Below are 121,896 nucleotides of genomic sequence, written 5' to 3'. Positions count from 1 at the left end.
GTTTAATGGATTAAGGGTAAAATAATTATTTAAATAATAAAAAATAATAAAAAAATAATTGTCTCTAAAATTAAGATGGTTTTATCTTTAAAAATGTTTCACTATGTAGCGTCATTTAATTTGGAAAAAGAGAAACTGGATGAGTGGCTTCACTGTGTCACTTTGCTTGAAGTTGCCCTGGAGCAGGCTAGCTGTGGAGCATAAGTTACTATAGCAATGAACACTGCTAAAAGCCAAACCACTTTCATAGTACCTAAAACCCAGAGTTGGCACAAACTAAACTTAAACTTACCTGGCTAGCCAGCTAAACCGGCTTCATGGTACAGGCCCCGGGAGGCGCAGCTGTTAAGAAGTCATTTCCAGTTAATGATGTCACAGACTTTACCGGTACCAGTAAAAAAATGCTGTTGCCTGTGTGAACAGCACATTTATGTATTTACCAGTAAAGTCGTTCTGGTAATTTTATGGCAATTTACTGGTATTACCGTGTGAAAGGGGCTATTGTTTTGCATAAAGTAATGCCAAAACAATATACATATACAAACAAAACAAATAGTGACATATAAATAGTAAAATAAATGAATAAAAATAGTTTCTTTCTTTAGTTAGTAGTTATTATATAATTAATCGGAGCACACTTTGATAAAAAGAACATTTTATAGACTGCTATTACATTTCTCTCATATATTTTTCTGAAACCCACAGATAACAGGGACATGAAATCAGATTAGAAGTATATGAATATGTGATTTAAAATAGTAATTATGTTGTAAACTGATATTTACACTGGTGTGACAGATATTACACAGCGCGCGCGCCCGATTGGTACGTGCGCGCTCCCGTCCTCCGTCATTCATTTAACCCGGACGTGAAGCCGCTCCATATGAAAATATCAGTTACGGTGAAACAGCTTACCTTCAGAAAAGGTAAGTGTATAAACGCAAACACACCGTAACACTCCAGAAGAACTCATATATATCGGTTTTAGCTCTCAATTAGCTTCGTAAGAGTGAAAACAGCGCGTTTAGAGGATCCGTGTGGGATATATTTGAGCTTGTTTCAGCCTGCTGTTGTGGTGCTAACTAGCTTAGCCTCTTGTTGCGCTTGCTAGCCTTTTTACTTTATGACTCTTATATAAGAGCTATGTAACGTGATTTTAGCAACGCATTTCTGTGTCTTGGTAGTGGAACATTTTAACCTACGAATGACTGAGGGTTTGTGTTCAAATTAGTGATCTTTATGACAACTGTCATGTTATAAATGAGCAGACATGCTCTTCCACCTGCTTCAGTGTGTTGTTTACTTTCTTTTTTGCACTAAATGTGTTTTGTACGGACATATGTGATGTTAAACGCCCGATATGCGTTTGAAAGGATCTGTTTTTAGGTTAAGGTGCCCTATCACGTTCACTGCAGTACTCGAGTATTGTTGTAAATGCTTGCAAGTTGTTTTTGGGCAGAGGCCTGGGTATCAGTGACACAGGACTTGCGAAATGCTGATCCCGCATTGACTGTGAATGGAAGGATCCTACTGCGCATGCGCCGTCTACACCTCTAGCATCCTGCCAGATAGTGGGCCGTCGTTGTGCGCATGCGCAGTGCGGCGCTGCAGGGGCGCTCTTTGCCAGAAAGTGAGCTGCGTTCATGATCGCGTTCACGCAGACGTGTTGAATGGGCTGCTGCATTGCATCGCAGGTACAGCTGACAAGTTGGGCTGCCTGGGGCGCTCGTGAAGCGGAACTGTGGCTGTGCCACTCATGGATTGTTTGTGGGGGTGGCTTCAGATCAGCTCTGGGTCCCCAGCTGGAAATTTATTTGGGGAAAATGTGATGTTATGTTGAGTTTGTAGGAACACACTTCACTTTAACACATCAGAGCTGGAAAAACCCCTAGTGTTTTACACACACTAATATGACTAACCCCAGTGTGCTCGAAAGCGGGGAAGAAATCTGCTTGGTACCACCAAAAACACCTGCTCTGCCACTTTGGAAGTGTAAATGTCCAGCACAGGTGGTGGCTGTCATTTTTGGAGTTTGATCGCTTTTAGTGCATGGCCATGTATGTTCACACTAAATATAAATATTGTTAAAAAGACATACTTATGTTAAAAAGTTTAGGGTCAAGAAATTCAAACTTTTTTTTCCGGGTGTGTGTTCACGGTGTGTGTGTGTTCACTGCTGTGTGTGTGCACGTTGGATGGGTTAAATGCAGAGCACAAATTCCGAGTATGGGTCACCATACTTGGCAGTATGTCACTTCACTTCACTTCACTTAAAGTGGACATTTAAATATCTTCTAGACCCCAAACTTATGAATGTTAGTGTACATTAATTTATGTATTGTAATATGTAACAGTGCGATTTAGGCATTAAATCCTCTGGAAATATAGGCAAAAATGGCATTTTCTGTTCACTTGCATGAAGCTGAGCATTCTTTTTCATTCTTGCTCTTTTGTCAATCCCACAATCCCTAGTGCAATTCTGCCATGTAACTCCCATAGAGAATGAATTGAAAATGCCCACTCACTTTTTGCTAGTGGCCTCATACAGTTACAGAGAGCAATTCTCTGAGTGTGTTGGAGAGAGATGGAGACACATTGTGTGAAAATGCTCAGCTAATGCAGTTCTGGAGATGCGTGTTTTTCTGATGCCCAGTTCTTAACCCCAGCTATGAAATAATAATGAAACTGAAATAGTGAAACTCCTCTGAGTATGCTGCTCTTTTTAAATACGTCAAACTTCTGCCATCTGTTGTTGCACTCACGTTCTTTATTTCCATATTTATTCTGGCATTTTAGCATACGTCCTGAAATCAGTCTGACCCACTTCCTACTGTTTTGAGAATTTTAAAGAGCTGTAGTCAGTCTCTCCTTGCCTATGATATTCATGCGAGTTCTGCATTGTCTGTCTTCTATAAAATAGCACAGTGAAACTTGTATTTGCATTTTTAAATCTTTTTTTTTTTGACTAATTCTGCAGATTTTTGTCACATTAGGATTAATTTTAGCATCCAAGCTCCTGGCATTTAATTCTAGCATTTAATACAATTTATGATTGTTAGATTTATTTTTGAACAGCCTCTCAAATCTCTCTGAATAGTTACATGTAAATTTTGTTTACACTAACACTCTTAAATCTGTGGCTGTTATGAGGAATCTGGGGTGTCTCAGCAGGTGTGTCAGAAATGACGAATTCTTTCATGTAACTATCAGCTGTGTAAAATGGGGCTGATGGAGCGTCTCTGAATAAACTCTTGCATTAGGCGCTGATTAAAGTTCAGCGTAAATGTGATGGTTTTTCATTTCGGAGAGATTTACTACCGCAACTCTGGCTTGGCAGTTTCCGCTATTCGAAAATAAAGTAATCCATCAATTAGTCAGCAGCTCCATCAAAGCCAAGATATTATGCACCAAATTGCCTCGAATGATGAACAGTTGTAATTTATGAACAAACCCGAGACCAGGCAGCAGACTGAGAAAGAGAGGGATTGCTGTGCTGAAATATTCAGATTGTTATTATAATTTTTTAAAGCTGTTGTTTTTAAATAATCAGTAATGTTAACAGTAGTAAATGGCTTGCTTGGGTGTAATAAACATGGATCGTTATTTGTTTAATAAATCCCTGATAAAGTGTGTGCTCAATTTACCCAATCACATATTCACAATGTCTGAATCATATGCTAAAAGACAGCTGGTGGTTTTGAAATAAACTGATGATGTTAAAGGAATAGTTCACCCAAAACTGAAAATTTGCTGATATTTTACTCACCCTCAGACCATCCAATATGTGGATGAATTTGTTTCTTCATCAGGACAGATTTGGAGAAATTTAGCATAACATCACACGCTCACCAATGGATCTTCTGCAGTGAATGGGTGCCGTCAGAACGAGAGTCCAAACAGGTTCTGCTTTCTCCAGTTAAAAAGTCATCTGGTCTGAATCAGTTGAGAAATATGCACAGATCAAGCACAGTTTGCAAGTGAAACAGTTATTAAAAAATATCTTTGTTGGATTTTGATGTGTGAGAGGACAACTGGAGATGGAGTTTTTTCACTGGAGGAAAACCTATGGATTATTTTTGGCCAGAAATGATGGTTTGTTTGTTTATTACCAACACTTTATTTATGGAATGAAGTCACATCTGTTTACTTGTGGATTATTTTTATTTTTTTATCAGCTGATTGGGCTCTGATTCAGATGGCACCCATTCACTGCAGAGGATCCTTTGAGCAATAATTTTGTTCTAATGATCTCTGAAACAAACTCATCTACATATTGGATGGCATGAGAGTCAGTACTTTTTCAGCCAATTTTCAGTTTATGGGAGAACTTTGTTTAACACGGCTGACCAGTTCATTAGCAGATGGAGCTGCATTAATGGCAAGGCATTGAGGTTTGACTTGTTACTGTATTTCTTGATAAATTGTGGATATTTATATTGTAGTAGCTGTTTGAATGTGAATATTAATGAGTAGTTTTCTTCAGGTATTGTAGACCTCATTACATTGTACAGCAACATTGTGATAATTGAGAATGACAGAGGGTTATGGGTAACAGAACAAATGCCCTGCACCTGTTACTGTAGCAGTTTACTAATCACGGTCAAAGAACTTGTAAGTCGATCTGAAGTTAAATTAAGCTCAGTTTTATTCTGTGTGTGTGTGTTATTTTCGAGGTTGACTCCTGTAAGACGCGTGAGATTCGACAATGAATGGTTTATAAAGAGAGGGGCCAGTTCAAGAGTGTGTATGCATGTTAAAGATATGGGAGCGAAGGCGTCAGGATGTGTGGGTGAGAATAGTCTAATTTTTCACACAGACAGTTGCACTGAGGACACGTAGTGGCGATTGAATTCGTTTACATGAGAGGATGGAAATTGAAATATGGATTGGGGTCGCAAATGCCTGTGTGAGCTTCCATATAAGGGCTAAAATATTTTCCTGCTCCTCGTCTGAGCGTGCGAGCGCCTGTGCACACATCAGATTGTACTGTGTGCGATTTATATTTAGATGTAAGGAGCCACAGAAAGGTATGAACTGGATCCGTACGTGTCTGTCTGGGTGGACTTATTGTGCTCAAATTGTAACCTCAGTAATGAATATTTCCCTCGTTCTTATCATGGAGACTAATATACAGTTTCTCCCCCTCTCTCCCACGCTCTCCTTGTTTTCTGAAATCTTGTTGCCCTCGTTAGTGATCATGTAGACATAAACACAAACAGATTGGACTGTAGTTTACCATCTTTTATAGCATTTTTTTTCCTGAAGTTCACTCATAACCTCAAGTATACTTGCATGGAAAGTGTGATGTATTTTTAGCTGTTTTTGTCGGGGACCCTTAAAATTAAAATTGCTGCTATATCTTTAGGTCATTTATATTTAAATCCCCTCTGTTATGATTGTTCAGGACAGGGCAGGTTGCGCAATACTGAATGGACTAGGAATCAGCCAATAAAAAAAATAATTAATAAAACAGACATTGTCACATTGTTATATTTAAGATTAATATTTTGTTCCATTTACCTTTCAAATATAAAAAAAGTTAAAAGATCCCTAATAAAACTCACCTGTCTTTAATTTCCAAGCAGTATGAAGACTAATGTGTTTTGATTTGTAAAATTCTGTAGGATAGTATAGCCCTCCAGGATCGAAGCGGCCCATGCCTGATGTATGGTGGATGTTAAGATGACTTTCTGTTTTCTGTGTTTGTGTGAATGATGAGGATTGCATCCTTTTTTTCAGCTCTAGTAGTGATCATATTAAGATAGTACGGCATGAATCGTTTAGTCCAGTATCACATTACATTTAACCTTTTATTTTTGGCAGAACATTTGTGATGGACAGAAAAGGAGGGTGCCGGAGGGGAAGCAGGTGGGAGTGTGACTTGGCCTTTGGACTTTGATAGACCATTAGTGGCTGTTAGAATCTCAATAAATAGATGCCTGACTAACACGTGCACACACACATGCTCACTTATCAGAGAGTTTAGGCAAAAAGGCAGTTGCCTTCCTGTCCAGATAGCCATTGACTTGCCTGGCAGCATTTTTTGAATGAAGGCACCAGACTGCTTTCCAATCGTCACGTGTAATGATCTAAAACACACTGAAGTGAGCTTTAGAAATAGCCAAGGGAGTATGTAATGCCTCCAGTGCTTATTTGTCGGTAGAAATTGAATCACATGTTGAAAACAAAAAAAGAAAATTGATGTATATAAATTAATTTCCTTCTTTTAACTGCTCCATCAGACGCCATTTTTAGTAACCAACCACCGACCCATACACATGATTGCGGGACATCATAGGCTACATGGAATATATCTATGCTAAAAATGGGTATCTGGATGGATTCAGACATGCCTTGTCATGCCATTTTACCTCAGTTTATTGTTCAAGTTTCAAACGGACTTAAAACAGAGGTAAATTTCAGTCTGCAGTGAAAATAGAGGTATGAAAAGCAGGAACGCATGTAAGTTTGCTTTAGTAGAAGGCTGTGCTGTATATCGGTCTCTCTTTCTACAATCTGGTGTGTTTCCTCACTTGCGTGGTAATGAGCTTGATGAATATTCATGAGGCAGGATTGTCAGCAGCATGTAGATCAGGATTCATGTGAAACTGATGTGCTGGAGTACGAAGGTGCAGAATAAATCCATCAGTGACCTGCTTGGTCTCAAAAATGGTTCAGCGTTTGCTTTTGAGCCTATATATAATATTGTCTTAATTTAATATAAACTAATATAGTATATATAAATTAATGGTTATGCTGTTTTAGCATAATGCTCATGTAGTTATTGCGTCAAAAGGCAAAAAATGAATCTAAAAAATTAGTTCTGAATATTAGTTATCGGACAAAACCTAAAGCCTGTATTGTTCATAAAAAGGGAATATTGGTTTATTGGTTTCTAGTCCTTCTGTTTTTTTTCCTCCTTCACTATTTTCTGTTGTTGTTGTGTTGTTTATCTGTCGTTTGGTTGGCATTATATGAAATTAAACTTCTGTTAGGTTGAGGCTTTTTTTACACTGAAAGCTGTTCAGTAGAGAGCAAGATTGTGTTATTGTGCAAGTTGATAACGCTCATTTTCTACATTTTTCGTTTCGTCTGCTTTGTTCTGCTCCACCTGTCTCCTTTGGTCTATCTCTTTCTCCTTTCTCTCCCTCTTTGGATGTCAACTTCTCTCACTCTTTCTCTCTGTGACTTTACTTGTCTAAATACCCGTCTCTCCTCCTCACTTTTTTTTCCTCTCTCTCTCGCTCTGTCTCCCGCTGTTATGTGTCTAACTGCTCGTTAAGCCATCTGTAAAATCTTTGATCTCAAAGCTTTGCCACTCAGCAGCCAAACAGAAGAGTGTGTGTGTGTGTCTCTGACTTGGGTTTGTTTCACGTTTGTGAGAGATGAACAAACTCCAAGAGTGTATGTATTTAGCGCAGCATCTCTCTTAGAGTTTTGGAAAGAAAGTGCAGGAGCCATATATTTGAAACACTTAGTTTGTTTGAGCTTCATTATCATAATTTGTGGACCTTGCAGTCTAAACCATTTGAATTGAAGTAAAGCCAGGCTCATAAAAAGTATTCTCTTCAAGAATGAGAGAGTTTATGAAGCTGATGCAAATGTTTTAGGAGTCATGAAAGTGTCATTTTAAAGAGCTCGTCAGCATCACTTCTGACTGAATCAAAGCATGATTTAGGATCTTTTATTGCAGCCAAAGTAAAGTGGAAAATTACCAGTGGAAATGCACCACTTGCTTCAAATTCCTGGTGGGTTTTATTCTGCTATGGCTGTCTGGCCTCGTGTAGACAGACCTTTGGATGTTGGCATAAATTTTAGTCTAATGTTTGGGTTTTTAGGGCCCGCTATGATATGTAAAGAGCAATGTGGTCAGTTGATATAATGCTGATATATATCATAATATAACTGAACTTAAGCCAGCAATGGTCTTATGGCGAGTTAACAGCCTCTGAGACTCTACCTTTAGAGAAAGCATAATTGTCAATTTAGATCACGTGTGCCTTGATAACCAATCAAATTGTAGCCATGAGTGGTATGATAGTCACAGTTTCCCGAAACCATAGAAATGAATAAGGCTGTAAACTGAATCCATCCTGTCTCTGACTTCTCTTATAAAACAAGATTTTTGCTAATCTTGGAGGATTGCCATAAAGCAGCTCTGGTTAAGCCATATTTTTGTGAGCTAAATGCACCAGATGGGTCTCGAAGGGTTTGTGGGCATGTCCTCTGAGGCTAAGACGCACCTTTTATCTGCATATCACAGACTTGGCCACTAAAACAGCAAAAGAGGCCTAACCATCTGTAACTAAAGGAACAGACCTAGCTTGGGCTTTCTTACTGTTACTGTACTGGGCCCTGTGAAAATTAACATTGGATATTTGAGGATCTTAGTTTATTTTAGTCCCCAACATCCTGTTTTAAAAGGAAATATATCAACAGGAATGAAAACTGCCCCCAAGAAGTCATTTCGTGGGGTCTTTAAACATTAGTGGAGATGAATATCATACCCTACTGGAGATGAGTGTATGTTTGTGTGTGAGTGTTTGAAAGGACGTCCTTTCAGTCTCATCTGTTCATCAATGAGAGGGACCACTCAGAGCAGACATGTTTGTTCTCCTTCATCTCACACTGTCTCTGTGCTGTCCATCCAAATGGGTGGCCTGGGGTCTCGTCTCATCAACACGTCTGTTAGTTTAGAGAGCTGTGCTTCTGATCAAAGCTTGTGTTGTGTGTCTCTGAGGGCTCTGATGTCATTCTCATCAGGTATGATATCTGGATGCTTTAAATACCTGCTCAGAATACCTCCTGACAGCCATGCACACATACACACTCTGATGCCTTTTATAGTGCTTGCTTTGTGTCACCTTCTTCTTAGGAGCAGAATCAATTATCAGTAATTAAGTTAGTGTCAAAGTCTTTATCACTCATTCAACCTGGCTGTTTTTTCTTCATCTCTCTTCTTTTACTCGGATGTCCAATAAAGGCCTCTCTTGTTCTTTTGGTGACATCTTGGTCCTTTCTTTCATTTCCGTGCCTCTATCTTTTTCCATCACTCTTGTCATCTGCAGAAAGTGCATTCTTTTAATTAGTCTCGGTCTTCTGAGAAAGCATTGGCAATTTTATTGTTGTTTGAGCATGCTAATGAAACAAATCATATTAAGTTATTTTTTTAAATTGCTGTGGGTAAAATGGTGTAATTTTGACTAATATCTTATACCGAGTCTAGTCTTCTCGCAGTGCACAATAATCAACCATTAAGCATATGATTCATTGCATAAAAGTATATTTATGGTGCTTCATGCATTAATATGTCTGTGTAAACAAACCTTCTGGTATATAAATAAATTTTCTTCTTAATTTGGTGTATTAATATTTTGTTTATTTTCTTCCTGTCCTTAACATCAACCTGCCAAAAGGGACTACGGATGAAAATTAGCCAGTGTTGGCTAAATCTGGTGAATTTTACATATTGTATGTTATTAATGTGCATTGTCCCTGATTAAATAAATGAAAAATGATTTTTTTTTCAAAAATGTTAAAATGCATTTAATATTTGAATACACCTATATGATGAACATGTTTTTATTTTCTGAAATGGATAGTTTTTTTTTTTCTGAAATTATATTATTTATTATTATTTAAAAGAAACCCTAATTCAGTAGTTATTCATCCTTTTTTTTTTGTTTTGTTTTTTTAAACCACCTCATTGCTTATTACTTCTCTATTATTTGACTGTTATTATATATTTAGTAAATAAAAATGGATTTACTGGATGATAAATTTGAGGAAACTGTCTCACCCTCAGTCCTTTTTTTTTTTTTTATTTATTTATTTTTTTTTTTTGGAGGTATGTGACGTGGCTTAGTGAAATCAGACATACTTGAGCTCTACCGAAAGTGTTTGTTTACACAGTTGTTTTATTCTGATTTTATTTTATTTATTTTTTTGGATGAAGTTCTGTATGCTTGTAAAGAGCCTGTTAAGTGACTATGATAAAAAGACCCAAATGTAAATGCCCTTCAAAACTGTGTTACAAAGAACATTTGGCTGCCCAGCATTAGGATCATCACATAAATAAACTGTTATATTTGCATATAGCGTGGGAGCTGTATCACATTCATTTCTGTTTTGCAGAGACACTTTTATGTTACCAGGTGGAAATTAATTGGACATACCCAATTGGAAAACAGTCCAATTGCTCAATACGCATGAAGTGTAAATACCCCCCATAATGCCTCATAGAAGTTTTTCATCTGTAAACCTCCATGTGGAGACACATATGTGATCTATTACTCTCATTAAGCCACCAAAACAAGTGTATGAATGTTTTTATGAGAGGTAGCACTGCACATAGAGCGAGGGTCTTCAGCAGGGGGTCTGCCAATTATTTTATTCTCAATCATTAGCGAGAATTTAAAATGTGTTAAAAATACAATATTAAGTTAACTGCAGTCCAAGCAAAAGCTAAGAAGCTAAAGTTCAGCTGAATGATTCATAGTTCCTCCCACATTAAAATGCATTAAGTGAAATTTAAATATCACCATTGTTAGAAGTAAATGTGCATGTGACTGTATTCCTTCACACCAGTCCACATAGATAGGATAGAGTTATGAAAGGCAAATCAAGGTTGCAGATAAAAGCATTAGAAAGGAAGAATGTGGTGGGCTAGTGAGAGGACTGGTAGAAACAAAGAAAAGTGAAGCACTCCTGGCAGAGAGCGTCTGATCGTGACTTGTTGCCCTTGAATGTCTTCTGTTAAATGTGTGAAGGGGAAGCATTTATCTTCTGTATACCTGTGAGTGCGTCTATCTGTCCTCCAGCTGACAGCAGCGCTCTTCGTGTTGACACTTATTCTCTCTTATCTGTTTTTACACACTACAGCTTCACTCTGAAGAACACACCTGTACCTTTCGCTGCCTTTCAAGTCCTTCTGGGAAGCCATTTAGATGTTCCCAAGTTGTAATTATGAAGTGATGTACGTACAAGTAATTAGAGGAAAAATGGACCCATTTAGTGTTTATTTGTCCTTATTTTTAGTTGCTGACACAGGAGCCTTTTAAGGATTAGCTCACTTCCAGAATAAAAAAAACAAAAGTTTTTGTGGAAAACATTCCAGGATTTGTCTCCATATAGTTATTCTGGAAATGAACTAATCCTTTAAAAGGAAAGTGATAGATTATGGCACAGATCTGAGGAGTGCTTTCCCTTTAAGAGCACCACATGTCCGAGTGGTGTGCATTCGCGCATAAAATGTGCCGTAAGCACTTTCAGACCGTGTACTCTCTCTTATATGAACCAAACTAATCGTTCAGATCCATTTGTTATAACTCTCTGAGCTCTATTCACTAACAAGAGTTTTTCAACAATCTAATCATTATCCCAGAGGTCCCTCCTCTATTATTATAATTACTTTTTTTCCCCCCTCATGCAAACAGTGTACACATTGCAATTCAAAAGTTTTGGATTAGTTTAATGGTAATTTTTTTGAGAAGTATCTAATGCTCAACAAGGCTACATTTTTGATTGAAATACAGTAAGAAAAAGTGAGCTTGTGAAATATAAATTTTTATTAACGTTCTATTTTAATATAATTTAAAATGTAATTAATTCCTGTGATGAGGCAGAGTTTTCAGTAGCCATTACTCCAGCCTTCAGTGTCGCATGATCCTTCAGAAGTCATTCTAAAATGCTCATTTACTACTGTGCAGCTAAATGTTTTATTTTTTTGTGGGAACTGTGATACTTTTTTCGGGATTCTTTGAATAGACATTTCAAAAGAACCGCGTTTGTTTGAAATTTAAACCTGTTGTTACATTATAACTGTCTTTAACTTTTGATCAATTTAATTCATCTTCATTGAATAAAAATATTAACTACTTTTTAGGAAAACGATAAAAAAAAATTACCGCACAAACTTTTGAAAGGTGTAATAGTTGCACAGATTTATAATATCACATTTTAGATATCGGCCAGAAGTTGAACATAATTATGTCAGACCGAATCCAAATGAGTACTTTGGGGTTTGTAGTTAATTTAAATTAGCATTTGAATGAGGTCACCTTTCTTATATAAATTTGATTTCTTGTAACAGTTCTTTAAGGAATAGTTCACCCCAAAATTGTGAACTCGGCCTGTTCCTTTAATAACCCACTCCTGATAACCCCTTCGTAATTTATGGCCGTTATCAAAGACAAAGGATGTATAAAAGTCTTTCTTTCTCTTCATTGCAATTTTTCTGTCTTTCCATCTCTGCCAATAGTAGATTGCTGTCCAGTGCTGAGTTGATCATCTATCTCTATCTGTCTCTTCCACTCTCTCCCTTCATCTCTCTCACTCTCATCTCTCCTGCTCGCATTCATTCTTTGTGTACTTGAGCACCTTTTCGAAAGTTATTTAATTGTTGAACCTAATATTGATTGAGCTGCATGTGATGTGTAAACCTGAATTGGCTTTAGTATTGATCTACTTTCTGTTTTTATTGAACTTATAGGCCTCTATGTTGGGAATATTTTCGCCGCCTTGACTAGGAAAATATGTGCTTGCACTTTCACCTTTGAGATCTGTTTATGTGCTGTTTGTTTGTGAGAAGTACATCAGGGAACTATTCTTTGTCTCTGATTTGTGTTTATCACTGTCTTTCAAAACATACTGAGCTGCATACCGTGGAATAGACGTCATAGATGTGTCTGTGACACCCTGAAATGCTGATAGGCATGTTGGCAGCTCACTATATTTTGAGACATAGCCCTGCGTAACCTCCATCTATCCTTTGTCAGATGAAGGGACTTATTTCTGTTTGCGGTAAAGGTGTGAAAATCAATACTATTGTGATTCTTTTGTGTCGAATAGATGTGCTCAGGCTATGTATCAATTTTAATTATTATTGTGCATGTCAAGGAATTGGCTTTCTAAAGTTCATTATATGGCATAACTTTCTTCTTCAATCAGAGAGCAGAGGTGAGAATTCTGTGACGCGTAGCACAGCTGCACAGGTTAGAAATGTCTTCTCTGCTTCCCATTGAATGTGTTCGCTTTGTGTCCAAGGCAATTGATGTATGCTGTTTTTAGGTGACCATATTTGATATTTATACACAGCTGGGATGGTTCATACAAAAACAATTCCACAATTTCTGGTTACTATTTACTCGCCTTCATCTCATTTCGTTCACAAAGCATAAAATGAGACCAGTCTTGAAGACTTGAAATATGGAACACAAGTAATGATTGTGTGGGTTAAAAAAAAATATATATATATATATATATGCATGCACGCACACATATGCGTGTGTGTATATGTATGTTACTGTGAAATATAATTATTCATATAAAGATAAAAGATTTTGGTCATATCACCCATGCCTAGTGGTTAATTGATTTGATATCAATGCTCAGTTTATTTTAATTCATTTTAATGAAAAAAGAGAAAAGAAGCTTTGGCATAATTGCATCAGAAATAACAAAAGTAGCAGAGCCTGTAATTATACATAATTTAGGTTCGATATTTCAAATATTGTGATCATTGAGTGAACACCCTTGAGTTCCACACTTATTTTGTAGGTTTAAAGCCTATTTCACATGACTCGCATCAGGGTGGCATGCACTGCATTGACCTCCACATGTGAAGCTTTGCAGACAGAGTCATGGAAGACTTTATAAGGTTGCTAGGTAGCAGGAAAGTGGGGGAAAAAAGGTAAAATCTGTTTGAGCTAGGAAAAGAAAGTCTAGTGATTTGATTACTTTGATATAATTTGATAATTCCTCATATGCAAACATACCTGGCAATAAAGCTAATTCTGATTCTGATAAATTATAGAATGGAAAATAACGAATAAATTGGTACACACACACACACAGGAACTATATACATCTTGTGAAGTCACAGATAATCATTGGTTGTGCTTTGAAATATCAGCGGCAAGTAAGTTTGTTGAAATTGTTTGAAAACGCACTAAAATGCTTGACCGGAAGTGCTGTAGCTGATGCTTCGCTCAAAGGCCCCAGAGTTCAGTGACAGAAGTCCTCTAAAATGGGGTATATTTCAGTCATCAGTGAGTGTATCATGTGACCCAGATATCTCTTAATTTACACCTACCTTCTAGTATCTTCTGTACATAGACTGGACACACACACAAACACAACACTTTTGTTTTTGCCCCCATTTTTCATGAGCTGAACTCAAAGATCTAAGACTTTTTCTATGTACACAAAAGGCCTATTTCTCTCAAATATTGTTCACAAATCTGTCTAAATCTGTGTTAGTGAGCACTTTTCCTTTGCCGAGATAATCCATCCACCTCACAGGTGTGGCATATCAAGATGCTGATTAGACAGCATGATTATTGCACAGGTGTGCCTTAGGCTGGCCACAATAAAAGGCCACTCTAAAATGTGCAGTTTTACCGTCTGATTTGTTCAAACGTTTCAATTTACACATGGCCACAAAGTTGCAAAACGGATATAAATCCGATCTTCAATTCCTGCCTTATATTTAAATGTAACGAAGTTCACGTCAACGAAATCAAAAGATAAGCACAGCATTTTATTAATTATCAGCTCATTTCAAGATCAAAGACCGCAATAGGAGAGTGCGTGGCATCAGCACTGAAAAGATAAGTTTGTCTTACTCTTTTAATGAAGAGTATTGTGTTGATCGTCTGCGTCTTTCAGTTTCATTCGCGGCAGTTTGCATGTCTGCTTGCTGAAGAGATACTCAGCTACTCGTCCGCGGCGATGCGTGTTGCATTAGCGCAGTCATATCTGACTATAATGTCATATAGCCTATAACACGGTCTCAAGCGTTTATTATTATTTTTTACATTTTGGGACAAGTAAAATTTACATATGTGGTTTCAACAACCAGATGCGTTTACACATGTCTAGTTTCGTTTGGAATGCGGCCCAGACCACCTCCTGAAGTGGTTTGAGCGATTGGATTTATATTACAAAACGCATGAAGTGACCAGGTGTAAACAGCCTCTATATATTTTTTCCATGTTATTTTTCATTAAAATGAAGTTGTCTAATAGATTGTGTTTAACACACAAAAGAGTGACACAAAAGTATAGAAATTCTACATTGATTTAAAAAAAAAAAGAAGAAACTGCGCTGGGATCGGATGGGAATTGGCCAATACTTCAAATTTTCTGAATCGGATCGGATCTGAAAAAAAGGTATCGTTGCATCCCTAGTTACGACGACGAACTGCAGTCAGGTCGAGACCCCGATGAGGACGACGAGCATGCAGATGAGCTTCCCTGGGACGGATTCTGACAGTTTGTGCAGAAGTTCTTTGGTTATGCAAACTGATTGTTGCAGCAGCTGTCCGGGTGGCTGGTCTCGGATGATCTTGGAGGTGAAGATGCTGGATGTGGAGGTCCTGGGCTGGTGTGGTTACATGTGGTCTGCGGTTGTGAGGCCGGTTGGATGTACTGCCAAATTCTCTGAAACGCCTTTTGGAGACGGCTTATGGTAGAGAAATGTACATTCAATTCATGGGCAGCAGCTCTGGTGGACATTCCTGCAGTCAGCATGCCAATTGCACGCTCCCTCAAAACTTGCGACATCTGTAGCATTGTGCTGTGTGATAAAACTGCACATTTTAGAGTGGCCTTTTATTGTGGCACACCTGTGTAATAATCATGCTGTCTAATCAGCATCTTGATATGCCACACCTGTGAGGTGGATGGATTATCTCGGCAAAGGAGAAGTACTCACTAACACAGATTTAGACATATTTGTGAACAATATTTGAGAGAAACTGGCCTTTTGTGTACATGGAAAAAGTCTTGGATCTTTGAGTTCAGCTCATGAAAAATGGGGGCAAAAACAAGTGTTGCGTTTTATAATTTGTGTGTGTGTGGTGTGCGGTGTGTCCGTCCGAAAACCTGCTCACGGCGATACTGGGTGGTGGATTCTACATTCCTTCAGCTTGTGTGGGTATGTATGTGTGTTGAAGGAATGGAGAATCCACCACTCAGTATCGTCGTGAGCAGGTTTTCGGATGATAATGGTGTTAAGCTGTGGAGGTATGGGCTTCCCTGGGAGTGTACAGCAGTTGGAGGCCAGCTTGTGTTTGATGTCATGTCTAGGGCATGATGGGATGGATTTCTGAACTGGTCTGAGTCAGGGCTTCAGAACGATCATCTCTCCTTGAGCTGTTCTTGCGCTTTAAATACCTGAACGTCCAGCGCTTTGGCAAGACATTTTAGGATTGCTGTGACCTGATTTCATGATGGGGAAAAAACAAGAATGTTATTATGATGAATTCTGTTTATTAACATTGCTTTTACAGTTTTTGTTACTCAAGTGTTGCATAGTTGCATTTTTTTTCAGACCTATTCATTTGTGTTGAATAACCATGTGTTTTATTATGTGGCCAAGTTTAAGATAAAAGGTAAAATTAAAATGCAGTCGGTTCAGTGTGATGTGCTATGAAATTTATATATTTTTTTTTTTTTTTTTTATGTTTGCTCTAAGAAATGTTAAAAATGGATGGTTTCAGTTCTATAGTTCTCTTTATCTGTACTCTCATTTTGTGGCATGTCTCGACCTCACTGCATTTTCATGATTCTCTTTTCTTCTGCTTCTTTTCTCAGATCTCTTTCTGGATCATTGAAAATCAAAACTAAGCACACTACAGAATCTGTGAAGCTGAGAACTTCATCAGAGGGAAGGAAACAGCTGCCACGTGATGCCACATCTCTACCTCATCAACAATAGGTAAAAATCCATTTGGGTGGTGTGTAAAAGACATGTTAGACCTATTGAATTTGAATTAAAAAAACAAGAGGACAAAACTTTTACATGGCTGTTTACATGGCTGTACTTTGTGCTTGTTGTAAAGCTTACATTAGGCTCAGAGACACTTAAGCTATACGGCACATGAATGAACTGAATTAAATGGGGAAATGGTGAGATTTAGGGAAGAACAAGAAGAGAGAAATAAAAAGGGCCTCTTTAATGGGCAGAGAAGGACACTGGGAGATTTTGCGGAGATGTGAAGTGGAGGACGAAAAGAAAAGGAGACTAGCAGAAATGAAAAGGTGAAGGTTTGGTGCTGAAGGATGCAGATTTGAGCATCTCAATGACAACGGGGTAATGAAAGTGGTATTTTTACAGCTAATAATGGATCGCTGGGTGCTGAAAGGCTGCTGTGTGGAAGTAGCGGAGGGAAAATTCTTAAATGTTAAGACTGAAAGGAATAGCACTTGAGAACTTCTGTTCAGGAAATTTTGTGTTTTAAATGGGTTTTCTGTGTCAGACCACGTACCCGCATCCAAGAGGTGAAGGACTCACACCGAGCGCACAAACAGACTCGTTCGCTAAGTTAAAACGCACCGCCACACACCTCTCTCTCAGGTGTGTGTGGTACAGATGACCCTGTGGTGATCACAGGCTTGAGTGCATTACTACTGACAGGATAATTAGCCGCTCATGACCTAGTGTCTGTTTTTATCCCCGTCTCTGTTCTCTACATCTTTTTCAGCATTAGCCTATGGCTCTTTTATCTCTTAAGAGCGGCACACTGTCTCTATCTTTGTCTCCCTCACTGTAATTGATGAACGTGAATTGCTCGTATAAAGATAATCCATGTTAGAAGAAACTTTTTTGCTATTCTGTGTTTTAGAAAATGCACAAACATGTAGGAATGTTAGTCTGATCCATGGAAGGGGCATGAATGAATTATTTGTCCATATTTGGTGTTTTCAGATTCAAACATAATTATTATGGTTTGTTTAGATTAATTATTTTTCTGGTTATATGATATTATGTTTCTATACTGCGTTTTATCATTCGTGTCAACTTCCTCAAATTCTTTGAGCAATTCTTCTCTGAATCTGTGATGTAAGGAAACTGTAGTGAAAGCATGTTGATTATTGGCATTGAGGTCAATCCATGTAGATAGTGGAAGTAGATGTTAGAGGGGTTTTATTTTGCATTCTGGGTGTGTTTGCACCAGAGTGGTCGTATTTTAGTTTGACATTTTCCACCCTCTCTCAGTAATTTTAGTGTTAAAATTTTTGCTATTGCACTGTTTGAAAACTTCAGTATGTACATTACCATCAGAATTTCAGGGTCTGTAAGGGCACCTATTATGCAAAATTCACCTCTACATGTTGTTTGAACAAATATGCGTGTAAACAAACCACCCTATAATGAAAAAATCCACTGGCTCCTTTAATGCCCATAAATCATAAGCAGTGTCTCAGAACAAGCTGTTAGCAGTAAAGTTTGCTGATTCATGTTTTTGACATGTAGTCTCTGTGTGCGCATGGTGAAATAAGTAAGGAATAGGAGAAAAGCACCGAAATGGAAGATTTGGTCACAAAAAGAAACACATTGTTAGTTATATGGAAATTCTTTGGCTACAGAATGGATGATGTTGGAGTTTTCCCTCTTTTCCTTACTTTCCTTCACTTTTAAATAGCTTGTAAATGGCCATGCACATTTTACTTGCATTTCAATTGCTTGAATGAACAATAACAAAACAGTTCAACGACAAGTTTTAGTATCTGTTCTCTAACTTGACTACATTTTTATTAGTATAAAAAAAATCAGAACGACAGTGGGCTCTGGTGCCATGGTGGGCAAGTGACAAAACTGGTGTTGCTGCTTAACACAGTCAACACAGACTATTGCAGCAAGCCTACTGCACTTATTTATTCACAAATGAGCTTCCTTTAACCTTTTGCTTAGCTGGATCAGGTGTGTTTAATTAGGGTTGGAGCTAAACTGTGCAGGGCTCCGGCCCTCCAGGAATTGAGTTTGACACCCCTGCTTTAGGGTAAGAAGCAACATTCCTTATTAATTTATTATTAATTAAATAATAAATACATTATTAAACATATTAGATCCTTGATTTGCCTGAATTGATAATGAATAAGATGAGTCAAATAGTGTAATAAACGACCCCAAATAAGGCAAAAAGTTATTTTCAGGGTTTTATTAGTATAAGTTTTTTATTATATATATTTTTTATAAAGATGCCTACGAAATCACCCCAATTATTCTAGATGTATTTAATTTGTGCAATTCAAGACATCTGATGAACTTTCCTGTATTTCTACACGCATATCGCAGAAAAGTTTTTTCCAATACTGTGCAGTCCTAATACACAGACGTTGGCGACTGTTTTTGTAACTTGTATTTTTAAATAAACTTGTGTGTATTTGACAGTGTAAGCGCAATAAGACGTGAGAGTACTCGCGTGCCGTGTGACAGACACTTTCTGTGCACGTGCTTCTGATGTGTGTGCTCATTAGTTTAAACTGATATGGCTGTAAAACACATGATTTCAGCACGATCAACATGGTGGTCAAAACCAAATGTTTTTTAGCAGAGTATCTGAGATACAAGCTGTAAAGGCAGCCCTATTCTGGAAAAGGGGGCGGGGAGCAGCAACTTATTTGCATTTAAAGAAACATGCAAGAAAACAGTACGTTTTTGCTTTCACTCAAAATAAGCATTTTCATTTTTGGGGTACTTTGAATTGAAACGTCACAGACTCTGGGGACATCTGAGATGTATATTACAGCTTGTAAAAAGGGGCATAATAGGTGCCCTATAATGTTTTTGAAAGTCTCTTATGCTCACCAAGGCTGCATGTATTTGATCAAAAATACCATAAACAATTTACAATTTCCTGTCGTTTTGTCATATCTGCTTAGGACACGGTGTTTAATGGGATTCATGTTTCAGTGATTACATCATATAAATGCGTTCATGCAGTGTGACCGTGCTTTACAGACGTCGCTCCAGACGTGCAGTGTGAAAAGTCGGTTTGTTTGCAGTGACAGAAAGCCTCTGTTGAGGATCCGCTTGCACGTTACAGCACTCAGCCGAATTTAAACAGTGACTTCCTCCCTATTATTCAAGAGGTGTAAACGCATGCAGTGTAAAATCCTTCCTGTTTCAGATGTTGCCTGAAACAAAGGCTGCGTTGAAGTCTCACGCTTCGTCTCTTACAGTGCCTCACATCCTGCTTTAAAAAAATAAATAAAAAAAATTACCATTCGCAGCTTATTTAATTATTTGAGTTTTATTCTGTTTCACGTTCTGGTGTGTGTACATGGACGCTGGATGTAGAATATTCAGTGGCGTGTGTGTCTGCATCAGGTAATTGGGTGGCGGAGTGTCACTGGGGCTCAGTTTAAAGCCGCATGCAGATTCTACAATCCTACACATGCTGTCACACAAACTCATACATTGACCCAGTAGGGGTGAAACTGTTCCCATACAAAAAAATAAAAACCACATGGTTAGCCACCCCGAGTTCTGCACGCGTGTTTGAACCATGCTTCGTCCCGTGTTTAATGATGCTTCTGAAAATATAAATACATTTGTATGAATTTTTTAAAGGCAATTGCAATCACCATGTACTTACTGAGAGAAAGAAACTGCAAACCTGTGTAAAACTAACTTAAAACACAGACATGTGAATACAAATGACTACACTTTGTAACATGTCTGTGCATACATCAGTCAGAGCCACACCATAGCACTAGTATGTGACACACCTGTTTGAAGAGCTCAACAAAAATGTGTTCAGAGTAACAATTAGTTAACCAATTACAGCTTTGAGACATCTTCCAAATTAGTTTTTGCTAGATTATTGATTTGCATTACTTAACCTGAACAAAACCTTTAAGATGGTAAACAAATTTGATGCTAATGATTTTCCAGCAGAATAGTTTTTGAGCTTGTATTGCATATCTCTCTGGTGTGTGATGAAGTTAAAATTCTATGAAAATCTGTTTCTGTGAAATCTATTGTTCTATGAAAAATGATCATTTATGAAAAGGAATCTTGTTATAAATGACTCATGGTCTGCATGTTCCTTTTTTTATTTTTAAACATTTGACCTTGATTTTTAAAATATCCTAACCCTATCAGATCTATCCATCAGGTAAAGGCCTCTGCACACTGAGTCCGAAATTTTCATATGCGTTTTTTTTGTATTCGTTATCCTAAAAATTCGTCACGCACCGAAACCTTGCACACAGAGTCCGATGCGTATTAATTAATCCGTTGCGACAGTGCTAAATAGTCTTCAAGCATTGAGGATTTTGTTGTCATCTCGTTTCTTAAAAAAAGAAAGGGAAATAGTGGCACAGTTGGATGCTTTGCTAGCGATACTAGAGCCACATTAAAAAGAAGACCACCAATTTCTGTGAACTCGGTGTGCAAGGATCTATAGCTTTGCAGTGCTTTGTGCTGCGAGACGAAGTGGATGAACTTGACAATTGCCATTCTGGATTCTGGTGTTCGCTTATACGGTGGCTCTGAACTGTCAAAACTCCTCTCAAAATGCTTGTCACGGATGTGAAAAATGCAAAAAGTGTAACCCGATCCAAATTTTTTTTTATGACGGACGAAAATTTCGGAGGCAGCGTGTAAACGTGGTTGACATAACGTGAGGTCGTATTTATTATTTAGCGTGCAAAAATTTCAGATGGAGTTTTCAGACTCTGTGTGCAATGACCTTAATCAATACCCAATGGATAGATCCAAATTTCCACTGTTATTTCCCCCCTTTTCTTCGGTTTAAAAAAACTGTTCAAAAGATTCATTTGTTCAGGAAATCTGATCGCAATAGTCATTCTATAGTTCCATTTTCTACATTCCTAATCCTTCCCAGTACCTTAACTTTACCTTACTATTAATAAGTAGCAAATTATGAGTTTGAGGCAAAAGTCACAGTTAATGGTGAGAACTGGACCTTAAAATAAACTGATTAAAAAAAAAATCTTCCCAGGTTGCCATTAAACTATCTAGTCTGGATCCTGGAAACTGAGGCAGAAGAGAGCAGTTAACCCTCTCATATCACCATCGAACCTCATCGGCCTTAATGGCTGCATTTCTACTATTGCTTAGACAGCACGACAAGTTAGCAGAAGACTTGATCTTAATTGGCTCTGCGGAAGGCACTTTTGTGTGTGTGTGTGTGTGTGTGTGTGAGCGTGCACACACCCGTTTAGGCGCCAGTTCATTGATGTTAACTTTTAAAGGGTGGATGTGATGTGTAACTGGGTATTTTTTATTGGCTTAGTTATGATGGATGCTAGACTTTTTGGGATTAGTTTATTTCTGTGACTTTGAACTCTGCTGGACTACAGCAAGGATGCTGTTGCCCAATCTGTTTTGTTAACTTTGTGATGAGGTCACAGGGGAGAGGGATGCTGGGAGATTCAGCACGGCAGGTCTTAAACTTAGTCTTTGTCTGTGTCTGGTCATATTAATCAGACATCTCTTTGTGCTTTGCAGTCTCTTGTTTAGCCGTCGTCACGATTAGTTGTCTGTACAGTTAAAGCTTTGTTTAAATGCACTCACTGCTTTTTGAAGTGAAATGATTCTAGTTATTGCTGGCTATTAATTCTTACAAATAATATAAATTGTTGGCTTGATTGTTCATGTCTCATTTATTCATAATCAACTTGGAAACAGCTTATAAATTAAATGTATATTTTTCTTTATGGTTTTGTAATTACACCGAGTTGAATTACATGAAGAATATTCAAAATATAAAATACTACTTGCTTTCATTGTGGCTTTTTTGTGACACATTTGGTTTCTTTTTTATTGGCTTATTTGGAGTATAAATGAATCTCTCACACAAATGCGCATACATATCTTTTTGTTTTTCTCAAATGAGGGGGTTAGCTGGTGTAAATATCCAATTAAACATACAAATTTAACCTTTAATGTGAAACTTAGTGCTTAGTCTTAGTGCTGCAGAAATAATTTAAATTTGCACCTTCGTGCAGGTTCAAGGATATTCAGGGATCCCTGCCAGGTTTGTTTGGCTTTTCATCATGTGTGGAAATGTGTCCACTTCTCGCTTCAAGTTTTTCGCCAACTACTACTTATGTTTCAGAGTACGCTTGTGGGGAGAAAAAAAGTTATTTTGCCTTTCAACTCTTGAGCCTCACCAGAAGAAGCGTAAGACAGAGACACGAAGGGCTTTCACACATGGCTCAAGCTCGGCTGGTGAGGAGTGTTAGGATGTGTGAGTGTGTCTCTTCTTTTCTGTATGTGTGTGTGTGTGTGTGTGTGGAAGGAAGGAAAGAAGGATCAACTGAGATGAGACACAGCTGTAAGGAAAGCCAAAGAAATTAGCAGCTACTGAGCTACTTTGTGTTTGGCACATTACGTGAGCGAGGGCACACGCTAATTATAATGCTTTTATGCTTCTAAAGAACACCTTTGAAATCTATTGAAGGGGGATAATTGAGCCTGGAAATGTTACCTGGCAAAGTCAATTTGAAGGTCATTACTGAAAATATAAAAGGACCTGATGATCCATTTTAGAGCAAATCCTTTGTTCCTAATGTAAAGATGTTGTTTTAACTCTGCTGATGTGCTTCAAACACCAAATTCAGCATGAACAACAAATTAAAAAAGGACCTGAGGGTGAGCTTTGGGGAACTTCTGACAATTTGAAGGGATTTTAGTGGGCACTGCTTCTGCAAAGCTGATTGGAAAATCCATATTTATTTCCTTTTTCTGAATTGCATTTAAAACTAATCTATTGTATCTTGTTTCTTGATGTTGTTTTTCTTGTGCTTTCAGGTGGTAGTCTTCAGTATTTTATTCCAAGATAGAATATTTTGTAGGCTTGTTTTGGATGTACAGTGCAGAAGAATAAAAGGCACCTCTGTCCTGCCATTGTTTTCAATCATGGGTAGAAGTGGATTTGGGGCATATGAAAGATTATATTATCAACACTCTTATGCCTGGAACACACCAAGCTGACGGTTGGCCGTCAGGCAGTTTTTGTTCGTTGGCCGACTACGTTTTCTCAGTATGTTCTGCACCGTCCGTTGGCTGAAGTTGGTCCTTGTCGGCTTTTTTTTGGCGGATTCGACATGTTGAATCTGCGTCTAAGCTCGTCTGTCAGTCGGGCCATCTGATCATTCTGATTGGCTGTTCAGCTGGTGAACCAGTGCACGCGAAAGGCGCAGAATGGATGTGCTACTTGGCCGTCGAGCGTTGGCTTGGTGTGTCAGGGCAACTTTGGACCTAGACGCTGCCGACGTGAGCCGACCCCGCAGTCTGCTTTCGTTGCCACTAGTTCGATGGCGTTGGCTTGGTGTTCCGGTCTTTAAATTGTTTTGTTGGCCTTAAAAACCGTACAGAATAAAAAATTAGAACAGCGCGAGACATACTGAAGAGGGCGATATTAGAACAAGAACCATTTTAAATATACCATGTTGACAAGCAGCGAGTTAACGGTTCTTACCCACACAGCTCTACACCTCTCTAGCTTTAGAGGTTGGAGATGTACTGATTATGACTGGGTTTTGGCAGGTTGTGGCCGAGTGTTTTTGCTAACTGTGTTGTTCTGATGGATGGCAGGCGGCGGGTCCCAGTCAGGGGGCACCCCTGTGGGGCCAGTGCCCTTTCAAAAGTGACACACGCATACACGCACGCATGCATATTGCTGCAGTGGAGGAGAACAAGAGTATAACTATACTGCACAAGGATTGAAAACCGTGTGATAATGTGCCTTACACTTTTATTTGTAAATACAATATTACTATAATGCAATTTTTTACATTATTAAGGTTGGTTTTTAATTTGTATGCGTTTGAAAGTCTCACAAAGATTTGTGATCAGAAAACTCTCTTCTATTTTCATATACCGTATTGACCCGAATATAAGACGACCCTGATTATAAGACAACCCCCCTTTTTCCAGATGTACCTTTTGGAAAAAGGCTTTTTGAAAATAAATTTTTTTTTTTTTTTTTTTTTTTTAATTTTCATATTGCATATTTTTCCTATTTTAATTTCTGTTTTGAAAGTATGGTAAATACTGGTAAAATGTACCAATGACATTAAAAAATATACACTTTTTGATTATACACTTTCTGAATTATATAACATTTAGGCTGTCCATCTCATAGTAGCCTACCAAAATTGTATTAACCGTAGTAGTGAAATCTTATTGTAGTCTTCAAATCTGGGTACTGTCTTATGTTTTAAAATCACTTTTTAATTTGACGGGAATTTTGCTCCCGTCAGGTTAACATGACAGGCTAACATGTAATCTTTTTTCTTTTGTTTTCACTCGCGATTATATTACATTACTTATTTCATAGTCTCAGCCTCAGACGTCTGATGCATATGGCACACTTTTCTGGAAACACTTCAGGAATGTCGAAGTCGTAATCTGACTGGTTGAATTAAACCGGATTTCCGGGAGACGCGAGTGTCGCGTTTATTTTCGGTCCGCCGGGAAACAAAGATGCACAGTGTTTACAACTGTGATGACGAACGCTTATCAGGTTCAACTAAATGCTGGATTTTCAAAAGTATGTGAAATATTTAAAGTTTGCGGCATAGAATCTTTAAAATACATCCGAGAGTTTCACACACCGGTTTGTTATTGTGGCGACATTTCCACGCCCTGAAATGTGACGCTAAACGAAACAAACTATGATTGGTTGTTTGACATGTCGGTCAAACGGCCTCATGGGTGGGCCTTGGCCAATGAAAGCGGACATATATTCCAGACCTTCTGCCGTCAGTCTGAAGGTCTGGCTACGCGAGACTACTTATTTCATGGCACACTCATTTTATGTGTTTTTGGCGCCACCTATTGTTGTGGGTTTATTACTGATATGTCAAAGTCTAGACACTGAATGTAAGACGACCGTGTTTTTTCAGATGCATTTCCAAGAAAAAACATGGTCTTATATTTGGGTCAATACGGTATTTTAAATGGAAAGTTCACATTCATGTGTGATAGGTTTTTGTAACAATTTTTACTACTGGTAATTGGTCACCTTCTATTGGTGGCTTGTTAAAACCATAATATCCTAATGGAATATGTCCCAAAATGCACTACAGGAAACCATTTTTTAAAGGGTTAAAAGTTGATGGTTTGTAATGGTATTTGGTTTCTATAGTTTTTTTGTCAGCAGGGTAATTTCTACACTTGAAAAATAAATTTTGAATTTGGACTGCAGTAACATTACCCATTTAAACTGCCTAGCTGTCAACAATTCATACTGTACTTTCAAGTTTTTATTTTGACGTAAACCGCAGTAGAGCTTTTATTTTGACTGAAAACTCCAGCTTCAGTGAAAACAGGCTTATTTTGCCATCGCGATACCCCGAAATTGATTATACCGTTGCATTAACCACATATCATGAATCGAGATCATTGCATCTAATGATGATATATTTTACAAGCACATTGAGCAGTAAAGCAGCCTAATTTGTGACAGACAGATACAGGATTCACTATAGTTTATTTCATGTTTTGTATAATTAGGTAACCACGTTGTGTGTGTGTTCGTTTAAAGCCTAGATGTTTTTTACTGTGGTGTAAACTTGAGAGAGTCAGCTGTCTAATTGATCACACTGCAGCAGTGTGCAATGGCAAACTGTTAGCACACACACCACGGCTCCCTAGCTGTGTCTTAACGAGAGAGATGCTGCCACCCTCTCTCTTTCAGTAGGGGGAAAATAGAGAAGGGAAATTCAAGAGATTTTCTTCCACTGGAGCCATTTTTCTGGACTTTGACTTATCTGAAAGATTAAGCTGCATCTATTTTTAGATGAACTTGGTAATGATTAGATGTGCATCAAATTTGGACATTTCTAGTTCCACAGATGTTAATATGAAGACCCCCAGTGTCTAGCTGTTTGACAACGGTTACTTTAGAGGTCTAAAATCTCAGCCTCAAAGTTTTCTACTTCAGTGTCTCTTTTCTGGCATCAACTCATCCATTTTAATCAAGCTGATAATTAACCAACTTCATTTATCCTGAGAAGATAGAAGATAGGAGAAAATGAATGTTTGGATGCATGAAATGATGTCATGCTATAAAATTTTCACTGTGTCTCCTCAAGGTCATGGCATCAAGTTATATACTGCAATCTTACTGACCTGGTCAGATGCTTGTGTTTTTACCATCAAGGCTGAAGCACAGTTTGTTCAGTATGTTGTAGTCTTAAAGGGTTAATTGGCCCAAAAATGAAAATTGTCATTTACTCATCCTCACATCGTTCCATCGTTTTAAGACTTTTGTTAAACCTCAAAACACAATTATTATTTTTTTTGTTGTTCAATATTAAGTTGAGATGTTTTGTCAGCCAAAATTTGAATTGGCAGGTTGTTTTCATGGAATAGTCCATTGATGTATCTTAAAGTATGTATGAAATCTGAATCGACCTCATTTATTTTCCTGATACATATTCCTGTAAATTTTTATTTATACACCTTATATTTCAAAGGAGAAAACAAAATATATTTTTATTACTTCAAAATGAGTTTCTCTGTACGTAAAATTGTTTTGAATGTCCTCGTTGAATGTCCTGTTTGATTCCGAAATGTCATGTGGAAGTAAAGTGGGTTGCAATCAACATTTCATGTTGATTTTAAATGTTTTAGATGTCAACCTAACATTGACCCTGAATGTATTTTAGCATTGCATGGGGGTTTGAATAAGGTCAAATAAGAAAAAAAAATCTGTTACTCTCTTCCAACATATCCCTTTCATTCTGTGTCTGTGGAGAGAGAAAAAAGAGACTGGATAAAATTAAACCAGAAAGAAAAAAGTCTTTGAGAAATTTGACCCATCTTCCCGAAGTTATATCCTCCCTGTAGACCCTTCCCCAAACCCATGCTAAACCCTTCCCCTCTCTATATTAAGCCACTCCCCTTCTGATAGTGTGTAGTTGACACCTTCTCTGTGGGAGGAGCTTAAACGAGTGAAAGGTCATGTGATTGTTCTCATTTCCTCACAAGAAGCTCAATCCAGTAGGGAGAGTCTGCTGGGTGGGGCTGTACTACATGTTTCTCTTTCAAGTCGCAACTAAAAGAGAATTTCAGCGCAGAAACGCTGTGTGTTTTTTCTCGCTCTCCCCTCCCCTCATTAATTCATTAAATATTTTGGCTGGGTAACGCTTGCAGTAATGAATTCCTCGAGGGCTGAATCTCCTTGCCTGGCACCCGTCTCGTCCCACCTGCCTCGTTTGTGCCAGCTGATCTGATCTCAGATGCTGTCTGACACGGCTTTAAACTAATCGGGATTTAACCAAGTCACTTGTATCTAAGGCTGTTAATAATAATAATAATAATAATAATAATTCGTTACATTTATATAGCGCTTTTCTAGGCACTCAAAGCGCTTTACATAGTAAGGGGGGTATCTCCTCGTCCACCACCAGTGTGCAGCACCCACCTGGATGATGCGACGGCAGCCATATTGCGCCAGAACGCCCACCACACACCAGCTTACTGGTGGAGAGGAGACAGAATGATGAAGCCAATCAGTGTATGGGGATGGTTAGGAGGCCATGATGGTCAGAGGCCAATGGGCAAGTTTGGCCAGGATACCGGGGTTACACCCCTACTCTTTTTCGAAGGACATCCTGGGATTTTTTATGACCACAGAGAGTCAGGACCTCGGTTTAACGTCTCATCCGAAGGACGGTGCTTTTTTACAGTATAGTGTCCCCGTCACTATACTGGGGCGCTAGGACCCACCCAGACCGCAGGGTGAGCACCCCCTGCTGGCCTCACTAACACCTCTTCCAGCAGCAACCTAGTTTTCACCGGAGGTCTCCCATCCAGGTACTGACCAGGCTCAACCCTGCTTAGCTTCAGTAGGCAACCAGTCTTGGGCTACAGGGTGATATGGCTGTTGTAACACTTGTTTCTATTGCTTGGTCAGACTCGAGTTTGATCAGATATCGAACCCCACATTCACTGTGTTACTGAATCACTGTGTCCCTTTAGATTTAGCACCGAAGTTGTGCGCGCACGGAATGTTCTGCTGAATCTTGACTGCTACGAATATACCACAAGATGCAAAGCATGTAAGCTGCAACCCCGAAGGCTGTTTATTCAGAGAAAGCAGCAATGAAAAATGCATTATTTTGTAATTTGTGGGTCTGGGAGCATGCAAAGATGCAAATTATATGTTGTCGATAGGGGATGCAATCTTTTTATGCACTCGGTGTGAATTCCATTGGAAAAAATGCACTCGCACCAACCAAACAAACCTTTATCTCACTTCAAATTTATTTTGATTATCATAGTTATGTTTGTGAATTGTGTGCTACACATCATTGGGGGCTTGACTAAAAATAAATGTGTAAAATGCAGTTAGGAGTATGTGTGTGAGAAAATGTAGGTCCCTGCGGGTACTTAAAGCCTTACATTCAGTGTTTTTCAAATATAAGGTTATAAAAAGTTTAAACATCTTAAATTGGTGTAACAAATTATAATTATCTGAAGAGGTCTGGTCTTTGTCTAGAAAACAGGACTCAAATCTTAATTATTAAACTTCACATGGCTATAATTTAATGAAAAAAAAAACCAAAACCTGCTGTATATTTCACAGGATAGAATGTGACACTGTTGCATGTTCTATGTGCTTGTGGTTTTAGAGCAGTTTGCAATTAGTGTATTTATGCCCGGTGATTGCTTATTGATATACTCTTGAGGAATTATGACAATGTTTTGTAGCATGTTCTAGATGGTTGTAAGAGTGCATATCTTGTATCGCTGATCTGATAGGAAGTAGAAGTAAACACATTTTGAAATAAGAGTATATCAGGCTTGTTTACAATTAAAAGTCGTACATTATAAATATAAATAAATCCATAATTGTTGAATGCATATAGTTTGAAGCAGAAAACCTAGTGTAATTTATGTATTCAAATAAATCATTTTGCTTGTAAATATTGCTTCATGTACCTTTTTATTAAGGAAAAACAAATAATCAGATCAATTTTCATTGTACCCAAGTTTTTTATTATTAAATTAAATTCAATCTTTAAGTAGGAGCACTAGTGCCTCTTGAGGAAAAAAAGCAAGCATCAAACCCTGTTAGTGTATTGACCAAATATGGATTCATTGCTGTGAAATTAATGTTTAAACGAGCAGTCTCTTAAATCTCTAGAAGATGTGTGTGTGTGGTTCCAGTTATGAAGTCATATTGAGTAGTTTGCAAACTAATGAACAGGATCACATGTGAAACATGCTGTTTCTTTGATCTGGTGTGTGCCTGCAAGCTCAGATACCGCCTCTCATACCTCTCTGACAGTTGAAGTGTGTGTGCATTCTGTTTGTGTCCTGTGGATTATCGTCTGTCATTAGGCCCAGACAGATGGAATCACAGGATTTTCTGCACTGATTTAGGGGTAAATTGTGGAATGCATTTAAATGTCTTAAATACCCTGAAAGTGCTGCACTTTTTATTGGTACCTGGAAAGAAATGACCAAAATGTATTAAAACAAACTAGAGCTTTGCAAATGATTATATTTTTCTGGAAATACGTGAGCTTTCCTGTAGAGTTTCTGTGAGGGCCTGCCTGTTAAACTTGTGGCTGGCACAGTGTGTAACCTGTTGTGCGTGTGTGTGTGTTTTCAGTGCTGAAAGGTTGTTAGCGAGTTCGTGAGTGATGTTATGTTGCCATAAGGTGAGTTTGTGTTGACAGTGCCGATAGATGAGGATACAAAGACCACTGGAAATGAAGTTCAGAAAACAGATAACTCGAGACACGCGCGTGGAAATTAATTGCCAGGAAGTCGGTGGTAATTTGAATTGCAAATGGACACCAACTTGTTCTCCGACTTGAATGATTAATATTTTATTGTTTTACTGAGTGAAAATGCCACAAGTGTTTTTCATCAGAAACAAATAGCACAAAGGAAGGAGGGAGAAAAAAACTGATAATGAGTTGCAAGGTAATGAATATCATCTCTGAGCTTTAATTTCGGTGTGTGTAGTAGGACTGGGCAATATATCAAATATTCTGTTTTTATGGTAATTTTTCTATATAAAATTAAGCAAGTTTGAAAATCACAATTATTTTTAAAGGTCTTTTTAAGTTTCCTAAAGGATACACAACTTAACAAAATACAAATTTCATATATATTCCTTTCATATTGTCTGTTTTAAGTGGAATAGAAAATGTGGTGAATTGATAATTTTAAGTTCTGTAAATTAAAATTAATTTTGTGCACGCTGTGGATAAGTTATAACAGGTCAGTCATCAGTATAGTTGTAGCAAGATGTACAATTTGATTGGCTGACCTATCAAGAGACGGCCTGCTGTCAACAAACTTTACATACATTCAGTCCTTAGACACAGTGGACTGCATAACACTTCACTTACCCAATTACTCAAATTTAATTAATAAAAAAATATTTTTGGCTAAATATAACTTTAAAAAAATATATATTTTGGTTAAAAACACATGGGAAAAAATAGTTACTAATTGATTTAAAACATTTGTCGCACCCAAAAATACTAATTTGTAATTTTTAATGATATTAAATCATGTATTGTTATTTTGCTGCATAACATTTTTAAAAAATCCTTTCTTTTGTTCAAGATTTGTATATTTTTAAATGCATTTTACTTAAACGTCTTTTCACATCTACTTGGCTGAAATGACTATTCAGTCAAAAAGACTCCTAAATCATTCTTTTAAGCAAATATATCAATATCGAGATCTATTTTCTGTTTTGTTAAATAGCTGAAAAATATTGGGTTATATTTTAACTATCACCCAGCTTTAGTGTGTAGGTGGGAAATGGATGTTGGAGTTGCTCTGTACTTCTGAAAAGTTTTGAATTGACCTTTTCATTCTCCTAATGTTTTCTTTTCTTCTCTCCTCCCCACAATACAGTTTGTTTTGCACTTTGTTCATTTTTTTTCTTCACCATGTACTCTTCCTCTCATTCTCTGTTTCAAATCGTCGCACAATTTACAGAAAGTTCCGCCGGGCCGTGGTCTATCCTTTCAATCAGATGCTAATTAAGGGAAAGGAACGTCTCCGTCTCTCTCGCTCGCAGACGAAGGGATGTGCAGGTTGAGTGAGAAAGGGGAGAGAGGAGCAGAAGACGGTAAAAAATGGAGAGAGGAATGGGAGATGAAAGGGTGATGAGGTCGCTTCAGATTGAGAAAAGAGAGGATAATACTTTTTTTTCTTTCTTTAAAGTTTAGCTAAAATCAAAGGTCCCCCAGTCAGCGTGTCTGGGAAATGCTCAACTCTTTATAACTTTGTGATCTGACCACAGAAAATCTTGCTGTTCTGTGAAGTAAATTAAAAAGTTACCTATAAGTGACGTATTTTAATAAAGACATTTCTACCCAGCTCATGCCCGGGAGGGCCTTTGACCATGTGTTCTTTAAACATTCATAAATGTCATTCATGGAGCGAGAAATGGGCTTTTCTGCTTTAATTGGTTATCAGTCACGAGCTTCCCTTGGCCTGTTTTTACATCCATTAATTAGCCCTATTAATGACTTACTGTACTGTTAGATAAGTGGCTAGTTTGGTGTTTCTGGTCAGTTCATTAATTGCTAGGGTGTATCCAGCTAACGATTAAAGTGCCTTAATTAGCAGCGGCGAGAGGAAAAATAAGGATTAGTCCTGAGGTTCTGTTTTATTTATTTATTTTTGGTCTGATGAAAAAAGATTGAAAAGGTTTAAGGTTCATAGGTTTGAGGGGAAATGAACAAGAGAGCCAATAGAATGATGAATGTGCCTTTCTCCTGGAAAAGAGAGGGAGGGCCGTTACACACAAGGGGAAAAGAAGAAATAGTTTTTTCCTCCAACATTATAAACATGTAGCTTTGACTGGTTTAAACTCGCTGTAGTTGCTGATGGTGCTTCTGAGTCTTCAGAGGTCTGGCTTTTACTCTGACACCAGTGGCAAATGTAGACGTGCTGAACTAGATATACAAAAACAGAGATCAAGCAGTACACAAGATGTGGTGGTTTTGTTTGATTCTGCATATATTTGTGGTTCGTACATATGTACAAGAAAAACGGTAAACCTTTTTTACCGTTGTACAAAATCATCTCAGGCTTTTTTTTTGGTTTGTATGTAGAACAGAATGGAATTGTTTGCAATTACTGAAGGTGGATGTTAATGGGGAATCAGCTATATCTGATCTCTTCACTCAGTATGACTTTAAAACACTATTTATTCCTTTTTTTATAATAATGTAAATATCCTTTTTATTAAGAAACTTTTTTTTTAAGTTGTTATACATTGAATTCATTTATATCCATGAACTACTACAGACAATGTAATGCTACTACTGCATTTAACATGCAGTGTTGTATTGATTTTATTTAAATTGTTTATATATCAATTTGTTAAGTGAATGTTTTTTGTTTTTTTAAATGTAGAAATTAGCGGTCGTCTGATGTATCGGTTTTGCCAATTAATCGGCACCGATAGTTGATTGGTGAAACTCAATTGGTGAACCAGCTTGTTAGGAGAGAGCAACGTGCATGAACTATGTTCCAATTGATATGATCCCTACACAGTGTTCATTGCTTCCTACTCCCTGAGCAGGAGAAATGCGCTGAAGCGAGGACTGGGATTGGGAAACGCTTCTGTAGTGCATGTTTCATATCATTACTAAGTGATAAATTTGTTGACTAGATTTTATTTTCCGTTCGGTATCCATTTGAAAAACTATCGGTATCGGCCAGTGTGGTCCAACCTAACTATCGGTATTGGTAAAATCCAATATTGGTTGACTTCTAGCAGAAATGCACTGTTTTATTAATAAAATAATGACTTTATATATTGAACTATTAATTGTTGTACATGAACTACTAAAGACTATTTAATACTGCTACTAATTAGGGCTTGGACGATAAAGCGACGCAGAAGTGATTCATGGATAGATTCTGAGATTTTCCGAATGCATCTCGATTCCTCTGGAATCGATTAATAGATTTTAACAGTAGATGGCCCTGCATGCTTTAGAAACAAGTGTACACTCTCGATGAATCGCGACGCAGTTGGAAAATCTCAGAATCGATCCATGAATCACTTCTGCATCGCTTTATCGTCCCAGCCCTACTACTAATCATATTTTATTTTAAATAATTTTATATAAATAATTTTCGAAGATTGAAGATTGATAAATTCTCAATCTGTTTTTGCTGTCTGTTTTCTCTGCTACAGGTTGTAAAGCTAATGAACTGGACGGCTCACTGAAAAACACCACAAGGTTCAGCCTGCATTCGCTCTGTGTTCTCTGGGTTACGCTGAACACGAGTGTGTGCCCGGATCCTGGCGGCGGCTGTGAAATACACATGTGTGCGTGTGCATTATTTGCCTTTGAGTGAGTAATCACGTGTGTGAGCTTTGTCGGGGACGTCCTGCGGTGGCTGGCGTAGTGACCCTCCCCCTACCCCACCCTCAACGTTCAAAACTGGCGATGTCCAGGGTACCGAGTCCGCCCCCTCCTGCAGAAATGACCAGCGGCCCTGTGGCCGAAAGCTGGTGTTACACACAGGTGAGTGTGTGTGTGTGTGTGTGTGGCTCTGGGTCTGAATCTGTATACTCTGTGACAGGGGTGCTCAATTCTGGTGGTCTACCTTCAGAGTTAGTTCCATGTCTAATCAAACACACCTGAACCAGCCAATCAAACTTCATGGGTTTACTTGAAAATTACTGGCAGGTGTGTTAGAGCAAGACTGGAACTAAATTGTGCGAGAAACTAGATATTCCAGGTGCAGATCTGATCTCCACTGGTGTCCCAGGCACATATTAAGTCTCGTCTGATGCTAAAAATGGCCAATCAACAGGACCATGTGGGATCGGCATGTTTTTTTTTAATCTGCTGAGTTGAATTATAAGAAGTTTTGAAATAACATTTTAAAGGTAAAAATTGCATTGTGGTAAACAACCCATGTGTTGTTTAAAATCCCCATGACTTAATTTTGTGGAACACAAAAGGAGTAGTTCTTAAGAATATTAATATTGCTCTTTTTCATTCTTAAAAAATAAATAAATAAAATAATAATAAAAATACAGTTACCGGGGCAGTGAAGCTTCATAAAGGACTAAAAAACACCCTTAAAAGTCGCTTAAGTTTTCTAAAAAATGTTTTTAAGCTCACCAAGGCTGCATTTATTTAATAAAAATACAGTAAAAACAGAATAACTGTGTTCTGTTTTAATTACTGTATTCTATTTAAATATATTTTAAAATGAAAAGTAATTTATTCTTGCGATCCTTCTGAAATATACTGATTTGGTGCTAAAAAAAACTTTTATGTTGAAAACACTGCTGCTTAATATTGTAGAAACCATGATTAATTTTTTGTTTTAATATTTTTTTTAAAAGAAAGTAAATTCAAAAGAGAAACAAGTCTTACAGGCATTATATATAAATATAATATAAGCATTATACAACTTTATATTTGTTTGAGAAAGCATCTCTGTATGCACCTGAATGATCTGTGTATGTGTCTGTGTGTCTACAAATATGTAATGGCCATTATCCTCTGTGTTTTGAGTGTGTGTGACTTCACAGGACCCTCCAGCGTGTTCAGAATCCCCACGACTAGTGAAACATGTTCCATTAATGCTTTCATTTATCTTGCCATCATTCTCTCCCAGTGTTTTTGTTTGAGGTCTTTTTATTCCTTGTTCTCCCCATCCTGTTTGTTGTCAGAGCGCATTAAGATAAAAGGCGGTTTTGATGTGTCGCTTTTTGATGTCTTGGCCAACACTTGCGGATCTAATGTAGAAAAGGGAAAAAAAAGTAGATGGATAAATGGAAGAATGAAGTGTCTTGTCTGTTATCTTCTTGTGTGTTTGTATAGATCAAAGTGGTTAAGTTCTCCTATATGTGGACCATCAACAACTTCAGCTTCTGCCGGGAGGAGATGGGCGAGGTCATAAAAAGCTCCACCTTCTCCTCGGGAGCCAATGACAAGCTTAAATGGTAAGATTGGGAGATGCACACACAGATTTGCATATTTAAATTTTTTTATTTTTTATTTTAATTTTTTTCAGATAAACTTTGATTAGAATAGAACAAAGTCTAACTGCTGATGTTTTGAGCAGGTGTTTGCGAGTGAATCCAAAAGGTCTGGATGAAGAGAGTAAAGATTATCTGTCGCTCTATCTGCTCCTGGTCAGCTGTCCTAAGAGTGAGGTTCGGGCGAAGTTCAAGTTTTCCATCCTTAACGCCAAGGGCGAGGAAACCAAAGCTATGGGTGAGATGTTGATCAAACTCTTAAGAATTAATTTTTTTAATCTTTGAAGGAAGCAATACGATAGTTTATTATACCATGGTATTAGCTTTTGTCTTGTCCATCCAGTTTCAAATAAAAAGAATTAGCTAATTTAATTTCAGCTATTTTATTATTTCTTATATATAAACCATTTAAATTGGTTTTCAGCCAAAATAATTATATCATTTCAGTTATATACAATTGCTCATACAGTGATTTTTGTCCACCTAATCTAGTATATAATTTGATCTCCATTAAAAAAAAAAAAGTGCATAAGCAGAAGCAAATTTCGTTCCTGCATACTCATCACAATCAGTGTTTTATGAAACATTTATTTAATCAGAGAGTGTTTTTGCAGACTAGCTCAGTATCGCTTGATTCCTTTAGGGACCTGTAGATCCTACAGACACGGATACCTGTGAAATGAAGTTAATCACAGACTGGCATGCCTCTGAAAGTGTGAATGGTGCGGTATTTTCTGTGAAAGTAATAACATTCAACGTGAACTTTTCCCCTTGTAATATTAAATTTGAGGCAGGCGGCAGTGTTTTAATTGAGATTTGTTTGGGGGTGATGGCCTCCAGGCTGTCCTGTTTGATGGGTGTAAGTGGGTTTCAGGGGGTTTGGTCTTCAGTGGAACAACTTTATGCCTGACTTTGCTTTTCTGTTTTTTTTTTTAAACCAAGTATTATTCATAGCTGGGGGTGTGTGTTTCTGTAAGGTGCTTTTGTTGTTCTCATAGGAAAAAGTTTTCTGACATCCTGGCATGGATGTTAAAACCTGGCGAATGTGCATTTATAAATGTAAAAATAACACATTGAAAAAATCAATATGCATATGATATGAGTGTGGGTATGTGTGTGTTAGGTCAGTGAACTTTGTAGCTTGCAAGGTTATGGAGTTTATTGGTATATAGAGAATAAATGTTGAAAACGAAATGTGTGTTTTTGGTTAGGAGCTTTAGTCTTCAACGAAACATTCTACTTTACCCAGTTTTGCTCTGTCCAAAAGTTCATTAGTTCACTCAAAACTGAAAATCTGCCATTGTTTACTCACCCTCATATCAAAGAGTTTTTTTTTTTTCTTCTTCTATGGAACATATATTGTTCAGATTGCTGTTTTTGATGCATCTACAATGAATGAGCACTGTAGTTTTCAAACTTCAAAAAGGATGCAAAGGCAACAAAAGTGTATGATAAAGTGACTCCATATGACGTGCACTATATTGAAGGTGTTTTGAAGTCATATGATAGATTTGTGTGACGAGCAGACTGAAATTTAGGCAGTTCACCCATAATCTTCCCCTCCATGTATCTATTAAATGCTGCGAGTTAAACTGGTGAACTGAATCGGTCTGATTCACGAACAAATCTTTTTTTGTGAAGTGAATCAATTGCAAAGGACAGCTGGGGCAAATGTCAAGGTTTTAATGAAATTTTAGTATGTTCCTTACACAAAACTCTCAAACGGCTGCAGAGGACATGAAATATATTACACCACATACTTAAATGCTGATTTTTTGTGATTTTTAGACCATGATGGCTCTAGTCTTCATCCACTTCTATTATATTTGAAAGAATGTCACAGATATTCAAGTATTGTGCTGGACAAAAGAAAGATTTAGAAATAAAGTAAATTATGACAGACCTTTCATTTCTGGGCCCTTTAAAGTTCTCACCAAATTTCTGTGTATATAGGACAGACCATAAATGCTTGCTTTTAGTTTGGTTCCCAGTGATTTAATTCACTAAAAACAATGGTGTACAAACAATAAATTCACATTAGCATTGAAAACAAATGCTCTTTAACCCCTACTTGTGTGATTTTTAGGCAAGGTAAGCTTAAGTAAACCTCCCCCGAATCGTCCTCGCGCCGATGCTGGCGGTTTTATACAAGTCTGTATTAAATATTACACAAAAGGTGGCGAGCTCCGCGCGGCCTGGAGAGATGAAACTGAGGTGCGAGCAGCAGTCACACACTCATCTTTTTGAAGAATCTCACATATGGGCAGAGGAACGGGAGCGAAAGAAAGAGAAAAGGGTGCCAGATTGTGGCAGCTAGATGAGACGAGAGGTTGAACAACCCCGTCTCTCATTTTCCAATTTTCTCATTTTCTGCACCTTAATGGACGAGAAGGCGCTCCTTGTGTTTTGCCCTGCACTCCCCCTCTCCTCCATATCTTTCCTCCACTCAACGTTCTCTCCATTTAGCGCCCCTCCGGAATTGGGGAGGGGGGTGATGTGCTTGGGGCATCCCCGGGGATGTGGGAGCTGCCGACAGCCACGGTACAGTGATGGGGAGAGTTTTTAAAGCGGGACGGAGGATGAAAATATGGCAGCAGAAATTGCTCTATCGGTTCTGGATCATTTAAAATCCAATTTAATCCTGCCCTCCTCCTGGGGGAGAGCGAGATGAACGAGAGAGGAGGGGGAAAAGCAGAGGTGGAGAAAGAGAAATAAAAACAAAGTAAACTGCTTTAATTAAGAGGGCTGTGAGAAGGCACTGGGACTCTGCAGCATGACTTGTGTTTATGGAGTCAGTCATGGGCATGACGACAAACAAATGGAGGTGCCGAGGAACCTGGTCCTCTCTGAGGATCAGGACTGACCGACATTTGAAACCAGTTACAGGGGAGCAGTGTGTATGTAGTCTGTTAAAATGGCTTGTAGATATTGGGGTGGGACATATTTCGAGGGGCTTTTTTGTTTGGAAATAGATGACTCTTTATTTGAAACGAAATTTCTGAACAGACTGTTGTTGCAGAGCTGCTTAATAATGAGAGCTCCCAAGGAAGAAATCTAAGAACCACATCAAGTGCACTCAGAGATGCTCCAAAACGTACAATCCTCTTTATAGAGCAGAAGAAATAAAGCAATCCACAAAAGCAACTCCTCGTCAGCTATTTTGAAGACAATAGACACTCTAGCAGTGATAAACTCTCCCAGGTACCAGAATAAATTAATGAAACATTACCCTTTGAAGAGCATCATGCTGATTACTAAATTAAAGCATTTATTCAGATGATCTGAATCTTAAGTACAAATTTATGTAATGAATAGACTATGATATAAAGAATACTTTTTCATACATAAGCTCAGCACAAAAATGAAACCGCTTTATTTCCAGCAAATTTCTTCATGTAAATATTTGAGTGAATATAACAAGACTCAACAACTGAAGTTTCACAGACACTTGACAAACAGAAATGGAACAAGTCTCAGAACAATATACGATAATTGATTATAGTGTTGTTGGTTTTTTTTTTTTTTTTGAACAAGCATGAAAAAAAAAAACCCATTATTTAAACCTTTTACAACACATTTGCATTTATGTGGCCAAAGTGACTTACAATTGCGGAATGCAACAAGCGATTCATCATAAAGAGGCAAATAAACACAGGAAGTGCTCATAATACAAAGTTTCAGACATTGTTTAGATTAGTACAAACTAGACAGGGAGGACTTAAGGAAAGAGAAAGTTAGGATAGTCAAATGTTGACGAAAGCGATGAGCTTTCAGGTGTTGCTGAAAATGGTCAGGGATTCAGCAAAGCTTATTTGGATTTTACAGAATGAAATTTAAAATGCAGTATCCTACAAAAAGAATGCTTCTCTTTTGCTGAGATTGAAAATTACACCACGATTATGCCTAGACCACGTCATAGCCATGAACATCTCTTGGTGTGTGCTATTGCTAATCTGAAGTACATTGCATGTATGGTGGACTGTATGTGCTGAAATCAAGATTAAATGTAGATTATTAAATACTGAAAGTTTTGTTCATTTTTATTTTAGTTAACTATTGCTTTTTTATTGTATTAAATCTTGATTAAAGACGTATTAAAGACTTGTGAATTAGTTCATATAGATACATTGTTCTGTTTTCAGAATTTTTTTCCCCTTCTTTTTTGAACAGGCCTTTAGAAATTGAGATACTGTAGGACAGAGTCACTGGGCTAATAGAGAAATGAAGGATTCACACAGTTGTAGACTGAATGGATGTTGGGTAGTGTATAAACTACTCAGTTGACGGTGCTTTCACTACGTGCTGTGTGTAGTTATTCAGATGAGACTGCGTGCTGGCAGATATTGATTCTGAATGTGCTTTATTGGCTATTGACCGTTTGATGAATATTTACACAACAGCGCTTTACTGCTGTTGCTCTCAGCCCTGTGTGGCTCGTAGCTCTTAATACTCCCATAGATCAACATTCATAATGCTGACGGTTTCATTGTAAAGTCACAGAAGGATGAGGATTTAAATAATTTTTTTGGCTGGTCAACCACAGTTGTGAGTGAAGATCTAGTTTTATCAGTCATTTTTATTCAAATGCATGTGAAATAAATGCACAAAGACCTAAAAAGAAATCTATACTCTTTGTATTCACATTCATGGCTTTGAAAGTGGAATTTAATTTTTCTTTTTTTTGTTCACTTTAGTTGTTTTGAATTCATATTCTATTTGACTACTTTTTGAAAACACTCAAATAAAGAAATACCCTTTTTCAACAACGTGCAGAAGATAAAGGTGATATGCGTAGGTCCAGCATGCACATTGATAGCTTTTGTCTGTTTTATGCAATATTCAAGTTCGTGTCGTTGCTTTTAAGCAACAGCATTTCCAGTCAAAAGTCAATTCGAGATGTCGTACAAGTCACCCACCACATCTGTGCTAAAAGTATCAGCATTCAGCTGGCGGCAGGTGTTCATTTCATAACCTGCTATTAAACACTGTCTGTTTTTGTTGCTCTCATATATAGTGTTTAGTTTAACAATACTTTGCAGTGTTCTCACGTAGCCGAAATGTTTGACTAACAACATAGTGTGATCCACATTGCAGCTTATTCCATCCAAGAGCCGCCCAGAGACCAGACGTTTTTGCAGACCCAACAAGCCGATCAGAGCTGACGGTTTATCATATCTGGCAGTTAAAGGTGTTTTGCTCTCTGTATGTTTGTACAGGAGTGTCAAGGTTAGAGGAATTATTGGATAGTGTTTACACTGGAGGATTGTGTTGATGCTGTTTTGAGAATGTCGGGTTTACTTGCATTATTGTTCTGACATTGCGCTACTGAACTCTCTATTAATGGCAGAGCGTAAGTCCAGGATGTTTTTGTTGTTGTTGTTCAGAAAATGTGACGCATCTCGCTGTATTTCTCTCTTTAGTGTCATGTAGCCAGACTTTTGGCTATTATTGTAAAATCTGGTGTATTCCACTTTACAGTTTATTCTGTCCAAGAACCGCCCATATAGACGGGAAGCGATCATCTAACTAAAAGACCATCTGCTAAAAGATATAATTTGCTTGCTACAAAGTGGCTCGAGTGTAATTCTTGGAAATCTTTCAAAGTCTAGATGCCATGGTCCTCGGAAACATTGGCAAATCCAGTGAGGAAATCTTCTCCAGCAGACAAACCTGTGTATCCTGACACCTGAAAATTGCATATGTGCAAGCCAGCTGGCTATTTCGGACAACTTTTGCTTTGTGTGTGTGTGTGTGTGAAGTACGCATTAGGTCATCTGTGGGTGGTGGATGGGTGTTTCGTCCGAGTTTGAGACTACTTGATGCCCTCAATGTCTTTCTCAAGGAGTTCGAAATTGCGGTGTTGTGGATTAAAATGGTTTGCTGTTGAACTCTGGTCAATTGATGCAAGCCCTCAGGAATTCATCTAGTTTTGCTCACTTACAGAGATGTTTTAAAGTATGGGCAAACAGAACTTGGCCTTTCGACCTACCTGGCTTGATTTGTGTGTGTGTGTGTGTGTGTGTGTGTGTGTATGCTTGGTGCATTTGCGATCAAGCAACCTTCTCTTTCTCTCTGTGCACCAGGACATTAGGCACTGTGCCCCAAAGCCCAGCGCCAGGGCCTGAATATGTATTACTACTGGCTGCTCTTTCTATTTCAATGCTTTAACTCTCTCTTCTCTCTCTCTATGCATAATCCATCTGTCAGTCCTTTTTATTGGAGCTGTATTCTATCAGATGTCCTAAAACACTCCTCCTCCTTTCCACTTGTGTATTCGTGTCTACAGAGGCCTGACCCTGGTTGGATGCCAACAGGAACTTGCCCTGCCCTACTGCAATTGGTTAGTTGCTAGACGTCCCCAGTGAGAGCACAAATTTAGCCACTGCCCTGATCTGACCCCAGACCTCCTCGAGAGACCAATCAGTGTCTCTGTCACTCATTTTTTTTCACCCCCGTCTCTCTCTGTCAGTCTTCCACTATATTTCATGAAAAGGTTTATGCATCTGTGGACAAGCGTTATGCATAAACAAGTGAAATGGCATAGTTTTTGGCTTTTTTTGTCATCATATTACCAGCAAAGTAGCTTTCACCTGTAGTGTGTTCAAGCCCGTATGGTGTGGGGATTGAAAAATTATGTTTTGAAATTCTGCTTCTCCCATTTAATAGGTGAGTAACTTGATTTACTGAGGAGTTCTTGATTCTGGGAGGGTTAATTACCCACCGGTCCATCAGCATCTTCTCCAAAGCAGCTGAATCAAACCATGCCATCTGTGAACACTCCTGTCTGTCCAATTTGAGACATCACAACTCATGAGCAATACGGGCAGCAGTACCAGAGGCATAACTTAGACCAATAAATTGCCCAATACTTGACCATTTTGAGATGCATCATTTATGTATGACTCATTAAATTGCACTATAGACCAATTTGGAGCAGATGTGATAGTTTACACTTGCAGCTGCGCATGCATTGTGGTGGCAGAAAAAACACTGGTAACAAGAGAAATGAGTAAAATCCATGGAATAAGAGAAAAAATGTATTGTGCCTTTTGGATGTCAGAATTGGCATGCAAATAATTTTTATAGAATACTGTCGTCAAAGATGCCATTTGAAGCTAAACACAGATGTTTAAATATGGAGACTATGGATGAAACCTGCTATTATTTCTGTACTTTTAATGCATAAATTTGATTTAAACAATAGGTCTACATAATATGCAGTTATTATTACAGTATTAGCCCTATAGTTACAGCATGAAATATGATTTAAACCTATAACATTTACCTATTTGATCTCACAATTCGGACTCTTTGTATTGTAAAGTTTATATCTCCTAGTTCGGACTTTAGAACTTTAAATACTCATTATTGTAAAATATGTGAATGGAAAATTTTCAAAGTGTTAATACATCTAAAATACATTTGGAATATGTGACCCTGAACCATAAAACCAGTCTTAAGTCGCTGGGGTGTATTTGTAGCAATGGCCAAAAAAACATTTTGTATGGGTCAGAAGAATTATACACTTTTATTTTATGGCAAAAATCATAAGGATATTAAAGATAATATTCCATGAAGATGTTTAGTAAATTTCCTACTGTAAATATATTAAAACTTAAATTTTGATTACTAATGTGCATTGCTAAGGACTTCATTTGGACAACTTTAAAGGCGATTTTCTCAATATTTAGTTTTTTTTTCGCACCCTCAGATTCCAGATTTTCAAATAGTTGCATCTCGGCCATATATGGTCCTATCATAACAAACCATACATCAATGAAAATCTTATTTATTCAGCTTTCAGATGATGTATAAATCCCAATTTTAAAAAATTGACCCTTACAGTAGTCACTGGGTTTTGTGGTCCAGGGTCACAAAAATATTGTTACATGTGCTTATGTAACCGGTTCTACTTCGCCTCGCTCCGAGCGGGATTCGAACCATGGTCTCCGGCGCGGGAGGCGGGCGCTCTAACGAGGAGGCTAAAGGCCACGGCCTCTAGCGTCGGTCGCCAGAGCGCCTCTTTTTTTGAGATCAGGGGAGTGAGGTTTACACGCACCAGCACTTACTTGCCTACGTCTGTTACACTTAATTGTCACATTTCAAAAAGTTATGTTCCTAAAATGGGGTTTTTCCCTACATGCTGAAAATAGTAATCATAATAATTAACATTCTATTGTCCTTTCTGCTATTGGATAACTGCAGCAGCAGTTATTGGAAAGTTGCTGTGACTTGAGTTCTGATTTGAAGGGAGACCATGGTCTTCCGGAGGCATGTCTTTTGGTTGCCCTTCCAGTGCTCCCCTATTGCGTAGATCTGTATGACTGTCACAGTTGAGCTGTGAACACACAGCTATTTCACACCATGTTAAAACACCTGCGCACACACAAACAAACAGCAGCAGATTAACCGGCAATGACTTGAGCCCCAGCTGCGCTCGACCGACAGAGAAAAGAGGAAAGATGCTTCACTAGAACAAGTGTAACATTTAGGAAGAGAGGATGTCACACTTGATAGAGTGTGCTTGTCACACATACCCACAATGCAACAAAAGCACAAAGGAATCTATTCATCTCTCCTTTTTTCGCTCTTCCCCCACTTCCTGTGTCATGTATTTCTCTTCTCTCCCCTTCTGTGTATGAAAGTAGTGACTAAGGAGAAATCCTCCAGTAGGATTTTTGTCGGCACGTCTTGATTCAGTATCACTTTCTTGTATTCTTGTTCTTCATCCTTCTCTTGTTGTTCCTCCTCCTTTTCTTCTCTTCGTGTTTCTTATTCTCCTTCTCTTTGTTTACCCCTCTTATTCTGTCTCTGTTTTTTATTCCTACGTCTTTTAAAATTTATATTTAAAATGCTAGTGCTTGATGTCACTCTATTGTAGAAAGCTTGTTGTAATGGAGGTGAGTTTTTTTTTTTTTTTTCTCTCCTCCTCCCATCCCAAAATACCTTCCAGTGTGGCTTATGTGAAACGGAGATGAACCTGATCTTGTTGGTCAGCTGAAACATCTGCAGTGAAAATGGAGTGAAGATTTGGGCATAGTAGCTATAAAAATACAAATGCATTCATTGAGGTTTAAGGTGCTTTCAGAGAAACCAGGAAAAATCACAGAATAATCAGACTGGTTAAAATGCAGAAATTAATGGAGAGCAAGATTATAGACCTTGTCAGATGGGCAGAAAAGCCTCTTAAAGAGTATTTGGATTCAGATTAGTCTGAGATATGTGTGAGATTTCTTGCATAGATTATGGTTTTGTCTCACTCTAATACTGAGACTGAATTACAGTGCATGGTGAAAGTTATTTTGATGGGATTTTCTCATTTTAATTTAGTTAATAGGTCGTGCCATTACAGAGACCTGGAGCAAGGCTGGTGTTCTGTTTCCACCTAATCAATTTTGTGCCAATATGCTTTATTTTTTATTTTTGTGCAGAGAGCCAGCGGGCGTATCGCTTCGTACAAGGAAAAGACTGGGGGTTCAAGAAGTTCATAAGGCGAGACTTCCTCCTGGATGAGGCCAACGGACTGCTGCCTGATGACAAATTGACTCTCTTCTGTGAGGTAAGTGATGCATGACCAATCATATACTGCACTTCCTTTCGTAGGTTTAAAATGTACTACTTTTCAAAAGTTTGCAGTCTGTACGGTTTTCTTTTTTGTTTTTGAAAGTTAAGTCTCTTATGCTTTGATCAAAAATGCAAATAAAACAGTTGTGTTGTGAAATATTATCTTATTATAATTATTATAATATTATAATATTATATATTCTAATTGGCTGATTTGTGATGCTTATTGTTATCAGTGTTGAAAGCAGTTGAAAGCTTCTAAATATTTTTGTGGAAACGGATAGATTTTTTTGCCAAAGCTAAATAAGAAAATTAATCAAATCTCACTGACCTCAAACTTGAACGGTAGTGTAAGTAGGGAAAGTTATTTATTTTTTATTTGAAAAATTTAAATGTTTACATTTACATGTGATTTCAGCTGTAACGGTTAAGTTACGAGATCCCAGAATCGCATTATTTTGAAAGAGCTGTTAAAAAGTTGTTAACACAGCCTGTCTTTTAAAATCAGCCGCTTTAAAGCATTGCACTATAGCCAAAGACGTTCAGACGGATGCTTTTAGTTGTTGCATCATGCCTCACACTTTTTTTTTTTTTTTGAGTCTACAGCTACAACTTTTGTTTAGATGTTAAAAACAAACAAACAAAAAAAGTCTCATGGTCCCAGTTTTATTCCGCTGCGCTCAGTCTGGCTGTTTTGAACAAGAAAGTGCCTTATGTAAACACTCCCAAAGAAACATGTCTGATAGGGGTCAGGTGAACCTGATATCAACTTAATTATACTGGGTTTCCTTAAGAGTAATTAGTCTGCTAGTCTTGAAAATATGTAGTTTTACACATCCTAATCAAGATGGACAAACTCTCCCCTCTCCCCTCTCCTCCTCCGCTCTCTTCCTGTCTCATTATTATTTCCCAGAACTTCAGCATTGCCTCCTCCTTTCTTCCTTATTGCACCATTCTTTACTCAGTTTTCCTCCCACAATTCCATTCTCTTTTTTAAAAAATTTTTTTTGCCTACATTTGAGGTGTTTCTCTGTCCTCTGTTATGCGGTTTCTTTTTTAGGTGTTAGCTCCTTAAGTAAGGGCCTGAGCATACCTTTCCCCCTCTCTCTCTCTCTTTTTCTCTTGTTTTTAATGAGGAGAGGGGTCCCATTAGAGGTGGAATAATTGGTGTCATTGTGGCCAGTGAGATGGAGGGATTTTGAAGGAAAAAGAGGATTTCTAATTCTAATTCTGGTTTCTTTTCTCTGCATTTTAAAGATTGATGAAATCAGACTAATAAAGCGTAAGTTTTAGCTAATGATTTGTTGACTTTGGTCGCTATTTTCTCTTGTTCGACCCACCTTCCATTTCTCTTTCTATGTTTTTCTCTGTATAATATGCTCTCTCAGGTCTTCTCTCCTTCACCTGTACTTGCTTTCTCTTTCTTTTTCTTTCTCGCCTCTCCATCGCTCCCTCACTCCACCTCCATCCTCCAGCAGGTAGATTGCTCATAGTAAATAAATGAGCTCTACACTTCTCTCTCTTCATCTCACAGCAGCCATCTTTCACTCAGTGCAGCCATATGCCACACTGATATCTCAGAGATCCACTACGGCTGCAACATCTGCTGCTGATATATATGTACACACACACGTGAACACACACACAAAAGTTTAGAAATGGTAGAAAGTTGAAGGAATGGTGTACTGAAAAATGAAAATGATTATTTACTCATACTTTCATGGTGCTCTTTGAAGCCTCAGTCTCCATTCGATGCATCAAAAAGAGCGAATACAGTACAGTTCTGCAAAATTTCGCCTTTCAAAAATTGAGTCGAAGATTTTTTAATGATATTGAAAGAAGTGTCTTCTATGCTCACAAGGGCTGCATTTGTGTGATGGCAAAACTGAATTTTCAGCATCATTACTCCAGTCTTCATTGTCACATGATCCTTCAGAAATCATTCTGATTTGTTATCAGTGTTGGAAACAGCTATACTGCTTGATATTTTTGTGGAAACGTTTGATCATGATACTTCAGGATTCTTTGCTTAAAGAACAGCATCTTTTTTATAGAAATCTTTTGTAACATTATTCACATTTGGTAACAGTAAAGATTTACATATTCAATGCATACTTTCTGAATATTAATTAAACTTGTTTATTTAATTTCACTTCAGAAAGGGAAAGTGTACATTAATCAACATTCATGAATGTAAATTTACTCAAGTTAGCTGGAAGGCTATTTTTCATGGGAGAACTGCAAAAAATGCTTTTCTTACTTAGATTTTTTGTATTGTTTCTAGCCAAAATATCAAAAAATTCTTAAATCAAAAAGGATTTTCTAGACAAGTAAAAATTTTCTTGTTTTCAGCAAAAACATGTCAAAATTAAGTGTTTTTTTCTTGAATAATCTGCCAGTGGGGCAATCAAAATATTCTTGTTTTCTGTTTGAATTTTGGGTTAATGAAAGAAAAACAAAATTATGATAATAGTAGAATAAACATCAGTGTTGACGTTGTTGTTTTTAATTTACCCACATTTTTGGATAGTAGTGTATGTTCCGGAGAGGTTTATGTTTGACATGAAGGAAGGAAATCATGATAATTTTCTTTTTTGGGTGAACTGTTACTTGGAGGAAAGTTCTATAGCTGCAGCATCTGCTTTGTTCCTCTTCACCCTCAAAACACAGAGGGATCAGCGGTGATGAGAATGTGATAGAGGGAAGTAGAGTAAGTGCTAAACCATGATACCCTAATGAAAGCAAAAGAGGATTTGAACATGTATTTAACATTTGAAAGTTTCCCTGTAAACATTTACACTATATGTGACAAACTGATGCGGTGTGATCCTCAAAATGCATTAATCTTTACCTTAGTGTTGTGCTTGCATCTCTACAAAGGGTGTTTTCAAAGTCAGGAATCCCTTTTCATGGATGTATGAGGTCGGTTGTCTCTCTGCAGACGAGTCCGCTCACACGCATACATAATCGCAGACAGTTCAGTGAGACGAGAGGCAGATGCTGGTGTCAGAAGGAGGGAAAGAGAGGAATAAGATCAGGTGAAGGAGAAAAACAGAGGTTTGCGGTCAGGGCCATACTTGAATAGCTTGAGTGGAAATGATGCATGAAAAAGCATATGTGTAGTACAGGGCTGTCGCGACTAGTCGATTTTTAAAAATCGTAGACTTCAATTTGCTCGCGTCGACTAATCGGCCAAATACCGGAAGTGGCGCATTTCACGACGAGAATCAATAAAACACATTATTAGACTATTTTCCAAGGCTGCATGATATATTAAACCCATTTAAAAATCATAATTAAGCATAATTGTGAATTTACAAATGCTATGATTTAATTAAATAATTATATCGATGCAGTTCTAACACCGTATATGCGCTTTATTAACATGCGTGTAGTTAAGTACATGCGTCTCTCAGTAGCTCCACAGAAACTGTTATCATTTACATGTGGAGCGTCTCAAACTCATCTCTGCATGATGTTGCGAGTTTGGGTTTATTATAACCTTCATCTGGGAACGCAACGTGCGCCATTTAATCAGATTTGTAAGGTAAATCATTTATAAATCTACACAAACAGGAGAATACATCGTGGTTTCAAAATAAAAGCTCAAACCCTCACTCTGAGTTTACACGGTTTGATCTCCACATATTCATGTAATTACAGCGGCTATAGCATTTCTGTCCTAAAGAAATGGCCAAATATTAAAGATTAAGTGGACATTTGAATTAAATGGTGCTTGGTCAATATTAAACAGTAATGTGTAAAAATAATCGTCAGGTTGTCGGCGCCTCCTGCAGGTCTTTGTTGTAATGCGTACTCTACATTAACTCTATTGTTTATAATACATTATTTTAACAGTTTTGCTCAATAAAACCATATGATTTATTGCTTTTAATACTTTATTTGAACTAATTATTATTGCATCATTGCTATTATATATGTGCTTTAAGTCATGTTGAAAGCTATTGTTCACTTAAATCCATTTTTATTACCACAAAAAAAAAAAATTATATATATATATATATGGCCCTATGAAATCGGTTTTATTTCCAAATTCAGTTTTGTTAAATTTTATTAAAGTCTAATTAATTGAGTTTTACCTTTACCAAATTCTGTTTTCCATTTTTTTTTTTTTTTTTTTTTTCTGGATTCCATTTTAATTGTTCCATTTTAAATTTTAATAATAAAAATCATATCCAATTAATTATATATTTATATATCAAAAAGATTTTTTTCAGAAATACTGCACATTTACATTTCTCACCAAAATAAATTCTGGTAAATAATATTTCTGGTAAATACTAATTTTATTATTAAAAATATAATTTTATTATTATTAGACTAGAACACGTGGATATGTTGTCATTCTCACACTATAATACTGAACTTTGATTTCAGTGATTTGGACTATGAGATGGACACTTGCACTCTATGCTGCTTGCACTCTATGCTGCTTGCACTCTATGCTGCTTGCACTCCATGCTGCTTGCACTCTATGCTGTTTGCACTCCATGCTGCACTCTATGCTGCTTGCACTCTATGCTGCTTGCACTCTATGCTGCACTCTATGCTGCACTCTATGCTGCTTGCACTCTATGCTGCTTGCACTCCATGCTGCTTGCACTCTATGCTGTTTGCACTCCATGCTGCACTCTATGCTGCTTGCACTCTATGCTGCTTGCACTCTATGCTGCTTGCACTCCATGCTGCTTGCACTCCATGCTGCTTGCACTCTATGCTGCTTGCACTCTATGCTGCTTGCACTCTATGCTGCTTGCACTCTATGCTGCTTGCACTCTATGCTGCTTGCACTCTATGCTGCTTGCACTCTATGCTGCTTGCACTCTATGCTGCTTGCACTCCATGCTGCACTCTATGCTGCTTGCACTCTATGCTGCTTGCACTCTATGCTGCTTGCACTCTATGCTGCTTGCACTCTATGCTGCTTGCACTCTATGCTGCTTGCACTCTATGCTGCTTGCACTCTATGCTGCTTGCACTCTATGCTGCTTGCACTCTATGCTGCTTGCACTCTATGCTGCTTGCACTCTATGCTGCTTGCACTCCATGCTGCACTCTATGCTGCTTGCACTCTATGCTGCTTGCACTCCATGCTGCACTCTATGCTGCTTGCACTCCATGCTGCACTCTATGCTGCTTGCACTCTATGCTGCTTGCACTCTATGCTGCTTGCACTCTATGCTGCTTGCACTCTATGCTGCTTGCACTCTATGCTGCTTGCACTCTATGCTGCTTGCACTCCATGCTGCACTCTATGCTGCTTGCACTCTATGCTGCTTGCACTCTATGCTGCTTGCACTCCATGCTGCACTCTATGCTGCACTCTATGCTGCTTGCACTCTATGCTGCTTGCACTCTATGCTGCTTGCACTCCATGCTGCTTGCACTCCATGCTGCACTCTATGCTGCTTGCACTCTATGCTGCTTGCACTCTATGCTGCTTGCACTCCATGCTGCTTGCACTCTATGCTGCACTCTATGCTTCTTGCACTCTATGCTGCTTGCACTCCATGCTGCTTGCACTCCATGCTGCACTCTATGCTGCACTCTATGCTGCTTGCACTCTATGCTGCTTGCACTCTATGCTGCTTGCACTCCATGCTGCTTGCACTCTATGCTGCACTCTATGCTTCTTGCACTCTATGCTGCACGTGCCACTATGGGTCACCATACTTGGCAGTATGTCACTTCACTTTTGCTTTAAAAAAGGATTTCATAGAAATGTAGATTTCATTTGGTTTAATAAAATATTTTTAAGTAAAAAATTTTATTTTTATTTTTTTGCGGGAAATTAGTCATTTAGATTAATCGATTAATCGAAAAAATAAATAGTCGTTCGATTATTCAAAATAAAAAATAGTCGTTAGTGGCAGCCCTAGTGTAGTCTGAAACAGAATGACTGTATAAACATCAGCTCTTTGTATTATATCTGGTTGTGTATTGTATTTGAGATGTTTATGGTGTCCAGTAGTGGGAAATTCTGCGCTTAATTGTCTCTTGCAGTGGTGTGCAATAGAGGTATGTTTGTTATTAAGAGTTGAAGTGAGAAGATACTGTGTGGTAATTCTCTAATTAAAGTGTGTAAATTACGCACTGCTTGGTTTGATTAATCAATGAATTCATTATGACCTGGACAAGCTCATTAGCATGAGCCTGATGCCGCGCTGGTAGTCAGGACTGCTGCTGTCCTGAAGTGTGTATTTATAGATGCAGGAAGTCACCTGGAATTATTGTTCCTCACTTTTTTTTTTTTCCCAAACTTTTTTTCTTCCTCTTTCTGTTTTGCGTGCCACTAGTGAGTGAGTGATGAATGTCTGCACATGGGTTTCACTCGGCGAGTTTGAGTGTGTGTCGCATGTTCATTAATCAAGTTCAGTGGAAGAGTAGCGTACACACACTAGTTACACCCTCCTCCCTCATTAGTTGCTGTGTTTAGATTTACACCCAGTAAACAGTTCAGTTATACTTGGGTCCAGACAGAGCTGGTAGTGCCCATCTCGCGCTGCTCATTAAAGTGATGTGCTTGACTTTAAAGTAGTGATCCGTCCTATTTTTGAGGCTGAAGATAAAGTCTTGTGTTTGTAAACAGACAGATAGACAGAACTCCAGTGACTTGTTCAGCAGCCTTAGGAGATATATTTCCCATTCTTTTTCTCCATATGCTTTATTATGATAAAAATCTTCAATGATGTTTAACTATTGAATCTTCAATAATAATCATAAGATTTGGGCCATGTGATTTATGTTCATGACATTACAACATTATCATGAGGCCTTTTTGATTGTTTTAATATTAATTTGAAATTAATAAATACTATTTTATATTATTTTTATTGAACAATTGTGAGATTACAGATGCATAAATCACCCACTTATTAAATGTGAACATTTACTACAGCCACCAGTGAATCTCATCAGTCAGAACAACCATGTGTATCGAACAGTTCTGTAATTTGGCAAAAATAATTATTTTATTATAATGTTATTTTTATTATTGTTTTATTTTAGCTTGAAGCTCTATGGATACTGTAGGTAGGGCTGGGTATCGAGTTCGATACTTTTTAGGCACCGACCGAATTGCTTCAATACTACCGAGTATCGAAAAACGTCTTGTCGTTCGGTACCAAACTTCGATACCTAAGGGGTTAATCTCATCACCGTCAGTGAGCCAATAATCCTTTAGCACTAGGTGTGTTTGACTAGAAGCGGCGCGGCGCTGATTGATCAGTGTTTGACCTCCGCAAAAGCGTTTCGAAAGCGCACGGAGCAGTCCGCTCTCTATATCGCGCGGTTTGTTTATTATACACAGACTGAAGCTCGCGTGACGCTCGCGGTCATTTCAGCGTCTGCCGCCTCTCTAAATGAGGACATAAACACATGAACAACATCTCCAGAACTGCTCTGAGAGTCACTTCATGAACATTTTACCGTTTGATTCGAGTAAAACTAGCGTCATATCATATACACACAGAACTGTAAAGGTATTCCAGACAACCCATCAAAATAAAAGTTCGGTTTAACTTGGAAGACTGCTGCAGAAATATATTAATATTGTTCAGCAGACAGCACTGCTAATACTAGGCTACTATTAAAATTAAAACTTTTTTTTTTTTTTTTTTAGTAATGATCACACAACAGTGATTCCATGTTTTAATTTTAATAGTAACCCCCCTTTGTTTGCCAAAATAAATAAACTTTTGATTTTCAATAATTTAAAGAGAAATGAAATTAATGTTTTATGTCTTCATTTGAAAACCAGATACAGAACACAGAATTTCTGAGGAAAAATAAAACATTTCATAAGGCTATTTTAAGAATAAATTTAAATAAACTAAGTTGTTGTTATGCATTCAAATAATTAGACATACTACACCAGAATTTAATAACAATAAAATATATGGTGAAAGAAAATAAAACACCCACTTATGAAAGTGGATGAAGATTTAAAATTTCTTGAAGTCTTTAACAACCTAGAAATGATGATTCTGTCTGAGCTTTGTGTTTTAAAATGAACACACACTAATGTAAACGTAGCCTAACAGATGTGTAAACTGAAAACAATTTGAACTTTATTAAAATAAATTATTTATTTATTGTGTTGGATATATTTTGTTCTTTGTGCAGTGGCTCAGGAGATGAGGCTTTGAGTCTGTATAAATATCAACAAGCTAAAAAAAAAATAGTTTTTTGAGATAATGTAATCTTATTAAAACTGATTTCATAAAACTGGTATCGAAAAAAGTATCGTTCAGGAACCGGTATCGAACTCAAGGTATCGGTATCGATATCGAAACTTTTTGAGCGATACCCAGCCCTAACTGTAGGGTTAGCGTTGTGCAAGTAATTGGTAGATTACTCTGAGGATTAATCGAGTAATCGGATAATAGCAATGAGGCAAAAAAACCACCGCCAACAGACATAATTTTTTTACACTTTTTATTGCGCAAACTAATCCTTGTTTAATATTGACTAAATGACATTAAATTCAAATGTCCACTTATTCATTAATATTTAGCCATTTCTTTACGACAGAAATGCAGAAATTACAGCTACTGTAATTTCTTGAATATGTGGACATCAAAATTTGTAAACTCAGAGCGAGGGTTTGAACTTATTTTGAATTTTGAATTGAATTTATTTAATTGAATCATAGCATTTATGATTTCAAAATGCAATCAAGGATATTTTCAAATTGGAGTACTCTAATTGAATCAAGAAATCGTGACGCCCCTAGAATTCTGCTTTTTTTTTTTTTTCTATCCTTGTGACTTTATTTCAGATGTTTTAATGGTGGTTTGTGTTGTTGTGATATTAGTGCAGGTGTTTTGGTGGTCATTTGTTATTTTGTTGGCATTGCAGTGTTTATTTATTGAATTTATTTACGATGCCCATAACAGCTTTATAGTTTTATGTACAGCAGAAAGGATAAACGGGAAATATATATATATATATGTATATATGTATATGTGTGTGTGTGTAAGTGCTGTCAAACGATTAATCGCATCCAAAATAAAAGTTTGTTTACATAATATATGAGTGTGTACTGTGTATATTTATTTATGTATATATAAATACAAACACATGAAAAATGTTAATATATTAAATATATTTTTATATAGAATCTAAAATATAATTATATAAATGTATATACATGTAAATATTTTCAAAATACATACTGAATGTGTGTTTTTATATATACATAATACATTTACACAGTACACATTATGCAAACACCAACCTTTTTTTTAATGCGATTAATGACAATTAATCGTTTGACAGCACTATATATATATATATATATATATATATATATATATATATATATATATATATATATATATATATATATATATATATATATATATATATATATACACACTTTTCTTTTTTTTTTTTTTTTTTTTTTTTTTTCGCTCCACAACCTGTCACCATCTTGCTCATTTTCTCTACCGCTTTCCTTGTTTGTTCCTCTCCTTCTCGTCTGTTGTCTTCCCTGTTTTCCTTCAGGGGAAAGTCTGCTCCTCCATTAAGAACAGACAAGGGTCCTTGACATTTAATTTCCTGTTTGTGGTGCTCTTTTACCCTCTTCCTGCGTGTCATACTCGCTCTCCTCCATCTCTATCCATTTCCGTCTCATTTTCACTCCTTTTTACTTTTTTTGTCATTTCACTCTTGTTGACTTATAATCCCTGATTTTACCTCAAACTCTTGCCCTCTGAGCATTATGGATCATTTTGCAGAAAAATTTCCAGTTTTCTTGCATTACATTTACAGTCTTTTCAAATTTGAAGTGAACATTCAGTACTAGTCTCATGATGCTGTAACGGTAGGCAGCTCACAATGTTTTGAGGTTTGTCTGTGAGGGGTTTTGCTCATTAAAGAAATGTGCCTTATATGGCAATTAACTTGGTGTGAGAACCTGTGGCATTTCAGCATGTGTGTGACTCCTGGAGTGAGATAAATGAACCTGCTTATGTCTGCGGGAACAGGTGGCTAAGTCAGCATGGTGGCCCGCCACACACACATACTTACGCTCACACACAGAGACTAGTAACAAATTGAGGCAATTTGTGTAAATTAAGAGATAACTAGATGGCTGCCCTTGTTGAACAGTCGTTGTAGTGTCCCCCCTGAGCCACTGGAATCGTGATCTACCATATTGGCTGACATATGGATGTCCTTAAATGTGTCTTTTAAAATAAACAAAAGTTAACCCAGCACACATGAATCTGGTGTCTTTAAAATAGTGGTTGGCGTGTTGGTTTATTTTTATTTTTTAAAAGCACGGTGGCTAATGGCTGAGATAATCCATATGTAATTTTAATAATATAAAACGCAAATGTGCGCATCTATTTCGTTATTTTCATTTTTTACACTATTTCACACATTTTTAATGCCCAGCACTGATTTGGTTTTGCATATTTTTTTTTTTTTTTTTTAGGTGAGTGTGGTGCAGGACTCTGTGAACATCTCTGGTCAGAACACCATGAACATGGTGAAGGTTCCTGATTGCCGGCTGGCAGATGAACTGGGTGGACTGTGGGAACATTCCAGATTCACGGACTGCTCGCTGTGTGTCGCAGGGCAGGAGTTCCAGGCACACAAAGCCATACTGGCAGGTAATGTGGGAAACACACACATTAACTTTTTTCAGAGATTCACATGTGACCCTGGACCACAAAACCAGTCTTAAGTCGCTGGGGTATATTTGTAGCAATAGCCAAAAATACATTGTATGTGTCAAAATGATAGATTTTTCTTTTATGCCAAAAATCATTAGGATATTAAGTAAAGATCGTGATCATGAAGATATTTTGTAAATTTCCTACCATAAATATATCAAAACTTAATTTTTGATTTATAATATGCATTGCTAAGAGCTTAATTTGTACAACTTTAAAGGCCTGTTCACACCGGGACGAATTTCGCGCGCGATATTCGCCGACGTTTAACGTCTCGTGACTAAACAAAGGGCGCCAATGTGAGTGTGCACACCGACGCGCATAACGCCACGCGTAAAAGCGTAATTTAAAAAAAAAAAACGCCTCGGGTTCGGTTTTTTGGTTTGACGCGCCGCATCAAAAACTATCCGACCAATGAGATTGGCGCTTTTGCTCACGTGTCTGGAGCTGCTGAAGTTACAGTAAAACACAACTTGGGGGCACTCAAACACAAAACGGTCTTGCCGAGCACACATACATAACGACGAAGAAGATATACGCCAAGTAGCGTCTACACTGCCTCATTCAACAGAACAATAATTTCTTCATCGCTGGAGCTGGAGCTACTGGTGCTTGAAATATCCATGTTTTCTTTGTATGATTTTGACAAGCGCGTAAATACTTGGGCTGCGTCCGAAATCGCATACTTCTCTACTATATAGTATGCGAAAAACAGCATGCGAGGCGAGTAGTATGTCCGAATTCATAGTATTCGAAAAACAGTAGGCGAGAATTACCCGGATGACCTACTACTTCCGCCCGAATTCTGTAGTAGGCATACGATGGACACTTTACTATCCCATGAGGCCACGAGAGAGGAGGCGTCATATTCGAAAAATGGCGGAAAGCGGCGACGCGGCTGTTTTCAAGTGCAAGTACCTCAAGGGAAAACGTTGTCATTGTGGTTAAATTGCACTTGTTTAAAATAATCAAAGTAAACGGCTGATTTATTAAAGTTTAACCGTTGTAAATCGATGAGATGACTTCATGAACATGGCGGATGTAGTACGTCCGAATTCCATTCATACTACCCTCATTCATACTATATAGAACGTACTTTTTTAACGGTCGAAGTACGTTTGAATTCAAATGTAGTACCTACACAAGTAGTATGCGATTTCGGACGCAGCCTTGCTCTCTTCTTCTGAGTGACAAGCGAGTGTCAGAAGCGTAAAGTTGCGCAGCGCCACCTTTTGTACCGGGGTATTTCTGTTTTACATTAAGCGCCCTCTAATGTCAGGGAATGAATTTGCATGTTCACTCGGCTCATCGTTAGCGAAAATCGCTTGGGTGTGAACACAAAAAACGCGTTGAAAAAGGGTAGCGAATAACGCGTGCCGATATTCGTCCCGGTGTGTACGGGCCTTAAAGGCGATTTTCTCAATATTTTGTTTTTTTTGCACCCTCAGATTCCAGATTTTCAAATAGTTGTATCTCAGCCAAATATTGTCCTATCCTAACAAACCACACATCAATGGAAAGCTTATTTATTCAGTTTTCAGATGATGTATAAATCTTAATTTCGAAAAATTGTCCCTTGTGACTGATTTTGTGGTCCGGGGTCACGCATGCTAAGAATTTTCAAACTTAAAGAAAATTATTGCAGATGATTGTAACAGATGAGTTATGTCAATTTTCAATTTTTTCCTTTTTCATTTTAATATTTATATTTAGCTTTATTTTTTTATTAAAATTTTCGTAATTGTAGAATTAAAAAAAGAAATCTTGCCTTAGCAACTACCTGAAATAAGTGGGTTTTTTATATTATTTCAGAACTATTTTAATTAATTCAGAGATTTTCAATTGTTTTAGTTTACTCATGTCATTCCAAACCGTAAGACCTTTATTCTTCATCTGAACACAAATTAAGCTTTCTGACCCTGTATAGACAGCAATGTAACTGACATGTTGAAGCCCCAGATAGGACATTGTTAAAATAGTCCATGTGGCATGACTGCCTTCAACAGAAGCTGTTTTTAGACCAATGGCAAAGTTTTGAGTTCTGAAACTTATAGCATATTTTTATAGTACGGTGACCTCTAATGTCAAAAGAAAAAGGGAATTTTGGTTTCTCAGTTTATGACCTCTTTAGTTTATGTTCCAAAGATGAACAAAGGTCTTACGGGTTTGGAACGACATGAGGGTGAGTAATAATTGACCGAATTTTCATTTTTGTGTGAACTATTGCTTTAAATGAACACTTATTTTACACAAAATTCACATTTACAAAAATATAAATATCCATTGACAAGTTTATTTGTAAGGTTTTTTTTAAGGTGTTGAAGTCTTGTCACTAAACAAATCTCCCTCTGTCCCAATTTTCTGTGGCGGTGTTGAAAACCGAAGACAGCTGTCTTATTGCTCAGTCAGTCAGTCACTTAGCAGACAGCCAAGGCACCTTATAAGGAGTCAGGTTTTATATTTCAAGAACAAATTCATGTGGGCTTGAGAGATAACCAAGTGAATATTTAATGACTACACTGCTGATATCTTGTTAAAAATGAATCAGAAGTTGGAAATGTAAATGTATAAACACTTTCACTGTTTTCGACAGTGAGAAGTGAGCTCAACAGAGAGCTCTGTCAGACACAGAACTAGCGACCCACACACGCGGGGTTGTGGGATATCATAGGCGGCGAAAGAAGCATCTGTGCTTCCTTCAAAAGCCGAACAGACAGAGGTATCTTAGACATGATGTTAGTTAACATTTGAATACCTTCCTAGCGATGTATCCTGCCTGAGAGGGCAGGATTTTTCATGTTTCAGCAGCAGCTTCTCTCTCTCCCGCTGTCGCTCATGGTGAGGCGGGATTCCTCGTTATCTGTCCGTACCTGGTAGTGCTCATTAATCGCCGTGGAGACTGAGCTGATCGGTTGGTGTCTGAGCTGTGATTAGACCGTGTGTGTGTATGTGCGAGGGAGAGAATGTGCCAGACTTCACACACTCCTTTAAACAAGTTAAAGTTGCCCTCGACTCCATATCCAGACCTAACAGAGAGAGGAAGGTCTGAGCCGCCATCATCCCCTGGGTTAATCAGCCAAAAGGATCAGCAATTGCACCAAGGCACAAATTGTCTGAGGAACCACTGTTAGATGTTTTGTTTTTGATGTTGATGACTGAAACATTTCCTGAGAATCTTTGTTCACCATCCCTCATATGATTTAACAAAACGAGCACTGTACAAATATATTGAACTGATTACGTCATTTGCCTAGGTCCATGAAAGCAGCACATTTCCTAATATAAAAGGGTAGACGGTATTGTAGCTTTCTTTTTCAGCTTTTTCATATCAAAGATTGTAATGTGATTCATCTCAGAGCTTGTTGATTTGGTTTGTGGCATGAACTTTTTCGAAGAAATTTTCTTTGGAGAACATGAGTGGGAAAAATACTTGGGGATCCAAGGCTGCTGAAAAACTGTCGCTGTCACTCTATTATAATTACCAGTTTTTTTTTTTTTTTTTAGTCATAAGTTTTTGTGTATTAAAAACTCTTTCTTTCACTTCCACAGCACGTTCCCCAGTATTCAGTGCTATGTTTGAACATGAGATGGAGGAGAGTAAAAAGGTGAGCCTGTTTGTTTATTTTTATTTTCCTTCCCTTCCATCTCACATTTTGTCTCATTATACTTCAAAAGTCTGTCCTTTTAGTCCGTCACAATCAGAGAGACCCTCACATTTATATTCATGCACAGCTTGTTGTTTTCATGCAAGTGTTTTCCTGATGTCTCATTTCTGCAGTGTTTATTAGTTTCTAAGTATATTAGTTCTCTCCCAGTAGGACTCAAATCCATCCTACCTATCAGCCGCCTAATTTTCAGTCCAGCTGTGTGTGTGTGGTCTAATATATCGGCATTTACCAAATAGCTTGTTCTCAAAAGCTGATCATAAATCACTATTTGCCGTTTTTCTTGCATGGCTTTTTAAAATGGCAGACATGTTAGGTCTGATTATAGATCAGAGCAGTGTGGAGTTTGTTCATAGAGGCGTTAGAGATTGCCTGTGTTAATCGGGAGGACTGCACATGTCTATTTAAATGATGAATGAAGACATTGTTATTTTTAGGGCTGTCAAAGTTAACACTTGCAATTAGTGAAATGTTTCTTGCCATTTAATAATTTAATTTGACATTCATTTTTATAATGTAATTCAAGTAATGAACCCAATTCTTAAAGGAACTGAATGCGTTAACTACAAAAAAGTTGAATTAGCGGTTAAAATAGTTTTTTTGTTAATAAATAAATATAAATATTAGATTAAACATTAATCAAAATGTTGCATTAGCAACTAACAAAAAATAAGTTTACTTTGAAATGCAACAATTTACTAAAAAAAAAAAAACTAATAGAACTGAAATTAAAATAAATTTAATCTGAAAGTTAAAAAAATTATGGTAAAAGCACATTGAAAATCTAAAAATGAAAGCTAATTCAAAATATGAAGAACTCCAGTAGTATATAAATAATGCTAAAGTGACACTTATTTGCGCTAATTGCCCCTTACACTTCCCCTAACACACTTCCTGTTCTTCCTCTTATATCTGTGATATTCCCGTGTTTCACCATCTGCTGATCCAGTATTCCTCTGTCTCTCTCCTCGTGTCGTATCCCCCCCTTTCCCAGAGTTTCATCATGCACTGTTTTTTGGGACAGGATGTGCTTGTGTTTGGGGTTTGTGGAGCAGTGAGATTTCCTGTTGCTCCTTTTAGTTGTGCAGCTTATGTGAAGATCCATGCAAATGTGTGAGACTGAGTTTTGTGTTGAGAGTGTGTGTGCGTTTAATAGATGAATGATGGGATCCGGGGCTCAGTTTGTGCATAGGCACGTGTGAAAGCAAATGTGGCCGCATGCATGTGTCAGTGTGTGTGTCAGGTTTAGAAGATGGCTGGGTCTTGACTGTGATGTCTGTAGAATATTGATGGATTTGATGCTGCAATAGAGAAAATCTGAAGAGAATTGAGAGGAAATGCCTCATCAGAGAGAGCGTAAACAGATGAGTTGCTCGTTACATCTAAAGAAAAGACTCCTGAATATCTGCTCATGAACTTATCTGGATACTTCAGTGACTTTTCACACTGGAACTTCTGGTGTGGACCAGAGTGCTTTTGATGTCCATGTTTTGTTTTGTTTCTGGTGGTGTTGGGAGATGTTTAGGTACTGAGCAAACTCTGAATTTTTCTCTTGTGAAGCATCCATAGCAGACAACGATATTTCAACTATTTTTGTCCATACAGTAAAAGTCACTGAGAACCAAAATAACAAATAACATTGAACCACTTTTTTTTTTATAAATAGTAAGATATTTTTAAATAGTTTTGAAAGACTCTCTTGTGCTCGTCAAGGTTGAATTTGTTTGGAAAACTGTTATATTGTGAAATATTATTACGATTTAAAAAACTTTTTTTTTATTGAATATGTTTTCAAATGTAGTTTATCCCTATGATGCAGTCATTACATTCAGAAATCAGTCTAATATGCTGATTTGGTGCTCATTTCTTATAAGTATTAATGTTGAAAACGCTTGTTTCTTAATACTTTTGTGGAAACTGATAATTGTTCAGCATTCTTTGAATAGAAAGTTTAAAAGAGCGGCCTTTATTTAAAATATAATTATTTTAAATGTTTACTGTCGCTGTTGATCAATGTAATGTGTACTTGCTGAATAAAAATATTAATTTCTTGAAAATAATGAGTGAATTTTCATGTTTGGTGACCTGTACCTTTGTAGATTTGGTCACAGACTTGAATAATTGAATGGTGACTTAGGCTCTTAAATTTTAGATTTTTAAATTTCTCTATAAGTGCCACAGTTCACAGCTAAAACTGCAATCTGCAGGGGATGGAGTTAAAACTTTGTGTGAAGAAAGCCTGTGGCTTTAGGCTACACAGACTTTTATTTTCTGTTGTAGCCTTTAATAAATAGTTCCGTTTGCTTTTGAGTGAACTTTTTCATTTGACCTTGCTGTGTTCCTGTGTCTGTGGGTGGGGTGGAGTTCCTAACAGTTGCTGCATTAATTGCTTTAGCTGTGATGGACGGGCTGGGACGGAAAAGCCTTTGTTACCAGCACGACAGTCAACAAAGAGCTTATGCTCCGGCAGCCTTGGGCAGAAGAGAGAAACTCTGGCAGTGCTCATTCCGGAACATTGATCAGGGCAGGAGCAGAAAGGGAATGGGGCTTTCTGAGCTATATATTAATTTGCTTTTTTGTGTGCGCATATGCGTTCATACGGTGGAGGTCAGTGGTCATGAGAGTTTGGTGTAGGGTGCTCAAGGGACACCGCAGGAGCTCACGAGAGGAAAGGCTAGACTCCGACACAATTACACTTTATGCTTTTACAACAGTTTCAACCGCCTGAACTGCTTCAGGTCCAATTACATCACATTTTAAACCTCCAAAAGCACAACCAGTTGACTGTGGCGCAGTGACAGAGTTGAATAAAATCTAGATTGTTAGAATGAAAAGCCGGAGAAGACTTAACTAAAAGGCCCGGGTACTTCATCTTCTCTGTTCCGTCTCCTGCTCAGCTTTTTAAGATTAGTGCGCATGAACGAGTTCAACACGAGAACAGTACCAACTAATAGACCATCTAATAAAACTGGACGCATTAACACACGTGTAAAGAGAGTCTGTAGAGGTCGAGGAGTCTTGGGGGTTTTCTGACCTGATGTTCTATGAGACTGTGTGGTTGACAGGGTTCTGCTCTGATTTGTTGTCTAGAACCGAGTTGAGATAAACGATGTGGAGGCTGAGGTCTTTAAAGAGATGATGTTCTTCATCTACACTGGCAAAGCACCCAACCTGGACAAGATGGCTGATGACCTGCTCGCTGCTGCTGACAAGGTGAGTAATGGCTGCACACAAACACCACATTTAGCTGAATGCATGCCAAACAGCATTTCTTCTTCTCATCTGAGAACAAAAACAAGTTTATTAAATGGCACAATGACAACATATTTCTTTTTTTCTTCTTAATCATGCATTCACTTCACATTATTTTCTTGGCATACACACCAACAAAAAATGACCAGAATGTGCATCATGTGTCGCAAGCCTCAACAGTTGGCAAAAATCATAATCGGATATTAAAAGAGAGCCAACATCAATGCAATACCTACTTTGTGTTGACAACACAAGCTCACAGACATGCATTGAAGTGCATCTCTCTGTCTTTAGTATGCTCTGGAGCGGCTGAAGGTGATGTGTGAAGATGCTTTGTGCACCAGTCTATCTGTGGAAAACGCAGCAGAGATTCTGATCTTGGCCGACCTGCACAGTGCTGACCAGCTCAAGACGCAGGCTGTCGACTTCATCAACTAGTGAGTGCTGCTTCTACTGTCAGGCTAGTAGTTCAGAAAACATATATTAAATATATAATATAAATCATAATTTATTTTTTTTAATTTGTTAGATATCTATGATGGGTGTCGTTTTGTAGGCTGGTGAAAATTAACCAGATCCTTTTAGCCTTAGAATAGAAATTAAATGCTTTTTTTAAAAAATCTTTTACTTTTCTGTCATCTTCGCTTGTCCCCACTTTGTCAGCCCCCCTCTCTGTTCTCTCCACACCTATTTTTCATGCTGTATTTTGTCTCTTTTTTAAATTTTATTTTACTAGCTTGTTCAGTCGCTTTGCAGCAGCTTTATTGGACGGTGTAATTTTGAGTTCATTTCGTGGATGGCAGTAACTTGGCTGGTGTGAAACTGGACTGTGGCCATCTCATTTCAGCTCTCTCTCTCCCCGTCTCTATACAAAACACCCACCGCCACAACAACAGCAGAGACAGAGGGAGATCAATAACAAGGGCAACACAGAAAATAAGCATGCACACCAGCACCTCCTCCCAAAATGATTCGTCCTCTCTGCCCTTCTTAACCTGCATTCATGTTTGCTGCTTATGTTATTGGTTTATGTGCTCGTCTTTCTCTTCTCAAATGGTTTTATTGCCGCACGTAGGAGTCTAGTGTCAGAGTGCAGCAGTTTTCCAGCCATCACAGGACAATGACTGTCAGCGGGAGCATCCCCACTGCTCAGAAATTAATAAAGTCAAAACAGTACAATGAAAATAGAGAAGTTTTCTATTGAGTTGTCCTTGCTTTTTGAACACAGCAACAAACATACAGCATGGCTATTGTAGTCAGATTCAAGAACGAATTACTATATAATTGTTGTTGTTCATCTTCACAAAAATTGAGATGCAAAACCAGAAACGAAAATGCGTAAACTTCTATAAACTATTTTTTAAAGATTTCAGATTTTTTTTTTTTTAATTTGTTGGTTTTGATAATAAATATTTAATAGTGCATGCTTGTTTCCATTTTTACATTTTTGTTACCTCTACTGTCTTACAGTTCATGTTTACAAACACCGATTTAATAAATAGAATCTTTTGCATGTCTCAAAATGAATATGTATTTTTATACTGTACATTATAATATGATGCCTAAAATTGTTTTAGTTTTCAGTGTTTATTTTTAAATTATTTTTGCTTTTAATTTTAGTGAAATTTACTTCTTATCTGCCAAAACTAATATACAATTATATAATAATTAAAATAATTTTCAGATTATAGGGACCAACCATAATTGAAATATTGCGAATGAAGCTTGATAATTAAAAAAAAAAAATAGTCTCTCTCTCTCTTCCACTGACACATTTACAAACATAAGGCTTTTTCCTACATATAAAAGCTGTTTTTGCTTTTTTTTTTTCCCCTCTTGTTTACTTCCAAGTTATTTTGGAAAGGCTGTGTTTGTAACCTGTTCTTTGTGGATGGTTGACCGCACAGTGACCTTTTGTGTTGGGGAAAGTGGAACGGGCATGTTGCCCACAAGTCCCGCTGTCGACACTGCGAGCAAGTGCTACAATTAATGTCAAGTGTTTGGGGGCAACAGCATAGTGGGGTTAGGGGGAGGTCAGCGTCTCGCACACAAACACACTCTGGGTAAATGTCGTTAAAGGCCATTTTTTTGGTGTGCGTGATAGTGCAGTGCAAGTGCCCTCGGGGTGCTGAGCCTCAGCGAAGACGATTTGTGTTCTCAATGTGTGTCTGTTTCTTTCTCTCTCTCCCTCTCAGCCATGCGTCCGACGTGATGGAGACCTCAGGGTGGAAGTCAATGGTGGCGTCCCATCCTCACCTGGTAGCCGAGGCGTACCGCTCCCTGGCCTCCGCTCAGTGCCCTTTCCTGGGCCCCCCTCGCAAACGCCTCAAACAGTCTTAATACCGTTCCTTACCGTTACCTGACCCGCACACCTACACACACTCACACAACTGCCTACAAAGGGGGGGGAAGCGCTATTTTAGATTTACACCCCCCCCCAGCTCTGTCCCTTTAGATGCCTAAACCAGCTCTTGACCTGCCCCCTCCCTTCACGTTTTCCAGACAGACCCCTCCAGCGCAGAGGACCCTCTTTGTTTCTGCCCTACCGATGGGTTTCTCAGTGTTGGGGAGTGTTTAGGCTGCACAGGTTGAACCCTGTCCAGAAACGTGGCCAATCTCTGCACCAGTCAAACCCAGAGTTTCAGTGGACTATGGATTCTTGAGCGTGTGCGGATGGATCGGGGTTGAGCTTTTGGCTGGACAGTTAAACATGAGAAGATATGAAGACTGTACTTTTTACGTAACTCTTTCCACTGGCCACTACTGTGTGCTCTCCTTCACTGTGTGAACCGGTTCTCCATCTCCACTTCATCCCTCCTTCAAAACAGTGTGATCGGCTAATAGACATTCCCCTTTATAGTCGTGGATGGAGGGATTTTTCTTTGAAAAGGAATCAAGGACAAACTGTTATTGTTGCTAAATAACTTTTCAATAGGTAGCATGTGTCTTCATAATGACGACATCAGCGTTCAGTAGATTCCTGTGTGACTTTATCAATCCTGTGTGACAACAAACAGCTTTTTACAGAACTGTCCTCTGTCTCTTGGGAAATTTGAACATAGAACTTGCCATGAACTTTTAACTTGCGACCCACAAGCTAACCTGGCTTCCAAAAGGATGTGAAGCTCAGATGGACTTACAAAGTGGTTTGGTCTCATTTTACAGGGCGAATAAATTGACTAATCCGCTGAGGAGTGTAAAAATAGGGAAATGCTTGTGGACCTTTTTTTTTTTTTTTTTTTTTTTCTCGTGATGTTTATTTGGGATTTTTCCTCCTTGTAGCACTTGTGTATTTGAATCCAGGCTTTCTGTATGAAAAAAAACAATGCCAAAAACACAGACCTATCTGTTTGTGTTTTTCTTTTTGTTTTGTAACAGGCACAACATGTTTGTTACAGGCATATCTTAGCGGTTATCCTGCTTTCTGCTGATTCCATTCTCTCTTTTATATTTGGTTACAGTCATGGATTAGACAAATCTGGAGCTCTTGCTGAAATGGAGAATTGGCTTTTTTTAGTAATTAAATAAAAGCCTGTCCGAGTGCACCAAATCTCACAAATGTTCTGTTCATGCTCACAAAAATTGAGAGACAAGTAACCAACCTTTTGTTACCCACAGAAAATGATTTGGCATAGTGGATGGGTCTTGGTGCTAATAGGGCTTTCTGAATTACATTTAATAATAATAAATACTATTAAAATGGTTACCAATAACTATTAAATATTAAGCACGATTTAAAGGAATAGTTTGCCATTTGCTCACCCTCAAATTTTTCCAAACCTGTATGAATTTCTTTCAACTGTTGAACATGTATTGAAGATATTTTGAAGAATGTTGGTAACCTAGCAGTTGACGGAAGCCATTGATTTCTATAATATGAAAGAAAATACTATGGAGGTCGATGGCTACCATCAACATTCTTCATAATATTTTATTTTGTTCTTAGCAGAAGAAAAAATGAATTAATTTTAATTTCTGGGTGAACTATTCTTTAAAGGCTCATGAACCTGACATACAGTTTTACAGATGAGGCTTCCAGAGACACTTTGCAGAATGTCATACTACTTGTATGTGTGCTTTGTCATATTCATGTTCTTTATTTATGAAATGCTCCAATGATGTACTATGCAGCCAAGTGTTTAGCATACAGCAGGATACACTGAGTGGAAAACGGTATCCTGCAATGCAGTGCTCTCGACTTGACCTTCCATTTCCATGTGTGACTAGTGAGCTACAATCACTTGTGATTTAACTTTTCCTCCTTTCCTCATTTTAATCAGACTGCCAAAACATTCCTTTTTTTTTTTTTTTACCAAAAATGGGATTTTAAAAAAAGCTAAATAGCATTTATTTCATAGATTCACATGTCATTTATTGGAATCTATTTTGTTAGGCCAAATTAGGATGAATTTAATTTATTTAGGGGGGTGTGTGTGTGTATGTTTGTGTTTTTACCATAGAATTATCTGTACTATATTATTTGCTATTCTACTGTTAGCAAATCAGTATTATGTGGCATCCTTCTGCTTAAATATATAAGGCTCATTCACACCAAAAACTATAACTTTAAAGATAAATATAACTAACTATAATATTGTCCACACTAATTGATGATGGCATGTTGTTTCTTATAAGCACGTGCTGTAGTTATGGTCTCTAAAGAGCTTCTAAAGCACTAAAGTTGATTGGCTGTCAGTGTTTTTATCGTTCATCAGCTGGAAAAAAACATCTGAAAGTGATTCCAACAATATGGTTTCTTTTGTTATCGTTATAGCTGTGATGAAGACTTCTTTATTGTCATAGAACAATTATTATAAATTTAGAGTTACTGTTATCCTTGGTGTGAACAGGCCTATAGTATGACCTAATCAACATTGAACTGACCAATCAGATGCCAGCACTCTAACTACCCATTTCGTAATACACAACATGTACAGTGGGGACCAAAAGACCACTAGTTTCATTACAATTGAAAAATGACGTGCCTAACAATTTGATTAGTGACCTAGATACAGTGCAGAATCAAAGCATTTTGCCTTTGTTGTACTACTTTGTTTTAAATATTTCAACATCCTAAAACTTTAAATAAGATTTTAGTTCCAGATTTTCAGTGTGGACTTTTGGACCCCACTGTATATTAACCAAACACAGGAACAAATCTCATGCTTAACCATTTTTAAGAGTCCCATTTTTCTTCCTGCTAATAGGACTCGGGTCACCGGCTCCTCTGTGATTTACCAGTTGGAAACTCATCGCAATAAGCTTGGCTGAAGTGTTTCCTAGAACGTACCTGGAGGCTGTTTCATATAACAGGTCTGATGAGCTAACCAGTGGATTAGATGTGAAAAGAAGGTGGTACTGGCTGGTGGTGTGTGTGTCCCCCCCCCCCCCCCCCCCCCCCCCCCACAAGTACATCCTGAGATGCTTCTAATTGAGTTTTTTCTTTTTAAAGCCTCTTGAAATTCTAATACTTTCTCTGCTCTGTTTAACAGGACTCGGGGAAAAAGCTCTTACGAATATTAGATACGTGTGGCCCGTATAATCCCCTGTGGGTTGAATGTGTGCCTTTTTTGTGTTTGTTTGTTTTTGTATAGCTTCATGTTTGTGTGGCATGAAGGGTGTGCTTATAAGGATGTGTGCCGCCATGCGTGCAGGTATAAGCTCATAAAAACTGTGTGTGTGTGAGTCGTCCTTGAGTGTGTGGAATGAAGCATTTGTTTGTATTGATGGTTCAGTTGTGGCATTATGAGAACCTTGCTCAAGGTTTCTGAACACATTCAGTTATGAACCACTTTGCGGAGACATCCAGCACAGTTACTTCATATCACAATTCCCTTTTTTTTCCTTGCAAGTCTGTACTTATTTATTTTTATTTTTTTTAAACCTCTGTATGCGTCCAATTTGCAATCAAGTGTGCAATTTATGTGGCTATATTGTGAGATCAATACAACATCTGTTGATCAATAGATACGAGAGCGCAAATGGCCAATCACCAGTCCTCCGTCTCTCTCTCCATCACTCTGTCTCTTTTATTGAATAGAGGGTTGCAACGGGTCAACTCTACAAACAGGATGAACAGCTCTGCGTCTCTGTCGCTCGCCTAGAGAAAGCCGGAACGAGACGGGGAGATGGATGGATGGTGTTGTGCGCAGGCATTCGAGACTAAAAAGGTGGAGAGAGGGAGGACAAGCGGGTTGTGGTGTGAAAACAGATGAACGCAATTACGTCTGATACTGCTAAAAGGGCTATAAACAGGTATACGTACTGTCATTGCTGCATTTCCTGTCACGTAGATACTACATCTTTGGCCAAAGTCTATTTTAAGGCAAATTGTGCCACTTATCGGCCATATTGGCAAGAGTTTGAAACTGTAGCCTGGAATAATGGCTGCTACAACCTTCAGCATTTAGAAGTACATTCTAAAATATATTCAAAGAGAAAATAGGTATTTTAAATTGTAATAGTATTTCACAAATAAATGCAACCTTGGTTAGAGACGTCTTTAAAAAAAAACTACAAATTAAATATTCCAAACTTTTGGCCCGCTATGCTCTTTTTCATCACAGCTCAGGATAGTGTACTGAAGGTCAGGATTAAAAGCGTTCATTTTTAATAATAATATTATATGCTAATGTTTAATGTGTTAAGCATATTTCATAACTGTATTTTGAAGCACAGTATGAAAAAACTTAAGATATTTGAAAGACTTGATCAAAATTAGAGAACACTTACAGATACCTCCAAGTTATTGGTGTTAATCTGGCACCTGGATTTAATTTCCTTAATTATACGACAAACCCTGTTTAACTGGCAGCATTCCTCCAAATTCCACTGAGATTGCATGATGGCATGCAGCTCTAAAGTGACAGAAACCCTGCGACAGGAGATTGTCCAGATGAAGGCCAAAGGGATGACCCTTTCATTCATTGCAAGAGAAGTTGGACATTCCAAATCTGTGATTTCTAGAAAATTGCAGGTTTACAATGACACTAATTCATTCATGTGCCCAAAAAGGCTGGCCTTCCTAGTAAGACGAATGAAAACACTGCATAATGGGAAATCGGTTCAACACTGCAGCTGGAATTGCTTGCCAGTTCATTGATGAACAGAGTAAAGATCTGTCTTGGCATGTTTAAGAGAAGTCAGAACTGCAGTAACCAAGCCTCTCATCAGCAGAAAGAATCAAAAGGCTAAGCTCACCTTTTGCTGAGGAGCCTGTTGTGTAGAGAGAGGAGAACTGGCTCAAGGTTCACTTTAGTGATGAGTACAAGTGTAATTTATTTAGGTCTGACGGGAAACATTTTTCATTGTCAACCGGGGGAAAGACTGAACCCAAAGTGTGTAAAGAAGTCAGTGAAAGGTAGAGGAGGATGTGTTATTGTTTGGGGGATGTTTTCTGCAGCAGGAGTTAGATGCTTAAATGCTTATCAGAACCCGTTTCAGCAACATGCAAGACGATGCTCCCATCACGCTGCAAAACAGGTAAAGTAGTGCCTTGAAGCTAAGAACATTGAGATCATGAAATGGCCGGGCTAGAGTCCTGATCTAAACCCACCTGAATATTTCTCTGAAAAAAAATGGAGACAAAGTTATGGCTAACCCACTACAGTTACCAAACTATGGAACAGTTGAAGAAACGTGGACCAAGATCACACCAACGCACTGAGAGAGATTTGTCATATCCTGTGGCTGCAGATGTGCTGAAGTCATTCAAAGCAAGGGCCTCTACACTTAAATGTCGTCACAAAAATTTTGAGTCACAAAAATGATTTTGCGTGTTTACCTCTGTTAGTTGTCTTTCTCATCATATCTCACTGTCGCTAGTGAAGGTCAATTGTCTCTTTGAACAGATAGGCGGGGCTTGTTCCTACAGCCGTCATATGAAGTTTTACGATTTCTCACATCCGTTTCCTTTCCCTTATTATGTCTCTCCTTTGGCTCAATATATGAACATTTGATTTGTCACTTGTCTCAACACGAACTGCCGATAGATGCCCTCAGACAGCGCTGTTTCTATGATGAATGGAGGATACTGTGGCCTTGTGATAGAACAAGAGATGGATGGATATTTAAGGGAAAGGGAAAGAGATAAACTGATAGAAAGTGACGCAAGGCGTGAGAGAGAAGGTGGCGGATGAGACAGATCAGGAAAGGAGAAGGGACAGAGATATATGGAGAGGGATGTGGAGAGAGCAGTGGTTGTTTATCTCTTCGGCTGCGCATGTTAGTTAAGTAGACGTATAGACTACAGCAGGGCAGTCAATGGCACAGAATAAATGCGACCGTAGATCATTATCTGTTGACGCCGCTAGTCTCGTGGCTTCTGGCCCGCGGCGCTGTCTATCAGCCATGAAAGAATATTGTCAAAGTCTAGATGTGAGCGATTTTGACCTCTGCACAGCTTTTGTGTTGGCTGAGATAGCTGAGAGAAAGTGGATAATGGATCCTTGAAGATCTTTTCATCTTATACACAGCGCTGAAGTTATGAGAATCTTATGAGGCCTCCAAAATAACCAAAGATAGCTGTATTTATTTTAGCATTCTCTTAGCACCCTCTAAGGAGCATTCTAGTGTCTGCTCGTTTCCTTTCTAATATGCACTTTATATGCCTTTAAACATTGCAATTTGTTTTTGACTATTAGTGATCAACTAATAGCAATAATTTTAGTGATGATAATTAGTGATAAAATGCTGTGCCAGCTGGTTCACAGCATTGCGCTGCTTCTAGCTGTTTGAAAGCATGCAAGAATGCATCTAATATGAACAAGTCCTAACTCTATTAAATGCTAGTTATTTTATTGCATACAAGTTTGTTTGACTAGAAATATGCTGTATGTGCCGTAGAGCTGACAAGGTTCTGTAAGTAAAAAAATAAATAAATCGATCAATTTCATCATAGATTTTATCATGTGTTGTGCATTTCAAACTGAAGAAACTGCAAAACGCTGAAAATTAACACTTTTTTTAAAGAACAATTTTCACTTAGAAATTTCAAGTAAATAATAAAAATTTTTTTTACAGTGCAAGCTTTGAATATATTTAAAGATATGTAAAATTAACAAATTCAGTATGTGATTTTGATATTCGATAGCCAAACACTTCAAACCTAAGTTTGTGATGTGACTCATTTTGAATCTGGTTAGTTCATGGTTTTATACTGAAACTTCTTTTTAATGCCTCTGGAGAAAATGAATGGGAAAAACTTCCGGAAACAACGGCCATTTGCACTCCATTTTAACTAGCATTTAGTGCACCGTTTAATATTTTAATGAATATTTAAAGTGCTGATATTTGAGAGGTAATTTATGTATTTGTTTGAGTAGTTTGTCTGAGTTTCGGTAAAAAAATAAAATAAAATCTGATTTTCTTCCCACACAATTCTCAGTGGGAGATGGAGAGCAAACAGACTTTTATCCTTCAGCAAACCCCTCCGTTCACCAGAGACGTACCATAAGAATACAATTAAATTAAAAGCCTCTGAAAAGTAATGAAAGCAGACGCTTTTACGCTCTCTGGGGCCTCATGTCGGTTTCGTGTGCACTCCCTCTTACGCACATTTTACACATTGCTATTTATTTTCATACCTCTTATTACCCAAACATTTCATTTGATCTCTTTAACATTTACCTCCTTACTTCATCCCACACACATAAACAAATATACCGTTCACCCTGCATGAATGCTACAGTCTGATTTCTGTTCCACACTCTAGCTTGTGTTTTGGGGTTTAATGGCTGTGCAAAATAATGTTTGTGGGGGTGGGTGGGTTGGGGGTGAAGCTGATGCAGACATGCGTATTAAGTGTGTATTAACTCTGCCATTGAACCCGATGTGCATCTCCCCAGTGGCTGCCACACTGGCTGGCACTGAACACAGTCAAGAGATGAGATTCAAGTCTAATGAAGCAAAACGCATAATGCTGCCGAGGAAAGATGGATGGATGGGATTTGGAATGAGGGAGGGAGGTATTGTTATCGCCTCTCTTAGTGTTTTTTTTGCTTTGTTTTGGGCATGTCTGTCGCAAATGTGCATGGGAGTTTTACAACTGAAGGTTGTTTTTTTTTTTTTTTTTTCATGTTTGTCCTTAGGTTATTGTTGGCAAGGTCAGGGTTGTTATAGTTCACTAAAACTAAAACCATAAAAAAACCTAAATTTTAGAAATGTGTATATGTGTGTGTATATATAGCCTATATACACAAAACACACACATGTATACCGATCCACTTTAAAGGGGTCCTGACATGGATTTTTTTAATATTAAGATTTGAATGTTCCTTGAAGTTCACTTATAATTATTATTTTTTTTGCAGAAACACATGAAGAAAAACAATTGCTTTCAACCCTCATTAATGAGGTGGGACCTTTTAAGGCTTATCAGTAAGCGACTGCTGTTATGTTCGGCTAATATCATTGCATAGGAAACCGTATCAACGCCCCTCGCTACTCCATGTGAGTGAGTGTTATGAAAACCTTATTCATAGTAGACCATCATCAGACAAAGCATTATGGAATTACTTACAGTTTGCAATACAGCTGCTGTCAAATCCAATACAAATGGCTCCTTCCTCTTTCAACTTTTGCAAACTCTCTATGTGCCTCATTTACAAAACAATCTGCAATCAAATGCTCCGAACAAACATACAATCCTCTGAAGAGATTGTTGCTTGTTCCTGACACTAGGATCCTTCTGAATTCTGTAAAGAGTCACAAATGAGCTGTTTAAAACGGACACATCAAAGTGAACATTCTTTTACTCTTCCATTTGTCCTGTTATCAGCAGACTCAAGCATGTGGAGTACTTTTAAAAACGTCATTTGTACACTGTAACCAGTATAGAAAGCGTAAGTGATTATAATGGGTTCTGTTAAGTGTCTGAGTGCCAGTGGGCAGGGCCTATGGTACGATGATGTGTAACAAATTGTGAATGCCTTGCTTCAGAAGCAGGCATATGCTATTTTATTTGCTTGTGATGTCACAAAACCCACAATATCCAAACAAGTCATTTGCTTGATTCAATAAATGCTGTGATTATAATGACTAGGATGTTTTAATGAAATGAAATTTGCAGGATGTATTAATGTTTCAAAATAACGTGTCAAGATGAAGGCAAATTTGATTTCTCATGTCATGACATCTTTAAGGTATAAACACTGTGGCCTCTAATAATACTAATGTGAATAAGGTAAAACTACTTTGGGGGGGTTGTGACAGATGGAGCCAGTGGGTAGCAGACATGGTGATGAGAAGGAGAAAAATGAAGGCTATAGAGAGTGTTGAAACATGTGTTTGGTTTAGTTATCATTGTAGTACGTGTACGGAGGGGCTCGTTAGTATGATTGTGATAAAATCTCGACGGACGTGATGCAGGCTGTCTCGCTGCTTTGATTGCAGTTGTGCGTATGTGTGAGACTCGTTAGTAATGATGCAGGAGCTTAGTGATTAAAATCCCCCTCCAGACCTCCAGTGTCCCACAGTCCCATAGCAAATGGACTGCAAGGTTTCAGTTTGACTGCCTTGCACCTCACTAGGTTTCGAGACATCTACGTTTTCATGCTCAAATTCATCTGCGATGCCCAAAACGACCATTTCAAGACATGTTTATTTCATAAATGCACTAAAATACTAATTTAAGCAACCTTTAATGTAATATTTTCTTTAAAAAAGTATACTTTTAATCAGCAAGGACACATTCAACTGATTAAAAGTGACAGTAAAGAGTTAAAAAAAAAAATCTGTATAAACAAATGACCATTTCCACAAAAATATTAAGCAGCACAACTAGTTTCGACATTGATAATGTTAATAAGAAATGTTTTTTGAGTAGCAAATCAGCATATTAGAATGTTTTCTGATGGATCATGTGGCACTGAAGTAATGATGCTGAAAATTCAGCTTCGTCATCACAGGAATAAATTACATTTTAAAATATTTTGAAATAATAGTATTTTGAAGTGTGATATTTCACAATTACTGTTTTCCAGTAATTTGATCATTTTGGTGAGCATAAGAGACTTCTTTTAAAAACATTAAAAACATCTTACTGACTCCAAACTATTGTATGTTGAATGCTAAAAAAAAATGTAGTTAAGATGGCCACAAGGTTTTAAGACATAAATAAAAAGATAATTAGGTATGTCAATTGGGTTTGGATCCAAATATTCAGATGCATGTATGATACCCAAAAATGTCTCACTTGGTTATGAGAGAGCCATGCATTTTGGTTTTTGGTAGTGTACATCATGTTCAATTGTGATGTCTAGGTAGGTATTACATCAGCTTATGAAATGTGGAAATTAATTTCAAATTTTTCATATGTAACTGTTGTCCAAAAACTGATGTCTAGATAGCTCACTTGGTATTTGAATGTTTAAATGCACATAAGAAATTATTTTAAACAGAATATAAAATGTTCTTTAAATAGTATTTTTTGGAGTGCATGTAATGTATGATGCCCAAAAATGCTCACTATATTTTGAGACCCAGCCATGACTTTTGAGTGTTAGAATGACTGTTTGATGCCCAAAAATGTTATTCAAGTTGGCAGCTCATTTAATTTTGAGACAACCAAGAATTCACAATGTTCAATTACGATATTAAGTCATACCTTGCGACCATTCCAGAGCCACACTTGCACTCTCTTCCTAAGTTAAAGCCTTGACTAATGCTGACTTTATCCATCACACATACTTTCCCTCTATAATGAGGCTGTATCTGAACCACAGCTTGAAAGATGGTGGAAGTGCACTTGTTTAATCTCTCTCACTCCCCATCTCCCTCCGTTTTTAACACATTGGAAGCATTTGGAGCATCAGACTCATTGGTTGCTCTAAAAACTGACTTTGTAAAGACTGACAAAATAAAAAAAGAGCAGCTTTCTTTCTGGTTTTTACATTCTTCAGTGTGTTTTGACTTTATTCAAATGAAAGTATGTATGTGTGTTTTTCTTGTTTTCTTTGGATTTTGCAGTAGCCACAACACAAACCACTCAATCTCTCTCTCTTTCTTTCCGTCCAAGCAACTCTAAGTTGATCATTTCAACATATGGTTCATTTCTCTTTTTTGACTGGTAAAAATGTGCCTTGGCCTCAACCTCAGCATTTCTCCCTTGCCCTCCTTTCTTCCTCTCTCTCCTGATTTCTGCAGGTCTGTCCACTTTTCTTTCCGTACATCGCTCAGTCCAGTTCTCTCTTTTTCTCTCCCCCTCTCTCTCTGGTAGGTCTAGGAGGTGTAATTGGCTGTGCTGCTGTTGGGGTTTTGTATTGAGAAGGGCTTTAATCTTTAGTTTCACTCAAAATGCAAAGTGAAGGCTGGAGGCAGTCAGGGATTTCACTCGCCTGCCTGTTTGTGTGTGTGTGTGCGCGCCTGTCTCGCATTCTGCTCTAACAAACTGCACAAAGTCTGAGTGTATTTTAATACATGCTTCTAACAAACTGTACAAGGTGTTTGTGTGGTGTACAGTCACCTCACTCTGTACTGTGTGTGTCAGTGTTGGCAAAGCTATTCTGTGAAGGCCAAACTACTCATCATTTTTAACTACAGTCAAGCTGCACTTGAAAAAAAAAAAAAAAAAAGTAGTTAGGCAGTGACAAAAGTATATTGAAGTTATTTCATTTAGGGAGTATATTTAAAATGATTTGTGATAACTATCAAATGATGCAAGATTGCAGTAGACAGCATTTGAACGGAAGGAACATGAGCAGAATTGAACGTGTGTGAAAAATGTTTTAAGTTATGAATCTTTGAAAACAAATGACATGAAAATGACAAGTAGTTAATGACAGAATTTTCATTTTTGGGTGAACTATCCCTTATATAACTATACATAATTAGTTTTTTTTTTTTGTGAAGTCATGGATTTCTGCCCTCTAACGGTCTACTTCAGTCTGTTTTTAAAGGATCAAGTCCTGTCCTGTTTTTTTTTTTTCTCTCATTGAAAATTGTTGTACCCCAAAATACAGATTACAGAAGTAAAATATAAACAGTTTCACTTTAGTTGGAAAAATTAGCTTTTTATTTGAAAAGTTACATTTTATAAACAGGTGAGGTATTGTCATGCTACTGAAAAATGTAGTTACACTTTTAGTAAGTTCTCTCAACAGTGTGTGTGTGTGTGTGTGTGTGTGTAATGTCCCACATGAGCTGCAGGATCATTCTGATCTAATCTGCAGTATTGTCACATGGGTCATTTTTAAAGGATCAATTCCTCACATATCTGTCTGCAGTTGTTCATTAAGTTGTCTGTGCATGCGCACATCTCTTCACACTAGACAGAAATCCAAATGCCGCCTTTCTATGTTTGCTTGCTATGTTTTTGAAGACTATCTGTTTAATATATCCCTGCTTGACTGTCTTTTGAGTGTGTGTGTGTGTATGCGTTCTTGTGTGTTAAGGCACTGATTGACAGATGAATCCCACACAAGCTCAGTGCCAAAGGAATCTCCAGACAGAAAGCGTCATGGCAACTTGCAATCGCTCGCGGCGACATGTCTTTAGATGGTCTGCGAAGAAGAGAGTGTGGAAAAGAATGCAAAAGGGAGGAGAAGGAGATGAAAGGGGAAGAACAGAGAAATAAACGAGGGAGATAAAACCGAAGGGTGGAAGAAAAGAGGCGCAAAACCATGACATTCATTGGTTTTCACACACAAAGTAGATGAAGTCCAGCATCCTTCAGAGAGAGAGTTAACACACAGAATCACACACATTCATCTCAAAGGTCATGGCCAATAAATTTGTTTGTTGTGTTACTTGAGCTATTATCACTGTATCATCACATCCCCCTTTTTTTATTCTTCCAGTATCTTCATGCGTCCTGTTCTCATCATTTCATTCTCTTCATTTTGCTTTGCGAGCACCGGCACAGTATTCCCTTCAAATGTGGTTGTAAATATAGTTATGTATTTGTTACAGCTGCTTGATAACATGCTCAAACATTGTGAAAGAAAAATATTTTGTCTCTCCAAGCACCCAAGTCTTTCTGTTATGAATTATTTGTTTAAAATTAATCCGGATTTGTTTTGCAGTTCTTCAAAGCGCATAATTATTTTTGTGGACGAGACTCCCTGCAGTTTTCTAAGTTATTGTAATTTTACTACAGTATAAAGTAAAATTGTTTTCATTATGAAATGTTTAATATATAATTCTGTCCTAAGAGATATTATGATAATGCTTCACAATAAATTTGTTAACCGTAAATTAGGAACTAAAAATTAAAAATACTTCTAATGAATTTATTATTCTTAGTTGAGGTTAATTTCAACATTTACCGATACATTTAATAGAATCTAAATTTAAATCTCTTAATATTATCTAACGGACCTGAGCTGATATTAACTAACAATAAACAGTTGTATTTGCCTAATGCTAGTTAATGCATTATTGATAGATTGATGCATTTAACTGTAAAATGTACAGATTTGCCCACCCACCAAATTATGTTTTATGTGTAGTATTATTATTATATCAGTAACACTTTTATTTTAGGGTCTCTTAACTAGTTCCTAATTAGCATGCATATTAATAGAATATTAGCCATTTATTAGTAGTAATTAAGCACATATTAATGCCTTATTCTACATGACCTTATTCTATATCCCTAACCCTACCCAATTCCTAAACTTAACTACCTTACTATTAATAAGCTGCAAATTAGGAGTTTACTGAGGGAAAAGTTGTAATATAATACTCGTTCAGTATATGAACTAAATCAATGCACCTAAAGAGGAATGTGAAGCATGGGTTACGTTTCTTGTGTGTATATATGGTATGTTTGCTCGAACTATACAGTTCATGAGCAAATACTAATCGCAATTCAGGAGCTCGTGAACGCCATGTGGGTCATTTTATATTTTAATTTCTTTTTAGAGCCCAGTCTAAGGTAGCAGAGGACATTTGGCTTTAATTTAGGTTTGATTTAGTGCATTCTGGATCAAGCACGAGCCTGATATCAGGGGAGTCTACGGGGGGTTCTGATGTTTCTGCATCGGTCTGCGGAACTGCAGGAAGTGGAAAAGGCTAGCCGTCCCTGCAGTGCAGTTGAGTTGATTGGGTTTGATTTTGAGCTGTGTTCTGCAGAGCCAGCGTTGTTTAACACACTGCAGAGACGTAGCCGTCTTTAATCTGTCCTGATGCTGCACAAAAATAAAGCACAGATTTACCGGTTTAATGAAATATGTTGGGTTTGGCTTAATGGTCTATATACTGTATAGCGTAAGCACTTTGTGCAGATGTGTGCTCTCCAGTATCAGAAACTAACTTACTAAGGGCCAATATTTGCCCCTCTGAGCTTTAATTTCAGCTATATATATATATATATATATATAATTATTTTTTTTTTTTTTTTTTTTTTCTGTAAAATGCTCTACATATTTATGTAGCGCTAAAATATTTTATTTTTATAGGTGTAATTAGTATTCTAATGTGCTTCCACTATCTATAAACCAACTCTTTTCACTCATTTTGTTGTGTGACAGTAAATCGATGAATCGTATCCTATACAGTGACTCAGGCCTCCATGTAGTTCTGGGGGCATATTGATGAGTGAATCATGAATCATGTAGTTGTGAGTAAGAAAAGGGACATTTTAGGTTTAGGATGCTGAACACAGCTCATGCCTGGAAAGGTTGTGAGTTCTGTAAAATGTCCTTCATTTACTGTTCTTTTCTCCTTTTCCCAAAGGTACTGAACAGGCAGTGGGACATGGGTATATGTGTTTGAGTGAATATTAGCGTATGTGTGCTTTCTACTGTGTTATTTGTTCATTTTGCACCCTTTCAAGTGGCACTGTAACGGGGAACTTTTGGTTGATTCCAAGGGCTCTGATCAGAGGTGTAAGTCACAATATGCATAAGTCACCATATTGGGTAATGCTTTATAATAATTAACTATTAGTTATGGTAAGGTGACCATACGTGCCATTGTATTAACACTGAAATTAACACTATTATTATTGTTTAATTGATATGTTTAATTGATTGATATGTTATTTGGTAATTAAGTTATAGTTCTCACTTTAGATTAGGTCACAGAAAATGAGAAAAGGCATTGACTGTTCCACACAATCCAATAATGTTATTTTGCCACTTTTTAATGTGACATTTTTCTATTTCAAGTGGCAGCATGGACCCCTCACCCCCCCCCCCCCCCCCCCAACACACACACGCACACACAAGAGGAAAAAAAGATAAGTAAAACTTACTGAAATGTTTATAGCTGTGGAAAGACATAAATAAAACAACTTGTGTACATGTCATCTGATGTTATTATTTGCCTCATAAAAGTCATTCAGTGCCCATTGCTCATTAGATCACTAGAGAAAAGGACTTTAGAGAATATCATATCGCAAATATATGCAGTATCAAGTCAAGTCTGCTTTATTGTCAATTCTTCCACATGTACGGCACATACATACAGAGAATTGAAATTGCGTTACTCTCAGACCCTTGGTGCATACAGTAAACATTAAACACGTTCAAATACAGATAATACAGTTTAAACATATGTACATACAACTATACAAATTAGGACATTGTAGAAAAAATAAAGAAATAGATAAAGTGGCATAAGGTGCATGGCAGATAGTGCAAACCAGTTAGATAAAAACACAACTGTGCAGATATGTGTAGTGCAAAAAGCTTATCAATCTGAGGACATTGTAGAAAAAAAAAAGAGTTAGATAGTGGCATAAGGCACATGGCAGATAGTGCAAACCAGTTAAATAAAAATAAAACTGTGCAGATATAATTGTAGTGCAAAAAGAGCTTATCAATCATTTTAGAAAAAAAAAAAGAGATAGATAAAGTGGCATAAGGACATGGCAGAATAGATAGAGTGCAAACCAGTTAAATAAACAAAACTGTGCAGATATATGTCTAGTGCAAAAAGAGCTTGTCAGTCTGTTAAACTGACAGGAGAACAGTCTTTTTATGAGACTATCCAAGAGGTAGTTTGCAGTCAATGCTGGATGAGGTAGTGATCAGTCCAATGCTGCACAAGTGACAGGTGCTGGTCACAGTTTGTAAGATTGTAAGTTGGTGGGGGTGGCAGGTCCTGGGGGTGTGGGGAGCTGGGGGGGTCTCATAGTGTCAGAGTTCAGTGTTGCATGGGGTAATGGACGGGAGGGAGTTCAGCTTCCTGACAGCCTGATGTATGAAGCTGTCCTTCAGTCTGCTGGTCCTCGCCTGGAGACTCCGCAGTCTCCTCCCTGATGGCAGCAGACTGAAGAAGCTGTGTGTCGGGTGGATGGGATCACTTGTAATGCGGAGGGCTTTGCTGGTGAGACGGGTGTTGTAAATGTCCTGGAGGGAGGGGAGGGAGACACCAACGATCTTCTCAGCTGCTCTCACTATTCGCTGAAGTGACTTGCGGCAGGATGCGTTGCAAGCGCCATACCACACAGTGATGCAGCTGGTTAGGATGCTCTCGATGGTGCCTCTGTAGAAGGTGCACATGATGGGGGCCGGGGCTCTGGCTCTTCTGAGTTTGCGGAGGAAGTAGAGACGCTGCTGTGCTTTCTTGACCAGTGCTACAGTGTTTTTAGTCCAGGAGAGGTCCTCTGTGATGTGCACACCCAGGAACTTGGTGCTGCTCACTCTCTCCACAGTCGCACCGTTGATGGTCAGAGGGGCATGCTGAGTGTGTACTCTCCTGAAGTCAACAACAATCTCCTTCGTCTTCTCCGCATTCAGAGAGAGATTGTTGTCACTGCACCACCCGGCCAGGCGGCTCACCTCACTCCTGTAGTTTGTCTCATCTCTGTTGCTGATGAGACCCACCACAGTTGTGTCATCCGCAAATTTAATGAACAGGTTAGAGTTGTGTGACGGTGTGCAGTCGTGGGTCAGCAGAGTGAAGAGGAGGGAGCTCAGCACACATCCTTGGGGGGCCCCAGTGTTCAGTGTGATGGTGCTGGATGTGTTATTGCCAACCCATACTGCTTGAGGTCTCCCGGTCAGGAAGTCCAACAGCCAGTTGCACAGAGAGGTGTTGAGCCCCAGCTGGACCAGTTTGTGAGTGAGCTGTTGAGGGATGTTTGTGTTGAATGCTGAACTGAAGTCTATGAACAGTATCCTGACATATGAGTCTTTTTTGTCCAGATGTGTGAGGGCTGGGTGGAGGGCAGTGGTGATGGCATCATCGGTCGAGCGGTTGGACCTATATGCAAACTGGAAGGGGTCAAGTGAGGGGGGGGGGGCAGACTTGATGTGGTGCATGACTAGCCGTTCAAAGCACTTCATGAGAATAGGAGTGAGTGCTATTGGACGGTAGTCATTGAAGCAGGATGGAGATGACTTCTTTGGGACTGGAATGATGGTGGTAGCTTTGAAGCATGTGGGGACAACGGCCTGATTTAGCGAGATGTTGAAGATGTCCGTGAAGACATCAGTGAGTTCCACTGCACAGTCTCTCAGTACACGCCCAGGAATGTTGTCAGGACCCGGAGCTTTGCGTGCATTGATCCTGCTGAGGGATCTCCTCACACTGTCCGGGAACAGCGTCATCACCTGGTCGCCGGGAGGAGGTGGAGTCTTCTGTGCAGTGGTGCTGTTTTGTGCCTCAAAGCGAGCAAAGAAGGCATTCAGCTCGTTCAGCAGGGGGATGGTGCTGTCACAGGTCTGTGGTGGGGGCTTGTAATCCATAATGGTCTGTATCCCCTGCCACAGGCTCCGAGTTTCTCTGCTGTCGCTGAAACGATGGGCTATCCTCCTGGAGTACTGTCTCTTGGCCTCTCTGATGCCGTGGGATAGGTTGGCCCTAGCTGTCTTCAGGCCCTCCTCATCTCCAGCTCTAAAGGCAGCGTTCCGAGCCTTCAGGAGTCTGTAGACCTCCCCTGTCATCCACGGCTTCTGATTGGCCCGGACAGTGATGGACTTTGTGACTGATACATCATCAATGCACTTGGAGATGTAGGCAGTGACAGTCTCTGAGTACTCTTGTAGGTCTGTAGAGTTGTTGTATGTGTATTTATATATATATATATATATGTATGTGTGTGTATATATATATGTGTGTGTATATATATATGTGTGTGTATATATATATGTGTGTGTATATATATATATGTGTGTGTATATATATATATATGTGTGTGTATATATATATATGTGTGTGTATATATATATATGTGTGTGTATATATATATATGTGTGTGTATATGTATGTGTGTATATATATGTGTGTATGTATATATATATATATGTGTGTGTATATATATATGTGTGTGTATATATATATATGTGTGTGTATATATATATATGCTATAAATCACTGTATTTAAACCTGTCACTTCTTAATAATTGCATGTACTGTAGAAACAAATCTCTCTTAATTCTGTGAAAAAGTATTTTTTAATATGACAACCATGTTATGAATTATTATACTACTACTGTTCAAAAGATTTTTGGAAATAAATTGATATTCTTTATTCAGCAAGGCTGCATTCCATTGATCAAAAGTGACAGCAAAGACATTTAGAATGATACAAAACTTTCTATTTCAAATAAATGTTCTTTTGAACTTTCCATTCAAAGAAATCCAGAAAAAAATTGTATCCCAGTTTCCACAAAAATATTAAGCAGCACAACTGTTTTTAACATTGAAATGTTTATTTAGCACCAAATCAGTATATTCGATTGATTTCTGAAGGATCATGTGACACTAAAGACTGGAGTAATGATGCTGAAAATTGAGCTTTACCATCACAGAAATAAATTACATTTTAAAATATATTAAACTACCAAGCATTTATTTTAAAATGTAACAGTATTTCACAATAATGCTGTCTTTGCTGTGAATAAGAGACTTCTAACAATTGTATATCAAACAACTGTTTAGAGCAGAAACTATAGAAATGATATCTTCTTGCATTCAGTAGAAAGAGCTTAAAGTGCGTTTCTGGATCAAAATGACTGAGTCGGTCTTATGAGCTCACTTTTCTAAGCAGGCAGTTCTCTTCAACTTCCAAAGATGAGAAAAACAACACTAATCCTCATGACTGAGTGCTTCAGGCTGAATGGATCTGCAGCCCATGACATACAGTAGAGCTTTTCAGTGCTGTGATTTGGCTTCTTTGTAATAAGATTGCTCTTTCCAAGTCCAAGCAGCCAGCCAATGGGTTCTGGCTGAAAGAGTTCTCGATGTGAAAGGAAACAAGCTTGTAATGGTCCAGGGTTTAATGCCGCTGAGAGGACTCAGATCGCTTGCTCAGCAGAGTTCCAGGTGTGCCGTGAACTTTTTGCAAGTTATTTATTGTTGTTTCGCTGGTCTCCTCCAGTTTGGTTTGGCTTGGGTGTGTTTATTGTGATTTACAGTTTTATAGGTTGCAAATATGTAGGAATGAATCACTCTTTAAGGTAAAATTTACATAGATCCTTAAATGAAGCCAGCTGGGTCTTGTTTCTGGTAAAGTGAGCAATGAGTGGGCTTGTTTGCTTCTCTTCAGCCATGCCCAGGTTGAATCTCAATTTTAGTAACAAGAAGTTATCTTGCAATATGGCACACACCTAACAAGGACAAAAAATGCTGAGAATGCACATCTCCATTTCTTTTGAATTGTTTAGGGTGCATGTCTGTGCGAATGTTTCACTATCTGTAGCAGTATGACTATGATTGACATGGTGATGCATTTTAACTGTGTTTCTGAGGCTGAAGGGGTTTTCACATGGCCATTAGTGTTACGCCTGCATCCGTTTTCATAAGTATGTATCTACGATTGCAACCCACCCCCCATGGCTAGACCTCTGCCGGGGGTCTAATTTTCCCAGAGTGCTTTGCTACTCTCTGTGGCTTGTGTTAATATTGATGTGTAAAAATAGGCATGGCAGTGGGCTGATGATATTTGCCCACCTAGCGTGCCATAATAACAGGCTGTTTGCTCTGTGCTACCGACCGCAGGACACGGGTGGGAGGAGAAAGAAGTCTGGAAAAAAGGATATTACAGGAAGAAGCATTTTGTAAGATCCGCCACCCTGTTCACCCTACAATGTAAATACTGAGGAAAAGAGAGGGATGATTAGATGAGAAAATGAGAAGGGGGGGGGGGGGGGGGGGGGGTAGACAGATGGAGGTCTGGGCCAAGGGAGTCAGACTCGAGCACGAATCGAGTCCGTAGGATAGAGAGAATTGGATTGTGATCTGCTGGAGGAGAAAATAAGTGAAGAAAAAGAGGGATATGAATCCTGAAGGACAGATGTGGAACTTTATTAGAATGGATAGACGTGTCACAGTACAGGAAAGAGAGAGAATCAAAAAAGGTGGTGGAAAGAAGCAGGAAACTGTTTGCGTTAAAGGGATAGTTCAACCAAAAATGAAAATTCTGTCATTAATTGCTCACCCTCATTTCGTTCTAGACCTGTAAGACCTTCGTTAATTTTCAGAACACAATTTTAGATATTTTTGATGAAATCCAAGAGCTTTCTGACCCTGAATAGTTAGCAATGCAACTACCACTAGACTGACACAAGAGAAGAAATTGTTGAATAAAGTCACTTTTTTCTTTGTGCACAAAAAGTATTCTCGTAGCTTCATAAAATTAAGGTTGAACCACTGATGTTATTAATTTTAGTAAATGTTGTGTGTTTTTACAGAGCTTCCTTGACCAATTACACTGAAGAAAATGTGGGTTGGAAACAGTTTTCACACGTGAGTTGCTAGTAAATTTCACAAGTAATAACAAAGAAACAAAGTAACACACTGAATAAATCGTGAAATTCTGAAATGAAATAACTAAAATAGTATTTCCTCGTAAAATGTACTCTGATAAACTATAAAAACAAGTTTTTACATTGTAGTCAGCTTGTCATTCAGGGAGCCCACTGACTGCTTGATTTGGAAAATAGTAATAGTTTTGAGGACCCAGATGTTCCGTGTGCATATTGTGAGCTGAGACTATATAAGTTGCGTATTTCAGTTGAGTAGGAAAATGGTTTATTCTTTAGCTAGAGACATTCATGCTGCATGTGGCATGGTGCGACAGAAGAGAAAAGCGGAAAAGAGAGAGGGAGAGAGCGAGAGAAGGTGAAAAGCAAGTGGAAAGTGATGAAGTCCTTCAGGGCGGTGGGGTTATACTGAGACACTGGCATAAGCAGCTGTTGTACTTTTTAAATCTTTGAAAGTGAGACTGCCTTTCAGATACTCAAGGACATGATTTGAATCCAGCAACAACTGAAAACGAATACCTTGCCAGGCTTCATCAGTATGTTACATGCTTCATTATAGTTGAGAATTATGCAACGAATCCACTGTCTATGTAGCATCGATGTGCTCAGATACAAGATGTCAGATGTGGGCAGGTATGTCCATTAAAAATAAGGAGTGTCTATTTACACTAAGTGCAAATAGCCCACCTTGTTGGCAGAGGCTATTTACACTTACTCCGCCCACTAATGTGTGATTGAGTTAGTCAACACCACTAAAAAAAGAAGCTGATTCAGCATCAATTTCACTGGTGTAGATGGTTTGGCGCATGCTTTTTGACGCGATCGACCCGAGTTCGAACCTGCCTTTTGCCAAACGTTTTTCTCCATTTTCAAATCTCATATCGCATCAGAAAGGCATTTATATTTTCAATAAAAATGAAGGAAATAATCAAAGTTGAATATAAAAGTATCAGGTATAGGTGTAGGGAGGGCTTTATTGTCCCAATAAAGTGGCATTCATTTAATAATTTGAATTAAAACTATAATTTACACTCAATACGTTATTATTGCATACTGTTTTATAATGTACTACAATACTGAGGTGCAGATAATTACCACTATTTGCAATAAGTAGTATAAATAGCAGAAAATCTTGCTATTTTAACAGTGTAAATAGAATCCATCGCTATTTACACTTAGTGCAATTAGCCACTGCCTTAAAAATATTGATTTTGAGTTTCCATTACAATAATACTATAAGCATAACAATTTGGGACAAAAAAACAGTATGTCTTAGTGTGGTACATACCTCTTTGGCTTTAATGACAACATACACTCAAGCTGGCAGAAGATCCATAATGTTCATAAATGTTTGTACAAAACTCTCAAACTGTTGTTTAAATTGAGTGTTTCTAGCATAATTCGCCAACATTTAAATTGTGGTTGAATGAAAGTATTTAGCACTATAGACTCTAGTCAGGGTAGATACCATTTAACGCATAATCAAAACAAAGCTAGCTTTAAAACGGCATGTACTCTTTAAAGGTCTTGGATCATATTGTAATTTGCCAAACTCACATCTTTCAAAACTGTTTTATGTACTTGTGGTCTACTTAAAAGTGCTTGAGAAAGATGTTTTGTCAGCTGAACAGCATGATGTTAAACAACGCTATAATCCATTGAATACACTACTATCCCTTGCAGCCTTGTTTACATTCCTATCAAAAATTTAATAGCGTTTTACACTGCCTGGATTACTACTCACTTGTGCTTTCATAGTCAATGTTAGCAGTCTGATTTTTAATAACTATCACCACTTACCATGTCATTGGAATTGGCTTGATCAGCTCTGGGTTAAGCTGAGCCATTTTCTGTGGATGTTGTTAGCTTTCATTTAAATGACTCTGTTAGGCAGATCAAGATGAAGCTTTAGTGTCGGCTATTCCATGGAGAGAGCACAGTTGCATTTCTCTAGGCTCAATTTTATTTCATTTTTATCACTCTTTAAAAGAATAGTCTTCCTTTCTGCATCAGGTTTCAAGTCTACTTCAAATAAAAATCTTGGTCCCACTTTATATTAGGTGGCCTTAACTACTGTGTACTTGCATTTAAATTAATCATTTCATACAATGCACTAATTGTGTACATGTTTTTACATTGTACTTTTTTTTTTTTTTTTTAAATACCTATGTGTAGTTACATCTGTAATTACATTTATAATTACACTGTTGACCCATCCCTTACACCTTAACCCACCCTTTAACCTACCCATACCACCAAACCTGTCCCTAACCTTACCCATATCCCACCACAATAGCAGCAAAAGTGTTTTGCAATCCAATATGACCACAATAAGTACATTGCACTTATTTTTTGATGTAAGTAGCCTACATTAGAGTTAAGGCCACCTAATATAAAGTGTGATTCTTATTGTTTCTTTTTTTAACATTTCTGTATATTTATGTAATTTCAAATAGGTATAGACTCAATCAGCTGAAGACTAAAGGTACGTTTTGCGTTTGTCCACTGATTCCTTTTTTCAATTCTCATTTGTCACAGCCATGGATAACTTAACATTGAGTTGAGACCTAAAGCAGCAGTCTCTGATGCAGTTCCTGAGGTCCTCCATTACAGCCAAAGGAGAGTGGACTTAAGCTTTGTTTACCCGTAGCTTTAAACGGATGCTTTTTTTTCTCTTTCAGAACCCTGTTGGGAATATAGCTGCTCAATGCATTTGAAAAACTGTTACCATGATGTTACTGTGTGACAAATCTGTGTGAATGCACTCACTCACGACCCCATTACATTGTCAATATCAACACATTATCTGCTTTCTTATTATTTGCAGGATCTAAACATGCTGTATGTTGCTTCCTGCACTCAGCATGGGATATCTAGTTCATCAAATTATTGAATTGATGGCATTTCTAAATTTCAGGAATTATATATTTATGTATACATGGGTATTTACACTACCTTTACAATTTTAGGGTCGTATTTTTGTTGACTAAGTCTGCATTTTTTTTTAAAAACCGTAATACAGTGAAAATTAAAATCCGATTTAAAATGTTCAATTATGCTTATTAACATTGAAAACAGTTGTGCTGCTTAATATTTCTGTGAAAACTTTGTGATAACTTTTCAGGAGTCTTTGATGAATAAAAAATTCAAAAGAACATCATTTATTTATAAATATATGATAGGCTATATGTCTTTACTGTTTAATTTAATTAGTAAGTAAAAGTATTAATTTCTTTGAAAACATTAAAAACTGTCAGTAATTGCTTTAAGTATTATGTATCCACGGGGAAGTCGTGGCCTAATGGTTAGAGAGTCGGACTAGTAATCGAAAGGTTGCGAGTTCGAGCCCCCGGCCGGTAGGAATTGTAGGTGGGGGGAGGGAATGTCCAGCGCTCTCTCCACCCTCAATACCACGACTGAGGTGCCCTTGAGCAAGGCACCGAACCCCCAATTGCTGCCCACTGCTCCGGGTGTGTGTTCACGGTGTGTGTGTGTGTGTGTGTGTGTGTGTGTGGGTTTGTTCACTACTCACTGCTGTGTGTGTGCACTTGGATGGGTTAAACACAGAGCACCAATTTCGAGTATGGGTCACCATACTTGACAATACGTCACGACTTATACGACTTATTGTATTTATATTGAATATATTGCCATTGTAACATCTTGTTTTCTTCCATCCTAATATTTACTTTACAACCAAACATAGCCTAACAGCATACTCAGGTGTTGAGTAATACGTTATATATTGAGTAAAAAGTAGCTATATTTCACTCTCTACTTCTTGTGAAGTGATGTAAATGTACGTTTCGCTGCACCCAATCTGAAAATACAGTATACACTCCCTTTGAGTGAGAATTTAACTGAACATTGTTCAGTTAAATTCCACTTTGCAGACACTATCGGGCAATTGGAAGATTGATCTGGTTCACTTCATTCCCCGATTCCATTCCGCCATGATCTCCCAATCATTTCCTCTACACTCTATACTCTTCCTATCGATAAAAGTGGCTAAAGGACCAAGAAATTGACTCTTGAGGTATTAGGGCATTTAGCGGTGTGCCGACTCTCACCAGCCTCTTGAAGAGTGTGCGCTAATCTAATGTGGCACCGCTGTCTGGGGTTACATCGCTCGGCTTGACAATTGACTCTAGAGAAGAGAACCCTATACTCACATAAGAGCAAAACTTCATTGTGTATCCAAACTCTGATAAACAACACGTTGTGTATGAATGGTTTTCGATATCCCGCAGGGCTATTAAACTCAGGCTTGGCGCTGTGAAAAGTACAGAGAGAGAGAGAGAGAGAGGCTGTATGTGACGAAAAGAAATAGAGAAAGCTTGTGCTGCTGTAGGATTTCTCAAACTGTGTTGCCCATAGCGACAGTGCTGGCCAGTCGCCGTGGTTCCCTGCGGTTGAAGGTCGATGCTGTAGCGTCCAGGGCTAAAAGCTGCTCGGCCAGTCCCGCACATGCTAATAGAATTAGCGTGCCATCTGTTAGCGAGCAGTGTGCCAGCCTGGACCCCTGTTAATTATGATATAATATCAGGACCAAGCGGCAGATGACTTTTTAGGGGCTTCGGAGCTGCTAGCAATTAAAAAAGAGATATTGAGAAATGAGAAAGCAGAAAAAGGGGGTGAAAAAAGTTGAGGAGCTGGGAACAAATATGTTGCCTTTAACAGTTGGCTGTTGGCTGGCTCAAAAATGATAAAAGAAAACACATATTTGAGCAGTAGATTTGTGAGGGGAAAATGAGAAAAAGGAAGGATATCGTCCTAGAAGGAACCCCAGAACGGATGGGGAAATGTGCCAGTGTTCTTCTAAGCCGATAATGCTCAGTGTCTTTTAAACATATCTTCTTTAAGTCTGGCTTAACTACGCTGCCAGGAGATGACGGTTAAAAATGGCAGTGTGACAGTAGTCCAACAATGAGTGTTTTAAAAACGCAAGCCTGCAGCCTCACTGCTAGGCGCACACACACACACACACAAACACACACACACACACGCTTGAGGTAACTATTCGTGTTTGTCTAATGCTCGAGGCAAGAGAACATTTTATACTGTAGATCCAGAGGAAGAAATGAGCAGATGACAGGAGGAGGAACAGATGACAGCAGCAAATCAGAGTTTTGTGCTTTAGTCATCTCGTAACAGGCTGAAGCAATCCAAACAGTGGGCCTATGCCATGAATGCACGAGACAGAGAGAATTAGCTGTGGATGCTGGTTTTTGAACACGCTTCAATCTCTCCATGTCAGGGGAAATGAAGGAAAAATTCACCCCAGAATTTAAGTTCTTTGTTGAATATCTGAGCAACTCTTTTCCATACAGTGGATGTTGACTTTTACTGTTAGGATTTGGAGCAACATGATGGTGAGCAAATGTTTTTCGATTTCCATATGCCAATGACATTTTTCTTTAAACTGATTTATAGAGGTGCCAAGTGTAACCTTAGTAATTGTGTGGAATAGAAGTTTTTCTTAAAAAAAAAAATCCACTTTATAACATTTCAAACACAGAAAGGCAAAATAAAGTTGCATTGGTCAGCACTTCATGACTTTATCCAGAATTGGAAAGAATCTTTTTGGATGTTGCTACTATGTTGCTACCGTGCACATATGGGTGAATGGATTTTTCATTATGTGGGTAACATAAAAACTTTAGTGAACAAAATGCATTTCACCAAATCCCCAAACCTTGAATGAGATGTTACATATCTCATTCAGATTTGGGGGATATGGTGAAATGCAAAAAAGGTGTTTTTTTTAATTAATAAATTTTTTATATATCATCAGATGCCTTTTTCCACCAGATTTTTTGTGTACATTCCTTTTCGTCATTCAACATGTCACAAAATGCAGTTAGTACAATGGCATCTTCTTTCTGATTCACATGAACCCCTGAAAAAAGAAATTAATGCTTTTTAATGTTTTAGAAAATATTAAATTCACGAAGGCTGCGTTAATTTGATCAGAAATATAGTAAAAACAGTAATTACCATTTAAAATAACTGTTTTAATATATTTTAAAATGTTGTTTTGTGATTTGCAAAGCTTATTTTCAGCAGCTATTATTCCAGTCTTCAGTGTCACATGATCCTTCAGAAATCATTTTGGAGAGTGAGGTCCAGTGAACCTTCTCTTCATTAAAGAATCCTGGTGTATCATGGTTTCCACAAAAATCTTAAACATGGATAATAATAAGAACCATTATTAAATATTGAGCACCAAATCAGCATATGGCTTCTGAAGGATTATGCGACGCATTCCCACAGTGATGTATTCCTGCAACCAATTTTTGTTGTGTTGACTGAAAATCCATAAAAACGTATGTTCTCCTTTACCATAGGGAGCGTTTGCTTTCTGGAAGACGTCTGTCACAAAGGTGTTATGCAACACCAACTTAGCTAACTGTGTGCTGGATACATTACATAATAAAATGTCACAGCACACACTATATTCACTTTCTCATTCACACACACCATGACTTCAATATAATACGTTTTGTATGAAATTGTGAAGTAAAGCATGACCTTTTCTCCACGTCTTTGTCTAGCCGCCTGTATGACTCTACTCACCAGAAAACCCCAAGAGACGGAGTTACAAACCTCTCCTACAGACACGCCGGTAATGAAATCCTCTTTAATGCCTACAGCTTACGTTTGCTCTCTCAGATGCTCATTTTCCTCATTTCCTGTTTTATATATTTGCTGGGGTCTCATCCCAGCGTGCTTTGTATCCGGCGAGGTGACCTTGCAGCGGCCCGGCGGAGAGCTCTGAAGTGTTCCTCGTTAGATGAGAGTGCTGTCTGTCTCCTTGTGTTTTCAGTTGAAAATGATGCCATTACGCCTGCTCGCCACCTCTCTCTGTCACCCTAACGAAGCATGGGCCGCTGCGTCGCTCACGCTGGCACGACAGGTGTGCGGCTGCTGCTCGCGCCGGCAGTGACTGAAGACACTCGGCTCATTGGGGGTCCCGTATCTTTCCTCAGACTCAGCATGCGAACTGCTCTCTTTTTTTTTATGGTCCATGTGTCATACTCTCCTCTAAACAAGGTAAGAATGTACTGTCGATAAGTTATGTTGGGATTGTTTTAGTTTACTACACTGATTCAGGCATGCTTTCCAAGTCAATACTTGGAAATGTCATTAAACTTCATCCGAAGTGTTGTTGCTTTGTGCATGCAGTGAACTTCAGGTAAGTGAGTTTAGAAGACTTTGTTAAAGCATGACGAATTTCAAAAGAAAACGAAGACCTTGTTGAAGGACTCTCTCTGTCTGTCCGCTTTCTAATCCAATTTACTGTAACGTTTGTGATTCCAGCTCTCTGTTGTGCTGTAAGTGTATTAAAACGTTGCTGTCTGACTGCAGGTACTTCCTGATTAGACTGCGGTGAATAAGATTGAAGTTGAAAATAAAACCGAGTCCCAGCAGAACCGATCGTGTAAGTGCCGCCACGCTTTTTTCCAGCTGACCGTTTGAGTTTATTCGACTATTCCCCTTGAGGTAAAAGGCCCGTTCGACGGCATCCGAGGCCTTAGCTGTCTGTCAGATGCCTGTCTGTAATTTGTGATTACAGCACAAGCGAAGGAGGTGGCAGAGATTAATTCAATCCAACCCACGAATCTGATTGCCTGCATTTGCATATTAATGAGAAAATCTCCCAAATGTTGTTTTTTTTTTTTTTTATTTTTTTTTTTAGCGTTCTCTCTTTAACTTCGGCAGGTGCTGAGGCAGAAGATTGATTTTAAAAATGTGAAGAAAAATCTGATATTTACAGCACTTGCGTCTGGCGATCTGAGATCAGTGTCTGCTTGCGCATGGATTTGCATAAATCTGCATGAGGAATGAGAGGAGACGCGCTAGCCGATTCCTATTGGATTCCCGTCTTCATTTAGTTCCTTTTAAGAATGAGAGCGAGTGAGAGAGAGCAGGAGAGCTCTGGAGGGGGCCGCATGGAGCCTATCCTGAGCAGATACACATGTAATTGTGCGTTCAAATGGGTGTAAATAAAAGCAAAGCTGAGAGGTAAATACAGACTCTCTCACTAATATGCCATCTGCTGTCTGTGGAAGCTTGCAGATAAATCGGGCTTGTGATGGCTGTGCGGGAATGCTGCCGGTGGTCTCCCCTCCATTCCCTCTCTTTCTCGTTTCCCCTTTCTTTGTGCATTCAGAAGGGCAAGACTGGAGAGTTGTAACACATTAGCTCTGCTCCAAAACTGCTGACTACCTGAACTGAAAATGGCCTTCTAAAGGCTGGAACACACTACATGACTTGAACAGGCATTTATGAAAAAAATGAACAAAAATGACAAATGAAAAAAATTCCAAAATCGGCTGAAAATATCAAACATGTTTGATCTCTGTCTGGATGGAATCAAAGACTGAAGCTAAAAAAAATGGAAGTCTGTGACCATCATACACTACATGATTTTCTATGAAATCTGTCAACTCGTATGCAGACTAGCTCTGACTTTTGGCAACTAGCTTTGACTGTAAATCAGGGGAAATAGGGCAGCAACCTAACTGGTATGGTACCTTAAAAGTGAGTGACTTGGAAAGCTCTACATAGGCAGTGACTGTGTGCTCCTCACGGAGAGATTGCAAGACGTTCAGGTAACACTTTAGAATAGGGAACACTTATTCACTATTAACTACGACTTTTCCCACAATAAATTTGCTGCTTATTAATAGTTAGTAAGGTAGTTGTTACGTTTAGGAATTGGGTAGGGTTAGGGATGTAGAATAAGGTCATGTAGAATAAGGCATTAATGTGCTTAATTACTACTAGTAAATGGCTAATATTCTAGTAATATGCATTCTAATAAGCAACTAGTTAAGAGACACTAAAATAGTGTTACCGACATTCATTTCACAATTCATGTCAATACAAGCAACGCAAAAGGTGATACTTTGCCAAACACATTCATTATTTTAAATGACTTTTCATCAGTATTTTTGTTATGATCTAATTATCAATGGTTTTCAGATTTTGAATGATTCGGTAACACTGTGCAATAAGGTTTTATATGTTACCATTAGTTAATCCAATAGCTAACATGAACTAAAAGTGAACAACAAATTTACAGGATTTATTAATCTTGATTCATTTTTAGTTCAAAGCATATCACTGTTCAAACGTTTAGGTTCAAATGACAGTCAAGACTTTTACATTGTTACGAAAAACCCCCCAAAAACTTTTCAATAAATTCTGTTCTTAACCTTCTATTCATCAAAGCTTTCCTGTAGCTATAACAGTAGAGCATGGTGCAAACAATGCCAAGATCATGTGTTTGATTCAGAGAAAACAAAAAAGGATTAAATGTATAAAAAAGTATACTTTCAATGCAATTTTAAGTCACTTTAGATAAAAGCATCTGCCAAATGAATAAAAATTAATGTAAAAAGATGCATCATAGTTTCCACAAAAATATTAAGCAGACCAACTTACAGCTTTGCCATCACAGGGATGAATTATATTATAAAATATAGTTAAATAGAAAACGGTTTGTAATATATTTGTAATATTTCAATGTTTTCTGTAATTATCAAATAAATTAATCCTTGCTGAGACTTCCCATTGCAAATATTTGAAGGGTAGTAGGCCTACTATGGTGAGTATTATTCTAATAAATTTTTTAAAAAGTTGTATAAATAAGCATTACTTGATGTATTATGAACAAACATGAATTGGCGATTAACAATTAGTATATTTATAAAATCATATACTTTAAGTTTTAGAATAAACATTTCTCTCACTTCGCCCTTGTTTTTTTGTTCACTGACCTTGTTGCATTGCATTCTGGGTTTGCAAGGATGTATGCGATGCTACCTTTCTGCAATTTGTTGAAAGTATGGTATCTTTAAAGGCAGCAAAGGTTGTCTATCATGCTTTAAAATGCATCCCAATAGCTCACTCGGTTCAGTGAGATTAATCATCCATGTAACCATTCATTAACATGATCACAAATCAAATGATAAACACTGAAGTTTCTTTTTAATAACTCAGAATTAATTAAATATAAATACCTACATTTACATTTACATTTATTCATTTAGCTGACGCTTTTATCCAAAGCGACTTACAATTGCTATATATGTCAGAGGTCGCACGCCTCTGGAGCAACTAGGGGTTAAGTGTCTTGCTCAGGGACACATTGGTGTCTCACAGTGGATTCGAACCCGGGTCTCTCACACCAAAGGCATGTGTCTTATCCACTGCACCATCACCACCCCCACCGCCATCACCTACATAAATCAAACAATGATTTTAGCTCGTTTCCAATTGGTTAAACTGAAACTGTTACAACTCACCTGTCTGATCTCTCCTTGTTTAAGACTGGCATTAAATGTTATTTTATTCGCTTAGATGTACCATGTTCTCAGGTCATGTGTTGAAGCTCTAGCAGGTGGTTTTTATGTCCAGACACATTGGGCAGTCATGCGACACCTCTCCGATTGTGTCTTGTCATTCCACTCTGGCTTCTGCTGTGTGTTATGACTTTAAACGGCAGCGTCTCATGGGCCGTTGCCTTGTGGCTGTGCTCGCTTGCCACGCTGTTTTACGAGCGCCAATGTCAGGCCGTTAAGCGGGCACGCTCTTTTGTAAAGGTTGTCTGCCTCTTAAATGCTGTCGACTTTATTGATGTGCTTCTCTCCCCCTCTTTCTCTCTCTCGCTCTCTCTCCTTCTCTTCGCACAGAAATATGCTGGATGGCCCTGGTTTAAATTCAATTCTTCAACACAAGCCGTTTATTAAGGAGCGAGGGCAGGCTGAGAGTGGAGACTGAGGCGGGGTGAGATGATAAAGCAAATTAATGTCCTCCTTTCGCCGCTAAACGCACACACACATGCGTACGCACATAGCAATGCTATTTAGCGAGCTTGGGGGGGAGAGTCAGTGGTTGTAAACAGGACTAGTGGCGTGAGTGGGAACACAAATCACTGCGTATGACTGTCTGTACGCTCTACCCGAAAACACTGCCGAGGACATGGAGTGAAACGGGCTGTCAATCTTCCCTGCCGAGCGGGGAATTAGAGCGGTGCCCTCTCCACTGCTTAACCTTGTGCTGTTGGGCTTATCAGGGAGAAATGCCTTTACGCCGCTGACACAAAGACAAATAACACATCACCTCACGCTAACCATAAAATATCTCGTCAATTATGCTAACAAGGCCGCAATAGCCTGTTACTTTAGTTCTAGTAATATATGAAGTCATACTTTATATTACAGGGTTCATGGTAATGTGTATGTACAAAAGTATTCTTGAAATTACACGTTGTCATTTGTGTAAATTAATCTTTTGAAGGTTGATATTAATGCTGAAATGCTAGAAGAGTTCTATAACACTACACGTGAACACTAAATGATGTTGTGCTCTATATAATATGGGACAAAATAATGTTCAGCATGACAAATAAGGGCAGGCGATATGAATAGGCTCATTTTATTTCACGGTAACGATATATATATCACAATATAGTTATTTTTGCTTTAATTAAGGTCTCTATGAAATCTCAATTTTTGATGCATTAGAAATTTCATAATTCTTGTCAATACAGTGTCAATATTACAAAAAAACGAATAATAGCCTTAATAATAATAATAAACCTCAAGCTCACTGAATAAGAATAAGAAACTAATTACAAGCAATAGGACGATCAAATGTATAAAAACACTGCATATTCTTCACTTCACTATATTTTTCATTATATACTTAAATATTTAAAAAAATATTTTTTTCTTATTAAAGTTACAAAAGTGATTTAGTCAAGAGCAGTAAGAGATTTTCTCTCTTGTTGTTTGGTTAATATGAACGACAGACAGCAGGAATATTAGACTGCCGTCACTTTAAGAGCTGCCTGTTTCCAATATACTTGTTACACGTTTTCTTTCTCAGCTGTTTGCTTTCACTTACAGTAAGACCTAAACTACTATGTTTACGAGGATACTTGCAAAGATGGGCAATTTGACACATACAAATGTGTATTTAACTATTCAAGGACTATAAATCCGCTAAATAACTCAGTTCAAGACCGCACTGACAGAACGCACATTTGTGACCCTGGACCACAAAACCAGTCTTAAGTCGCTGGGGTATATTTATATAATTTGTATAATTTTCAAAAATTACCCTTATGACTGGTTTTGTGGTCCAGAGTCACATTTAGCGAAATTAGTTCTTTCACTTTTGATTGCATTTCAATGTCTTAAAATCCCTTTTTAAATGCAGTGCTTAAAAACGTTTTCTTGACCACGTAGCAAAGCATTGTCACATGCACGCCTAACCACAATAGAGAAAATAATCCAAAATCTCCACCGGTTGACTCTTATGCTTATAAGCTTATTAATTAAGGGTGCATTTATTTGCTTAATAACACAGCAAAACAGCAATAGTATAACATATTACAGTTAAAAATAACGTATTTTATTTTAATATAGTTTTAAATGTAATTTATTCCTGTGATGGCAAAGCTGTATTTTCAGCATCATTACTCCAGTCTTCAGTGTCACATGATCCTTCAGAAATCATTATAATATGCTGATGAAATGCTCAAGATTTATTATACATTTCTTATAACATTATAATTATACTGATTAAATATTATATACTTAATTTAGGTAGTACAAAATAGATGCATTTTCACTAGCAGTCCTAGACTTTTGGACTCTGCTCTGTACAACACCACCAATTATCATATTACACTAACACCAACATTTTAATCACATTACGTATGATCATAATGCAAACAACAAAACTGGCAGTGAATCATGGAGTCTGCTTTAGGCTGTTTGGCTGTTAGTGTTTGTGTGTTTGTTTTATTTCCTCGCTTGCCAACAATTTAGGCTGATTTATGTTTATGATGGCGGGCAGGCGGGGGGATGGGGGTGGTTGGGGGGAGGGGGGCGAGTTGATTCAGATGAAGAAAAAAAACAAGAAGAGATGAAAACATGATTTATTAACATCACTCCATGACTCACAGCGCCCCCTCCTCTCCTCTTACACGTTTCCCTCCAAGTAGCTAATAACTACTAATATAATAATAACAGCAGGAGGGAAGCAGGGGTTTCTAGTGTGCTGGGGTGACAGACAGAACTCATGTTTAAAAGATCTGTTGTTGAATATAAGTGTTACAGTTATTGTCACAAAAAAGGCCATTGTTAGAAATATTACACAAGTGCCTGTGACATTTTATTATACACGATACTATGTAGCAGCACTCCCTTAAGTTCCTTATTGCTTTTATAAAGATATTTAAAGTATTAAGGTTGAAAATAACAACATTAAATATAGACATTTTATTTTATTTTGCTGCTTAAAACATGCATTCTTTATCACTCCACTAAGAGACCAATATTGACCACCTCTTACCAATTTTTTTTTTCTTTTCTATTTCTCCATATATCTGTGCGTTCTCTCTCTCTCTCTCTCCAAATCATGTTCAGTTAAAAAGAAAGAATAGAGGCACTGGAGCTGAAGGCTGAGCTGAGAGCAGCTGTTTGCTAGCGGTGCTCTCCTCTCAGGACTGTTTCAGAGATGTATCGATTGTTGTCTGCACAACTCTCTCTGTTGCACAACATCACTGCTCGTTCATTTATCTTCTGATAAATGAATTGCCTCCTTTTGTTGATCTATTTTCTGATCTCTTCCTGTCTCAATAAATCCCTTGTATCCTGAATATGCTTTTCTCTTCTGTAATAATAGTCTGGAGCTGTTTACAATCATGGGTCCTCGTTCATTTCAGTGGGTAGAATGAGGCCAGGGTTTATTACTTAAGAAATCTCATAAATATAGATGTAATGCAAAAGTTCCAGAGTGTGCAGTGATAGATAGCGTTTGATGGTGAATTGGCTTTACTGTACTTCACTTTTTTTTTTTTTTTTGATGGAGATACATGGAGAGAACTTTTGCATACAGACAATATCAGACTCAACAAATTTTGACCTGAACTTTTGTAATAGTATATAGTGTTCATTTTGGATTTCATTAAGATGAAAGACTGGCCTGCCGTTGTTCTTTTGTCTCTTATACAGTATGGGAGCGATTAAGGGGAGGGGTTGCAGGACAAATATGGCAAGATGACTTATGTATGCAAAGGCTCTTTGCTGCTTTTCATTTGCGAAGGGATTTACAGAGACAGATTCTGGGAAGTAATATTCCGGTGAAGTGGCCGCTCTGTTTTTCGTCCTGCGTTAACTGGCCTATACATCTCCATCCCTCTATTCCTCTATCTATCTCTACATCGCTCCATTTTTTATTTCCCCCTTGTTTCAAACTCAATTTTCCCCTCCAAATCTCACTTGTCAGCATATGCGCTCTGACTTTCTCGAATGTACCGCACCCTCTCCAATTACACACACGAACACACACACATGCATGCAGTACCACCCTCTCCATCTCAATTTTATTTACTCTTTGCCTGTTCGCATTGCTTCCCAGCTGCGTGTGTGCATGTCTGTCTCTGTCTGCCTACTGTGTCTTGTCCCTGTTTCTGTCTCTGTATCCCCTCCCTCTCTTCCTATCCATATATAACGTGATATCATTAGTATTCATAGGTATTTGTATGTAAAGTAGTTCTAGCACACGTTCATTTTTTTGTATGTTTGGACAGATACACTGGAACAGATTGGCAGCATCTAAAATTCAATCCTTTTTATGCATGAACAACTTTGAGATTTAAATGTTTACACAATATTTTGAGGTTCACAGAATACTGAACTCGCAGAATGATTAGATTAATTGTTTTTATTGTATGGTATGCATTTAAAATGCATTTTTTTATATAATTAATTATATTAATTAAGTGTTTAACTCCATCACTTTTAAAAAATGTATGCTGTAACATTTTACTCATATTTCAAACTTGATGTTATGAGATATTAAGCTAAATATAAGTATATTTAATGAAATGTATTTTATTAGGTTTTACATATATATTTACATATATATATATATATATATGTATATATTTGTATATTTGTATATGTGTGTGTAAAACCTAATAAAATATATTTTTTCTTTACATAAAATAATAAAATGTTGCTATATATACAGTGAGAGAGACAAAAGCGAGAGAGATTTATTTAAAAAAAAAATTTTTTTAAACATTTTATACATACTTGTAATTAACCCTAAACTACTTTGGCACTAATATTCTTCAACTGAAATGCTTAAGTTGAAATAAATCTGAGAGAAAAGGACTTTCTCAAGCAAAGTTTCTCACATGCTATCAGTCCATTGTGCATTTCAGCGTCTGTCCAAAAAGGTACGTGTATGTTTTGCATACAAACACCTACGAATCAGCTCATCCTGCCTGTCCTCCCCCTCTGCACTCTCTCATCCCTCTGTTCCGCCTCCTTTTTTTCCTTCCCTCTTTTCCTTGCTCCTGCGCTCCCACGAGCAGATGGTGTGAGGTTGGAGGTGGACAGGTAACAGACGACCCCATGTCCCTACTGATCACACATGCCCTGCCCAGGCCCGTTCTGTCCTCCCTCCTGTTTTCACTGTCTCCAGCCTTTCGACCTCGCTCTCTCTGTCCCTCTCGCTCACTCTCTCTCACTCTCCTGATGGTGTGCTCTGTCTGGCCAGCAGCAGATGGTGGAATGGATCAGGAGGAGACGTCCTCTAACCCGGGACTGAGTCCAGAGATCATAGACCGTCCCATCACGGCCCAGTAGAGCTGGACCACAGCACTCTGTGTGTGTGTGTGTGTTTGTGTGTATTTCTATTTTAATCACTGCTGCTATGAGGCTGATGTAATTTGTTTGGCAACATATAATATTTTGAGAAGTTTTGCATGCTTGCTACTTTTTGGTGTGTGAAGACAACATGAAATGAAAATTAGTGTGCAGTGTGTAAATGTATTGGATATTAAATTATTTTTTGCACTTCATGACACACTTCTTCAACGATGACATTGTATCAAATTGAGCCATTTTGTAATAAATGTCCCAGGTCTTGATTCATCTGTGCATGTTATAAAAAAAAAAAAATACAATCACAAATATATATCAGTGGGACAATCACATTGACTCTATTGTGAAAAAGGCCCAGCAGAGGTTGTACTTCCTTCACCAGCTGAGGAAGTTCAACCTACCACAGGACTTGCTGAAACAGTTCTACTCTGCCATCATTGAATCCATCCTCTGCACTTCAATAACTGTCTGGTTCAGCTCAGCTACCAAGTCTGACCTCAGAAGACTACGGAGAGTAGTCCGGACTGCTGAGCGAATCATTGGTACAACCCTCCCCACTCTCCAAGAACTGTACTCATCCAGAGTGAGCAAAAGGGCTGGTAAAATCACTCTGGACCCCTCACATCCAGCACACTCCCTCTTTGAACACTTACCGTCTGGTCGACGCTACAGAGCTCTGAGCACCAGAACGACCAGACACAGGAACAGTTTCTTCCCTCAGGCAATCCATCTCATGAACACTTGACAATAAAACGCGGAACACACAACTCTGTTATTTATTCACCACACTTGCTTGCTTTTTTGTTTATCTAATTTTTTCATTTCAAATTTGCACATATCAGACCTGTACACACATAATTGTCTATATTATATATTGTGTTTTTGCTGTTTTGTACATTGCCTATTTGGATATTTGTATTATTCTTTATTATCTGTGTCCTGTCCTGTTGTCTCTCTGTTGCACTGTGGAGCTGCTGTCACTACAACACATTCCTCGTATGATTCTGATTCTGATCTTTTTTGCAAATGTACCCAAGACTGTACAGCTGGGGAAAAATCTTATATTTGCCTTTCATCATCCAATCAAATTGGATAAAATTAACCAGATAGATAAAATGTCCTGCCCTATCTTATCTTCATTATTTAAAGCAAATGCTAAAATGCTTTCTATGAAAGTGCACTTTTTTGGAAAAACATTTAGTATAGCTCTTTTTACAATACACAGTTTCAGAGCAATGTTACAGAAGGTCACACCAGGACCGGTTCTAGACATTTAGAGGCCCTAGGCAAAATTCATGTTGGAGACCCCCACCCCCAATAAAAAGCACTTGAAACAAATGTGATTCCAAACCTTTTCATTTATACGTTTCATTTTAAAGTTGTAAATTTTTACTTAGTAACAGTCAAACGTTTTTGACAGAAGTCACTTATGATCATCAAGTCTGCATTTATTTGATCAGAAATCCAGAAAGAACGATAATATTGTGAAACTTTAAATAACTGTGTTCTATTTTTATCATACTTAAAATATCTATTTCTGTGAGTCATAGCTGAAATTTCAGCATCATTTTAACACATTCTTGTGAATAAGTATTAATTTCTTAAAAAAAAAATACTGACCCATTGAATTGCAAACCTTTGAACAGTATTGCTACAAAAGATTTCTATTTTAAATAAATGCTACAATAAACATCATTTAAAAAAATTATTTTACTTTTCTATTGCACAATATTTTTTCTGCATTTTTGATCAAATAAATGTATAGCTTGATGAGCATGATACTTATTTCAAAAACGTTAAAAACTGTATTGTGTCCAAACTTTTGACCGGTACTGTACGTACATTAATCAAACTTTATCTAAGGTAATCTATTTTTTGTTTGTTGAGGATGTTGTTATAGCCATGATAAAAATTATTATTTTGCAGTATTTTTTCAGTAATTTATTCACAGTTCCTGAACACCACTTAAGTAAATGAACATCAATGCTTCTATATATCTATCTATATATATATATATATATATATATATATATATATATATATATATATATATATATATATATATATAAGCACTGATGTTCAACGTTAACTGGTTTAATTGCAGGTGAGTGACAATTCAACAATATCCAATGAACAATGAGGCTAGTATTTTGCTGTCCATGGACTGCCGTATAGGGGATGTTATGGTTTTTTATGTCACGGATGTTTACGGCCCCTCCTCAAAGCCCAAGGCCCTAGGCAATCGCTGGCCCTGGGTCACACTGTTCTATATTTATAAAAAAAAATGGAGTGAGTGTTCATTTCATCTTTAAGGAATGTAAATATTACTCTGTTTTGTAAGCAGGTCTCAAAAGGTATTCGTGAATATACAATTGGTAAGTATAACTGCTGTCAAAGTCTGATGTGAATTCAACATTTTTCTAATTTACAGTAATCATCTGTCATTTAAGCAATGATACTGATAAATATAGAATACGGCTTCCGTTTTAATTAGTAAAATTGCGATATTGAGACAGGAGAAATTTCAGACAGAGTTACTATGTCAGTATGTCTAGCTTTACTGTGGTTGAAAATGACTCATATTGTGGTAAAGGTTATGATTATATTGCCCACCTGTATTTCAAAGTATTTCAAGCAGGGAGCTGTTAGAAAGTCACTTCATAATTCTTAAAATCCCCATGAGCCACTGTGGCAAGGTACAAAATCTCGGTGACAAAACTAAATTCATATAAAATATTTAAGACCGGACTTTATTTAATCCATCAGGAATTGATTGGGTGGTAAAAAAGTAACCCTACCATTTAATAATGAATGCAGATGATTGGAGCAGAGTGGGTGAAAAATAAGGATTCATGGCAATGAATTGAAAAGTTAAGTTGTTAGATTTCGATTAAACATGATTTTTTAATGTGGAATACAAATGTATTGTGCAATAAGACCAGGAAGTGCATTAAAATATGGGTCATATTCTTGATTCCATGATACATTTTTTAAATTCAGCCTCGCAGATGAACAACCGAATGCCATTCGTCAGCTCAGTAGCAGTTCTTAGTGTTTCGTTCATTTTAATTTCTATTCCCCGCTCATTGACTCACCCTCTCTTTCACTCGGTAATGACGTTCGAAACGTGGCGCATGTAAGCCGTCTCGACCTCATTCTTATGTGACATTTGTACACACACACAGTGTTCTTTTGCCTGTCACAGCAACACAAAAACTCCCTCCTCTCACACACACAAACCACCCACACTGACATCTTATCTTTTGATTCTTTTGTTCTGCGTGCACCTGTATGCATTATTTTCAGGCTTTTATCTCGTTCTCTTCCCCAGAGACTTGCAGGAGAAAATTCAACTTTTTTTTTTTCATTTTCAAAAAATTAATAACACGCCCAATAGTGAAAAAGAGAGTGAAATGGAAAAAGAAAAGGCAGAATGAGAGACGGACAGATGGAGGGAAACAATAGAAGAAGAGTGGGTGAACGAATGAGATGGAGAGTTTTAATTCACAGGCCTGGTGGGATGTCTTACCTCATTTCCTCTCTCTTGCTGGGTTCTAATAAGAACTATTAGAGCGCTGAATGATATTAAAGGGCTAGACGCGTGTGTTATTTATATATATATATTTAGAAGACGTGTGTGTGAGCTCCAGCTGAGTCTAGATGAGTCTGTGTGTGAGATGTAAGCTGTGCTGGGGTCTGTAGCCCCCCCGCCTGCCCTCTTGTGCTCGGGACCCCCGCCGAGACAACCATCCAAAAGCTGCGAGCGATAATGGGAGATTTGACTGGCCACGCACACCGTGCTCCCATTATATGAAATCTGTTTTTATTCCTCTATATCTGAGAGCCCTCTCCCTCTCTACCTCATCCTTGTTTTCTTTCCTCAAATCTCATTTCTCTGGGCGTCTCCTCCCCCGTTTCATTTTCTCTCTTGGAAAGTGTAATTATGAATATTTGTCCTTACATGGGTGGGATTCATTTTCTCATTATGAGCTCTAAATAAAATCTTTGTGTGTTTTTGCGTGTCTCGATGCACACTTGTATAATGTAGCGTCCTGCTAATATTTGCTGCTTTCATGCGAGTTAAGTGATAGACAATAAGATTTTGAAGCTAAATGTATCAGTGCATATTAAATTTCCCATCAATGCATTATTTCCGAAGACAAAGAGCTTGTTTTTCTGAGCTTTTCGTGGGGTACAATTCAAAAATATCAAGCTTATGTAAGTTTATCTGCGTTTTCACAGTATACACTCTTGAAAATAAAGGTGCTTAAAAGGTTCTTCACAGCGATGCCATAGAAGAACCATTTTTGGTTCCACAAAGAACCATTCAGTTTAAGGTTCTTTAAAGAACCATCTCTTTCTTACCTTTTTATAATCTGAAGAACCTTCTTTTGTCACAAAGAACCTTTTGTGCAACAGAAAGGTTCTGCAGATGTTAAAGGTCCTTTATGGAACCATTTAGACAAAAAAAGGTTCTTCTATGGCATCGTGAAGCACCTTTATTTTTAAGAGTGTACATACTGTACATTGTGAATAGTCAGCCATGGTAGATGTCATTTCTTGTTAATTCAAGTCCTTAGCCTAACAAATCTTTTCCACCTGTTCACTAAGTTGGTTGGTTGTAAGTTTAATGTCCTTTCATTTGCTCTTTATCTGAAATGGCGTTATTACTTGTCATACGTTCTGTTCTTTGAATTACCTGATTTAGTTCTCTTAGACTCTAGATGTTTTGATGATTCATTCCCTTAATGTCCCAAAGTCTAAAATAACCCAAATGTGATCTGTGGAGATTTACGTCTTTGCCGTTTTGACTCAGTGATTGTTCCATGCTGATCCCTGAACAATCAGCGTCATTTAGTCTTGAAAAAGTTTAGTGTGACAATCCCCTAGTGCGTTTTGTGTGAGGTCTGTATTAGTCCCTTTTTGGCTGATTATATCAGTGCTGTTCTCTAATGAGTGTTTAAAGACATTTATGAGTCTACATGTGACACTTGCAGCAGGAGAGCAGATCACACTACACACACACTTCAGCACTCAAAAACACCAAAACCTACTAAACTGTCTGACCGTCTGCCTGTCTATCTGTCTGCATGTCTGCCATACTGTTGGTCTATCTAGCTATACTTTTAGCTTTCAATCTATCTATCTATCGTACTATCTATCCACCTATCGGACAGTCTATCGATCATTCTGTCTAGCTGTTGTTGTAGATATCATTCTGTATGTTTCTTAGTCTGTTTATGGTTTTATCCATCTACCGATTATTCTATGTATCATTCTATCAACACAAAAAAATATTCTGTCTGTCTATCTATCTATACTGTAAAAAATATTATATCTGTCTATCTATCTATCGGTCTCTGTCTGTCGTTCAATCTATCATTCTGTCATTCTTCATACACAAAATCTAAAACTTAAACGTTACCATAGTCACTCTGAAATCCATGTTGGAACTGGGCTGCAAATACAGAAAATTATATTTAACTAATACAGATGCTTTGCTGTCTGTGTGTGTTTGTTTCTAACATATGAGAATGTATTTGTATGTGTGTGTTTAATAAAAAGAGCATTTCTAACGCGCCTGCAGGAATCAGGCATGTCCGTACACAATGAGACAATGAGATTAGAGAGAGCGCAGAGCTAATATAGAGGATGCGAGGGGGTGAGTGAGTATATTTGTGCATCCAAACATCAGGGGTGGGTGTCTTCAGATGGTTTTTATATGTGCACTTGAATATTAGAATGACTCAGAGGTGGGAAACAATGTGTGTTGGTCTAATAGAAAAAGAGAGAGACAGGTGCAGTTTGTGGATTGTGTGTGTGTGATATTGTGGGAGGCAGTTGGGCTTTGTTGCTGAATGATGAGGCTGGATTGATCATTGCTTCTGGACCCTTACCGTAGAAATCTGACCAGCTGGCTGCTCTTCTCTCGTCTACACACACACACACACACACACAAGCGGTGCAGGTGGTTAAGAGGCGTAATGCAGAGAGCTGAATGTGTGTGTGTGTGTGTGGATGCTTTTAATGACAAAAGGGTGCCATGGCATTCACACACCATCAAACACACACTCACACACACACACACACACTTCCTCTGTGAGCGTCATTGAGACTCTGCAGGCTGCTCTTGTACACGGTGGGACAAGGGCTTGTTACTAATCCATCAACGTGTCTGTTTTTTTCTTATTTTAACTTTCATGTTCTGTTTCTCGGAGAGACTTCAATGTCATTTTAATAACTAGAAAATGTTTTGTAATTTTAATGAGGACTGATTATAAACAAATACAAACGTCCTCCATTTACATTTACATTTATTCATTTAGCTGATGCTTTTATCCAAAGCGACTTACAATTGCTATATATGTCAGAGGTCGCACGCCTCTGGAGCAACTAGGGGTTAAGTGTCTTGCTCAGGGACACATTGGTGTCTCACAGTGGATTCGAACCCGGGTCTCTCACACCAAAGGCATGTGTCTTATCCACTGCGCCATCACCACCCCGTAAACAAGAAGCATTGCTTCTGTTTGGGGCATAAAATAGGTAGTATAAATACAATTAATTTTCATTTTCTGATAGATTACTGATGCATTCTTTGTGTGTGTGTGTGTGTGTTGGGGTAGAAAACAGTTACTGTAACAGATTAATATGACACATTTTATAAAAATTCATGCCTACTTTGTAGGGTTAAAGCTTGTAGGGTTAAAGCCTCAATTAATATTTTATCAAATATTTTAAGTGTAAAATAATAGGTCATTCAACTGAAAATGATGGTTAAATGAATATCAAATATGTGTCCCTGAAAGCATCTAAAATGTACTATATTGACGTATGTAATATGATGCATTTCAGGTGGAAATATGAATATTTGGCTATTTTTCTTTAAGAATAATTGGCTGTGTTTCCCATGATGAATGCAGAGTAAACTCTTCCCTTTTCTTCTCTTCCCTCTTCTCCACCTCAGGGCAAAAACATTCACACCTTTCTCATAGTGTTACTGTGGTGCCGCAATAAAAGCTTTCCATTCTTAAAAATAGAAAACACAGCAGCACATTAACTGCAAATGCTTGAGCTGTAATTTCTTGTGCTGCTCCTTCCTTTATGAATGAATAATTCAGTGGTATCTTATTTTAAGAAGTCATTACATTCCTTGTATTGATCGACAGGAGTCAGTCAATGTGTGATTATTTTTCTCTAAATAATCTGCTTTAATGAACTGCTCTTGGGTGTTAGCTTATTGGACTCAGTATTATCGAACAACTTCAGAATCTACAGAATATTACTCTGTAATGTAAACACTGATTGAATGCTTTTCTATTATACCCGTCTGTGGGTAACAATGGAATATTTCCACCATTTTTCCATTGTATTATTTTGTCAATCTCGCTCTCAGAGCAATTTGAAAAACACTTCAGCATGCATGTGTATTTCCTATAAGGGAAGGAATTGGAGAGAAAGTCAAATGTCATGTGGCTTAAACTTCCTTTTATTGGTTTGATGAAGATCACATGCACAGTTCTTATTCTTAAGATGATGTATTTTTAAGTTCAATAAGGTGGATGAGAGGACAAATCAAATGGCTTGTCCAATAGCCTTTAGTTTAGAGTTGTGAACCATGATTTACTGTTTGCTATTGCTTGTCAGAGGGAGAGACATTCTTGATCTCGTTCTTGTTCTAGTGGACACATGTGATTGCAAGAGTCATCATATTTTTGGTCCGTCAGCGTTCCAATTCATCCCAAAGGTGTTCAGTGGGGTTCAGGTCTGGGCTTTGTGCAGGCCGGTCCCCGTCAGTCTCAGTAAATAATTTCTTTAAAAGCGCTCGAATGGAGCTACATGATCATTTCTCAGATTGCTGTACCTGAATTTCTGCACCTGTTAGCAATGGATGTAGCTTGAATAGCCAGACTCCTTCATTGCAAGTGTCCATGTACTATTAGCCATTTTTTAGTGTAGTTACATTCTATATATCTCAATCTCTCTATTTTTGTTTATTTTTTCCTTGAAGATTAGATGTTGATTCGCCTACTTGCATGTGTGATGTGTAAGAAGAGCAGGCGTGTGAGACGCTTCAGTTGCTGTGCTGTCTAAACGAGAGAGGACATCACTCATTTCCAGCCTCAAATTGCCTTGCTCTCATCTGTGACCTTCTGTAAACAGCCTTACAGCATCCACTGGTGCAGATGCCACACACAGCCCAAGAACATGAGATCTGCACATACACACACTCCATTTGACCACATACACCTACTTTTTTAAATCTGCACATGTACGTCATACACTCTTTCCTCTCTGAAGGCAATCAGGGCCCCTCAGGACCTCTTGTACATATCATAAATGATTCACCAAACTTCAGTCTCCCTCCCCAGAGATCCGGTGACAGTCTCTCAGACTCATCCATCATAATCTCCTCTTGTACTCGATGGGCAGATGTATTTAATGCTATTGTTTACAGTGTTAATCCTCTTAGATTCAGCCAATCAAATGTGCTCTTTTGAACAGTGCAGACATGGGCTTCGATCACACAGAAGCAGAATATGGTATTCAGGGCTGCTAGAGCGTTGCATATAATTGTTCACACACATTTGGGTTTTAAACAAGTAGTAAGGCGTACAGTAGTTTGTGTTGTGTTAGTTATGTATGAAAGTCATATTTCATACTTCATGCCTGCAACCATAATGACTCTGAGGGTAAGACGTCCTGCCCACTTTAATTTTTCTCTTGATCATAGAGGTCACATTTGATATTTTTTTGAAGTCAAGTACTATTTTACAGTAAATTCTGTGAATGAATGTTTCAGTGGCATATTTCTGCTGGTGTTTTTATATATAAACACACTAGCAATCAAAATTTAGGGTCGCTAAGTCTTTTTTGGTAAAACTTTACTTAAGTCTTTATGTATAATGCATTATAAAAGTAGTTTTAATGCGTTAATTATGCCTTGTATTGCACCTTATAATGCATTGTGCAATCTCATGAATAACTGTAACCCCGGTTAATACATTATCCCCCCGTTTCACAGACAAGGCTTAAGCCTAGTCCTAGACTAAAATGTAAGTCTTGGCTGTTTCAAATGAAATAAACTTGCACTGACTGATCTTAAAATATATCAGTGCCTTTGTTTTGTCTCAACATGCACCCCAGTAATGTTTTTTTCTAAGCATGTTTATAAAAATTACTTAAATGTCCTAATTGAACAATGGCTTAATCCTGGCTTAGTCTAAGCCCTGTCTGTGAAACCAGGCCCTTAACATTTATCAATTCATTGTAACACTATGCATTTTAAATTTGGTTATAATTATTTACGATAAGATAAAATGTATTACAATGCACATTATGAATAATTATAATGCATTATACATAAAGGCTTTAAGTAAAGTGTGACCCTTTTTTATATTTTTGCAAAATGTCTCTTGGCGTTTGAAAAAAGTAAAAACGCTGCATTTATTTCAATTAAAAAAACAATGTTGTGAAATATTATTACACTTTCAAATTTTCTATTTTAATTTTAAAATAAAATTTATTTCTGTGATGGCAGAATTTAATTTACAGCAGTCTTCAGTGTCATTTTCAGAAATCATTTAAATATGCTGATTTGATGCAACTAATACAGCATCTTAATATTTTTGTGGAAACCGTAAGGCATTTTTTCAGGATACTTTTAACGATTAGAAATTTTAAAAGAACAGCATTTAAAAAAATAAATAAAACTATTTTGTAACATCATAGATGTCACTTTTGATTCATTTAATGCATCCTTGCTGAAGAAATCTTTTTTTTTTTTTTTTTTTTTTTAAAGCGTGTTCTGACCACAATTTTGAAGGGTAGTTTATGAATTAGATTTAAGATTCAAACATCTTACATTATAAACAACTTACATTACATTGTAACAACACTGTAAAAAAAAGTGTTGTTAAAGAAAAGTTGAGCCAACTTAAAATTTTAAGGCAACCAGCTTCAGCAGATTTTTGAGTTTTATCAACTTGTTGTTTTAAGTTTATACAACAAAAAGTTGAGAATCTCTTACAAAAATAAGTTCAATTCAGTTCAAAAATTTGCTGAAGCTGGTTGCCTTAAAAGTTTAAGTTAGCTCAACTTTTTATAAATTTTTTTATAGTGAAATAGGCCTATATATTTGACATATTCTGTAAAAGAAAGATGCAGCTGGAATGAGTTTAGAATGCTTCTTGCCCCAGAAAGAGGCTCATTTTACCCCAGTAGTGGGGCAAGATGCCCCCCATGATTTTAGATTTGGAAATTTGTGCTATAAATATATTTAGCTATAACTAAATTCTCATCATCTTTTAGACTTCATGCTAAACTATTGAGTATCTAAATATATCACAATATATTACCGATTTGTTACAATTTAGCAGAAAATAGACACGCTGTGAAGGGAACTACCTTCCCCAGTGTTAGCTTGGGGCTTGACTTCATTAGCTGGTTCATATAGTCAGTATTGTAGCAGCTCCTGTAAGGTGTTGTGTGAGAAGGATGCTAGTCATGGATTGTCTCCAGCTCTTCTTCTTGGTTAGCTTTTGTCAAAATTGTTCTATTCATTCTCGGTTTCTGTTTTTATCCCTCTTTTTCTCTCAGTCTCGATGAGCGGTGCGGTGATAAGAAGGTCAGATATACCAATGGGACATCTCCGCTCGTAGAACTTTATGACTTTTTAATGGGACTGCAATCACTCCAGCCTGCTGCAATCACAGCCAATTAGCAGCTCCTGCTCGTTAACACTGCTCCCAACATTGCACTAATTCGAGGTTAATTTGGTTTGATTGGGACATTTTTTGAATCTTTGTGTGATATGAGGGCGTGATGATAGATGACCGCAATCTTAAACATGCTTTAATTCCTTTAGGGAAACGCATGTGGGCACCATGTTTGTGTGTTTGGAGGGGATTATGGGAAGATATACTCCCTCAGCTCATGAACCATCAGCCTACCACATCCAAAAGCAGGTGTAAACAGGTCCGGTCTCTAAATTTCCAGCAAAGGTCCGAAAAGTCAATACTTACACCGTTTCCAGAGCCAATATGTCATATGGTCACGAAATGAAATACACAAGATACATTTCACAAATATTCATCGCAGGAGTGATTTCACTTCCAGAAAATGAGATGCAGTGGTCTTGAGTGGTTTTTGATTTTAGATCAGGAGTTTGAGGCTTCAAATTTGGCTTGACTCACAATTGTAGTTAATTTATTTGTTATAATGGAATATCAGCGTTTGTATTCTTTTGTGACTTGGTGGCTCTAACCGCCATAGTTCACCTTCAGTTGCTGGTCCCCATTGACTTCCATAGTATGGGAAAAAAGCCAGTGGGGACCAACTGAAGGTGAACTATCCCTTTAAATTGTTCAATTTGAGGCTGGTCTGCCTCAGCAGTCTAAAAGCACTCCTCATAGTGTCAAAATGATTGAGATGACCAATCAAATCAAAGGAGACAGGCTTTACTGTTCACAGAAGCCAATCATGGATTCCAGCATGACGCTTCAGTTTGAACAGTGAACGAGTGAAATGAGTGTTATGACGTAAACAGCTAAATATTTAATATTTGACATCTGTTTTATGATAGAAATGTTACATGATGGACTGTAATATCCTGTTATCCAAACAACTCGAATTTTTAAATGTTATTGTTTTGATTTGAAAATACATTCAATTATTTACATGATTCATGTTATTCATTGTGACGAGACAACTTTTGGGATTTTGTGTTTATTCATTATTTGCCGCACAAGTAGCAGAAAATGTGTGTATATTTTAAAATACAAATATTTACAAATAGTTAAAATGGATCACTTTACAATTAAGTGCATTGATCTTCTTTTTCTTTATTTCCTTTAAATCCTTCAAACATTTTAATGCAATTATATTTTAATGCAATGTGTCTAATGGCCTCAGATTTTTGGTGAGCTGAGATGAAATATGGAGGCTGAAGACCACCTAAATGAGGTCTAGAAATCCCTGTAAATGTTCAGTTTGATAAATACTGAAAAATACGACATTTTTGCAACATTAGATATGAGCAGAACGCAAAGCAGAAAGCAGAAGTGTTTCATTATCTTAATTTAAGTCTTGTTTTCTGTTGGCTGTGCACGAGAATCAACAAGCGGCAGCCACTATACTATCGTGTACAATCATCTGGTCATTATCTAAAAATAAACCCCGACAGAGTGATCAGGAGGGCTCTTGTATCATCCTGAATAGGTTTATTTTGTTATAATTACCGTGTAACTGTACATTATCCTACTTATTACACGGCTGCTTACCAAATATATAAATAAATAGACATGAAAAATTGATTTGAGCTGAAATGATTTGATTATGTTAGAAGAAAACACTGAGCAGTGTTATGAGAAAACTAGCAGAGTGTAAGAAAATGAGTTGTCCGTGGCAGCAGTCGAATACTGAGTTTAGTGGTCATTGTAGAAAAACATTTGACCACAGAATGTCATGACTAATTAATCAGTATTGATCATTTTAGAGTAATAAATTCCTGCAATTGTGAATTTTGACATACATTTGCTGCCTCATTATAGTTTATATAATACAGCTGTGTCACATTTGCAGTGTAAAGATAAGATTGCTTTACTGTCCCACGTGGAGAAATGTATAATTATGTTAATTTATGAGAAGTGTTTCACAGGCTGGATGGAAGCAATCTGGATGTGCATCGCGGTCCGCTAATTGGTGACCTCTGTTCTAAAGGCACACGGCTGAGGCTTGAGCTTTTAAAAGGAGACATCACAGCTGTTATATGAATGAGTCTGGGCTTCCGTTCAGCCCACAGAAAACTGCCTGTGAATGAGACAATGAGCAGGTTCAGCCAACTGTGACAATCACACCAGTTGTTCAGCAGTCTGTTAGATCATAAACTTCATAATTTGTGTTTTCTGATGCGCGCACATTCTCACACGCGCACGCACCCAGGCTTGGCTTTTCTTTTAGTCGGTCATTTGCGGCAGACAAAAAGGTTGCATAAATCAAAACAGATGAGTATCATAAATGTCACTTTTAAAATGTCACTGGAAATAATGCACTTTTTCTCAGTGATGCAAGAGATCTGCTACTTCTGAAAGAGCTGAGCTGATATTCCACTGCAGGTCAGAGGTCAAGTTTTTAATTGTATTTTTGATGACAGGTGGGGTTCTCATATGCAAATTCTCACATTTGTCACTATGAAGTGAGAGGTTGACTGGAAATGTGGAGGGAGGCTAGATAAGTGGATATCAGGAGTAACAGAAAGGCTGAGAATATAATTCATTTGAAAGCATTGATTATGAAGAGTTCAGGCAGATAGTTGAAATGAAAGACACAGGTTTCCAGAGAGAGCATTAGAGGGATGCATTTTCATTTAATATCTGTCTGTGCGTGTTGCGATTGGCTGGATTAGACTTGTGTGTCTGTGGGGAGATTAGAGAAAATCACAGATTAATATCCTGCTATTGCTGGGATTGTTATGCATACTTATATATTTTTATATTATATATACTTATATATATATATATATATATATATATATATATATATATATATATATATATATATTTTTTTTTAAAGAGTAGTAGATGGGGCCCATTTAAAAAAAAAAAAAAAAAAAAAAAAAATGGTGTTAATGGTAAAAATAAATTGTAACACTCAAAACTGAAATTTTTGAAAAAAAAATTGATTTTTAAAGCTGATTTTTAATTCTAACATGCTGATTTGATTGTCAAGAAACAGTTCTTTTTGTAAACAGTTGTGCTGCTTGTAATTTTTGTGGAAACCTTAATACAAATAGAAATAGAAATCACTTAACTTATTCACTTAACTGTCACAAATAAAATTATTAATTTCTAAAAAAAAAAAAAAATATTACTGACCCCAAACATCCGAATGGTGTACATCAGTTCAGCTGTAATGCTTATTCTTTTATTTTTAGCCTTATAAACTGCTTCTGTTTTACTGAATAGATTTTTAGCATAGACAGCAAGTTTGTATTTTCGCTCAAATAATAATTCTGCCATCATTTGTCATCATTATAGCTTCTTTCTTATGTGGAACGTTCACATGGAAATTCACCATAAAATGAAACCGTCACAGTGGAGCCTGACAATGTCAATCTACATTCAAATAAATAATCATATCATAGGAGTATTCCATACATGTGTGCAATATTAGGAGTATTTTGAAGCTAAAAATGTTCGTCTAACAAAGCTATTGTGACAATCCCCATTCACCAGCCCATGTTTTTTAACAGCTACCATATGGCTTCTGCAAAACTGCATGTCATATGGACCCTTTTCATCTTTTTTTTCTTCTTTTTAATAGAGTTTGAACGTGGATAGTTTATGCGCTTACATCTAAATTTATAATTTTATACAATGCCTTTATTCTGTACATAACGTTTTTGCATTGCGCTTACATTTTAAATACCTTTCTGTAATTACATCTGAAATTAATTCACAATTAAGATGTAGTTACATCAGTAATTAAACCAAACCTTTTCACCAAATCTGTCCTTAACCTTAGCCATATCCCACTTCAATAGCAGTGAAAGTATTTTGCAATTCAACACAAACACAATAATTGTATTTTATTTTTATTGATGTAAGTACATAGCAGTGTTTTTATGGAGTAATGCAATATTGTATTAAAAGTAACTTTACCCAACACTGCATAATAGTTTGTTGGGGAAAACCGTTAAAACCCAAGGAGCAGGTGTGTTGAAGGAAGACCAGGAGTCAGAGATGCGATGAATTAAAGAAATTTACTGAAGAAAATAGTTTGCAGTTTCATCTGTAGAAGTCAGCTTTAACACTTGCATGGAGTTTGTAGGCTGCTCTGCTTTACAACTCCAGCAATTATACCCTGACAGAGGTTGCTAATTGCGTCAATGCATAAGTCAAACTCTGATTGGTTCTAAAACCTAGATAAACATAGAAAATGTCCACATATGGATGCAAGCTTGAAGCATATCTTCTAACGACTATTTTGGTGACAAGTGATCAGAGGTCAGACGCAAAACGTCTCTCCAAAGACGTATATCTGATACACTGGACATCGGCAGATGAACGTTTCGTCCTGGGGCTGTCTCCACATCTCCCTGTACAAACAGATACTAACACACATATGCAGAGAAACACTTATCTTCAAGGTTGCCTCGGCCCTAAACCTAATCGGGCATGGTTACACACACAATGAGAGCGGCTTCTTAGAGAGTAGAAAGCCAGAGTAAAGCCATATTCAACTTATTTTCTAACATGCATAAATGTAAATTTGATTAATAATTATTCAAGAAATATTACAATTAATATTATTATGAAGGCCATTGTAGATCTGCGATCCACTCCTTCAAGTTAAAAAGAACTTATAGCATTCATAAATCATATAGCATTCACAAATCTTTCATTTCTGTAATGTGACATGAAGCAATAGAGGGCTGGACTTGATTTTTGTTTAATTTTTTTCCCCCAGAGATTTGTTTTTATCTAGAAAAATGGGCATTCATGTTCAACATGGAGGCTATGATATTATTAGTTAATATTATTTTTCTCCACGCTTGCAGCCTTGGTTATGTCAACAAAAAAGGAACAGTCTTTTTGAGAAGGAGAAAGTCATTATATTTGGATTAAGGATTATGAAAACAAACTTTTTTTCTTCTTCAGAATAGCATGCAGCAAAGGATTTGGAGGCATTTGAGAAATAGAGTATTCATGCATATGAGTCAATCCTCGTGCTGTGAAGGATCTTTAATTTGGTCAGCTTGTCCCTTGTTTACCCCCCTGCTGTGACATTACCCAGTTCTTTGACATAGTGTTTCTGGGTAAGCAATGTGTTTACATTTCATGGCCCCTGTAGGCTTCAGTATGTGTGTGTTTCCAGAAGGCGGGCAACATTTAGAGCAGAAACCTAATCTAAGAGTATGTTTTGCTGACTCATCTAATAAATAACATCCATGCTGGTATCTTTTTGTTACTTTTTTCCCTTATTGAATTCTGTCCCCCTCGTCTACAGATATTATGTTCTGTTTAACTTTTAAAGAGACAGTTGTTCTTAATCAGAGAGTCCAGAGCTCTGGAGAATCACACACACACACACACTCTTGTGGAGTCGACGGGAGAAGTAAAGGTCAGCTTAAACAAGTGTGTCCCTTGCGGTTTCTGATTTTTCCATTTGTGGTAAATTTGGGTCTCTTTTTCAGTACCTTTCTTACTCTGTCTTGTTGTCACTGTCCTCTCTTCGTAAACAGGTTTAATTAATCGTTGGTTAATTATTCAAGTGACCAAGGGGAAGAGAGCACATCTTTTCTGGGTCTGTCTACCCTTTTCCTAGAACATCAAGATTCACTGCCTCCATCTCTTTTCCTCTCATTTTGTTCTTTCACACTGATTTATCTAGTTCATTTCAGATAAATTTGATTTTATTCCTAGTTTTACTAAAATTTATGTGGAATAAATATACATTTTATAAAGCAGGTTCAGATGTGCATATTTTCCCACAAATTCTGCCCTGATTTTGGGCATTAATATAATTATTACTGCTGAAACTGCTTTTTTATACTGCTTCTTACTTACACTTTTAAACTGCTTAAGTATTTTTATGTAAAATCCGCATGTTTAAATCAAAAGGTTTGTATTTCTCCATATATATATATTTTTTAATAATCGTCATTTGTAATGCTTGTAATGTGTTTTTGTAAATCAATGCTTTGTGCTTTTTTTTTTTTAAAGCCATTCGCCTGCATTATTTAAACTTATTTTTTAAATAATCGTATTCAACCGTGGAATTCCTGGTGAAAAATTACGTTCCCCATGATCCTGCAGAAAAATTTCCACTAATCAGAGAAATGTAACAAGTAAATTGCACCAACAGGACACTTTAGCGCCACCACCTCTACTCACAAAAAGCACTGCGAATGATGTAGTGAGCAGTTTATATTTCATTTTTAGTTTGGTTATGTCATTTTGTAATGCTTCATGATTGTAGCTTTTGCTTGTAGTCTTGTAGTCTTTTTGTCTGATTTTCAAATACTTTTTTGCTTAAAATCAAAGTTTGTAATGTAGTGATTTCCCTTAATAGTTGGTTGGTTTGGTTCATGAAAAGTGAAAAAGTGAAAGTGACATACGGCCAAGTATGGTGACCCATACTCGGAATTCGTGCTCTGCATTTAACCCATCCAACGTGCACACACACACAGCAGTGAACACACACACACCATGAACACACGCCTTGCTCAAGGGCACCTCAGTCGTGGTATTGAGGGTGGAGAGAGCGCTGGACATTCACTCCCCCCACCTACAATCCCTGCCGGCCCAAGACTCGAACCTGTAACCTTTGGATTACGAGTCCGACTCTCTAACTATTAGGCCACGACTTCTTTCATGGCTTATAACTCTATAATAAAGATTTTTTTTTTAAATATATATGGGAAAAATGAATAAGAAAAATACTTCTAGAGACAAGGCCACTAAAAAATTAGTGGTCATTGTTACACTCTATTCTACATAGTGTTGTGCAGAATTGTGCAGGTGCAGAGATTTTGCCCGATAACCATCTGCAAAGCATTCCTGTGCAGTGTGTCCGACTCTCGCAGCGATAATAACCGGTCCGTGACACTCCCCGGGGGGTGAGGCTGTTTTCGGGTGGATTGTTTTTCTGCGTGTATTGGTCGGAGGGGGGTGTTATCGGATCTGTGGGGTACCCAGATCTCTAACAGAAATGCCATTCTTAACATTCCCATAAACCCCTGGGGCCGGAGGGAGAGGGTGGCTGTTAGAGACTCATCGATTGAACAAAACCCCCTGATGGGACCGCAAACTGATCAATAAACCACCATGTACCCCCTGTGGAAGTAGGGAACGGAGGAAAGGAAGAGAAGAGTGTGCCCTCCCACAGGAGTGTCTGATCTTATTTCTGTCCATTTACATGAGTCACCTGACCTCTCATTGCTTTAATTCAGATTGGTTTGTTATCTTTTTCTTTTCTGCCCAACTTTGTTCCCTCCTGAACTACTGGGTGGTAAAATGTGAGTGAGAGAGAGAGTGTCGTCTAACATCCCCGCACCTCCACATGTTCAGTTGCTCAATGCACTTTTTTTTTTCTTTCTTTCTTTTTCTTTTTCTTTTTTTGGCCTTGCTGAAATTGTAGGCCTCAAAAAGTAATGACATTTTGTAGATTGGAAGAAAAGTCGCTTGCAGAATGCTGAAAACCTTCTATTGATTTCCATTAAGAATGCAATCAAACATCCCATGATGTCTGATACGTGAGCAAGGGAATTTCTGCAAGGTGAAAAATTATTTAATTTCTCTTATTGGCACTTCTATCTTTTCTTTTTGATTTTGATGAGTTTTGAGGAATGGTGAAAGTGATAGGATGTGTGTCTGTAGACAAAAGTATATACATAACAGGCTTGTTTTAATGACCAATTCATAGCCTTATAAATTGGATATTTCTTAATTTGAAAGGGATAATTTTTTCCAAATGCATTTGGTTTACTAGAAAATAGTGATTTACATGTACTGTTCAAAGGTTTGCGGGCAGAGCAATTTTTCAATTTGTCAATTTGATTTCACAGATACTATTTAAACTAAACTGAGCTAGACAATGATATCTCTGAATTCAATAATGAAATACCTTTAACTGAAGATTGAGTGTTTAATCTTATCATTATACATTACTGACACTCTATCCTCCAATTTGATACTGTTAAGTGCTTTGACACAATCTGCATTGTTAAAAGCGCTTTATAAATAAAGGTGACTTGACTTGACTTGAATTTCCAGGTTCCTCAAAGATATTATAGATATATAGATATTCTTACTGACTCCAACCTATTGAATTGTATAGTAAGCGTTGAGGCAATCTATAGTGTAATGCTGAAAGTTAACGAAATTGAAAAGAAGAAGAAAAAAGACATACATATTTTAAAAAAAGTCTTTTCTTACAGAAACATTATACAGAAAACTATACAAAGTGTGTCTGGTCAAATGGCAGTTTCATTGGATCTTTAATATTAAGTTAGCTTAGTACAAATAACTTAATGATTTAGAGTCTGTTCACATGTCATCTGTCTTACGAGTATGGAAAATTAGTATGCAAAAGTAAATCCTAAGAGGAAGAATTGAAAAATGAGGATACATGTAAACAAAATGTATTTTTAACTGTAGATGTTTTATTCAAATTTAAAAGACTTCATGCACTGAGCGACAGCACAGAACGGTTGCATTGTCTGTCAGCAGTTTTAAATTCCTCTGTTCGATCTGGCACAGCGCTACTAAATCTTTAGTGCTCTGCTAGCTTGATGTGTGAATGGGATTTTATTCTTGCTAAATCTCTGTCTATGCAACATTTTGAACAGTCTGCAGTTTCCTTTTAGGAAATCACTCTGAATCAACTGGCTAAAGCCATGAATCAAGTCCTGTATCAAGTCTGGACAGTAGGGAGCCATGAATCGATCCTGATATTAGCCCTGAGTCGATGGTTTTAAGCTGTGAATCAACTCTCTGCTTGTTCACGAGTCGATTGTGTGAACCATGAATCTCCCCGGAGCAAGAGCTCGGCCGGCTTGCCTTCAGGGCCAAACCCTTCTCGTCCCAGTAAGCCAAGGCAAGAGTTATAGGACGTGACAGAGAGCGGGAGAGAAAGGTATGAAGTGTTGAATATTTTGGCAGGTCGTCTAGAGGTGGAATGGACGATTCTGTTCACGTACGCTCCTCTCTCTTATCCCTCACTCCACGCCTCATTCCTACTCTTGGCAGTCTCACCCTGGCCTGTCCATCAGCATGTCGCTGTGACGATGGGTGGTGATAAACCTCGTTGGGCTCAGGCAATAAAACAGAATTAAAATATTAAATCTGTCCACCGACCCCCCTCGTAAATAAAAACAATAAATTACCACTCGAGACAGAAGATGGAGGTTTATGGGGAGGTGGTGCCGATGTGGCAGTTTCACACCCTGATGGCCATCACTCCTTTCTACATCTCCTTTTCATTTCTCCAGCGGCACTTGGCAGACAAGATGCTAATGGGTGAAGGTCATAGTGTTGTATCGCATGCATTATTAACAGTCTGTATAGAGAGCTTTGTTTGTTCTCACTGTGGCTGTATGATCTACATACCATTGCTACAGTACATTAAAATGCTTCATATAGTATGTTTGACTTGGTGTTCTGTAAACACTGCTGTTCCCAATTAGAAGTTTTAATGTTAAAAATGTGTAAAAATTTAAACAAAGAGCCAAAAATCCAAAATAACCAACCTCATAAGTGTTCATCCCTCTAAAATAATCTCTAGTGCAACAAAATCAGAAATGGTTAAATGGTGTGTTTTGTGGATTGTAACTGGGTTGTTATTTATTGGGATGGTTGTAGTAAAAAGTACAAATATGGATAGTCCATGTTCTGTCAATATTATGGAAGTAAAATGAAAACTCCAAGCAACTCAATAAAAAAAGGACTGAAAATTAGAGGAACTGTATATACAAAAATATTTGGTTACACTTTATTTTAAGGCGTCCTTGTTACAGTGTAATTATACATTTAAGTACTGAGTAATATTAATTAATTACATGTACTTAGTGTTAGGAGTAGGGTTACTTGCATGTAATTATGCGTA

General features: G+C 37.7%; 1 protein-coding gene across 1 annotated transcript; it reads left to right on the top strand.

Annotated features, from left to right (window-relative positions):
- The first annotated feature begins 851 nt into the window (after positions 1-851).
- On the top strand, positions 852-66,499 carry LOC306848599 (speckle-type POZ protein). Its single transcript, XM_079383242.1, has 11 exons — positions 852-926; positions 16,596-16,719; positions 33,956-34,289; positions 35,604-35,725; positions 35,848-35,999; positions 45,193-45,320; positions 55,788-55,965; positions 59,578-59,633; positions 62,784-62,906; positions 63,240-63,382; positions 65,141-66,499. Exons 3-11 carry the CDS (start codon positions 34,212-34,214, stop codon positions 65,283-65,285), a joined length of 1,125 nt encoding a protein of 374 aa, XP_079239368.1. The 5' UTR covers positions 852-926; positions 16,596-16,719; positions 33,956-34,211; the 3' UTR covers positions 65,286-66,499.
- The last annotated feature ends 55,397 nt before the right edge of the window (positions 66,500-121,896 follow it).

Source organism: Barbus barbus, assembly GCF_936440315.1.
Source record: "Barbus barbus genome assembly, chromosome: 3".
Taxonomy (NCBI): Eukaryota; Metazoa; Chordata; class Actinopteri; order Cypriniformes; family Cyprinidae; genus Barbus; species Barbus barbus.
The sequence above is the reverse complement of the archived record's forward strand: the minus strand, read 5'-3'. Positions and strand labels throughout refer to the sequence as shown.

What these genes read in the sequence shown, in the direction of transcription:
- LOC306848599 (XM_079383242.1), top strand. Translation starts at nt 34,212, where the DNA reads ATGTCCAGGGTACCGAGTCCGCCCCCTCCTGCAGAAATGACCAGCGGC. An exon ending in ACACAAAGCCATACTGGCAG is followed by an intron (nt 55,966 to 59,577) that starts GTAATGTGGGAA and finishes TCACTTCCACAG; the next exon opens with CACGTTCCCCAGTATTCAGT. An exon ending in GCTGTCGACTTCATCAACTA is followed by an intron (nt 63,383 to 65,140) that starts GTGAGTGCTGCT and finishes TCTCCCTCTCAG; the next exon opens with CCATGCGTCCGACGTGATGG.